Source organism: Symphalangus syndactylus, chromosome X (assembly GCF_028878055.3).
Source record: "Symphalangus syndactylus isolate Jambi chromosome X, NHGRI_mSymSyn1-v2.1_pri, whole genome shotgun sequence".
Lineage (NCBI taxonomy): Eukaryota > Metazoa > Chordata > Mammalia > Primates > Hylobatidae > Symphalangus > Symphalangus syndactylus.
In genome coordinates, this window is record NC_072447.2 from 7529539 (window position 1) to 7673717 (window position 144179).

Here is a 144179-nt window from a genome sequence, read left to right on the forward strand (position 1 = left end):
TCCCTAAGCATGCATGGTCATGAAATGCATCTGGCTTCTGTACGTAAAAGTCAGTTATGTTCCCAAATGTGTCTCTGCATTTACACAGACGTTTAGGGGCAGACACCCTACTGTTCCCTCAAAAGGCGGCTCTGCTTAATTATGAAGTTCAAGTTAGACCAGAAGTTGGAAAATACTAAATTCCACATTGCAGACAGAGCCTGAGCAGGTGATGTCACCACTGCATTCTAAGGTGGCAAGTCCTCAGAGAAGTCACTTATCACCTTACCATGGAGAAAAATAACCGTGTCCAGAACACAAGAGGATGCTTTTAGGTAGCGTACAATCAAGTGTGCAAACCTGTGCAATACATACCAGATGAAATCCAGTTCAGAGGCTCAGGAAAACAAACAAATGAGGATATGCTTTAAAAAATAGGACTTAATATAAACAGTCGTGAGAGTAAAACTATTGCTAAGCACATAGGAAACATAAACCAGGCTTTCAGGAAGGAGTTTGGCACATGTGTGCACTGGTAGGAGGTGTAATGTGCAGAAATCCGGCCTTTTGTGGCATAGCAACTAAAGTTCCTTTTCTATTGTCCAGACGACCTTAAATATTCCTTTATGCAGTACTATTTTAAAAAGGCCATCTACTGTGCACAATGTGTTAGCATCAAGGACATGAAATTTATCTGGAATATACCAAAACTTTAATCAATAGACTAGGACCAAAGCTTTTAAAAACAGGTTTTCGTAGATAAATCATTATAAGTTATTATTTCCTCGCCATAGGTAAGGCATGATAGATAACTTTACTTTTTCTCAGTCACTTAGTGTGTAGGTAGAATAATGACCCTTAGCAGGATGACCTTTTGAATGTGTTGTTAGGCAGCATGGAAGCATTATGGTTAGAGGTGGAATTAAGATTGCTAATCACCTCACCTTAAACTGGAGCGATTATCCTGAATTATCTAGGTGGGCCCACTGTAGTCACAAAGAACCTTCAGACAGGAAGGCGGAGAGACCAGAGTGAGCAGAAGAGCTTGGGTAAACTGGAGCCGAGGCTGAAGTGATGTGCTGTGTCCAAGATGTGCAGAGGCCAAGAGCTCAGGGATACATGTGACCCCTCAAACCTGGTGAATTCTCTCCTGGAATCTCTAGACAAAATATACACTTGATGATACCTTGATTTTAGCACACTAAGACCCATTTTGGACTTCTGACCCCCAGAAGTATAAAGAAAAAAAATGTGTTGTTTTAAGCCTCTGAGTTTATGTTAATTTACTGTAACAGCAGTAAGAAACTAACACAGTAAGACGGCTTTTATTTTTATGTGATGTATAGAATTAAATTGGATATGCTAGGAAATATTGGAAATTTATTGATTTATTTTTTTGTCTGAGCTGGAGTCTGGCTCTGTCGCCCAGGCTGGAGTGCAGTGGCGCGATCTCGGCTCACTGCATGCTCTGCCTCCCGGGTTCCCGCCATTCTCCTGCCTCAGCCTCCCGAGTAGCTGGGACTACAGGCGCCGCCACCACGCCGGCTAATTTTCTGTATTTTTAGTAGAGACGGGGTTTCACCGTGGTCTCGATCTCCTGACCTCGTGATCCGCCCGCCTCGGCCTCCCAAAGTGCTGGGATTACAAGTGTGAGCCACCGCGCCCGGCCAGGAATTTATTTTCTTAATATAGTTCTTCATATTAGAATAATGAGAACCATCGAGTAATGAAGTGTTCTATTTTGTGAAGGATGATTATATAAACAGTACGAAGGTTAAAAACCGGGCGGGACCGGCTGGGCACAATGGCTCGTTCATGTAATCCCAGCACTTTGGGAGGCCGGGGCAGGTGGATCTCTTGAGCCCAGGAGTCTCAGATCAGCCTGGGCAACATGTGAAACCCCATCTCCACAAAAATACAAAAACCAGGCAGACGTGGTGGCGGCGCCTGTGGTCCCAGCCACTCAGGAGGCTGCGGTGGAAGGATCGGAGCCCGGCAGGTGCAGGCTGCGGTGGACCGTGATTATGCCACTGCGCTCCAGTCTGGGTGACAGAGTGAGACCTTGTCTCCATTAAATAAATAGATAAATAAATATATATATAAGTAAAAGAGGAGGGTGTCTTTTGAAGGCTATTAAAGTCGTCTAAGTGTCCTCTGATTATATGAGGCTGGAATGGTGCATGGAATGTTGTGTTGAATAACCTGATACAGTCTCTGAAACTATAGAAGCATGAGTAATTTTAGCCTGAGAGTGCTATAATCTGGGATAATTTGGTCCAATACTTCCAGAGAGGGTTGAAGTTTTGAGATAGCTGGAGTTATTTCAGTTGAAGACCTGAATATGAGGCAACTGGATACTCAATTACAATTCAATTTCTACTCTTTATATAAGGTAGAAATGGGTAACATGTGGGACACTGTGTTAAAAGTAATGCAGCCATAGTGTAGTGGTAGAAGCAGATGAAAAGTACTATCATAGTCGTATAGATGAGGTACTGGAAAGAAGCAGAGTTGAAAAATTGGAGATAAATGTCAGTTTTCCAGAGCCATGGGATGAAAACCAAACAGGATTACAACAGATTCAATTCACTCAAGATGTCTAACTTGGTAATAGGTCAGAAAACTCAATTTGTCGTATTTTCTTAAAAGTACACAAAAATGTTCCTTTTGATAAAACACGTGTAGTGCACCTTCGGATTTGATTTTTCTTTATGTTCTGTAAACTGCTCACAGTAAAACAGAAAAAAAGTCTGACAAATATGATGGTCCTTAAATATTGTAGGAGTATGATGCTTCTCCAAAGAATAGAGGTTTTCCTAGGAAGGCCCTAAGCAAGGAATCAAGTTTCCTTTTGCAAGAAATAAAATTCTCAAAAGTTCCCTGCACCTTGGAAAGGCTCTGGTTGAAATTAATAGCACAACGTTATTTATTTAAATTTTAACTTTTAAGTTCAGGGGTACAAGTGTAGGTTTGTTACAGAGGTAAGCTTATGCCATGGGATTGGTTGTACAGTTTATTTCATCACCCAGATATTAAGCCTAATATCCATTAGTTGTTTTTCCTGATCCTCATAGCAAATATTACCCCCATAAAGTTTTATGGTTACTTTTTTCTTATCTTCTGATTAATGCCATTTGATTCACCAATTGAAATTATTTTTCAGTAGTTTAATTCCCTCTAGAAGGTTTAAAAAATGTTTCCGAATTTCCTAAGTCTTCTTTCTTTGTTAGTCTTCTAAAAAGCTATATTCAATAGAATTCATGTGCTTAGGTACAGTTTCACTAAAAGCGTATCTTCAACATTTGATCTGTTTAAAAGTTCTTAAGGTGTTAAGGAACATTAGGTATCAGAGTTTATGGCATTTGATTAATCTGAATAAATCTTGGCATCAAATTGAATTCAGCAAAAGTAACAGTGATAAATCAGAGAGCAATATTTGAAATGTCTCCAGGAAACATTTTAAAACAATTTTTAAGTTCACTAATTTGAGTCATTACACTTGGCCCTAATATGGTAGATTTTAAGTGAAGCTCAGTCGAACCTGGCAGATATCATATACAAACTTTTAATAGTCCTAACAATTCCTGTACCTCATTTGGATAAAGATTATTTCCAGAGCATCAGTGCTTTGACCAGAAAGGCATTTATTATTCTGTAACACTTTTCTTGAGAAATTAGCATGATTCATCATTTGAGTACGCTCTCTCAGATAAGATTCTAATATTTGGGTGTGAATAAAACTTCAGGGCATTGAAAACAGCTGGAAGATAGACAATAGGGTGATCATCCTCTCTTGTCATTCTCTATCAAGGTCCTCTTTAATTATTGGCCTAAACAGCTATAACTTTATGGTGAAAACAAACCGCTCGGATATAGCGTTAAAGGTTGAAATAATGAATTATACATAAATCGATTTAGTTCAGTTATATTCTGTTGAATTGGGAGAACATCGAATTTTTAAATTTCTCTGCATTTCTTGAAGTTAGGAATAAAAGCTGGGGTGGGGTCTCCTGAAATAATGAGGTCTAGAATAATTTCTGTTAAATTTACTTTTTAGTAGGATAAGTCTACTAAAATCAATATGAATGGAACCTTCAATGTACCACTGAAGATAATTAATCTTTGAGAGGTTAAGTAACCATTACAAGGTAATTTACCTAATTAGCAACTAAACCAACCAAATTTTAGATTTCTTAACTTTAAGACTATTGCTCACATAGTCACGTAAAGTATATCTTCCACATAGTCACAGGCAATCACAAGCTAACACGAGCAGTTAGCACAAAATAGATGTTCCACATAGAATGCAGAACAAAAAAAGACACTTTAAAAATCCTTTTCCCTTTTCCAAATTCATATTTAAAAAGTTTCTTGTGGAATTTCCCAAATGCCAGCATGGCCACATATAATACAGATTGATACTCAGACCTCTAATGAGAAACAGTTAGAATTATGCTAAACAAGGAACATTCTATATTGATTTCACAAATTCTCCTCTTTCCACTTATAGTTTCTCATAAAATGTAACATGTTTGTCTCGTGTGGAGTCTGTATAGAAAAAGTGTGATAACTGAAGATATAGACACACAGGTGTATGTATGTCTGTGTGTTCCTGTGTATTATAGCCTTTCTTTAATGGTTTTCTCTTTATATTTATATATATATATATATATATATATATATATATATATATATATATATATATATACTTTAAGTTCTAGGACACATGTGCACAACGTGCAGGTTTGTTACATATGTATACATGTGCCATGTTGGTGTGCTGCACCCAGTAACTCATCATTTACATTAGGTATATCTCCAAATGCTGTCCCTCCCCCTCACCCCACCCCATGACAGGCCCCGGAGTGTGATGTTCCCCTTCCTGGGTCCATGTGTTCTCATTGTTCAATTCACACCTATGAGTGAGAACATGCAGCGTTTGGTTTTTTTTGTCCTTGTGATAGTTTGCTGAGAATTATGGTTTCCAGCTTCATCCATGTGTCTACAAAGGACATGAACTCATCCTTTTTTATGGCTGCATAGTATTCCATGGTGTATATGTGCCACATTTTCTTTTTTTTTTATTATACTTTAGGTTTTAGGGTACATATGCACAATGTGCAGGTTTGTTACATATGTATCCAGCCACATTTTCTTAATCCAGTCTATCATCGTTGGACGTTTGGGTTGGTTCCAAGTCTTTGCTATTGTGAATAGTGCCACAATAAACATACGTGTGCATGTGTCTTTATAGCAGCATGACTTATAATCCTTTGGGTATATATACATATATATATAAAAAAACTATATATATATATTTTGGGGACGGAGTTTCTCTCTGTCACCCGGCTGGAGTGCAGTGGCGCGATCTCGGCTCACTGCAAGCTCCGCCTCCCGGGTTCACACCATTCTCCTGCCTCAGCCTCCAGAGTAGCTGGGACTACAGGTGCCCGCCACCATGCCCGGCTAATTTTTTGCATTTTTAGTACAGACGGGGTTTCACCGTGTTAGCCAGGATGGTCTCGATCTCCTGACCTCATGATCCACCCTCCTCGGCCTCCCAAAGTGCTGGGATTACAGGCATGAACCACCGCGCCAGGTCTCTATTTAAGTTAGCTCTGTCCAGGGCAAACCAGCATTTCAAAGATACAAACTGTTTTTGCAAAAAACAGGTATACACCTATCCATAGTGCAGACATTATGTCTACTTATTTCTCTCTAAATAGATCTTTCATTTTAACAAGTACTTCACCTTCACAAAATTTAGTTGAGTCAGTGAACTCTTATCCAGATGCTATATCTTGGCCAGATTATCAAGAATTAAGCCTCACAGATAGGCTGTTTCCATTTCCTTTAACAAAGTTTATCAGTCCTGAGTTACTTCTTGATTTCTTGCCAGTGGCATATAATGATGACTCAGCCAAGTCAGTTCCCAGAGTTGGACTCTTTTTTTTCTTATACACAGGAAACTTCTTTTCCAAGAATACTTGTTCCAGTTGCTCACAATCTTCATAGTTGATGATTATAGAATGATCTATGTACTTTCAGTGTACCTTCAAAAATGAGATCTGCAGCTGGATAAGACGTGTGTGTGTGTGTGTGTGTGTCTTAGTAGACTTAAACCGTTCATTGAATAAGAAGCCTAGTTGATAGTGTAAGGTGAGAGTTAGAAGAACAGGGAATTATTTGGTTTAAGGAATTGTGAAGAAATGTGCTATGCCATTAAAATTTTTCTCTACTTTTGTGTTAAATCTTAATTTTGTGCAGAATTTACTAAGCTGCAGGAAACTGTCAAAATTGACTCTTGCTAAGTTCCATATTGGTTTGTAATTATCTTAAAACAAAAGTTGGTTGATACTAAAGTGCAGTTTTTCCTCTAGCTTTCATAAATTGAGACAGGTCTTTTTCTCACCCTCCACATACCTATGGCTGGAAGCCGAGGTGGTTGTTCTTGGTTCCCGTTACAACTTCTAGACTGTTAATTTCTCCGCTCCTTGCAAATTAGACTGTTCCTTTAAAACTCAAACCCCTTGGAAATATCGGCCATGCCCCTTTGGTATTACCATCATCAACAGACCTCCCTCCTGGGCACTCTGGTCTTATTTTTTTTTTTTTTTGAGATGGAGTCTTGCTCTGTCACCCATGCTGGAGTGTAATGGTGTGATCTCGGCTCACTGCAACCTCCTCCTCCCGGTTTCAAGTGATTCTCCTGCCTCAGGTTCCTGAGTAACTGGGATTACAGGTGCATACCACCACACCCAGCTAATTTTTGTATTTTTGGTAGAGACGGGGTTTCGCCATGTTGGCCAGGCTGGTCTCGAACTCCTGACCTCAGGTGATATGCCTGCCTCAGCCCCCCAAAGTTCTGGGATTACAGGCATGATCCACTGCACCTGGCCTCTTGCCATTTATTTAAGGCTGTAGATCTTTTGCTCAATATCATCTTCAGGCAAGTTCAGCCATCATTTTAGTGGCTCAGCTTTCACGTGAAAGGACCAGTACAAACCTCGGTTCCCCGTTTTTTGACATCTTTATTTCCATTACTTTTTTTCTTTCCTCCACTTTATTGTCATCAAATCTGAAACATTTTCTATAAGGGTATATACCACCAGGATCTAGATGCAAATATTCTGCCTCCTGGACATCACTCCTTGCCAGCTCGTTGGCCCAGATGTCCTCATTCCTACAACCCTTCATTTTCACTGAGACTCTTCTTAGGACACAGCTGCTGCTGCTCCCTCACGATCCATCCGTACTCTCTTGCTTTCAGTTTCCACGTTTTCCTCCTCAAATGCCATAGTTCATTTTTAGCATTCCCTTGCAACTACCCTGAGCTTCATTTTCCCACAATTTATTTGTTTCTGTTTCTCTTCCCAAATTTTAAATATTGATGTTTCTAAGGGTTCTGTCCTAATTGCTCTTCTTTTCTCTCCACACACATACTCTCTCTAAGCTCTAAACACTACTAAACAGCTCATAATTTCCAGTCTTAGAGTTTGGCCCAGACCTTTATTCTGGGAGTTGATGATTTACATGACAATAGCACTCGAATAATTCAGAGGTAACATGTCCTGGTTTCCCACATGTCAGTAAGTGGCACTGCCAGCCATGCTAGACGCTTATAAGTCATTTTTGGCCCTTCCTCAATATTCTGACAATATCCAATTCAACATTCATTTAAAAAATATTTTGGTTCCAAATACATCTGTAATTTCCTCCACCTCTTTTGATTTCCAATGTCCCCAGCCTAGCCAGAGCCACATATTTTCTTACCTATGCTTATTTTCTTAGGTCATCCTTAGTCAACCTACTTTAATTCTTAATCTCCTACACCCTGTTAGCTACAGAGAAACCAAAGTGATCTCTTAACATGTCTTTCAGTTTCCAACTCTCCCACTTTTCTGGTGTACTTGGACTAACATTTATGTTCCTCATCATTACTAATGAAGACCTGTACTGTTTCACATATCCTTCTCTTTCAGCCACGTCTCACATTAGTCTTTCTCCCTTCTGTACTTCATCCAGATTCCTACTTTTCAGTTTTTCATTTCATTCAATTCACAGGTTTCTTCTACATGCCAAGATCTTGCTCATATATTAGGGTCCATGAACACTGGGGGTTTTTCCTAAAAGACGAATCTTTCTGTAGTGTATGAAAAGCTAACTCTTTTTATTCTCAGGTCTTACCTTAAATATTCTCACTTGAAAGAAGTGGTTAGAATCTGTATAATCCAAATTAATATTTCTTTTTTTCTTTTTCTTTTGAGACAGGGTCTTGCTGTGTCACCCAGGCTGGAGTGCAGTGGCACAATCTTGGCTCACTGAAACCTCTGCCTCCTGGGTTCAAGCAGTTTTCCTTTCTCAGCCTCCTGAGTAGCTGGGACTACAAGCGCACACCACTACACCCGGCTAACTTTTTTATTTTTAGTAGAGATGGGGTTTTGCCATGTTGATCAGACTGGTCTGAAACTCCTGGACTGAAGTGATCCATCCGCCTTGGCCTCCCAAAATGCTGGGATTACAGGCATAAGCCACCACGCCCGGCCCAAATTAATATATCTATATATAAAAATTATATGTATGAATCTTATATAATCTGAATTAAGATTGTATCTAATGTTCGCCCCAAAACCCTTGTTGTATATTCAGTCCCTTGCTTCACTTTGCATGTGAACACATTTTGTAATAATCTCTTCTCTTTGCTCAGTTGGGTTTCTGTGCCTGTCTTCGTCTTCAGAATTGAAACCCTGGGAGTACAGGACTGTGGCTTTCTTATTCACCACTGCAGCTCCGTAACTAAGAGAGCATCTGATACATATGTGTGAAGGGAATTGGTTAAATATAGACCACTATGTCCAGTGGAGTCCACAGCCTATTCACTTCATGTAGTTTCCAAGAAACAAAGGCTTCTCAACATATATTAATGAATGAGATATGGGCCAGGATATCTGGTCTGGCTGGAGATGGCTTAACTTTGAGTTCACTTGAGAGGGTATCAGTGTGAGCAGGGATGCTTTCACTCACTTCAAGAATTGCATGGTGTTTAGGGGGAAGAATCACCCTGCTTCTCTGGAGAGACATGAGGGCTCTGTGGCTCCTGTGGGCTCTCAAACTGTTGGAAGATGACTGCTAAACCTGAGTTTTCAGGTCTCCTAGTTATATTCATTTAAACTTATAGATGATTTGTCACTATTTTAAGTTGTTTTTCACTGAAAATTCAGTCTGAATATAGAGCCTTATTTCATTCAGAACAGAAAGAATGGGTTACGGTGAAATCTGTTTATCTATAATTTTTAAGTAAGTACAATTTTATAAACCAGTTATTCCTAACTTGAGAGGCCTGGAGGATTTATTACAATGTGTATTTCAGGGCCACATCTGCAGAAGTTTTGATACAACATTTCCTTACTAATCCCCCTGACAGCACATTTTAGCAGGCATCCTGTGTTATTGAGAAGCAGAACGTTTATGCACCACACTTTGGGAGAGAGAAGTGCATGTTATGTTACCATTTAAAGATGCCTGGTTCTTGTGGGGCAAATTGGCAAATGATTTATCTGAACTAATGGCAGAGTGGAATTTTAATATTTTAGGGTTTTCAGGAATCTTAGAGCTGTTTTCATTTGTCTCATACATAGAGCCTGAACCTTGAAGACATTAATGAATTTGTCACAGAAATTAAATTGGGCCAAAATTTACATTTCCAACCCATGTCTGTGCTCTTCATTCTAAAGCACAATGGCCTAGAGTCATATTTTAACCTCTAACTTTTATCTTATTAAAAAATAAAATAAAATAAATAATTGTAAATACATGCATGTATTATACCTATATATACAATTTATATACATTACAATATTAATTTGAACTACACATGACATCACTAGTAAAGGCCAGTTACAGTTTAGACTGAGATAAGCCCTGTGAGAATTTACTAAGATCAAAAAGACTCCTTTTAATAGTGACTCAGTGGCACCTACTCTAAGGACAAAGGCTCCAGTATGTATCCTAATCTAAGTTATTACTGAATGTGAGTCCTGTGATAGCTTCTAATGAAAATTTCCCATTGGAAAAAATCAATGTTAATAACTGGAACTCGAGAGCTGTAATGGGTTCTGCTGTGTTTTTCGGGCTTAGACTGTGTGCTATAATATGCTAAGAAGAGGAGTTGATGACCTGTGAGCTCTGGTCACTTCCTGATCTCATTTGATTCTTTGGTCTTTAGTTTTAAAAGGGTGATCAGAGAGGTTGCTTTATAATGGAGAAGTTGAACAAAAGGACCATCAACCTGCAGGCTCACTGGCACAGCGCAAGTTTCACCGGATAAGCATTTCAGTAAAGAGGACTATTGCCAACAGCAATACTTGCAAGGAAGCTTTGTTCCAGAGAGGATTTTTGTTTTTAAAGAAGCTGCTAGAAAAACTGACACTAGAAGCTAACTAGAGTCACTCTTTCTAGATATCAATGAAATTGTAAGTCTGAAGACATTACTTACCTAGATACAGAAATGGACTTTATTTAAGAACCAACTTTATACATATCTAATATACCTAGGCTTGTTGATCAAGTTGGCTGGCTGGGGAAGAATAAGACCATCTAGAAGATCCACATGATGAGAGAAAGCATTCGGGGAGGGCAGACAGATACTTGATGCTGGCCACAGATAGAACCCAGAGACGCTCTGTGATTGAAGTGGTTCTAATACCTAGAAGCTTCGATTTGCTCTTATAACGTGTTCTAAAGCCATTTAATTCAAGACTACCCTTCCTGGTTGGTACCTGTAGATGTAATGCATCTCCTAAGGTATTACTCTAGGCTCCATCGGACAGAACAACTACATGGAGGTAGGTGGTGGAGCCTCCGGACTCCACGACACATTTCACAGTGCTGTTTACTCCAAAACACTGGCCTAATTGAACTAATGTAGCTATTGGGTAAGACGAGAAGTAATACACGAACATTCTTAAAGTCTGTTCTCTTTTGCCTTGTGACCTTAAACATTTGAAAGACCAAGATGAACACTATTGAATAGAATTGTGTTTCCATCGTCATAACTAACCTGAAAGCCTAAGTTTTACCTCTTTCACTGCACATCCGATCTATTTTATGGGCAGAAGAGCACAATGGGCTCAGCTATCCAGGCTTTAGGAGTTATTTTAATCTTTAAAGAACAATAGACACAAGTAAAAGTACATACATAAAGTAGGTATTTTATATTTAATTTTTATTTTCATATGCATGAAAAGGGTGTTCCAAAAAAAGATTAGAGAAGTCCATGGCATGTCTTTCTGGTTAATGTTACTTTATTTTTTGGTTCATCTACCATACTACTTACAAGTTACTTGATTTTGTTCATGGAAAATTATTTTAAATGAATTGATTTTACTTTTCATCAGCACAGTTGTTGACTAATACCAAAGTTAGTTAGAAGGTTATGATTTTTGTATTTATAGAATGGCAGGGGCAGCATTTAGATAATACATCATAGTAACTTGGCATTTATGAAATATTAGTTTTCCATAAACATGAACTCAGAGAGGAAGGTTACATTTTTTTAAATTATAATAACATTTTGAAAAGCATCTGTCCTTTAAAATGTTACTGAAATATATATTGGAACTGGTGTTTTAGATGCCAGTCCTTCCTGAAGAGTGTTTTGAGATTTTTTTCAAATACTGCCTCAGTTCTATATAAAATAGAAAAAATTCTGCCTTGTAAAATGACTACTGGATGTAGGTAAGAAGAAGTTAAGGAAATATTACATAAAAATAGATTTGCAAAGGTAATTTGCTGGAGGATTATTTACACTTTGATGAGTGGATCTGGATATTTTGATACTAAGTGAAAGTGGTTCCACTGGAATTAGAAGGGAACAGAGATCTGCAAGCAGGAGTGAAAAGAATGTGTGTAAGCCGGGCACGGTGGCTCATGCCTGACCTCAGGTGAGCCGCCCACTTCAGCCTCCCAAAGTGCTGGGATGACACGCTTGTTAAGTGGTACTCTAATTAATCAGTAACTTAAACCTCAAAAGAGATTCATTATGTACACAAAATTAATCTTGTGTAATCAAGTGTATAAGTAAAATTAATTGAAGAAATCAAAAAACGCACGGTGGCTGACACCTGTAATCTCAGTGCTTTCGGAAGTCCAGGTGGGAGGATCCCTTGACTTAAGGAGGCTGAGACCAGTCAAGCAACACGGTGGGACCCATCTCTGTAAAACAATTAGCCGGGGATGGTGGTGCGTGCCTGTAGTCCGAGCTACTTGAGAGGCCGAGGCAAAAGTATCGCTTGAGCCTAGGACTTGGAGTCTGCAGTGAGCTATGATCACACCACTGACTCCAGCCAGAGCAACAGAGGGAGACAATGAGAACACGTGGACACAGGAAGGGGAACATCACACTCTGGGGACTGTGGTGGGGTGGGGGGAGGGGGCAGGGACAGCATTAGGAGATACACCTAATGCTAAATGACGAGTTAATGGGTGCAGCACATCAACATGGCACATGGATACATATGTAACAAACCTGCACATTGTGCACATGTACCCCAAAACTCAAAGTATAATAATAAATAAATAATAAACCACAAAACACTTGTAATTCCACATCCAGATATATAAACCACAGGAATACTTAGATAAACACACGCTATACACACATATAGTATATATATGATAAAATATATTTGTATGTTCAACTTGGGAAAGGTTGATGATTTTAGAAACAAACTAATAATTCTTTTGCCTTGTGCTCTAATGATTTTCAATATGAAGATGTATTTGGGATCAAATACATGAGGCTCCACATACAAGACATCTTTCTTTCCCCTCTTCTCAGCACCATTTTTTGGCTGATTATTGGACTACAACTGGGAGATCTAGAACTAAATTCCTGCTTAGTGTTTACTTGTTCAGAGCATAGGCTTTGAAATCGTCCTGTTTTGCCTCAGTCTCCACAGTGGTACCTACTAACCTCATGACTAGGGGATCGTGTAGCATTTCTCTAAGCCTTGTTTTCTTAGCTGTGAAGTGGTAAATTTTGGAAGTGCTTTGTTCATAGGATTTCTGTGAAAACTGAATTGGGTAAAGAATGTAAGGCATTTAGCACAGTAAAATAACCTGGATTACAGTAACTTTTCCAGGAGTGTTTATTAGTACTTAAACTGTCATTGTCATCAAAATTCTGTTTTTACATATGAACTTAGAAATGTCATTGTAACCTTCTCAACTCATTTGGTCATTTAAAATGGAGAGGTTGAGTTAGGTGTTTCTTAAATTTCTCTTTAGCTCTGATACTATGAGTCTGACGTTAAGTAATGCAAAGTTGGTAATTAAATCTTCCCCTTTCGTGATGTAGGAGAAAGGCATAAAAAATTTCTGGGTGACTGGATTCCCTTGCAAGTTTATTAGAATTGTAATTACGTAGCATTTTGAATAAAGCATTCATTCTGGAAATCATTAAGTTTATTTTTCTTAACTCCGTTATTTTGTCAACTGTGGAAAAATTGGGATTTAGGAGTAACCTCTGATTTAAAATTCCACCTACTAACCATTTAAATTGTAGTCTTGTAATTTCCTAACTTTAGTCTTGAAGGTGTTTCTCATTCTTATGCGTTATTATACTGTATTATATATTTATGCAACATAAAATTTATAGTTTTAACTATTGCACATGTTTACATATGAAAGGTGTAATTTTGAACTTATCATTATTAAATTTGCTAGTTTTGCTTCACTATTCATTTTGGACACTTATCCATATTAGTACATGCAACTCAAGTTTATTCTTTTGAGCTACTGTATATCATTCAAATGTATGAATAAATAACCTTGCTTTGGTGGACATTTAAGTATTTTCATGTATCAGTATGAAAAGCAGTTTCAAAATGAACATTCAAATATACATTGTCATATATGTGTATAATATTTGTATATATGAAGGTTCCTGTGGGTCATATATCTGAAATCAAAATTACAAGTGTTTTGTACCTTCTATAATTAATTTTACTCTCAATTTTAAGTAAACAAGATTAGTTTTTGCACATGATGCATCTCTTTATTCAGTTAAAATTACTGACATAATTAGAATACCACTTAAAACTTGAGAATATTTTCAAGGGTATTTATGCAAAACTTACATAAATGTGTTGAAAAGTCCTTTTGTATATATGTAGAGATTACATGGTATGTTAAATTCATCAATTTGCCTAAATATCAAGTTATACTTAAGTAGTGTCCATACACCATGCTTTTGCTTGACTGAACTCCAATATGTATATCGGGAGTACTTTTTAACATTCATAGGTTAAGTGGCCTGTTTTGGAAAATGATATTAAAAATGGAATTCAGATGAATGCTTAAAGATTAAAAATGAATGAGCTTTCGTATTAATCATCAATATGACAACCCTAAAGGGAAGCATGATTTTCAAATGTACCTCCTTGTAGGCAGGATAATTCAGAAATGCACAGTGCATATTAGATATGGGATTTGAGTCGTAGTGTATTTCTCTAAGAATGTAATTTATTGTACTTTCACATCCACCCCACTGAATATGCAGAGTTTAAGATGCAATGGCCAGAAGACACGAGCGTGTCACTAGAAGGATGTGGACGTGGGCTCCGGGGCTGTTGATGATGACGGTGGTGTTTTGGGGTCATCTGGGGAATGGACAAGGCCAAGGTAAGTGCAAGGATTTTCTAATTCTTTGCGAGTTGGATGCGAATTTCACTTTGTGATGAAATTATGTTTAGTGTTTGGTTTGATGTTTAAGCAATTTGTTACAATCTTCCGTCAGGTTTTTGTTACAGGGTATTGTAATATCTCTGCAGTTAAATTGAAATAGAATTAAGTGTGAGTAAATGCATCAAAATTGAAGCCATGTTTCTGAAATTGGCTTTTCTCTGTTGTAATTGATGATATGTATATATATGTGAGGTATTATGAGGCCATATATATGCGTGTGTCTCTGTTGCATTTGGTGACATGTATATATATGTGAGGTATTACGAGGCCATATAAATTCGAGTGTGTGGGTTTTGGGTGGGTGGGTGTGCCTGTGAGTTTGTGTATGTGGTATTTTACAGGAACACGTAGCATATAAAGTTGTTGTGATTTTGAAGAAAAGTTTTTGGACGTTTGTCTGTTTAGGGTTTTTATGTTTTTGGATGTTTGTCTCTTTAGGGTTTTTATGTTTAACATTTTAAAATTTCAAGAACCTATTCTTAAAGGATGTGATGTTCTTTAGAAATTAAATGAAAAATGTGACATTTCTCGTTCTTCTGCCAAGGGTATTTAGGGGAAATTAATGAGAGAGTGGAGCTGCAAAGTTGTGGCATCCTGAAATGTCAGTTGGAGAGTAGAAAAGGGCCATAGATTTTGGAATAAGGCTTTCAATACTGATTTCATCAATAGCTGTATGGAGTGGTTTGTGCCAAATCTAGTATCTGTGAATGTATTTTGTGATAAGTATTGTATTATTTTTGGAGGTGTGTTGCCTGCTCATATACAAATTGCAATTCTGTACTTTATGTGATAAAACATCCTGACACCCCTGAAATTTTCTTTTCCTTTCGGGGCAAGTATATTCAGCATTGATTTTCTGCATTTTCAAGGCTTGAAATGAAATCTGTGAGCAGGAAGTTTACAGAGTTATTTCAAGGGATAGATATATTTCTCCAGATAAAATTGAAAGTGTGCAGTGTTATTATATAATTGTGATGAAGTTGAGCTTTGCTAGTTTGGAGTATCTAATAAAGTTTAACACTTTTTAAAAGATCCTTCAAAAAGATCAGTTTTCTTGCCATATGTAATATTGTTCAATGAAGATTTGAAATGAAATAGATATTTTTTCAAAACCACAAATGCATCTGTGCCTTTGTATATGAACAGTTGTATATACATGTAAGCAGATAATACATTTTGTTAATTAAGATCAGCTTTGATTTTAATTTTTCTTTCCTGTCATTCAGAATTTGTATTTGCATCTAATAGAATTCTCATTTTTCTTTTGTGATAAAACTAATGTAAAATATATTCAATACACATAGTAGTTTTTTTCACCAAAGGTCTAAAACAAGAATATGTAGACAGTAGCTACGTTGGATTTCTTTGGCTATAAGAGTTGTCTATTTCTCTGGTGATGTGTAGAATTACTAAAATGCAGCATGACAACTGTTTCTCTGTAATAGTGATCCAACATGACATGTAGTATTACACAGGGTTGCTAATACCTTCCTCTGACCATCATTTCCAGTAATTGTGGCTTGTTTTAGATGAGGAATAGGTTATTAGATATTTAAAATATTTGAGAAAAATAGGTATCTTCTCTCTTATTTACCCAAACCCTTTTATTTACTCAATATTGATGGCTCAAGTATTCTATCTTTCACTAGGGACCATCATTTATTAAAAAATGGCCTGAAATCAATTCCAAGTCTAGCTGTAGTGAAGCTTCTAGTGGGAAATGCAAGTTAAGTAATTAGTTTTCTTTCTAAAAGGATAAATTAAAATAGACAATGATTCAAAGAACAAAACAACTTAATAGAAAACATAATGGAATGCTTTGATACTATGATTCAGGGAATTTTGCTTCCTTAGTGGTAGCTAGATTGAGTGAAGGAGATTGCTTAGGTATAATGAGCAAATCTTATAATTGCAAGTATAACCCAAGCTGCATATCATCATTTAGCTCAATAAGCCTCATTAAATATTAAATATTACCTTTTAACTTTTATGCAATTAAGCAGAATTTAAAACTGTCCACTGGCAGTTTCTACACAAAGAGTGTTTCAGAACTGTTCCTTCAAAAGTAAGGCTAAACTCTGTTAGTTGAATTCAGAGAACAGAAAGAGTTTCAGAGAATGCTTCTGTGTGGTTTTTATTTGGAGATAATCGTTTTTCCTCTATAAAAATCTTAGCGCTCCGAAGGTCCACTTGCATTTTCTACACAAAGAATGTTTCATAACTGCTCAATCAAAAGTATGGTTTAGCTCTGTTAACTGAATGCACATATCAGAAATAAGTTTCACGGAATGCTTCTGTGTAGTTTTTATTTGAAGATATTCTTTTTAACAATGTAGGCCTCTTAGCGCTTAGAAAGTCCAATTGCAGTTTCTACAGAAAGAGTGTTTCAGAACGGCTCAATCAAAAGTAAGATTCAACTCTGTTAGTTGAATGCACAGAACAGAAAGAAGTTTCACAGAATGCTTCTGTGTAGTTTATATTTGAATATATTGCTTTTTCAACTATTACCCTCTTAGCGCTCCGAATGTCCACTTGCATTTTCTACAGAAAGAGGGTTCAGAACGGCTCAATCAAAAGTATGGTTTTACTCTGTTAGTTGAATGCACAGATCCGAAAGAAGTTTCACAGAATGCTTCTGTGTAGTTTTTATTTGTAGATATTCTTTTTCCCAATATAGGCCTTCTAGCGGTTAGAATGTCCAATTGCAATTTCTACAGAAAGAGTGTTTCACAACGGCTCCATCAAAAGTAAGGTTCAACTCAGTTAGTTGAATGCACAGAACAGAAAGAAGTTTCACAGAATGCTTCTGTGTAGTTTATAATTGAATATATTCCTTTTTCCACTATTACCGTATTAGCGCTGCGAATGTCCACTTGCATTTTCTACAGAAAGAGTGTTCAGAACTGCGCAATCAAAAGTATGGTTTAACTCTGTTAGCTGAATGCACAGATCAGAAATAAGTTTCACACAATGCTGCTGTGTAGTTTTTATTTGAAGATATTATTTTTCCCAATATAGGCCTCTTAGATCTCAGAATGTCCAATTGCTGTTTCTACAGAAAGAGTGTTTCAGAACGGCTCAATCAAAAGTAAGCTTCAACTCTGTTAGTTGAATGCACAGAACAGAAAGAAGTTTCATAAAATGCTTCTGTGTAGTTTATATTGAACATATTCCTTTTTCCATTATTACCCACTTAGCGCTCCGAATGTCCAGTTGCATTTTCTACAGACAGAGTGTTTCAAATCTCCTCAATCAAAAGTATGGTTTAACTCTGTTAGCTGAATGCTCAGATCAGAAAGAAGTTTCACAGAATGCTTCTGTGTAGCTTATATTTGAATATATTCCTTTTTCCACTACTACCCTCTTAGCGCTCCAAATGTCCAGTTGCATTTTCTACAGAAAGAGTGTTCAGAACTGCTCTATCAAAAGTATGCTTTAACTCTGTTAGCTGAATGCACATATCAGAAAGAAGTTTCACAGAATGATTCTGTGTAGTTTATATTTGAAGATAATCCTTTTTCCACTATTACCCTCTTAGCGCTCCGAATCTCCACTTTCATTTTCTACAGAAAGAGTGTTTCAGAACAGCTCAATCAAAACTAAGTTTCAACTCTTTTAGTTGAATGCACAGAACAGAAAGTAGTTTCACAGAATGCTTCTGTGAAGTATTTAGTTGAAGATATTCCTTTTTCGACTATTACCGTATTAGCGTTCCGAATGTCCACTGGCAGTTCCTACGCAAAGAGTGTTTCAGAACTGCTCCTTCAAAACTGAGACTCAGCTCTGTTAGTTGAATGCAGAGAACAGAAAGGAGTTTCAGAGAATGCTTCTGTGTAGTTTTTATTTGGAGATATTCCTTTTTCCACTATTACAATCTTAGCGCTCCGAATGTCCCCTTGCATTTTCTACAGAAAGAGTGTTCAGAACGGCTCAATCAAAAGTATGGTTTTACTCTATTAGTTGAATGCCCATATCAGAAAGAAGTTTCACAGAATGCTTCTGTGTAGTTTTTATTTGAAGATATTCTTTTTCCCAATATAGGCCTCTTAGCGCTCAGAATATCCAATTGCAGTTTCTACAGAAAGAGTGTTTCAGAATGGCTCCATCAAAAGTAAGGTTCAACTCAGTTATTTGAATGCACAGAACAGAAAGAAGTTTCAAAGAATGCTTCTGTGTAGTTTATATTTGAACATATTCCTTTTTCCACTATTACCCACTTAGCGCTCCAAATGTCCAGTAGCATTTTCTACAGAAAGAGTGTTTCAGAACTGCTCAATCAAAAGTATGGTTTAACTCTGTTAGCTGAATGCACAGATCAGAAAGAAGTTTAACAGAATGCTTCTGTGTAGTGTTTATATGAAAATATTCTTTTTACCAATATATGCCTCTTAGCGCTCAGAATGTCCAATTGCAGTTTCTATAGAAAGAGTGTTTCAGAACGGCTCAATGAATATTAAGGTTCACTTCTTTTAGTTGAATGCACAGAACAGAAAGAAGTTTCACAGAATGCTTCTGTGTAGTATTTAGTTGAAGATATTCCTTTATTGACTATTACCCACTTAGCGCTCCGAATGTCCACTGGCAGTTTCTACACAAAGAGTGTTTCAGAACTGTTCGTTCAAAAGTAAGGCTAAACTCTGTTAGTTGAATTCAGAGAACAGAAAGGAGTTTCTGAGAATGCTTCTGTGTAGTTTTTATTTGGAGATATTCCTTTTTCCTCTATTACAATCTTAGCGCTCCGAAGGTCCCCTTGCATTTTCTACACAAAGAGTGTTTCATAACTGCTCAATCAAAAGTATGGTTTAGATTTGTTAACTGAATGCACAGATCAGAAATAAGTTTCAGAGAATGCTTCTGTGTAGTTTTTATTTGGAGATATTCCTTTTTCCACTAATACAATCTTAGCGCTCCGAATGTCCACTTTCATTTTCTACAGAAAGAGTGTTTCAGAACGGCTCAATCAAAACAAAGGTTCAACAATTTTAGTTGAAAGCACAGAACAGAAAAAGTTTCACAGAAGGCTTCTGTGTAGTTTTTATATGTAGATATTCTTTTTCCCAATATAGGCATCTTAGCGCTCAGAATGTCCAATTGCATTTTCTACAGAAAGAGAGTTTCAGAACGGCTCAATCAAAAGCAAGGTTTAACTCAGTTAGTTGAATGCAGAGATCAGAAAGAAGTTTCACAGAATGCTTCTGTGTAGTTTATATATGAATATATTGCTTTTTCCACTATTACCCTCATAGCGCTCCGAATGTCCACTTGCATTTTCTACAGAAAGAGTGTTCAGAACTGTGCAATCAAATGTATGGTTTAACTCTGTTAGCTGAATGCACATATCACAAATAAGTTTCACACAATGCTTCTGTGTAGTTTTTATTTGAATATATTATTTTTCGCAATATAGGCCTCCTAGCGCTCAGAATGTCCAATTACAGTTTCTACAGAAACAGTGTTTAAGAACGGCTCAATCAAAAGTAAGGTTCAACTCTGTTAGTTGAATGTACAGAACACAAAGTTGTTTCATACAATGCTTCTGTGTAGTTTATATTTGAACATATTCCTTTTTCCACTATTACCCACTTAGCGCTCCGAATGTCCAGTTGCATTTTCTACAGACAGAGTGTTTCAAAACTGCTCAATCAAAAGTATGGTTTAACTCTGTTAGCTGAATGCTCAGATCAGAAAAAGTTTCACAGAATGTTTCTCTGTAGTTTATATTTGAATATATTCTTTTTCAACTACTACCCTCTTAGCGCTCAAAATGTCCAGTTGCATTTTCTACAGAAAGAGTGTTCAGAACTGCGCAATCAAAAGTATGGTTTAACTCTGTTAGCTGAATGCACATATCAGAAATAAGTTTCACACAATGCTGCTGTGTAATTTTTATTTGAAGATATTATTTTTCCCAATATAGGCCTCTTAGCGCTCAGAATGTCCAATTGCAGTTTCTACAGAAAGTGTTTCAGAACGGCTCAATCAAAAGTAAGTTTCAAATCTGTTAGTTGAATGCACAGAACAGAAAGAAGTTTCATACAATGCTTCTGTGTAGTTTATATTTGAACATATTTTTTTTCCACTATTACCCAATTAGCGCTCCGAATGTCCAGTTGCATTTTCTACAGACAGAGTGTTTCAAAACTGCTCAATCAAAAGTATGGTTTAACTCTGTTAGCTGAATGCTCATATCAGAAAGAAGTTTCACAGAATGTTTCTGTGTAGTTTATATTTGAATATATTCTTTTTCCACTACTACCCTCCTAGCGCTTCAAATGGCCAGTTGCATTTTCTACAGAAATAGTGTTCAGAACTGCTCAATCAAAAGTACGGTTTAACTCTGTTAGCTGAATGCACAGATCAGAAAGAAATTTCACAGAATGATTCTGTGTAGTTCATATTTGAAGATATTACTTTTTCCAGTATTACCCTCTTAGCGCTCCGAATGTCCACTTGCATTTTCTACAGAAAGGGTGTTCAGAAAGGCTCAATCAAAAGTATGGTTTTACTCTATTAGATGAATGCCCATATCAGAAATAAGTTTCACAGAATGCTTCTGTGTAGTTTTTATTTGAAGATATTCTTTTTCCGAATATAGGCCTCTTAGCGCTCAGAATGTCCAATTGCAGTTTCTACAGAAAGAGTGTTTCAGAACGGCTCCATCAAAAGTAAGGTTCAACTCAGTTAGTTGAATGCACAGAACAGAAAGTAGTTTCACAGAATGCTTCTGTGTAGTTTATATTTGAATATATTCCTCTTCCAGTATTACCGTCTTAGCGCTCCGAATATCCACTTGCATTTTCTACAGAAAGAGTGTTTCAGAATGGCTCAATCAAAAATAAGGTTCAACTCTGTTAGTTGAATGCACAGAACAGAAAGAAGTTTCATACAATGCTTCTGTGTAGTTTATATTTGAATATATTCCTTTTTCCACTACTACCCTCTTAGCGCTCCATATATCCAGTTGCATTTTCTACAGAAAGAGTGTTCAGAACTGCTCAATCAAAAGTATGGTTTAACTCTGTTAGCTGAATGCACGGATCAGAAATAAGTTTCACAGAATTATTCTGTGTAGTTTATATTTGAAGATATTCCTTTTTCCACTATTACCCACTTAGCACTCCAAATGTCCAGTTGCATTTTCTACAGAAAGAGTGTTTCAGAACTGCTCAATCAAAAGTATGGTTTAACTCTGTTAGCTGAATGCACATATCAGAAAGAAGTTTCACAGAATGCTTCTGTGTAGTTTATATTTGAATATATTCTTTTTCCACTACTACCCTCTTAGCGCTCCAAATGTCCAGTTGCATTTTCCACAGAAAGAGTGTTCAGAACTGCTCAATCAAAAGTATGGTTTAACTCTGTTAGCTGAATGCACAGATCAGAAAGAAGTTTCACAGAATGATTCTGTGTAGTTTATATTTGAAGAAATTTCTTTTTCCAGTATTACCCTCTTAGCGCTCCGAAAGTCCACTTGCATTTTCTACAGAAAGGGTGTTGAGAACGGCTCAATCAAAAGTATGGTTTTACTCTATTTGTTGAATGCCCATATCAGAAATTAGTTTCACAGAATGCTTCTGTGTAATTTTTATTTGAAGATATTCTTTTTCCCAATATAGGCCTCTTAGCGCTCAGAATGTCCAATTGCAGTTTCTACAGAAAGAGTGTTTCAGAACGGCTCCATCAAAAGTAAGGTTCAACTCAGTTAGTTGAATGCACAGAACAGAAAGAAGTTTCACAGAATGCTTCTGTGTAGTTTATAGTTGCATATATTCTTTTTCCAGTATTACCGTCTTAGCACTCCGAATATCCACTTGCATTTTCTGCAGAAAGAGTGTTTCAGAACGGCTCAATCAAAAATAAGGTTCAACTCTGTTAGTTGAATGCACAGAACAGAAAGAAGTTTCATGCAATGCTTCTGTGTAGTTTTTATTTGAATATATTTCTTTTTCCACTACTACCCACTTAGCGCTCCTAATATGCAGTTGCATTTTCTACAGAAAGAGTGTTCAGAACTGCTCAATCAAAATTATGGTTTAATTCTGTTAGCTGAATGCACAGATCAGAAATATGTTTCACAGAATGATTCTATGTAGTTTATATTTGAAGATATTCCATTTTCCACTATTACCCACTTAGCGCTCCAAATGTCCAGTTGCATTTTCTACAGAAAGAGTGTTTCAGAACTGCCAAATCAAAAGTATGGTTTAACTCTCTTAGCTGAATGCACAGATCAGAAAGAAGTTTCACAGAATGCTTCTGTGTAGTGTTTATATGAAGATATTCTTTTAACCAATATAGGCCTCTTAGCGCTCAGAATGTCCAATTGCAGTTTCTATAGAAAGAGTGTTTCAGAACGGCTCAATGAAAAGTAAGGTTCACCTCTTTTAGTTGAATGCACAGAACAGAAAGAAGTTTCACAGAATGCTTCTGTGTAGAATTTAGTTGAAGATATTCCTTTTTTGACTATTACCCACTTAGCACTCCGAATATCCACTTCTAGTTTCTACACAAAGAGTGTTTCAGAACTGCTCCTTCAAAAGTAAGGCTGAACTCTGTTAGTTGAAAGCAGAGAACAAAAAGGGGTTTCAGAGAATGCTTCTGTGTAGTTTTTATTTGGAGATATTCCTTTTTCCTCTATTACAATCTTAGCGATCCGAAGGTCCACTTGCATTTTCTACACAAAGAGTCTTTCATAACTGCTCAATCAAAAGTATGGTTTAACTCTGTTAACTGAATGCACAGATCAGAAATATGTTTCACAGAATGCTTCTGTGTAGTTTTTATTTGAAGATATTCTTTTTCCCAATGTAGGCCTCTTAGCTCTCAGAATGTCCAATTGCAGTTACTACAGAAAGAGTGTTTCAGAACGGCTCAATCAAAAGTAAGGTTCAACTCTGTTAGTTGAATGCACAGAACAGAAAGAATTTTCACAGAATGCTACTGTGTAGTTTATATTTGAATATATTCCTTTTTCCACTATTACCATCTTAGCGCTCCGAATGTCCACTTGCATTTTCTACAGAAAGAGTGTTCAGAACTGCGCAATCAAAAGTATGGTTTAACTCTGTTAGCTGAATGCACATATCAGAAATAAGTTTCACACAATGCTGCTGTGTAATTTTTATTTGAAGATATTATTTTTCCCAATATAGGCCTCTTAGCGCTCAGAATGTCCAATTGCAGTTTCTACAGAAAGTGTTTCAGAACGGCTCAATCAAAAGTAAGTTTCAAATCTGTTAGTTGAATGCACAGAACAGAAAGAAGTTTCATACAATGCTTCTGTGTAGTTTATATTTGAACATATTTTTTTTCCACTATTACCCAATTAGCGCTCCGAATGTCCAGTTGCATTTTCTACAGACAGAGTGTTTCAAAACTGCTCAATCAAAAGTATGGTTTAACTCTGTTAGCTGAATGCTCATATCAGAAAGAAGTTTCACAGAATGTTTCTGTGTAGTTTATATTTGAATATATTCTTTTTCCACTACTACCCTCCTAGCGCTTCAAATGGCCAGTTGCATTTTCTACAGAAATAGTGTTCAGAACTGCTCAATCAAAAGTACGGTTTAACTCTGTTAGCTGAATGCACAGATCAGAAAGAAATTTCACAGAATGATTCTGTGTAGTTCATATTTGAAGATATTACTTTTTCCAGTATTACCCTCTTAGCGCTCCGAATGTCCACTTGCATTTTCTACAGAAAGAGTGTTCAGAAAGGCTCAATCAAAAGTATGGTTTTACTCTATTAGATGAATGCCCATATCAGAAATAAGTTTCACAGAATGCTTCTGTGTAGTTTTTATTTGAAGATATTCTTTTTCCGAATATAGGCCTCTTAGCGCTCAGAATGTCCAATTGCAGTTTCTACAGAAAGAGTGTTTCAGAACGGCTCCATCAAAAGTAAGGTTCAACTCAGTTAGTTGAATGCACAGAACAGAAAGTAGTTTCACAGAATGCTTCTGTGTAGTTTATATTTGAATATATTCCTCTTCCAGTATTACCGTCTTAGCGCTCCGAATATCCACTTGCATTTTCTACAGAAAGAGTGTTTCAGAATGGCTCAATCAAAAATAAGGTTCAACTCTGTTAGTTGAATGCACAGAACAGAAAGAAGTTTCATACAATGCTTCTGTGTAGTTTATATTTGAATATATTCCTTTTTCCACTACTACCCTCTTAGCGCTCCATATATCCAGTTGCATTTTCTACAGAAAGAGTGTTCAGAACTGCTCAATCAAAAGTATGGTTTAACTCTGTTAGCTGAATGCACGGATCAGAAATAAGTTTCACAGAATTATTCTGTGTAGTTTATATTTGAAGATATTCCTTTTTCCACTATTACCCACTTAGCACTCCAAATGTCCAGTTGCATTTTCTACAGAAAGAGTGTTTCAGAACTGCTCAATCAAAAGTATGGTTTAACTCTGTTAGCTGAATGCACATATCAGAAAGAAGTTTCACAGAATGCTTCTGTGTAGTTTATATTTGAATATATTCTTTTTCCACTACTACCCTCTTAGCGCTCCAAATGTCCAGTTGCATTTTCCACAGAAAGAGTGTTCAGAACTGCTCAATCAAAAGTATGGTTTAACTCTGTTAGCTGAATGCACAGATCAGAAAGAAGTTTCACAGAATGATTCTGTGTAGTTTATATTTGAAGAAATTTCTTTTTCCAGTATTACCCTCTTAGCGCTCCGAAAGTCCACTTGCATTTTCTACAGAAAGGGTGTTGAGAACGGCTCAATCAAAAGTATGGTTTTACTCTATTTGTTGAATGCCCATATCAGAAATTAGTTTCACAGAATGCTTCTGTGTAATTTTTATTTGAAGATATTCTTTTTCCCAATATAGGCCTCTTAGCGCTCAGAATGTCCAATTGCAGTTTCTACAGAAAGAGTGTTTCAGAACGGCTCCATCAAAAGTAAGGTTCAACTCAGTTAGTTGAATGCACAGAACAGAAAGAAGTTTCACAGAATGCTTCTGTGTAGTTTATAGTTGCATATATTCTTTTTCCAGTATTACCGTCTTAGCACTCCGAATATCCACTTGCATTTTCTGCAGAAAGAGTGTTTCAGAACGGCTCAATCAAAAATAAGGTTCAACTCTGTTAGTTGAATGCACAGAACAGAAAGAAGTTTCATGCAATGCTTCTGTGTAGTTTTTATTTGAATATATTTCTTTTTCCACTACTACCCACTTAGCGCTCCTAATATGCAGTTGCATTTTCTACAGAAAGAGTGTTCAGAACTGCTCAATCAAAATTATGGTTTAATTCTGTTAGCTGAATGCACAGATCAGAAATATGTTTCACAGAATGATTCTATGTAGTTTATATTTGAAGATATTCCATTTTCCACTATTACCCACTTAGCGCTCCAAATGTCCAGTTGCATTTTCTACAGAAAGAGTGTTTCAGAACTGCCAAATCAAAAGTATGGTTTAACTCTCTTAGCTGAATGCACAGATCAGAAAGAAGTTTCACAGAATGCTTCTGTGTAGTGTTTATATGAAGATATTCTTTTAACCAATATAGGCCTCTTAGCGCTCAGAATGTCCAATTGCAGTTTCTATAGAAAGAGTGTTTCAGAACGGCTCAATGAAAAGTAAGGTTCACCTCTTTTAGTTGAATGCACAGAACAGAAAGAAGTTTCACAGAATGCTTCTGTGTAGAATTTAGTTGAAGATATTCCTTTTTTGACTATTACCCACTTAGCACTCCGAATATCCACTTCTAGTTTCTACACAAAGAGTGTTTCAGAACTGCTCCTTCAAAAGTAAGGCTGAACTCTGTTAGTTGAAAGCAGAGAACAAAAAGGGGTTTCAGAGAATGCTTCTGTGTAGTTTTTATTTGGAGATATTCCTTTTTCCTCTATTACAATCTTAGCGATCCGAAGGTCCACTTGCATTTTCTACACAAAGAGTCTTTCATAACTGCTCAATCAAAAGTATGGTTTAACTCTGTTAACTGAATGCACAGATCAGAAATATGTTTCACAGAATGCTTCTGTGTAGTTTTTATTTGAAGATATTCTTTTTCCCAATGTAGGCCTCTTAGCTCTCAGAATGTCCAATTGCAGTTACTACAGAAAGAGTGTTTCAGAACGGCTCAATCAAAAGTAAGGTTCAACTCTGTTAGTTGAATGCACAGAACAGAAAGAATTTTCACAGAATGCTACTGTGTAGTTTATATTTGAATATATTCCTTTTTCCACTATTACCATCTTAGCGCTCCGAATGTCCACTTGCATTTTCTACAGAAAGAGTGTTCAGAACTGCGCAATCAAAAGTATGGTTTAACTCTGTTAGCTGAATGCACATATCAGAAATAAGTTTCACACAATGCTGCTGTGTAATTTTTATTTGAAGATATTATTTTTCCCAATATAGGCCTCTTAGCGCTCAGAATGTCCAATTGCAGTTTCTACAGAAAGTGTTTCAGAACGGCTCAATCAAAAGTAAGTTTCAAATCTGTTAGTTGAATGCACAGAACAGAAAGAAGTTTCATACAATGCTTCTGTGTAGTTTATATTTGAACATATTTTTTTTCCACTATTACCCAATTAGCGCTCCGAATGTCCAGTTGCATTTTCTACAGACAGAGTGTTTCAAAACTGCTCAATCAAAAGTATGGTTTAACTCTGTTAGCTGAATGCTCATATCAGAAAGAAGTTTCACAGAATGTTTCTGTGTAGTTTATATTTGAATATATTCTTTTTCCACTACTACCCTCCTAGCGCTTCAAATGGCCAGTTGCATTTTCTACAGAAATAGTGTTCAGAACTGCTCAATCAAAAGTACGGTTTAACTCTGTTAGCTGAATGCACAGATCAGAAAGAAATTTCACAGAATGATTTTGTGTAGTTCATATTTGAAGATATTACTTTTTCCAGTATTACCCTCTTAGCGCTCCGAATGTCCACTTGCATTTTCTACAGAAAGAGTGTTCAGAAAGGCTCAATCAAAAGTATGGTTTTACTCTATTAGATGAATGCCCATATCAGAAATAAGTTTCACAGAATGCTTCTGTGTAGTTTTTATTTGAAGATATTCTTTTTCCGAATATAGGCCTCTTAGCGCTCAGAATGTCCAATTGCAGTTTCTACAGAAAGAGTGTTTCAGAACGGCTCCATCAAAAGTAAGGTTCAACTCAGTTAGTTGAATGCACAGAACAGAAAGTAGTTTCACAGAATGCTTCTGTGTAGTTTATATTTGAATATATTCCTCTTCCAGTATTACCGTCTTAGCGCTCCGAATATCCACTTGCATTTTCTACAGAAAGAGTGTTTCAGAATGGCTCAATCAAAAATAAGGTTCAACTCTGTTAGTTGAATGCACAGAACAGAAAGAAGTTTCATACAATGCTTCTGTGTAGTTTATATTTGAATATATTCCTTTTTCCACTACTACCCTCTTAGCGCTCCATATATCCAGTTGCATTTTCTACAGAAAGAGTGTTCAGAACTGCTCAATCAAAAGTATGGTTTAACTCTGTTAGCTGAATGCACGGATCAGAAATAAGTTTCACAGAATTATTCTGTGTAGTTTATATTTGAAGATATTCCTTTTTCCACTATTACCCACTTAGCACTCCAAATGTCCAGTTGCATTTTCTACAGAAAGAGTGTTTCAGAACTGCTCAATCAAAAGTATGGTTTAACTCTGTTAGCTGAATGCACATATCAGAAAGAAGTTTCACAGAATGCTTCTGTGTAGTTTATATTTGAATATATTCTTTTTCCACTACTACCCTCTTAGCGCTCCAAATGTCCAGTTGCATTTTCCACAGAAAGAGTGTTCAGAACTGCTCAATCAAAAGTATGGTTTAACTCTGTTAGCTGAATGCACAGATCAGAAAGAAGTTTCACAGAATGATTCTGTGTAGTTTATATTTGAAGAAATTTCTTTTTCCAGTATTACCCTCTTAGCGCTCCGAAAGTCCACTTGCATTTTCTACAGAAAGGGTGTTGAGAACGGCTCAATCAAAAGTATGGTTTTACTCTATTTGTTGAATGCCCATATCAGAAATTAGTTTCACAGAATGCTTCTGTGTAATTTTTATTTGAAGATATTCTTTTTCCCAATATAGGCCTCTTAGCGCTCAGAATGTCCAATTGCAGTTTCTACAGAAAGAGTGTTTCAGAACGGCTCCATCAAAAGTAAGGTTCAACTCAGTTAGTTGAATGCACAGAACAGAAAGAAGTTTCACAGAATGCTTCTGTGTAGTTTATAGTTGCATATATTCTTTTTCCAGTATTACCGTCTTAGCACTCCGAATATCCACTTGCATTTTCTGCAGAAAGAGTGTTTCAGAACGGCTCAATCAAAAATAAGGTTCAACTCTGTTAGTTGAATGCACAGAACAGAAAGAAGTTTCATGCAATGCTTCTGTGTAGTTTTTATTTGAATATATTTCTTTTTCCACTACTACCCACTTAGCGCTCCTAATATGCAGTTGCATTTTCTACAGAAAGAGTGTTCAGAACTGCTCAATCAAAATTATGGTTTAATTCTGTTAGCTGAATGCACAGATCAGAAATATGTTTCACAGAATGATTCTATGTAGTTTATATTTGAAGATATTCCTTTTTCCACTATTACCCACTTAGCGCTCCAAATGTCCAGTTGCATTTTCTACAGAAAGAGTGTTTCAGAACTGCCAAATCAAAAGTATGGTTTAACTCTCTTAGCTGAATGCACAGATCAGAAAGAAGTTTCACAGAATGCTTCTGTGTAGTGTTTATATGAAGATATTCTTTTAACCAATATAGGCCTCTTAGCGCTCAGAATGTCCAATTGCAGTTTCTATAGAAAGAGTGTTTCAGAACGGCTCAATGAAAAGTAAGGTTCACCTCTTTTAGTTGAATGCACAGAACAGAAAGAAGTTTCACAGAATGCTTCTGTGTAGAATTTAGTTGAAGATATTCCTTTTTTGACTATTACCCACTTAGCACTCCAAATATCCACTTCTAGTTTCTACACAAAGAGTGTTTCAGAACTGCTCCTTCAAAAGTAAGGCTGAACACTGTTAGTTGAAAGCAGAGAACAAAAAGTGGTTTCAGAGAATGCTTCTGTGTAGTTTTTATTTGGAGATATTCCTTTTTCCTCTATTACAATCTTAGCGATCCGAAGGTCCACTTGCATTTTCTACACAAAGAGTCTTTCATAACTGCTCAATCAAAAGTATGGTTTAACTCTGTTAACTGAATGCACAGATCAGAAATATGTTTCACAGAATGCTTCTGTGTAGTTTTTATTTGAAGATATTCTTTTTCCCAATGTAGGCCTCTTAGCTCTCAGAATGTCCAATTGCAGTTACTACAGAAAGAGTGTTTCAGAACGGCTCAATCAAAAGTAAGGTTCAACTCTGTTAGTTGAATGCACAGAACAGAAAGAATTTTCACAGAATGCTACTGTGTAGTTTATATTTGAATATATTCCTTTTTCCACTATTACCATCTTAGCGCTCCGAATGTCCACTTGCATTTTCTACAGAAAGAGTGTTCAGAACTGCGCAATCAAAAGTATGGTTTAACTCTGTTAGCTTAATGAACATATCAGAAATAAGTTTCACACAATGCTTCTGTGTAGTTTTTATTTGAAGATATTATTTTTCCCAATATAGGCCTCTTAGCGCTCAGAATGTCCAATTGCAGTTTCTACAGAGAGAGTGTTTCAGAAAGGCTCAATCAAAAGTAAGGTTCAACTCTGTTAGTTGAATGCAAAGAACAGAAAGAAGTTTCATACAATGCTTCTGTGTAGTTTATATTTGAACATATTCTTTTTTCCACTATTACCCTCTTAGCGCTACGAATGTCCAGTTGCATTTTCTACAGACAGAGTGTTTCAAAACTGCTCAATCAAAAGTATGGTTTAACTCTGTTAGCTGAATGCTCAGATCAGAAAGAAGTTTCACAGAATGCTTCTGTGTATTTTATATCTGAATATATTCCTTTTTCCACTACTACGCTATTAGCGCTCCAAATGTCCAGTTGCATTTTCTACAGAAAGAGTGTTCAGATCTGCTCAATCAAAAGTACGGTTTACCTCTGTTAGCTGAATGCACAGATCAGAAAGAAGTTTAACGGAATGATTCTGTGTAATTTATAATTGGAGACATTCCTTTTTCCACTATTACCCTCTTAGCGCTCTGAATCTCCACTTGCATTTTCTACAGAAAGAGTGTTTCAGAACGGCTCAATCAAAACTAAGGTTCAACTCTTTTAGTTGAACAAACAGAACAGAAAGAAGTTTCACACAATTCTTCTGTGTAGTTTTTATTTGTAGACATTCTTTTTCCCAATATAGGCCTCTTAGCACTCAGAATGTCCAATTGCAGTTTCTACAGAAAGAGTGTTTCAGAACGGCTCAATCAAAAGTAAGGTTCAACTCTGTTAGTTGAATGCACAGAACAGAAAGAAGTTTCATACAATGCTTCTGTGTAGTTTATATTTGAACATATTCTTTTTTCCACTATTACCCACTTAGCGCTACGAATGTCCAGTTGCATTTTCTACAGACAGAGTGTTTCAAAACTGCTCAATCAAAAGTATGGTTTAACTCTGTTAGCCGAATGCTCAGATCAGAAAGAAGTTTCACAGAATGCTTCTGTGTAGTTTATATGTGAACATATTCCTTTTTCCACTACTACGCTCTTAGCGCTCCAAATGTCCAGTTGCATTTTCTGCAGAAAGAGTGTTCAGATCTGCTCAATCAAAAGTATGGTTTAACTCTGTTAGCTGAATGCACACATCAGAAAGAAGTTTCACCGAATGATTCTGTGTAGTTTATATTTGAAGACATTAGTTTTTCCACTATTACCCTCTTAGCGCTCCGAATCTACACTTGCATTTTCTACAAAAAGAGTGTTTCATAACTGCTCAATCAAAAATATGTTTTATCTCTGTTAACTGAATTTACAGATCAGAAATAAGTTTCACAGAATGCATCTGTGTAGTTTTTATTTGAAGATATTCTTTTTCCCAATGTAGGCCTCTTAGCGCTTAGCATGTCCAATTGCAGTTTTTACAGAAAGAGTGTTTCAGAACGGCTCAATCAAAAGTAAGGTTCAACTCTGTTAGTTGAATGCACAGAACAGAAAGAATTTTCACAGAATGCTACTGTGTAGTTTATATTTGAATATATTCCTTTTTCCACTATTACCCTCTTAGCGCTCCGAATGTCCACTTGCATTTTCTACAGAAAGAGTGTAAAAACTGCGCAATCAAAAGTATGGTTTAAATCTGTTAGCTTAATGAACATATCAGAAATAAGTTTCACACAATGCTTCTGTGTAGTTTTTATTTGTAGACATTCTTTTTCCCAATATAGGCCTCTTAGCGCTCAGAATGTCCAATTGCAGTTTCTACAGAAAGAGTGTTTCAGAACGGCTCAATCAAAAGTAAGGTTCAACTCTGTTAGTTGAATGCACAGAACAGAAAGAAGTTTCATACAATGCTTCTGTGTAGTTTATATTTGAACATATTCTTTTTTCCACTATTACCCACTTAGCGCTACGAATGTCCAGTTGCATTTTCTTCAGACAGAGTGTTTCAAAACTGCTCAATCAAAAGTATGGTTTAACTCTGTTAGCTGAATGCTCAGATCAGAAATAAGTTTCACAGAATGCTTCTGTGTAGTTTATATTTGAATATATTCCTTGTTCCACTACTACTCTCTTAGCGCTCCAAATGTCCAGTTGCATTTTCTACAGAAAGAGTGTTCAGATCTGCTCAATCAAAAGTATGGTTTAACTCTGTTAGCTGAATGCACAGATCAGAAAGAAGTTTCACAGAATGATTCTGTGTAGTTTATATTTGGAGACATTCCTTTTTCCACTATTACCCCCTTAGCGCTCCGAATCTCCACTTGCATTTTCTACAGAAAGAGTGTTTCCGAACGGCTCAATCAAAACTAAGTTTCAACTCTTTTAGTTGAACAAACAGAACAGAAAGAAGTTTCATACATTGCTTCTGTGTAGTTTATATTTGAACATATTCTTTTTTCCACTATTACCCACTTAGCGCTACGAATGTCCAGTTGCATTTTCTTCAGACAGAGTGTTTCAAAACTGCTCAATCAAAAGTATGGTTTAACTCTGTTTGCTGAATGCTCAGATCAGAAAGATGTTTCACCAAATGATTCTGTGTAGTTTATATTTGAAGACATTCCTTTTTCCACTATTACCCACTTAGCGCCCAGAATCTACACTTGCATTTTCTACAAAAAGAGTGTTTCATAACTGCTCAATCAAAAATATGTTTTATCTCTGTTCACTGAATTTACAGATCAGAAATAAGTTTCACAGAATGCATCTGTGTAGTTTTTATTTGAAGATATTCTTTTTCCCAATGTAGGCCTCTTAGCGCTTAGCATGGCCAATTGCAGTTTCTTCAGAAAGAGTGTTTCAGAACGGCTCAATCAAAAGTAAGGTTCAACTCTGTTAGTTGAATGCACAGAACAGAAAGAATTTTCACAGAATGCTACTGTGTAGTTTATATTTGAATATATTCCTTTTTCCACTATTACCCTCTTAGCGCTCCGAATGTCCACTTGCATTTTCTACAGAAAGAGTGTTCAGAACTGCGCAATCAAAAGTATGGTTTAACTCTGTTAGCTTAAGGAACATATCAGAAATAAGTTTCACACAATGCTTCTGTGTAGTTTTTATTTGAAGATATTATTTTTCCCAATATAGGCCTCTTAGAGCTCAGAATGTCCAATTGCAGTTTCTACAGAAAGAGTGTTTCAGAAAGGCTCAATCAAAAGTAAGGTTCAACTCTGTAAGTTGAATGCACAGAACAGAAAGAAGTTTCATACAATGCATCTGTGTAGTTTATATTTGAACATATTCTTTTTTCCACTATTACCCACTTAGCGCTACGAATGTCCAGTTGCATTTTCTACAGACAGAGTGTTTCAAAACTGCTCAATCAAAAGTATGGTTTAACTCTGTTAGCTGAATGCTCAGATCAGAAAGAAGTTTCACAGAATGCTTCTGTGTAGTTTATATCTGAATATATTCCTTTTTCCACTACTACGCTATTAGCGCTCCAAATGTCCATTTGCATTTTCTACAGAAAAATTGATCAGATCTGCTCAATCAAAAGTATGGTTTAACTCTGATAGCTGAATGCACAGATCAGAAAGAAGTTTCACCGAATGATTCTGTGTAGTTTATATTTGAAGACATTCCTTTTTCCACTATTACCCTCTTAGCGCTCCGAATCTCCACTTGCATTTTCTACAAAAAGAGTGTTTCATAACTGCTCAATCAAAAATATGTTTTATCTCTGTTAACTGAATTTACAGATCAGAAATAAGTTTCACAGAATGCATCTGTGTAGTTTTTATTTGAAGATATTCTTTTTCCCAATGTAGGCCTCTTAGCGCTTAGCATGTCCAATTGCAGTTTCTACAGAAAGAGTGTTTCAGAACGGCTCAATCAAAAGTAAGGTTCAACTCTGTTAGTTGAATGCACAGAACAGAAAGAATTTTCACAGAATGCTACTGTGTAGTTTATATTTGAATATATTCCTTTTTCCACTATTACCCTCTTAGCGCTCCGAATGTCCACTTGTATTTTCTACAGAAAGAGTGTTCAGAACTGCGCAATCAAAAGTATGGTTTAACTCTTTTAGCTTAATGAACATATCAGAAATAAGTTTCACACAATGCTTCTGTGTAGTTTTTATTTGAAGATATTATTTTTCCCAATAGAGGCCTCTTAGCGCTCAGAATGTCCAATTGCAGTTTCTACAGAAAGAGTGTTTCAGAAAGGCTCAATCAAAAGTAAGGTTCAACACTGTTAGTTGAATGCACAGAACAGAAAGAAGTTTCATACAATGCTTCTGTGTAGTTTATATTTGAACATATTCTTTTTTCCACTATTACCCACTTAGCGCTACGAATGTCCAGTTGCATTTTCTACAGACAGAGTGTTTCAAAACTGCTCAATCAAAAGTATGGTTTAACTCTGTTAGCTGAATGCTCAGATCAGAAAGAAGTTTCACAGAATGCTTCTGTGTAGTTTATATTTGAATATATTCCTTTTTCCACTTCTACTCTCTTAGCGCTCCAAATGTCCAGTTGCATTTTCTACAGAAAGAGTGTTCAGATCTGCTCAATCAAAAGTATGGTTTAACTCTGTTAGCTGAATGCACAGATCAGAAAGAAGTTTCACAGAATGATTCTGTGTAGTTTATATTTGGAGACATTCCTTTTTCCACTATTACCCTCTTAGCGCTCCGAATCTCCACTTGCATTTTCTACAGAAAGAATGTTTCACAACGGCTCAATCAAAACTAAGGTTCAAATCTTTTAGTTGAACAAACAGAACAGAAAGAAGTTTCACACAATTCTTCTGTGTAGTTTTTATTTGTAGACATTCTTTTTCCCAAAATAGGCCTCTTAGCGCTCAGAATGTCCAATTGCAGTTTCTACAGAAAGAGTGTTTCAGAACGGCTCAATCAAAAGTAAGGTTCAACTCTGTTAGTTGAATGCACAGAACAGAAAGATGTTTCATACAATGATTCTGTGTAGTTTATATTTGAACATATTCTTTTTTCCACTATTACCCACTTAGCGCTACGAATGTCCAGTTGCATTTTCTACAGACAGAGTGTTTCAAAACTGCTCAATCAAAAGTATGGTTTAAATCTGTTAGCTGAATGCTCAGATCAGAAAGAAGTTTCACAGAATGCTTCCGTGTAGTTTATATTTGAATATATTGCTTTTTCCACTACTACGCTCTTAGCGCTCCAAATGTCCAGTTGCCTTTTCTACAGAAAGAGTGTTCAGATCTGCTCAATCAAAGGTATGGTTTAACTCTGTTAGCTGAATGCACAGATCAGAAAGAAGTTTCACCGAATGATTCTGTGTAGTTTATATTTGAAGACATTCCTTTTTCCACTATTACCCACTTAGCGCTCCGAATCTCCACTTGCATTTTCTACAAAAAGAGTGTTTCATAACTGCTCAATCAAAAATATGTTTTATCTCTGTTAACTGAATTTACAGATCAGAAATAAGTTTCACAGAATGCATCTGTGTAGTTTTTATTTGAAGATAATCTTTTTCCCAATGTAGGCCTCTTAGCGCTTAGCATGTCCAATTGCAGTTTCTACAGAAAGAGTGTTTCAGAACGGCTCAATCAAAAGTAAGGTTCAACTCTGTTAGTTGAATGCACAGAACAGAAAGAATTTTCACAGAATGCTACTGTGTAGTTTATATTTGAATATATTCCTTTTTCCACTATTACCCTCTTAGCGCTCCGAATGTCCACTTGCATTTTCTACAGAAAGAGTGTTCAGAACTGCGCAATCAAAAGTATGGTTTAACTCTGTTAGCTTAAGGAACATATCAGAAATAAGTTTCACACAATGCTTCTGTGTAGTTTTTATTTGAAGATATAATTTTTCCCAATATATTCCTATTAGCGCTCAGAATGTCCAATTGCAGTTTCTACAGAAAGAGTGTTTCAGAAAGGCTCAATCAAAAGTAAGGTTCAACTCTGTTAGTTGAATGCACAGAACAGAAAGAAGTTTCATACAATGCTTCTGTGTAGTTTATATTTGAACATATTCTTTTTTCCACTATTACCCACTTAGCGCTACGTATGTCCAGTTGCATTTTCTACAGGCAGAGTGTTTCAAAACTGCTCAATCAAAAGTATGGTTTAACTCTGTTAGCTGAATGCTCAGATCAGAAAGAAGTTTCACAGAATGCTTCTGTGTAGTTTATATCTGAATATATTCCTTTTTCCACTACTACGCTATTAGCCCTCCAAATATCCAGTTGCATTTTCTACAGAAAGAGTGTTCAGATCTGCTCAATCAAAAGTATGGTTTAACTCTGTGAGCTGAATGCACAGATCAGAAAGAAGTTTCACAGAATGATTCTGTGTAGTTTATATTTGGAGACATTCCTTTTTCCACTATTACCCTCTTAGCGCTCCGAATCTCCACTTGCATTTTCTACAGAAAGAGTGTTTCAGAACGGCTCAATCAAAACTAAGGTTCAACTCTTTTAGTTGAACAAACAGAACAGAAAGAAGTTTCACACAATTCTTCTGTGTAGTTTTTATTTGTAGACATTCTTTTTCCCAATATAGGCCTCTTAGCGCTCAGAATGTCCAATTGCAGTTTCTACAGAAAGAGTGTTTCAGAACGGCTCAATCAAAAGTAAGGTTCAACTCTGTTAGTTGAATGCACAGAACAGAAAGAAGTTTCATACAATGCTTCTGTGTAGTTTATATTTGAACATATTCTTTTTTCCACTATTACCCACTTAGCGCTACGAATGTCCAGTTGCATTTTCTACAGACAGAGTGTTTCAAAACTGCTCAATCAAAAGTATGGTTTAACTCTGTTAGCTGAATGCTCAGATCAGAAAGAAGTTTCACAGAATGCTTCTGTGTAGTTTATATTTGAATATATTCCTTTTTCCACTACTACTCTCTTAGCGCTCCAAATGTCCAGTTGCATTTTCTACAGAAAGAGTGTTCAGATCTGCTCAATCAAAAGTATGGTTTAACTCTGTTAGCTAAATGCACAGATCAGAAAGAAGTTTCACCGAATGATTCTGTATAGTTTATATTTGAAGACATTCCTTTTTCCACTACTACCCACTTAGTGCTCCGAATCTCCACTTGCATTTTCTACAAAAAGAGAGTTTCATAACTGCTCAATCAAAAATATGTTTTATCTCTGTTAACTGAATTTACAGATCAGAAATAAGTTTCACAGAATGCATCTGTGTAGTTTTTATTTGAAGATATAATTTTTCCCAATGTAGGCCTCTTAGAGATTAGCATGTCCAATTGCAGTTCCTACAGAAAGAGTGTTTCAGAACGGCTCAATCAAAAGTAAGGTTCAACTCTGTTAGTTGAATGAACAGATCAGAAAGAATTTTCACAGAATGCTACTGTGTAGTTTATATTTGAATATATTCCTTTTTCCACTATTACACTCTTAGCGCTCCGAATGTCCACTTGCATTTTCTACAGAAAGAGGGTTCAGAACTGCGCAATCAAAAGTATGGTTTAACTCTGTTAGCTTAATGAACATATCAGAAATAAGTTTCACACAATGCTTCTGTGTAGTTTTTATTTGAAGATATTATTTTTCCCAATATAGGCATCTTAGCGCTCAGAATGTCCAATTGCAGTTTCTACAGAAAGAGTGTTTCAGAAAGGCTCAATCAAAAGTAAGGTTCAACTCTGTTAGTTGAATGCACAGAACAGAAAGAAGTTTCATACAATGCTTCTGTGTAGTTTTATTTGAATATATTCCTTTTTCCACTATTACCCTCTTAGAGCTCCGAATGTCCAGTTGCATTTTCTACAGAGTGTTTCAAAACTGCTCAATCAAAAGTATGGTTTAGCTCTGTTAGCTGAATGCTCAGATCAGAAAGAAGTTTCACAGAATGCTTCTGTGTAGTTTATATTTGCATATATTCCTTTTTCCACTACTACTCTCTTAGCGCTCCAAATGTCCAGTTGCATTTTCTACAGAAAGAGTGTTCAGATCTGCTCAATCAAATGTATGGTTTAACACTGTTAGCTGAATGCACAGATCAGAAAGAAGTTTCACAGAATGATTCTGTGTAGTTTATATTTGGAGACATTCCTTTTTCCACTATTTCCCTCTTAGCGCTCCGAATCTCCACTTGCATTTTCTACAGAAAGAGTGTTTCAGAACGGCTCAATCAAAACTAAGTTTCAACTCTTTTAGTTGAACAAACAGAACAGAAAGAAGTTTCACACAATTCTTCTGTGTAGTTTTTATTTGTAGACATTCTTTTTCCCAATATAGGCCTCTTAGCGCTCAGAATGTCCAATTGCAGTTTCTACAGAAAGAGTGTTTCAGAACGGCTCAATCAAAAGTAAGGTTCAACTCTGTTAGTTCAATGCACAGAACAGAAAGAAGTTTCATACAGTGCTTCTGTGTAGTTTATATTTGAACATATTCTTTTTTCCACTATTACCCACTTAGCGCTACGAATGTCCAGTTGCATTTTCTACAGACAGAGTGTTTGAAAACTGCTCAATCAAAAGTATGGTTTAACTCTGTTAGCTGAATGCTCAGATCAGAAAGAAGTTTCACAGAATGCTTCTGTGTAGTTTATATTTGAATATATTCCTTTTTCCTCTACTACGCTCTTAGCGCTCCAAATGTCCAGTTGCATTTTCTACAGAAAGAGTGTTCAGATCTCCTCAATCAAAAGTATGGTTTAACTCTGTTAGCTGAATGCACAGATCAGAAAGAAGTTTCACCGAATGATTCTGTGTAGTTTATATTTGGAGACATTCCTTTTTCCACTATTACCCACTTAGCGCTCCGAATCTCCACTTGCATTTCCTACAGAAAGAGTGTTTCAGAACGGCTCAATCAAAACTAAGGTTCAACTCTTTTAGTTGAACAAACAGAACAGAAAGAAGTTTCACAGAATTCTTCTGTGTAGTTTTTATTTGTAGATATTCTTTTTCCCAATATAGGCCTCTTAGCGCTCAGAATGTCCAATTGCAGTTTCTACAGAAAGAGTGTTTCAGAACGGCTCAATCAAAACTAAGGTTCAACTCTGTTAGTTGAATGCACAGAACAGAAAGAAGTTTCATTCAATGCTTCTGTGTAGTTTATATTTGAATATATTCCTTTTTCCACTATTACCCTCTTAGCGCTCCGAATGTCCACTTGCATTTTCTACAGAAAGAGTGTTCAGAACTGCGCAATCAAAAGTATGGTTTAACTCTGTTAGCTTAATGAACATATCAGAAATACGTTTCACACAATGCTTCCGTGTAGTTTTTATTTGAAGATATTATTTTTCCCAATATAGGCATCTTAGCGCTCAGAATGTCCAATTGCAGTTTCTACAGAAAGAGTGTTTCAGAAAGGCTCAATCAAAAGTAAGGTTCAACTCTGTTAGTTGAATGCACAGAACAGAAAGAAGTTTCATACAATGCTTCTGTGTAGTTTATATTTGAACATATTCTTTTTTCCACTATTACCCACTTAGCGCTACGAATGTCCAGTTGCATTTTCTACAGACAGAGTGTTTCAAAACTGCTCAATCAAAAGTATGGTTTAACTCTGTTAGATGAATGCTCAGATCAGAAAGAAGTTTCACAGAATGCTTCTGTGTAGTTTATATTTGAATATATTCCTTTTTCCACTACTACTCTCTTAGCGCTCCAAATGTCCAGTTGCATTTTCTACAGAAAGAGTGTTCAGATCTGCTCAATCAAATGTATGGTTTAACTCTGTTAGCTGAATGCACAGATCAGAAAGAAGTTTCACAGAATGATTCTGTGTAGTTTATATTTGGAGACATTCCTTTTTCCACTATTTCCCTCTTAGCGCTCCGAATCTCCACTTGCATTTTCTACAGAAAGAGTGTTTCAGAACGGCTCAATCAAAACTAAGGTTCAACTCTTTTAGTTGAACAAACAGAACAGAAAGAAGTTTCACACAATTCTTCTGTGTAGTTTTTATTTGTAGACATTCTTTTTCCCAATATAGGCCTCTTAGCGCTCAGAATGTCCAATTGCAGTTTCTACAGAAAGAGTGTTTCAGAACGGCTCAATCAAAAGTAAGGTTCAACTCTGTTAGTTGAATGCACAGAACAGAAAGAAGTTTCATACAGTGCTTCTGTGTAGTTTATATTTGAACATATTCTTTTTTCCACTATTACCCACTTAGCGCTACGAATGTCCAGTTGCATTTTCTACAGACAGAGTGTTTGAAAACTGCTCAATCAAAAGTATGGTTTAACTCTGTTAGCTGAATGCTCAGATCAGAAAGAAGTTTCACAGAATGCTTCTGTGTAGTTTATATTTGAATATATTCCTTTTTCCTCTACTACGCTCTTAGCGCTCCAAATGTCCAGTTGCATTTTCTACAGAAAGAGTGTTCAGATCTCCTCAATCAAAAGTATGGTTTAACTCTGTTAGCTGAATGCACAGATCAGAAAGAAGTTTCACCGAATGATTCTGTGTAGTTTATATTTGAAGACATTCCTTTTTCCACTATTACCCTCTTAGCGCTCCGAATCTCCACTTGCATTTTCTACAAAAAGAGTGTTTCATAACTGCTCAATCAAAAATATGTTTTATCTCTGTTAACTGAATTTACAGATCAGAAATAAGTTTCACAGGATGTATCTGTGTAGTTTTTATTTGAAGATATTCTTTTTCCCAATGTAGGCCTCTTAGCGCTTAGCATGTCCAATTGCAGTTTCTACAGAAAGTGTGTTTCAGAACGGCTCAATCAAAAGTAAGGTTCAACTCTGTTAGTTGAATGCACAGAACAGAAAGAATTTTCACGGAATGCTACTGTGTAGTTTATATTTGAATATATTCCTTTTTCCACTATTACCCTCTTAGCGCTCCGAATGTCCACTTGCATTTTCTACAGAAAGAGTGTTCAGAACTGCGCAATCAAAAGTATGGTTTAACTCTGTTAGCTTAATGAACATATCAGAAATAAGTTTCACACAATGCTTCTGTGTAGTTTTTATTTGAAGATATTATTTTTCCCAATATAGGCCTCTAAGCGCTCAGAATGTCCAATTGCAGTTTCTACAGAAAGAGTGTTTCAGAAAGGCTCAATCAAAAGTAAGGTTCAACTCTGTTAGTTGAATGCACAGAACAGAAAGAAGTTTCATACAATGCTTCTGTGTAGTTTATATTTGAACATATTCTTTTTTCCACTATTACCCACTTAGCGCTACGAATGTCCAGTTGCATTTTCTACAGACAGAGTGTTTCAAAACTGCTCAAACAACAGTATGGTTTAACTCTCTTAGCTGAATGCTCAGATCAGAAAGAAGTTTCACAGAATGCTTCTGTGTAGTTTATATTTGAATATATTACTTTTTCCACTACTACGCTCTTAGCGCTCCAAATGTCCAGTTGCATTTTCTACAGAAAGAATGTTCAGATCTGCTCAATCAAAAGTATGGTTTAACTCTGTTAGCTGAATGCACAGATCAGAAAGAAGTTTCACCGAATGATTCTGTGTAGTTTATATTTGGAGACATTCCTTTTTCCACTATTACCCACTTAGCGCTCCGAATCTCCACTTGCATTTTCTACAAAAAGAGTGTTTCATAACTGCTCAATCAAAAATATGTTTTATCTCTGTTAACTGAATTTACAGATCAGAAATAAGTTTCACAGAATGCATCTGTGTAGTTTTTATTTGAAGATATTCTTTTTCCAAATGTAGGCCTCTTAGCGCTTAGCATGTCCAATTGCAGTTTCTACAGAAAGAGTGTTTCAGAACGGCTCAATCAAAAGTAGGGTTCAACTCTGTTAGTTGAATGCACAGAACAGAAAGAATTTTCACAGAATTCTACTGTGTAGTTTATATTTGAATATATTCCTTTTTCCACTATTACCCTCTTAGCGCTCCGAATGTCCACTTGCATTTTCTACAGAAAGAGTGTTCAGAACTGCGCAATCAAAAGTATGGTTTAACTCTGTTAGCTTAATGAACATATCAGAAATAAGTTTCACACAATGCTTCTGTGTAGTTTTTATTTGAAGATATTATTTTTCCCAATATAGGCATCTTAGCGCTCAGAATGTCCAATTGCAGTTTCTACAGAAAGAGTGTTTCAGAAAGGCTCAATCAAAAGTAAGGTTCAACTCTGTTAGTTGAATGCACAGAACAGAAAGAAGTTTCATACAATGCTTCTGTGTAGTTTATATTTGAACATATTCTTTTTTCCACTATTACCCACTTAGCGCTACGAATGTCCAGTTGCATTTTCTACAGACAGAGTGTTTCAAAACTGCTCAATCAAAAGTATGGTTTAACTCTGTTAGCTGAATGCTCAGATCAGAAAGAAGTTTCACAGAATGCTTCTGTGTAGTTTATATTTGAATATATTCCTTTTTCCACTACTACTCTCTTAGCGCTCCAAAGGTCCAGTTGCATTTTCTACAGAAAGAGAGTTCAGATCTGCTCAATCAAAAGTATGGTTTAACTCTGTTAGCTGAATGCACAGATCAGAAAGAAGTTTCACAGAATGATTCTGTGTAGTTTATATTTGGAGACATTCCTTTTTCCACTATTTCCCTCTTAGCGCTCCGAATCTCCACTTGCATTTTCTACAGAAAGTGTGTTTCAGAACGGCTCAATCAAAACTAAGGTTCAACTCTTTTAGTTGAACAAACAGAACAGAAAGAAGTTTCACACAATTCTTCTGTGTAGTTTTTATTTGTAGACATTCTTTTTCCCAATATAGGCCTCTTAGCGCTCAGAATGTCCAATTGCAGTTTCTACAGAAAGAGTGTTTCAGAACGGCTCAATCAAAAGTAAGGTTCAACTCTGTTAGTTGAATGCACAGAACAGAAAGAAGTTTCATACAGTGCTTCTGTGTAGTTTATATTTGAACATATTCTTTTTTCCACTATTACCCACTTAGCGCTACGAATGTCCAGTTGCATTTTCTACAGACAGAGTGTTTGAAAACTGCTCAATCAAAAGTATGGTTTAACTCTGTTAGCTGAATGCTCAGATCAGAAAGAAGTTTCACAGAATGCTTCTGTGTAGTTTATATTTGAATATATTCCTTTTTCCTCTACTACGCTCTTAGCGCTCCAAATGTCCAGTTGCATTTTCTACAGAAAGAGTGTTCAGATCTCCTCAATCAAAAGTATGGTTTAACTCTGTTAGCTGAATGCACAGATCAGAAAGAAGTTTCACCGAATGATTCTGTGTAGTTTATATTTGAAGACATTCCTTTTTCCACTATTACCCTCTTAGCGCTCCGAATCTCCACTTGCATTTTCTACAAAAAGAGTGTTTCATAACTGCTCAATCAAAAATATGTTTTATCTCTGTTAACTGAATTTACAGATCAGAAATAAGTTTCACAGAATGTATCTGTGTAGTTTTTATTTGAAGATATACTTTTTCCCAATGTAGGCCTCTTAGCGCTTAGCATGTCCAATTGCAGTTTCTACAGAAAGAGTGTTTCAGAACGGCTCAATCAAAAGTAAGGTTCAACTCTGTTAGTTGAATGCACAGAACAGAAAGAATTTTCACGGAATGCTACTGTGTAGTTTATATTTGAATATATTCCTTTTTCCACTATTACCCTCTTAGCGCTCCGAATGTCCACTTGCATTTTCTACAGAAAGAGTGTTCAGAACTGCGCAACCAAAAGTATGGTTTAACTCTGTTAGCTTAATGAACATATCAGAAATAAGTTTCACACAATGCTTCTGTGTAGTTTTTATTTGAAGATATTATTTTTCCCAATATAGGCCTCTAAGCGCTCAGAATGTCCAATTGCAATTTCTACAGAAAGAGTGTTTCAGAAAGGCTCAATCAAAAGTAAGGTTCAACTCTGTTAGTTGAATGCACAGAACAGAAAGAAGTTTCATACAATGCTTCTGTGTAGTTTATATTTGAACATATTCTTTTTTCCACTATTACCCACTTAGCGCTACGAATGTCCAGCTGCATTTTCTACAGACAGAGTGTTTCAAAACTGCTCAATCAAAAGTATGGTTTAACTCTCTTAGCTGAATGCTCAGATCAGAAAGAAGTTTCACAGAATGCTTCTGTGTAGTTTATATTTGAATATATTCCTTTTTCCACTACTACGCTCTTAGCGCTCCAAATGTCCAGTTGCATTTTCTACAGAAAGAATGTTCAGATCTGCTCAATCAAAAGTATGGTTTAACTCTGTTAGCTGAATGCACAGATCAGAAAGAAGTTTCACCGAATGATTCTGTGTAGTTTATATTTGAAGACATTCCTTTTTCCACTATTACCCACTTAGCGCTCCGAATCTCCACTTGCATTTTCTACAAAAAGAGTGTTTCATAACTGCTCAATCAAAAATATGTTTTATCTCTGTTAACTGAATTTACAGATCAGAAATAAGTTTCACAGAATGCATCTGTGTAGTTTTTATTTGAAGATATTCTTTTTCCAAATGTAGGCCTCTTAGCGCTTAGCATGTCCAATTGCAGTTTCTACAGAAAGAGTGTTTCAGAACGGCTCAATCAAAAGTAAGGTTCAACTCTGTTAGTTGAATGCACAGAACAGAAAGAATTTTCACAGAATTCTACTGTGTAGTTTATATTTGAATATATTCCTTTTTCCACTATTACCCTCTTAGCGATCCGAATGTCCACTTGCATTTTCTACAGAAAGTGTGTTCAGAACTGCGCAATCAAAAGTATGGTTTAACTCTGTTAGCTTAATGAACATATCAGAAATACGTTTCACACAATGCTTCTGTGTAGTTTTTATTTGAAGATATTATCTTTCCCAATATAGGCATCTTAGCGCTCAGAATGTCCAATTGCAGTTTCTACAGAAAGAGTGTTTCAGAAAGGCTCAATCAAAATAAGTTTCAACTCTGTTAGTTGAATGCACAGAACAGAAAGAAGTTTCATACAATGCTTCTGTGTAGTTTATATTTGAACATATTCTTTTTTCCACTATTACCCACTTAGCGCTACGAATGTCCAGTTGCATTTTCTACAGACAGAGTGTTTCAAAACTGCTCAATCAAAAGTATGGTTTAACTCTGTTAGATGAATGCTCAGATCAGAAAGAAGTTTCACAGAATGCTTCTGTGTAGTTTATATTTGAATACATTCCTTTTTTTACTACTACTCTCTTAGCGCTCCAAATGTCCAGTTGCATTTTCTACAGAAAGAGTGTTCAGATCTGCTCAATCAAAAGTATGGTTTAACTCTGTTAGCTGAATGCACAGATCAGAAAGAAGTTTCACAGAATGATTCTGTGTAGTTTATATTTGGAGACATTCCTTTTTCCACTATTTCCCTCTTAGCGCTCCGAATCTCCACTTGCATTTTCTACAGAAAGAGTGTTTCAGAACGGCTCAATCAAAACTAAGGTTCAACTCTTTTAGTTGAACAAACAGAACAGAAAGAAGTTTCACACAATTCTTCTGTGTAGTTTTTATTTGTAGACATTCTTTTTCCCAATATAGGCCTCTTAGCGCTCAGAATGTCCAATTGCAGTTTCTACAGAAAGAGTGTTTCAGAACGGCTCAATCAAAAGTAAGGTTCAACTCTGTTAGTTGAATGCACAGAACAGAAAGAAGTTTCATACAATGCTTCTGTGTAGTTTATATTTGAACATATTCTTTTTTCCACTATTACCCACTTAGCGCTACGAATGTCCAGTTGCATTTTCTACAGACAGAGTGTTTCAAAACTGCTCAATCAAAAGTATGGTTTAACTCTGTTAGCTGAATGCTCAGATCAGAAAGAAGTTTCACAGAATGCTTCTGTGTAGTTTATATTTGAATATATTCCTTTTTCCACTACTACGCTCTTAGCGCTCCAAATGTCCAGTTGCATTTTCTACAGAAAGAGTGTTCAGATCTCCTCAATCAAAAGTATGGTTTAACTCTGTTAGCTGAATGCACAGATCAGAAAGAAGTTTCACCGAATGATTCTGTGTAGTTTATATTTGAAGACATTCCTGTTTCCACTATTACCCTCTTAGCGCTCCGAATCTCCACTTGCATTTTCTACAAAAAGAGTGTTTCATAACTGCTCAATCAAAAATATGTTTTATCTCTGTTAACTGAATTTACAGATAAGAAATAAGTTTCACAGAATGTATCTGTGTAGTTTTTATTTGAAGATATTCTTTTTCCCAATGTAGGCCTCTTAGCGCTTAGCATGTCCAATTGCAGTTTCTACAGAAAGAGTGTTTCAGAACGGCTCAATCAAAAGTAAGGTTCAACTCTGTTAGTTGAATGAACAGAACAGAAAGAATTTTCACGGAATGCTACTGTGTAGTTTATATTTGAATATATTCCTTTTTCCACTATTACCCTCTTAGCGCTCCGAATGTCCACTTGCATTTTCTACAGAAAGAGTGTTCAGAACTGCGCAATCAAAAGTATGGTTTAACTCTGTTAGCTTAATGAACATATCAGAAATAAGTTTCACACAATGCTTCTGTTTAGTTTTTATTTGAAGATATTATTTTTCCCAATATAGGCCTCTAAGCGCTCAGAATGTCCAATTGCAGTTTCTACAGAAAGAGTGTTTCAGAAAGGCTCAATCAAAAGTAAGGTTCAACTCTGTTAGTTGAATGCACAGAACAGAAAGAAGTTTCATACAATGCTTCTGTGTAGTTTATATTTGAACATATTCTTTTTTCCACTATTACCCACTTAGCGCTACGAATGTCCAGTTGCATTTTCTACAGACAGAGTGTTTCAAAACTGCTCAATCAAAAGTATGGTTTAACTCTCTTAGCTGAATGCTCAGATCAGAATGAAGTTTCACTGAATGCTTCTGTGTAGTTTATATTTGAATATATTCCTTTTTCCACTACTACGCTCTTAGCGCTCCAAATGTCCAGTTGCATTTTATACAGAAAGAGTGTTCAGATCTGCTCAATCAAAAGTATGGTTTAACTCTGTTAGCTGAATGCACAGATCAGAAAGAAGTTTCACCGAATGATTCTGTGTAGTTTATATTTGAAGACATTCCTTTTTCCACTATTACCCTCTTAGCGCTCCGAATCTCCACATGCATTTTCTACAAAAAGAGTGTTTCATAACTGCTCAATCAAAAATATGTTTTATCTCTGTTAACTGAATTTACAGATCAGAAATAAGTTTCACAGAATGCATCTGTGTAGTTTTTATTTGAAGATATTCTTTTTCCCAATGTAGGTCTCTTAGCGCTTAGCATGTCCAATTGCAGTTTCTACAGAAAGAGTGTTTCAGAACGGCTCAATCAAAAGTAAGGTGCAACTCTGTTAGTTGAATGCACAGAACAGAAAGAATTTTCACAGAATGCTACTGTGTAGTTTATATTTGAATATATTCCTTTTTCCACTATTACCCTCTTAGCGCTACGAATGTCCACTTGCATTTTCTACAGAAAGAGTGTTCAGAACTGCGCAATCAAAAGTATGGTTTAACTCTGTTAGCTTAATGAACATATCAGTAATAAGTTTCACAAAATGCTTCTGTGTAGTTTTTATTTGAAGATATTATTTTTCCCAATATAGGCCTCTTAGCGCTCAGAATGTCCAATTGCAGTTTCTACAGAAAGAGTGTTTCAGAAAGGCTCAATCAAAAGTAAGGCTCAACTCTGTTAGTTGAATGCACAGAACAGAAAGAAGTTTCATTCAATGCTTCTGTGTAGTTTATATTTGAACATATTCTTTTTTCCACTATTACCCACTTAGCGCTACGAATGTCCAGTTGCATTTTCTACAGACAGAGTGTTTCAAAACTGCTCAATCAAAAGTATGGTTTAACTCTGTTAGCTGAATGCTCAGATCAGAAAGAAGTTTCACAGAATGCTTCTGTGTAGTTTATATTTGAATATATTCCTTTTTCCACTACTACTCTCTTAGCGCTCCAAATGTCCAGTTGCATTTTCTACAGAAAGAGTGTTCAGATCTGCTAAATCAAAAGTATGGTTTAAATCTGTTAGCTGAATGCACAGATCAGAAAGAAGTTTCACAGAATGATTCTGTGTAGTTTATATTTGGGGACATTCCTTTTTCCACTATTACCCTCTTAGCGCTCCGAATCTCCACTTGCATTTTCTACAGAAAGCGTGTTTCAGAACGGCTCAATCAAAACTAAGGTTCAACTCTTTTAGTTGAACAAACAGAACAGAAAGAAGTTTCACACAATTCTTCTGTGTAGTTTTTATTCGTAGACATTCTTTTTCCCAATATAGGCCTCTTAGCGCTCAGATTGTCCTATTGCAGTTTCTACAGAAAGAGTGTTTCAGAATGGCTCAATCAAAAGTAAGGTTCAACACTGTTAGTTGAATGCACAGAACAGAAAGAAGTTTCATACAATGCTTCTGTGTAGTTTATATTTGAACATATTCTTTTTTCCACTATTACCCACTTAGCGCTACGAATGTCCAGTTGCATTTTCTACAGACAGAGTGTTTCAAAACTGCTCTATCAAAAGTATGGTTTTACTCTGTTAGCTGAATGCTCAGATCAGAAAGAAGTTTCACAGAATGCTTCTTTTTAGTTTATATTTGAATATATTCCTTTTTCCACTACTACGCTCTTAGCGCTCCAAATGTCCAGTTGCATTTTCTACAGAAAGAGTGTTCAGATCTGCTCAATCAAAAGTATGGTTTAACTCTGTTAGCTGAATGCACAGATCAGAAAGAAGTTTCACCGAATGATTCTGTGTAGTTTATATTTGAAGACATTCCTTTTTCCACTATTACCCTCTTAGCGCTCCGAATCTCCACTTGCATTTTCTACAAAAAGAGTGTTTCATAACTGCTCAATCAAAAATATGTTTTATCTCTGTTAACTGAATTTACAGATCAGAAATAAGTTTCACAGAATGCATCTGTGTAGTTTTTATTTGAAGATATTCTTTTTCCCAATGTAGGTCTCTTAGCGCTTAGCATGTCCAATTGCAGTTTCTACAGAAAGAGTGTTTCAGAACGGCTCAATCAAAAGTAAGGTGCAACTCTGTTAGTTGAATGCACAGAACAGAAAGAATTTTCACAGAATGATACTGTGTAGTTTATATTTGAATATATTCCTTTTTCCACTATTACCCTCTTAGTGCTACGAATGTCCACTTGCATTTTCTACAGAAAGAGTCTTCAGAACTGCGCAATCAAAAGTATGGTTTAACTCTGTTAGCTTAATGAACATATCAGTAATAAGTTTCACACAATGCTTCTTTGTAGTTTTTATTTGAAGATATTATTTTTCCCAATATAGGCCTCTTAGCGCTCAGAATGTCCAATTGCAGTTTCTACAGAAAGAGTGTTTCAGAAAGGCTCAATCAAAAGTAAGGCTCAACTCTGTTAGTTGAATGCACAGAACAGAAAGAAGATTCATACAATGCTTCTGTGTAGTTTATATATGAACATATTCTTTTTTCCAGTATTACCCACTTAGCGCTACGAATGTCCAGTTGCATTTTCTACAGACAGAGTGTTTCAAAACTGCTCAATCAAAAGTGTGGTTTAACTCTGTTAGCTGAATGCTCAGATCAGAAAGAAGTTTCACAGAATGCTTCTGTGTAGTTTATATTTGAATATATTCCTTTTTCCACTACTACTCTCTTAGCGCTCCAAATGTCCAGTTGCATTTTCTACAGAAAGAGTGTTCAGATCTGCTCAATCAAAAGTATGGTTTAACTCTGTTAGGTGAATGCACAGATCAGAAAGAAGTTTCACAGAATGATTCTGTGTAGTTTATATTTGGAGACATTCCTTTTTCCACTATTACCCTCTTAGCGCTCCGAATCTCCACTTGCATTTTCTACAGAAAGAGTGTTTCAGAACGGCTCAATCAAAACTAAGGTTCAACTCTTTTAGTTGAACAAACAGAACAGAAAGAAGTTTCACAAAATTCTTCTGTGTAGTTTTTATTTGTAGACATTGTTTTTCCCAATATAGGCTTCTTAGCGCTCAGAATGTCCAATTGCAGTTTCTACAGAAAGAGTGTTTCAGAACGGCTCAATCAAAAGTAAGGTTCAACTCTGTTAGTTGAATGCACAGAACAGAAAGAAGTTTCATACAATGCTTCTGTGTAGTTTATATTTGAACATATTCTTTTTTCCACTATTACCCACTTAGCGCTACGAATGTCCAGTTGCATTTTCTACAGACAGAGTGTTTCAAAACTGCTCAATCAAAAGTATGTGTTAACTCTGTTAGCTGAATGCTCAGATCAGAAAGAAGTTTCACAGAATGCTTCTGTGTAGTTTATATTTGAATATATTGCTTTTTCCACTACTACGCTCTTAGCGCTCCAAATGTCCAGTTGCATTTTCTACAGAAAGAGTGTTCATATCTGCTCAATCAAAAGTATGGTTTCACTCTGTTAGCTTAATGAACATATCAGAAATAAGTTTCACACAATGCTTCTGTGTAGTTTTTATTTGAAGATATTATTTTTCCCAATATAGGCCTCTTAGCGCTCAGAATGTCCAATTGCAGTTTCTACAGAAAGAGTGTTTCAGAAAGGCTCAATCAAAAGTAAGGTTCAACTCTGTTAGTTGAATGCACAGAACAGGAAGAACTTTCATACAATGCTTCTGTGTAGTTTATATTTCAACATATTCTTTTTTCCACTATTACCCACTTAGCGCTACGAATGTCCAGTTGCATTTTCTACAGACAGAGAGTTTCAAAACTGCTCAATCAAAAGTATGGTTTAACTCTGTTAGCTGAATGCTCAGATCAGAATGAAGTTTCACAGAATGCTTCTGTGTAGTTTATATTTGAATATATTCCTTTTTCCACTTCTACTCTCTTAGCGCTCCAAATGTCCAGTTGCATTTTCTACAGAAAGAGTGTTCAGATCTGCTCAATCAAAAGTATGGTTTAACACTGTTAGCTGAATGCACAGATCAGAAAGAAGTTTCACCGAATGATTCTGTGTAGTTTATATTTGAAGACATTCCTTTTTCCACTATTACCCTCTTAGCGCTCCGAATCTCCACTTGCATTTTCTACAAAAAGAGTGTTTCATAACTGCTCAATCAAAAATATGTTTTATCTCTGTTAACTGAATTTACAGATCAGAAATAAGTTTCACAGAATGCATCTGTGTAGTTTTTATTTGAAGATATTCTTTTTCCCAATGTAGGCCTCTTAGCGCTTAGCATGTCCAATTGCAGTTTCTACAGAAAGAGTGTTTCAGAACGGCTCAATCAAAAGTAAGGTTCAACTCTGTTAGTTGAATGCACAGAACAGAAAGAATTTTCACAGAATGCTACTGTGTAGTTTATATTTGAATATATTCCTTTTTCCACTATTACCCTCTTAGCGCTCCGAATGTCCACTTGCATTTTCTACAGAAAGAGTGTTCAGAACTGCGCAATCAAAAGTATGGTTTAACTCTGTTAGCTTAATGAACATATCAGAAATAAGTTTCACACAATGCTTCTGTGTAGTTTTTATTTGAAGATATTATTTTTCCCAATATAGGCCTCTTAGCGCTCAGAATGTCCAATTGCAGTTTCTACAGAAAGAGTGTTTCAGAAAGGCTCAATCAGAAGTAAGGTTCAACTCTGTTAGTTGAATGCACAGAACAGAAAGAAGTTTCATACAATGCTTCTGTGTAGTTTATATTTGAACATATTCTTTTTTCCACTATTACCCACTTAGCGCTACGAATGTCCAGTTGCATTTTCTACAGACAGAGTGTTTCGAAACTGCTCAATCAAAAGTATGGTTTAACTCTGTTAGCTGAATGCTCAGATCAGAAAGAAGTTTCACAGAATGCTTCTGTGTAGTTTATATTTGAATATACTCCTTTTTCCACTACTACTCTCTTAGCGCTCCAAATGTCCAGTTGCATTTTCTACAGAAAGAGTGTTCAGATCTGCTAAATCAAAAGTATGGTTTAACTCTGTTAGCTGAATGCACAGAAGAGAAAGAAGTTTCACAGAATGATTCTGTGTAGTTTATATTTGGGGACATTCCTTTTTCCACTATTACCCTCTTAGCGCTCCGAATCTCCACTTGCATTTTCTACAGAAAGCGTGTTTCAGAACGGCTCAATCAAAACTAAGGTTCAACTCTTTTAGTTGAACAAACAGAACAGAAAGAAGTTTCACACAATTCTTCTGTGTAGTTTTTATTCGTAGACATTCTTTTTCCCAATATAGGCCTCTTAGCGCTCAGATTGTCCAATTGCAGTTTCTACAGAAAGAGTGTTTCAGAATGGCTCAATCAAAAGTAAGGTTCAACTCTGTTAGTTGAATGCACAGAACAGAAAGAAGTTTCATACAATGCTTCTGTGTAGTTTATATTTGAACATATTCTTTTTTCCACTATTACCCACTTAGCGCTACGAATGTCCAGTTGCATTTTCTACAGACAGAGTATTTCAAAACTGCTCAATCAATAGTATGGTTTAACTCTGTTAGCTGAATGCTCAGATCAGAAAGAAGTTTCACAGAATGCTTCAGTTTAGTTTATATTTGAATATATTCCTTTTTCCACTACTACGCTCTTAGCGCTCCAAATGTCCAGTTGCATTTTCTACAGAAAGAGTGTTCAGATCTGCTCAATCAAAAGTATGGTTTAACTCTGTTAGCTGAATGCACAGATCAGAAAGAAGTTTCACCGAATGATTCTGTGTAGTTTATATTTGAAGACATTCCTTTTTCCACTATTACCCTCTTAGCGCTCCGAATCTCCACTTGCATTTTCTACAAAAAGAGTGTTTCATAACTGCTCAATCAAAAATATGTTTTATCTCTGTTAACTGAATTTACAGATCAGAAATAAGTTTCACAGAATGCATCTGTGTAGTTTTTATTTGAAGATATTCTTTTTCCCAATGTAGGTCTCTTAGCGCTTAGCATGTCCAATTGCAGTTTCTACAGAAAGAGTGTTTCAGAACGGCTCAATCAAAAGTAAGGTGCAACTCTGTTAGTTGAATGCACAGAACAGAAAGAATTTTCACAGAATGCTACTGTGTAGTTTATAATTGAATATATTCCTTTTTCCACTATTACCCTCTTAGAGCTACGAATGTCCACTTGCATTTTCTACAGAAAGAGTGTTCAGAACTGCGCAATCAAAAGTATGGTTTAACTCTGTTAGCTTAATGAACATATCAGTAATAAGTTTCACACAATGCTTCTGTGTAGTTTTTATTTGAAGATATTATTTTTCCCAATATAGGCCTCTTAGCGCTCAGAATGTCCAATTGCAGTTTCTACAGAAAGAGTGTTTCAGAAAGGCTCAATCAAAAGTAAGGCTCAACTCTGTTAGTTGAATGCACAGAACAGAAAGAAGTTTCATACAATGCTTCTGTGTAGTTTATATTTGAACATATTCTTTTTTACACTATTACCCACTTAGCGCTACGAATGTCCAGTTGCATTTTCTACAGACAGAGTGTTTCAAAACTGCTCAATCAATAGTATGGTTTAACTCTGTTAGCTGAATGCTCAGATCAGAAAGAAGTTTCACAGAATGCTTCTGTGTAGTTTATATTTGAATATATTCCTTTTTCCACTACTACTCTCTTAGCGCTCCAAATGTCCAGTTGCATTTTCTACAGAAAGAGTGTTCAGATCTGCTCAATCAAAAGTATGGTTTAGCTCTGTTAGCTGAATGCACAGATCAGAAAGAAGTTTCACAGAATGATTCTGTGTAGTTTATATTTGGAGACATTCCTTTTTCCACTATTACCCTCTTAGCGCTCCGAATCTCCACTTGCATTTTCTACAGAAAGAGTGTTTCAGAACGGCTCAATCAAAACTAAGGTTCAACTCTTTTAGTTGAACAAACAGAACAGAAAGAAGTTTCACACAATTCTTCTGTGTAGTTTTTATTTGTAGACATTGTTTTTCCCAATATAGGCTTCTTAGCGCTCAGAATGTCCAATTGCAGTTTCTACAGAAAGAGTGTTTCAGAACGGCTCAATCAAAAGTAAGGTTCAACTCTGTTAGTTGAATGCACAGAACAGAAAGAAGTTTCATACAATGCTTCTGTGTAGTTTATATTTGAACATATTCTTTTTTCCACTATTACCCACTTAGCGCTACGAATGTCCAGTTGCATTTTCTACAGACAGAGTGTTTCAAAACTGCTCAATCAAAAGTATGGTTTAACTCTGTTAGCTGAATGCTCAGATCAGAAAGAAGTTACACAGAAGCATTCTGTGTAGTTTATATTTGAATATATTCCTTTTTCCACTACTACGCTCTTAGCGCTCCAAATGTCCAGTTGCATTTTCTACAGAAAGAGTGTTCAGATCTGCTCAATCAAAAGTATGGTTTAACTCTGTTAGCTGAATGCACAGATCAGAAAGAAGTTTCACCGAATGATTCTGTGTAGTTTATATTTGAAGGCATTCCTTTTTCCACTATTACCCTCTTAGCGCTCCGAATCTCCACTTGCATTTTCTACAAAAAGAGTGTTTCATAACTGCTCAATCAAAAATATGTTTTATCTCTGTTAACTGAATTTACAGATGAGAAATAAGTTTCACAGAATGCATCTGTGTAGTTTTTATTTGAAGATATTCTTTTTCCCAATGTAGGCCTCTTAGCGCTTAGCATGTCCAATTGCAGTTTCTACAGAAAGAGTGTTTCAGAACGGCTCAATCAAAAGTAAGGTTCAACTCTGTTAGTTGAATGCACAGAACAGAAAGAATTTTCACAGAATGCTACTGTGTAGTTTATATTTGAATATATTCCTTTTTCCACTATTACCCTCTTAGCGCTCCGAATATCCACTTGCATTTTCTACAGAAAGAGTGTTCAGAACTGCGCAATCAAAAGTATGGTTTAACTCTGTTAGCTTAATGAACATATCAGAAATAAGTTTCACACAATGCTTCTGTGTAGTTTTTATTTGAAGATATTTTTTTTCCCAATATAGGCCTCTTAGCGCTCAGAATGTCCAATTGCAGTTTCTACAGAAAGAGTGTTTCAGAAAGGCTCAATCAGAAGTAAGGTTCAACTCTGTTAGTTGAATGCACAGAACAGAAAGAAGTTTCATACAATGCTTCTGTGTAGTTTATATTTGAACATATTCTTTTTTCCACTATTACCCACTTAGCACTACGAATGTCCAGTTGCATTTCTACAGACAGAGTGTTTCAAAACTGCTCAATCAAAAGTATGGTTTAACTCTGTTAGCTGAATGCTCAGATCAGAAAGAAGTTTCACAGAATGCTTCTGTGTAGTTTATATTTGAATATACTCCTTTTTCCACTACTACTCTCTTAGCGCTCCAAATGTCCAGTTGCATTTTCTACAGAAAGAGTGTTCAGATCTGCTAAATCAAAAGTATGGTTTAACTCTGTTAGCTGAATGCACAGATCAGAAAGAAGTTTCACAGAATGATTCTGTGTAGTTTATATTTGGAGACATTCCTTTTTCCACTATTACCCTCTTAGCGCTCCGAATCTCCACTTGCATTTTCTACAGAAAGAGTGTTTCAGAACGGCTCAATCAAAACTAAGGTTCAACTCATTTAGTTGAACAAACAGAACAGAAAGAAGTTTCACACAATTCTTCTGTGTAGTTTTTATTTGTAGACATTGTTTTTCCCAATATAGGCTTCTTAGCGCTCAGAATGTCCAATTGCAGTTTCTACAGAAAGAGTGTTTCAGAACGGCTCAATCAAAAGTAAGGTTCAACTCTGTTAGTTGAATGCACAGAACAGAAAGAAGTTTCATACAATGCTTCTGTGTAGTTTATATTTGAACATATTCTTTTTTCCACTATTACCCACTTAGCGCTACGAATGTCCAGTTGCATTTTCTACAGACAGAGTGTTTCAAAACTGCTCAATCAAAAGTATTGTTTAACTCTGTTAGCTGAATGCTCAGATCAGAAAGAAGTTACACAGAAGCATTCTGTGTAGTTTATATTTGAATATATTCCTTTTTCCACTACTACGCTCTTAGCGCTCCAAATGTCCAGTTGCATTTTCTACAGAAAGAGTGTTCAGATCTGCTCAATCAAAAGTATGGTTTAACTCTGTTAGCTGAATGCACAGATCAGAAAGAAGTTGCACCGAATGATTCTGTGTAGTTTATATTTGAAGACATTCCTTTTTCCACTCTTACCCTCTTAGCGCTCCGAATCTCCACTTGCATTTTCTACAAAAAGAGTGTTTCATAACTGCTCAATCAAAAATATGTTTTATCTCTGTTAACTGAATTTACAGATCAGAAATAAGTTTCACAGAATGCATCTTTGTAGTTTTTATTTGAATATATTCTTTTTCCCAATGTAGGCCTCTTAGCGCATAGCATGTCCAATTGCAGTTTCTACAGAAAGAGTGTTTCAGAACGGCTCAATCAAAAGTAAGGTTCAACTCTGTTAGCTGAATGCACAGAACAGAAAGAGTTTTCACAGAATGCTACTGTGTAGTTTATATTTGAATATATTCCTTTTTCCACTATTACCCTCTTAGCGCTCCGAATGTCCACTTGCATTTTGTACAGAAAGAGTGTTCAGAACTGCGCAATCAAAAGTATGGTTTAACTCTGTTAGCTTAATGAACATATCAGAAATAAGTTTCACACAATGCTTCTGTGTAGTTTTTATTTGAAGATATTATTTTTCCCAATATAGGCCTCTTAGCGCTCAGAATGTCCAATTGCAGTTTCTACAGAAAGAGTGTTTCAGAAAGGCTCAATCAAAAGTAAGGTTCAACTCTGTTAGTTGAATGCACAGAACAGAAAGAAGTTTCATACAATGCTTCTGTGTAGTTTATATTTGAACATATTCTTTTTTCCACTATTACCCACTTAGCGCTACGAATGTCCAGTTGCATTTTCTACAGACAGAGTGTTTCAAAACTGCTCAATCAAAAGTATGGTTTAACTCTGTTAGCTGAATGCTCAGATCAGAAAGAAGTTTCACAGAATGCTTCTGTGTAGTTTATATTTGAATATATTCCTTTTTCCACTACTACTCTCTTAGCGCTCCAAATGTCCAGTTGCATTTTCTACAGAAAGAGTGTTCAGATCTGCTCAATCAAAAGTATGGTTTAACTCTGTTAGCTGAATGCACAGATCAGAAAGAAGTTTCAGAGAATGATTCTGTGTAGTTTATATTTGGAGACATTCCTTTTTCCACTATTACCCTCTTAGCGCTCCGAATCTCCACTTGCATTTTCTACAGAAAGAGTGTTTCAGAACGGCTCAATCAAAACTAAGGTTCAACTCTTTTAGTTGAACAAACAGAACAGAAAGAAGTTTCACACAATTCTTCTGTGTAGTTTTTATTTGTAGACATTCTTTTTCCCAATATAGGCCTCCTAGCGCTCAGAATGTCCAATTGCAGTTTCTACAGAAAGGGTGTTTCAGAACGGCTCAATCAAAAGTAAGGTTCAACTCTGTTAGTTGAATGCACAGAACAGAAAGAAGTTTCATACAATGCTTCTGTGTAGTTTATATTTGAAAATATTCTTTTTTCCACTATTACCCACTTAGCGCTACGAATGTCCAGTTGCATTTTCTACAGACAGAGTGTTTCAAAACTGCTCAATCAAAAGTATGGTTTAACTCTGTTAGCTGAATGCTCAGATCAGAAAGAAGTTTCACAGAATGCTTCTGTGTAGTTTATATTTGAATATATTCCTTTTTCCACTACTACGCTCTTAGCGCTCCAAATGTCCAGTTGCATTTTCTACAGAAAGAGTGTTCATATCTGCTCAATCAAAAGTATGGTTTAACTCTGTTAGCTGAATGCACAGATCAGAAATATGTTTCACCGAATGATTCTGTGTAGTTTATATTTGAAGACATTCCTTTTTCCACTATTACCCTCTTAGCGCTCCGAATCTCCACTTGCATTTTCTACAAAAAGAGTGTTTCATAACTGCTCAATCAAAAATATGTTTTATCTCTGTTAACTGAATTTACAGATCAGAAATAAGTTTCACAGAATGCATCTGTGTAGTTTTTATTTGAAGATATTCTTTTTCCCAATGTAGGACTCTTAGCGCTTAGCATGTCCAATTGCAGTTTTTACAGAAAGAGTGTTTCAGAACGGCTCAATCAAAAGTAAGGTTCAACTCTGTTAGTTGAATGCACAGAACAGAAAGAAGTTTCATACAATGCTTCTGTGTAGTTTATATTTGAACATATTCTTTTTTCCACCATTACCCACTTAGCGCTACGAATGTCCAGTTGCATTTTCTACAGACAGAGTGTTTCAAAACTGCTCAATCAAATGTATGGTTTAACTCTGTTAGCTGAATGCTCAGATCAGAAAGAAGTTTCACAGAATGCTTCTGTGTAGTTTATATTTGTATATATTCCTTTTTCCACTACTACGCTCTTAGCGCTCCAAATGTCCAGTTGCATTTTCTACAGAAAGAGTGTTCAGATCTGCTCAATCAAAAGTATGGTTTAACTCTGTTAGCTTAATGAACATATCAGAAATAAGTTTCACACAATGCTTCTGTGTAGTTTTTATTTGAAGATATTCTTTTTCCCAATATAGGCCTCTAAGCGCTCAGAATGTCCAATTGCAGTTTCTACAGAAAGAGTGTTTCAGAAAGGCTCAATCAAAAGTAAGGTTCATCTCTGTTAGTTGAATGCACAGAACAGAAAGAAGTTTCATACAATGCTTCTGTGTAGTTTATATTTGAACATATTCTTTTTTCCACTATTACCCACTTAGCGCTACGATTGTCCAGTTGCATTTTCTACAGACAGAGTGTTTCAAAACTGCTCAATCAAAAGTATGGTTTAACTCTGTTAGCTGAATGCTCAGATCAGAAAGTAGTTTCACAGAATGCTTCTGTGTAGTTTATATTTGAATATATTCCTTTTTCCACTACTACGCTCTTAGCGCTCCAAATGACCAGTTGCATTTTCTACAGAAAGAGTGTTCAGATCTGCTCAATCAAAAGTATGGTTTAACTCTGTTAGCTGAATGCACAGATCAGAAAGAAGTTTCACCGAATGATTCTGTGTAGTTTATAATTGAAGACATTCCTTTTTCCACTATTACCCTCTTAGCGCTCCGAATCTCCACTTGCATTTTCTACAAAAAGTGTGTTTCATAACTGCTCAATCAAAAATATGTTTTATCTCTGTTAACTGAATATACAGATCAGAAATAAGTTTCACAGAATGCATCTGTGTAGTTTTAATTTGAAGATATTCTTTTTCCCAATGTAGGACTCTTAGCGCTTAGCATGTCCAATTGCAGTTTTTACAGAAAGAGTGTTTCAGAACGGCTCAATCAAAAGTAAGGTTCAATTCTGTTAGTTGAATGCACAGAACAGAAAGAATTTTCACAGAATGCTACTGTGTAGTTTATATTTGAATATATTCCTTTTTCCACTGTTACCCTCTTAGCGCTCCGAATGTCCACTTGCATTTTCTACAGAAAGAGTGTTCAGAACTGCGCAATCAAAAGTATGGTTTAACTCTGTTAGCTTAATGAACATATCAGAAATAAGTTTCACACAATGCTTCTGTGTAGTTTTTATTTGAAGATATTTTTTTTCCCAATATAGTCCTCTTAGCGCTCAGAATGTCCAATTGCAGTTTCTACAGAAAGAGTGTTTCAGAAAGGCTCAATCAAAAGTAAGGTTCAACTCTGATAGTTGAATGCACAGAACAGAAAGAAGTTTCATACAATGCTTCTGTGTAGTTTATATTTGAACATATTCTTTTTTCCACTATTACCCACTTAGCGCTACGAATGTCCAGTTGCATTTTCTACAGACAGAGTGTTTCAAAACTGCTCAATCAAAAGTATGGTTTAACTCTGTTAGCTGAATGCTCAGATCAGAAAGAAGTTTCACAGAATGCTTCTGTGTAGTTTATATTTGAATATATTCCTTTTTCCACTACTACTCCCTTAGCGCTCCAAATGTCCAGTTGCATTTTCCACAGAAAGAGTGTTCAGATCTGCTCAATCAAAAGTATGGTTTAACTCTGTTAGCTGAATGCACAGATCAGAAAGAAGTTTCACCAAATGATTCTGTGTAGTTTATATTTGGAGACATTCCTTTTTCCAATATTACCCTCTTAGCGCTCCGAATCTCCACTTGCATTTTCTACAGAAAGAGTGTTTCAGAACGGCTCAATCGAAACTAAGGTTCAACTCTTTTAGATGAACAAACAGAACAGAAAGAAGTTTCACACAATTCTTCTGTGTAGTTTTTATTTGTAGACATTCTTTTTCCCAATATAGGCCTCCTAGCGCACAGAATGTCCAATTGAAGTTTCTACAGAAAGAGTGTTTCAGAACGGCTCAATCAAAAGTAAGGTTCAACTCTGTTAGTTGAATGCACAGAACAGAAAGAAGTTTCATACAATGCTTCTGTGTAGTTTATATTTGAACATATTCTTTTTTCCACTATTACCCACTTAGCGCTACGAATGTCCAGTTGCATTTTCTACAGACAGAGTGTTTCAAAACTGCTCAATCAAAAGTATGGTTTAATTCTGTTAGCTGAATGCTCAGATCAGAAAGAAGTTTCACAGAATGCTTCTGTGTAGTTTATATTTGAATATATTCCTTTTTCCACTACTACTCTCTTAGCGCTCCAAATGTCCAGTTGCATTTTCTACAGAAAGAGTGTTCAGATCTGCTCAATCAAAAGTATGGTTTAACTCTGTTAGCTGAATGCACAGATCAGAAAGAAGTTTCACAGAATGATTCTGTGTAGTTTATATTTGGAGACATTCCTTTTTCCACTATTACCCTCTTAGCGCTCCGAATCTCCACTTGCATTTTCTACAGAAAGAGTGTTTCAGAACGGCTCAATCAAAACTAAGGTTCAACTCTTTTAGTTGAACAAACAGAACAGAAAGAAGTTTCACACAATTCTTCTGTGTAGTTTTTATTTGTAGACATTGTTTTTCCCAATATAGGCCTCTTAGCGCTCAGAATGTCCAATTGCAGTTTCTACAGAAAGAGTGTTTCAGAACGGCTCAATCAAAAGTAAGGTTCAACTCTGTTAGTTGAATGCACAGAACAGAAAGTAGTTTCATACAATGCTTCTGTGTAGATTATATTTGAACATATTCTTTTTTCCACTATTACGCACTTAGTGCTACGAATGTCCAGTTGCATTTTCTACAGACAGAGTGTTTCAAAACTGCTCAATCAAAAGTATGGTTTAACTCTGTTAGCTGAATGCTCAGATCAGAAAGAAGTTTCACAGAATGCTTCTGTGTAGTTTATATTTGAATATATTCCTTTTTCCACTACTACGCTCTTAGCGCTCCAAATGTCCAGTTGCATTTTCTACAGAAAGAGTGTTCAGATCTGCTCAATCAAAAGTATGGTTTAACTCTGTTAGCTGAATGCACAGATCAGAAAGAAATTTCACCGAATGATTCTGTGTAGTTTATATTTGAAGACATTCCTTTTTCCACTATTACCCTCTTAGCGCTCCGAATCTCTACTTGCATTTTCTACAAAAAGAGTGTTTCATAACTACTCAATCAAAAATATGTTTTATCTCTGTTAACTGAATTTACAGATCAGAAATAAGTTTCACAGAATGCATCTGTGTAGTTTTTATTTGAAGATATTCTTTTTCCCAATGTAGGACTCTTAGCGCTTAGCATGTCCAATTGCAGTTTTTACAGAAAGAGTGTTTCAGAACGGCTCAATCAAAAGTAAGGTTCAACTCTGTTAGTTGAATGCACAGAACAGAAAGAAGTTTCATACAATGCTTCTGTGTAGTTTATATTTGAACATATTCTTTTTTCCACCATTACCCACTTAGCGCTACGAATGTCCAGTTGCATTTTCTACAGACAGAGTGTTTCAAAACTGCTCAATCAAATGTATGGTTTAACTCTGTTAGCTGAATGCTCAGATCAGAAAGAAGTTTCACAGAATGCTTCTGTGTAGTTTATATTTGTATATATTCCTTTTTCCACTACTACGCTCTTAGCGCTCCAAATGTCCAGTTGCATTTTCTACAGAAAGAGTGTTCAGATCTGCTCAATCAAAAGTATGGTTTAACTCTGTTAGCTTAATGAACATATCAGAAATAAATTTCACACAATGCTTCTGTGTAGTTTTTATTTGAAGATATTCTTTTTCCCAATATAGGCCTCTAAGCGCTCAGAATGTCCAATTGCAGTTTCTACAGACAGAGTGTTTCAGAAAGGCTCAATCAAAAGTAAGGTTCATCTCTGTTAGTTGAATGCACAGAACAGAAAGAAGTTTCATACAATGCTTCTGTGTAGTTTATATTTGAACATATTCTTTTTTCCACTATTACCCACTTAGCGCTACGATTGTCCAGTTGCATTTTCTACAGACAGAGTGTTTCAAAACTGCTCAATCAAAAGTATGGTTTAACTCTGTTAGCTGAATGCTCAGATCAGAAAGTAGTTTCACAGAATGCTTCTGTGTAGTTTATATTTGAATATATTCCTTTTTCCACTACTACGCTCTTAGCGCTCCAAATGTCCAGTTGCATTTTCTACAGAAAGAGTGTTCAGATCTGCTCAATCAAAAGTATTTTTTAACTCTGTTAGCTGAATGCACAGATCAGAAAGAAGTTTCACCGAATGATTCTGTGTAGTTTATAATTGAAGACATTCCTTTTTCCACTATTACCCTCTTAGCGCTCCGAATCTCCACTTGCATTTTCTACAAAAAGAGTGTTTCATAACTGCTCAATCAAAAATATGTTTTATCTCTGTTAACTGAATATACAGATCAGAAATAAGTTTCACAGAATGCATCTGTGTAGTTTTAATTTGAAGATATTCTTTTTCCCAATGTAGGACTCTTAGCGCTTATCATGTCCAATTGCAGTTTTTACAGAAAGAGTGTTTCAGAACGGCTCAATCAAAAGTAAGGTTCAACTCTGTTAGTTGAATGCACAGAACAGAAAGAATTTTCACAGAATGCTACTGTGTAGTTTATATTTGAATATATTCCTTTTTCCACTGTTACCCTCTTAGCGCTCCGAATGTCCACTTGCATTTTCTACAGAAAGAGTGTTCAGAACTGCGCAATCAAAAGTATGGTTTAACTCTGTTAGCTTAATGAACATATCAGAAATAAGTTTCACACAATGCTTCTGTGTAGTTTTTATTTGAAGATATTTTTTTTCCCAATATAGGCCTCTTAGCGCTCAGAATGTCCAATTGCAGTTTCTACAGAAAGAGTGTTTCAGAAAGGCTCAATCAAAAGTAAGGTTCAACTCTGATAGTTGAATGCACAGAACAGAAAGAAGTTTCATACAATGCTTCTGTGTAGTTTATATTTGAACATATTCTTTTTTCCACTATTACCCACTTAGCGCTACGAATGTCCAGTTGCATTTTCTACAGACAGAGTGTTTCAAAACTGCTCAATCAAAAGTATGGTTTAACTCTGTTAGCTGAATGCTCAGATCAGAAAGAAGTTTCACAGAATGCTTCTGTGTAGTTTATATTTGAATATATTCCTTTTTCCACTACTACTCCCTTAGCGCTCCAAATGTCCAGTTGCATTTTCCACAGAAAGAGTGTTCAGATCTGCTCAATCAAAAGTATGGTTTAACTCAGTTAGCTGAATGCACAGATCAGAAAGAAGTTTCACCAAATGATTCTGTGTAGTTTATATTTGGAGACATTCCTTTTTCCAATATTACCCTCTTAGCGCTCCGAATCTCCACTTGCATTTTCTACAGAAAGAGTGTTTCAGAACGGCTCAATCGAAACTAAGGTTCAACTCTTTTAGATGAACAAACAGAACAGAAAGAAGTTTCACACAATTCTTCTGTGTAGTTTTTATTTGTAGACATTCTTTTTCCCAATATAGGCCTCCTAGCGCACAGAATGTCCAATTGAAGTTTCTACAGAAAGAGTGTTTCAGAACGGCTCAATCAAAAGTAAGGTTCAACTCTGTTAGTTGAATGCACAGAACAGAAAGAAGTTTCATACAATGCTTCTGTGTAGTTTATATTTGAACATATTCTTTTTTCCACTATTACCCACTTAGCGCTACGAATGTCCAGTTGCATTTTCTACAGACAGAGTGTTTCAAAACTGCTCAATCAAAAGTATGGTTTAATTCTGTTAGCTGAATGCTCAGATCAGAAAGAAGTTTCACAGAATGCTTCTGTGTAGTTTATATTTGAATATATTCCTTTTTCCACTACTACTCTCTTAGCGCTCCAAATGTCCAGTTGCATTTTCTACAGAAAGAGTGTTCAGATCTGCTCAATCAAAAGTATGGTTTAACTCTGTTAGCTGAATGCACAGATCAGAAAGAAGTTTCACAGAATGATTCTGTGTAGTTTATATTTGGAGACATTCCTTTTTCCACTATTACCCACTTAGCGCTCCGAATCTCCACTTGCATTTTCTACAGAAAGAGTGTTTCAGAACGGCTCAATCAAAACTAAGGTTCAACTCTTTTAGTTGAACAAACAGAACAGAAAGAAGTTTCACACAATTCTTCTGTGTAGTTTTTATTTGTAGACATTGTTTTTCCCAATATAGGCCTCTTAGCGCTCAGAATGTCCAATTGCAGTTTCTACAGAAAGAGTGTTTCAGAACGGCTCAATCAAAAGTAAGGTTCAACTCTGTTAGTTGAATGCACAGAACAGAAAGAAGTTTCATACAATGCTTCTGTGTAGATTATATTTGTACATATTCTTTTTTCCACTATTACGCACTTAGTGCTACGAATGTCCAGTTGCATTTTCTACAGACAGAGTGTTTCAAAACTGCTCAATCAAAAGTATGGTTTAACTCTGTTAGCTGAATGCTCAGATCAGAAAGAAGTTTCACAGAATGCTTCTGTGTAGTTTATATTTGAATATATTCCTTTTTCCACTACTACGCTCTTAGCGCTCCAAATGTCCAGTTGCATTTTCTACAGAAAGAGTGTTCAGATCTGCTCAATCAAAAGTATGGTTTAACTCTGTTAGCTGAATGCACAGATCAGAAAGAAATTTCACCGAATGATTCTGTGTAGTTTATATTTGAAGACATTCCTTTTTCCACTATTACCCTCTTAGCGCTCCGAATCTCTACTTGCATTTTCTACAAAAAGAGTGTTTCATAACTGCTCAATCAAAAATATGTTTTATCTCTGTTAACTGAATTTACAGATCAGAAATAAGTTTCACAGAATACATCTGTGTAGATTTTATTTGAAGATATTCTTTTTCCCAATGTAGGCCTCTTAGCGCTTAGCATGTCCAATTGCAGTTTCTACAGAAAGAGTGTTTCAGAACGGCTCAATCAAAAGTAAGGTTCAACTCTGTTAGTTGAATGCACAGAACAGAAAGAATTTTCACAGAATGCTACTGTGTAGTTTATATTTGAATATATTCCTTTTTCCACTATTACCCTCTTAGGGCTCCGAATGTCCACTTGCATTTTCTACAGAAAGAGTGTTCAGAACTGCGCAATCAAAAGTATGGTTTAACTCTGTTAGCTTAATGAACATACCAGAAATAAGTTTCACACAATGCTTCTGTGTAGTTTTTATTTGAAGATATTATTTTTCCCAATATAGGCCTCTTAGCACTCAGAATGTCCAATTGCAGTTTCTACAGAAAGAGTGTTTCAGAAAGGCTCAATCAGAAGTAAGGTTCAACTCTGTTAGTTGAATGCACAGAACAGAAAGAAGTTTCATACAATGCTTCTGTGTAGTTTATATTCGAACATATTCTTTTTTCCACTATTACCCACTTAGCGCTACGAATGTCCAGTTGCATTTTCTACAGACAGAGTGTATCAAAACTGCTCAATCAAAAGTATGGTTTAACTCTGTTAGCTGAATGCTCAGATCAGAAAGAAGTTTCACAGAATGCTTCTGTGTAGTTTATATTTGAATATATTCCTTTTTCCACTACTACTCTCTTAGTGCTCCAAATGTCCAGTTGCATTTTCTACAGAAAGAGTGTTCAGATCTGCTCAATCAAAAGTATGGTTTAAATCTTTTAGCTGAATGCACAGATCAGAAAGAAGTTTCACAGAATGATTCTGTGTAGTTTATATTTGGAGACATTCCTTTTTCAACTATTACCCTCTTAGCGCTCCGAATCTCCACTTGCATTTTCTACAGAAAGAGTGTTTCAGAACGGCTCAATCAAAACTAAGGTTCAACTCTTTTAGTTGAACAAACAGAACAGAAAGAAGTTTCACACAATTCTTCTGTGTAGTTTTTATTTTTAGACATTCTTTTTCCCAATATAGGCCTCCTAGCGCTCAGAATGTCCAATTGCAATTTCTACAGAAAGGGTGTTTCAGAACGCCTCAATCAAAAGTAAGGTTCAACTCTGTTAGTTGAATGCACAGAACAGAAAGAAGTTTCATACAATGCTTCTGTGTAGTTTATATTTGAACATATTCTTTTTTCACTATTTCCCACTTAGCGCTACGAATGTCCAGTTGCATTTTCTACAGACAGAGTGTTTCAAAACTGCTCAATCAAAAGTATGGTTTAACTCTGTTAGCTGAATGCTCAGATCAGAAAGAAGTTTCACAGAATGCTTCTGTGTAGTTTATATTTGAATATATTCCTTTTTCCACTACTACGCTCTTAGCGCTCCAAATGTCCAGTTGCATTTTCTACAGAAAGAGTGTTCAGATCTGCTGAATAAAAAGTATGGTTTAACTCTGTTAGCTGAATGCACAGATCAGAAAGAAGTTTCACCGAATGATTCTGTGTAGTTTATAATTGAAGACATTCCTTTTTCCACTATTACCCTCTTAGCGCTCCGAATCTCCACTTGCATTTTCTACAAAAAGAGTGTTTCATAACTGCTCAATCAAAAATATGTTTTATCTCTGTTAACTGAATTTACAGATCAGAAATAAGTTTCACAGAATGCATCTGTGTAGTTTTTATTTGAAGATATTCTTTTTCCCAATGTAGGACTCTTAGCGCTTAGCATGTCCTATTGCAGTTTTTACAGAAAGAGTGTTTCAGAACGGCTCAATCAAAAGTAAGGTTCAACTCTGTTAGTTGAATGCACAGAACAGAAAGAATTTTCACAGAATGCTACTGTGTAGTTTATATTTGAATATATTCCTTTTTCCACTGTTACCCTCTTAGCGCTCCGAATGTCCACTTGCATTTTCTACAGAAAGAGTGTTCAGAACTGCGCAATCAAAAGTATGGATTAACTCTGTTAGCTTAATGAACATATCAGAAATAAGTTTCACACAATGCTTCTGTGTAGTTTTTATTTGAAGATATTTTTTTTCCCAATATAGGCCTCTTAGCGCTCAGAATGTCCAATTGCAGTTTCTACAGAAAGAGTGTTTCAGAAAGGCTCAATCAAAAGTAAGGTTCAACTCTGATAGTTGAATGCACAGAACAGAAAGAAGTTTCATACAATGCTTCTGTGTAGTTTATATTTGAACATATTCTTTTTTCCACTATTACCCACTTAGCGCTACGAATGTCCAGTTGCATTTTCTACAGACAGAGTGTTTCAAAACTGCTCAATCAAAAGTATGGTTTAACTCTGTTAGCTGAATGCTCAGATCAGAAAGAAGTTTCACAGAATGCTTCTGTGTAGTTTATATTTGAATATATTCCTTTTTCCACTACTACTCCCTTAGCGCTCCAAATGTCCAGTTGCATTTTCCACAGAAAGAGTGTTCAGATCTGCTCAATCAAAAGTATGGTTTAACTCTGTTAGCTGAATGCACAGATCAGAAAGAAGTTTCACCAAATGATTCTGTGTAGTTTATATTTGGAGACATTCCTTTTTCCAATATAACCCTCTTAGCGCTCCGAATCTCCACTTGCATTTTCTACAGAAAGAGTGTTTCAGAACGGCTCAATCGAAACTAAGGTTCAACTCTTTTAGATGAACAAACAGAACAGAAAGAAGTTTCACACAATTCTTCTGTGTAGTTTTTATTTGTAGACATTCTTTTTCCCAATATAGGCCTCCTAGCGCACAGAATGTCCAATTGCAGTTTCTACAGAAAGAGTGTTTCAGAACGGCTCAATCAAAAGTAAGGTTCAACTCTGTTAGTTGAATGCACAGAACAGAAAGAAGTTTCATACAATGCTTCTGTGTAGTTTATATTTGAACATATTCTTTTTTCCACTATTACCCACTTAGCGCTACGAATGTCCAGTTGCATTTTCTACAGACAGAGTGTTTCAAAACTGCTCAATCAAAAGTATGGTTTAACTCTGTTAGCTGAATGCTCAGATCAGAAAGAAGTTTCACAGAATGCTTCTGTGTAGTTTATATTTGAATATATTCCTTTTTCCACTACTACGCTCTTAGCGCTCCAAATGTCCAGTTGCATTTTCTACAGAAAGAGTGTTCAGATCTGCTCAATCAAAAGTATGGTTTAACTCTGTTAGCTGAATGCACAGATCAGAAAGAAATTTCACCGAATGATTCTGTGTAGTTTATATTTGAAGACATTCCTTTTTCCACTATTACCCTCTTAGCGCTCCGAATCTCTACTTGCATTTTCTACAAAAAGAGTGTTTCATAACTGCTCAATCAAAAATATGTTTTATCTCTGTTAACTGAATTTACAGATCAGAAATAAGTTTCACAGAATACATCTGTGTAGATTTTATTTGAAGATATTCTTTTTCCCAATGTAGGCCTCTTAGCGCTTAGCATGTCCAATTGCAGTTTCTACAGAAAGAGTGTTTCAGAACGGCTCAATCAAAAGTAAGGTTCAACTCTGTTAGTTGAATGCACAGAACAGAAAGAATTTTCACAGAATGCTACTGTGTAGTTTATATTTGAATATATTCCTTTTTCCACTATTACCCTCTTAGGGCTCCGAATGTCCACTTGCATTTTCTACAGAAAGAGTGTTCAGAACTGCGCAATCAAAAGTATGGTTTAACTCTGTTAGCTTAATGAACATACCAGAAATAAGTTTCACACAATGCTTCTGTGTAGTTTTTATTTGAAGATATTATTTTTCCCAATATAGGCCTCTTAGCACTCAGAATGTCCAATTGCAGTTTCTACAGAAAGAGTGTTTCAGAAAGGCTCAATCAGAAGTAAGGTTCAACTCTGTTAGTTGAATGCACAGAACAGAAAGAAGTTTCATACAATGCTTCTGTGTAGTTTATATTCGAACATATTCTTTTTTCCACTATTACCCACTTAGCGCTACGAATGTCCAGTTGCATTTTCTACAGACAGAGTGTATCAAAACTGCTCAATCAAAAGTATGGTTTAACTCTGTTAGCTGAATGCTCAGATCAGAAAGAAGTTTCACAGAATGCTTCTGTGTAGTTTATATTTGAATATATTCCTTTTTCCACTACTACTCTCTTAGTGCTCCAAATGTCCAGTTGCATTTTCTACAGAAAGAGTGTTCAGATCTGCTCAATCAAAAGTATGGTTTAAATCTTTTAGCTGAATGCACAGATCAGAAAGAAGTTTCACAGAATGATTCTGTGTAGTTTATATTTGGAGACATTCCTTTTTCAACTATTACCCTCTTAGCGCTCCGAATCTCCACTTGCATTTTCTACAGAAAGAGTGTTTCAGAACGGCTCAATCAAAACTAAGGTTCAACTCTTTTAGTTGAACAAACAGAACAGAAAGAAGTTTCACACAATTCTTCTGTGTAGTTTTTATTTTTAGACATTCTTTTTCCCAATATAGGCCTCCTAGCGCTCAGAATGTCCAATTGCAATTTCTACAGAAAGGGTGTTTCAGAACGCCTCAATCAAAAGTAAGGTTCAACTCTGTTAGTTGAATGCACAGAACAGAAAGAAGTTTCATACAATGCTTCTGTGTAGTTTATATTTGAACATATTCTTTTTTCACTATTTCCCACTTAGCGCTACAAATGTCCAGTTGCATTTTCTACAGACAGAGTGTTTCAAAACTGCTCAATCAAAAGTATGGTTTAACTCTGTTAGCTGAATGCTCAGATCAGAAAGAAGTTTCACAGAATGCTTCTGTGTAGTTTATATTTGAATATATTCCTTTTTCCACTACTACGCTCTTAGCGCTCCAAATGTCCAGTTGCATTTTCTACAGAAAGAGTGTTCAGATCTGCTGAATAAAAAGTATGGTTTAACTCTGTTAGCTGAATGCACAGATCAGAAATAAGTTTCACCGAATGATTCTGTGTAGTTTATATTTGAAGACATTCCTTTTTCCACTATTACCCTCTTAGCGCTCCGAATCTCCACTTGCATTTTCTACAAAAAGAGTGTTTCATAACTGCTCAATCAAAAATATGTTTTATCTCTGTTAACTGAATTTACAGATCAGAAATAAGTTTCACAGAATGCATCTGTGTAGTTTTTATTTGAAGATATTCTTTTTCCCAATGTAGGACTCTTAGCGCTTAGCATGTCCTATTGCAGTTTTTACAGAAAGAGTGTTTCAGAACGGCTCAATCAAAAGTAAGGTTCAACTCTGTTAGTTGAATGCACAGAACAGAAAGAATTTTCACAGAATGCTACTGTGTAGTTTATATTTGAATATATTCCTTTTTCCACTGTTACCCTCTTAGCGCTCCGAATGTCCACTTGCATTTTCTACAGAAAGAGTGTTCAGAACTGCGCAATCAAAAGTATGGATTAACTCTGTTAGCTTAATGAACATATCAGAAATAAGTTTCACACAATGCTTCTGTGTAGTTTTTATTTGAAGATATTTTTTTTCCCAATATAGGCCTCTTAGCGCTCAGAATGTCCAATTGCAGTTTCTACAGAAAGAGTGTTTCAGAAAGGCTCAATCAAAAGTAAGGTTCAACTCTGATAGTTGAATGCACAGAACAGAAAGAAGTTTCATACAATGCTTCTGTGTAGTTTATATTTGAACATATTCTTTTTTCCACTATTACCCACTTAGCGCTACGAATGTCCAGTTGCATTTTCTACAGACAGAGTGTTTCAAAACTGCTCAATCAAAAGTATGGTTTAACTCTGTTAGCTGAATGCTCAGATCAGAAAGAAGTTTCACAGAATGCTTCTGTGTAGTTTATATTTGAATATATTCCTTTTTCCACTACTACTCCCTTAGCGCTCCAAATGTCCAGTTGCATTTTCCACAGAAAGAGTGTTCAGATCTGCTCAATCAAAAGTATGGTTTAACTCTGTTAGCTGAATGCACAGATCAGAAAGAAGTTTCACCAAATGATTCTGTGTAGTTTATATTTGGAGACATTCCTTTTTCCAATATAACCCTCTTAGCGCTCCGAATCTCCACTTGCATTTTCTACAGAAAGAGTGTTTCAGAACGGCTCAATCGAAACTAAGGTTCAACTCTTTTAGATGAACAAACAGAACAGAAAGAAGTTTCACACAATTCTTCTGTGTAGTTTTTATTTGTAGACATTCATTTTCCCAATATAGGCCTCCTAGCGCACAGAATGTCCAATTGCAGTTTCTACAGAAAGAGTGTTTCAGAACGGCTCAATCAAAAGTAAGGTTCAACTCTGTTAGTTGAATGCACAGAACAGAAAGAAGTTTCATACAATGCTTCTGTGTAGTTTATATTTGAACATATTCTTTTTTCCACTATTACCCACTTAGCACTACGAATGTCCAGTTGCATTTTCTACAGACAGAGTGTTTCAAAACTGCTCAATCAAAAGTATGGTTTAATTCTGTTAGCTGAATGCTCAGATCAGAAAGAAGTTTCACAGAATGCTTCTGTGTAGTTTATATTTGAATATATTCCTTTTTCCACTACTACTCTCTTAGCGCTCCAAATGTCCAGTTGCATTTTCTACAGAAAGAGTGTTCAGATCTGCTCAATCAAAAGTATGGTTTAACTCTGTTAGCTGAATGCACAGATCAGAAAGAAGTTTCACAGAATGATTCTGTGTAGTTTATATTTGGAGACATTCCTTTTTCCACTATTACCCTCTTAGCGCTCCGAATCTCCACTTGCATTTTCTACAGAAAGAGTGTTTCAGAACGGCTCAATCAAAACTAAGGTTCAACTCTTTTAGTTGAACAAACAGAACAGAAAGAAGTTTCACACAATACTTCTGTGTAGTTTTTATTTGTAGACATTGTTTTTCCCAATATAGGCCTCTTAGCGCTCAGAATGTCCAATTGCAGTTTCTACAGAAAGAGTGTTTCAGAACGGCTCAATCAAAAGTAAGGTTCAACTCTGTTAGTTGAATGCACAGAACAGAAAGAAGTTTCATACAATGCTTCTGTGTAGATTATATTTGAACATATTCTTTTTTCCACTATTACCCACTTAGCGCTACGAATGTCCAGTTGCATTTTCTACAGACAGAGTGTTTCAAAACTGCTCAATCAAAAGTATGGTTTAACTCTGTTAGCTGAATGCTCAGATCAGAAAGAAGTTTCACAGAATGCTTCTGTGTAGTTTATATTTGAATATATTCCTTTTTCCACTACTACGCTCTTAGCGCTCCAAATGTCCAGTTGCATTTTCTACAGAAAGAGTGTTCAGATCTGCTCAATCAAAAGTATGGTTTAACTCTGTTAGCTGAATGCACAGATCAGAAAGAAATTTCACCGAATGATTCTGTGTAGTTTATATTTGAAGACATTCCTTTTTCCACTATTACCCTCTTAGCGCTCCGAATCTCTACTTGCATTTTCTACAAAAAGAGTGTTTCATAACTGCTCAATCAAAAATATGTTTTATCTCTGTTAACTGAATTTACAGATCAGAAATAAGTTTCACAGAATACATCTGTGTAGATTTTATTTGAAGATATTCTTTTTCCCAATGTAGGCCTCTTAGCGCTTAGCATGTCCAATTGCAGTTTCTACAGAAAGAGTGTTTCAGAACGGCTCAATCAAAAGTAAGGTTCAACTCTGTTAGTTGAATGCACAGAACAGAAAGAATTTTCACAGAATGCTACTGTGTAGTTTATATTTGAATACATTCCTTTTTCCACTATTACCCTCTTAGGGCTCCGAATGTCCACTTGCATTTTCTACAGAAAGAGTGTTCAGAACTGCGCAATCAAAAGTATGGTTTAACTCTGTTAGCTTAATGAACATACCAGAAATAAGTTTCACACAATGCTTCTGTGTAGTTTTTATTTGAAGATATTATTTTTCCCAATATAGGCCTCTTAGCACTCAGAATGTCCAATTGCAGTTTCTACAGAAAGAGTGTTTCAGAAAGGCTCAATCAGAAGTAAGGTTCAACTCTGTTAGTTGAATGCACAGAACAGAAAGAAGTTTCATACAATGCTTCTGTGTAGTTTATATTCGAACATATTCTTTTTTCCACTATTACCCACTTAGCGCTACGAATGTCCAGTTGCATTTTCTACAGACAGAGTGTATCAAAACTGCTCAATCAAAAATATGGTTTAACTCTGTTAGCTGAATGCTCAGATCAGAAAGAAGTTTCACAGAATGCTTCTGTGTAGTTTATATTTGAATATATTCCTTTTTCCACTACTACTCTCTTAGTGCTCCAAATGTCCAGTTGCATTTTCTACAGAAAGAGTGTTCAGATCTGCTCAATCAAAAGTATGGTTTAAATCTTTTAGCTGAATGCACAGATCAGAAAGAAGTTTCACAGAATGATTCTGTGTAGTTTATATTTGGAGACATTCCTTTTTCAACTATTACCCTCTTAGCGCTCCGAATCTCCACTTGCATTTTCTACAGAAAGAGTGTTTCAGAACGGCTCAATCAAAACTAAGGTTCAACTCTTTTAGTTGAACAAACAGAACAGAAAGAAGTTTCACACAATTCTTCTGTGTAGTTTTTATTTTTAGACATTCTTTTTCCCAATATAGGCCTCCTAGCGCTCAGAATGTCCAATTGCAATTTCTACAGAAAGGGTGTTTCAGAACGCCTCAATCAAAAGTAAGGTTCAACTCTGTTAGTTGAATGCACAGAACAGAAAGAAGTTTCATACAATGCTTCTGTGTAGTTTATATTTGAACATATTCTTTTTTCACTATTTCCCACTTAGCGCTACGAATGTCCAGTTGCATTTTCTACAGACAGAGTGTTTCAAAACTGCTCAATCAAAAGTATGGTTTAACTCTGTTAGCTGAATGCTCAGATCAGAAAGAAGTTTCACAGAATGCTTCTGTGTAGTTTATATTTGAATATATTCCTTTTTCCACTACTACGCTCTTAGCGCTCCAAATGTCCAGTTGCATTTTCTACAGAAAGAGTGTTCAGATCTGCTGAATAAAAAGTATGGTTTAACTCTGTTAGCTGAATGCACAGATCAGAAATAAGTTTCACCGAATGATTCTGTGTAGTTTATATTTGAAGACATTCCTTTTTCCACTATTACCCTCTTAGCGCTCCGAATCTCCACTTGCATTTTCTACAAAAAGAGTGTTTCATAACTGCTCAATCAAAAATATGTTTTATCTCTGTTAACTGAATTTACAGATCAGAAATAAGTTTCACAGAATGCATCTGTGTAGTTTTTATTTGAAGATATTCTTTTTCCAAATGTAGGACTCTTAGCGCTTAGCATGTCCTATTGCAGTTTTTACAGAAAGAGTGTTTCAGAACGGCTCAATCAAAAGTAAGGTTCAACTCTGTTAGTTGAATGCACAGAACAGAAAGAATTTTCACAGAATGCTACTGTGTAGTTTATATTTGAATATATTCCTTTTTCCACTGTTACCCTCTTAGCGCTCCGAATGTCCACTTGCATTTTCTACAGAAAGAGTGTTCAGAACTGCGCAATCAAAAGTATGGATTAACTCTGTTAGCTTAATGAACATATCAGAAATAAGTTTCACACAATGCTTCTGTGTAGTTTTTATTTGAAGATATTTTTTTTCCCAATATAGGCCTCTTAGCGCTCAGAATGTCCAATTGCAGTTTCTACAGAAAGAGTGTTTCAGAAAGGCTCAATCAAAAGTAAGGTTCAACTCTGATAGTTGAATGCACAGAACAGAAAGAAGTTTCATACAATGCTTCTGTGTAGTTTATATTTGAACATATTCTTTTTTCCACTATTACCCACTTAGCGCTACGAATGTCCAGTTGCATTTTCTACAGACAGAGTGTTTCAAAACTGCTCAATCAAAAGTATGGTTTAACTCTGTTAGCTGAATGCTCAGATCAGAAAGAAGTTTCACAGAATGCTTCTGTGTAGTTTATATTTGAATATATTCCTTTTTCCACTACTACTCCCTTAGCGCTCCAAATGTCCAGTTGCATTTTCCACAGAAAGAGTGTTCAGATCTGCTCAATCAAAAGTATGGTTTAACTCTGTTAGCTGAATGCACAGATCAGAAAGAAGTTTCACCAAATGATTCTGTGTAGTTTATATTTGGAGACATTCCTTTTTCCAATATAACCCTCTTAGCGCTCCGAATCTCCACTTGCATTTTCTACAGAAAGAGTGTTTCAGAACGGCTCAATCGAAACTAAGGTTCAACTCTTTTAGATGAACAAACAGAACAGAAAGAAGTTTCACACAATTCTTCTGTGTAGTTTTTATTTGTAGACATTCTTTTTCCCAATATAGGCCTCCTAGCGCACAGAATGTCCAATTGCAGTTTCTACAGAAAGAGTGTTTCAGAACGGCTCAATCAAAAGTAAGGTTCAACTCTGTTAGTTGAATGCACAGAACAGAAAGAAGTTTCATACAATGCTTCTGTGTAGTTTATATTTGAACATATTCTTTTTTCCACTATTACCCACTTAGCGCTACGAATGTCCAGTTGCATTTTCTACAGACAGAGTGTTTCAAAACTGCTCAATCAAAAGTATGGTTTAATTCTGTTAGCTGAATGCTCAGATCAGAAAGAAGTTTCACAGAATGCTTCTGTGTAGTTTATATTTGAATATATTCCTTTTTCCACTACTACTCTCTTAGCGCTCCAAATGTCCAGTTGCATTTTCTACAGAAAGAGTGTTCAGATCTGCTCAATCAAAAGTATGGTTTAACTCTGTTAGCTGAATGCACATATCAGAAAGAAGTTTCACAGAATGATTCTGTGTAGTTTATATTTGGAGACATTCCTTTTTCCACTATTACCCTCTTAGCGCTCCGAATCTCCACTTGCATTTTCTACAGAAAGAGTGTTTCAGAACGGCTCAATCAAAACTAAGGTTCAACTCTTTTAGTTGAACAAACAGAACAGAAAGAAGTTTCACACAATACTTCTGTGTAGTTTTTATTTGTAGACATTGTTTTTCCCAATATAGGCCTCTTAGCGCTCAGAATGTCCAATTGCAGTTTCTACAGAAAGAGTGTTTCAGAACAGCTCAATCAAAAGTAAGGTTCAACTCTGTTAGTTGAATGCACAGAACAGAAAGAAGTTTCATACAATGCTTCTGTGTAGATTATATTTGAACATATTCTTTTTTCCACTATTACCCACTTAGCGCTACGAATGTCCAGTTGCATTTTCTACAGACAGAGTGTTTCAAAACTGCTCAATCAAAAGTATGGTTTAACTCTGTTAGCTGAATGCTCAGATCAGAAAGAAGTTTCACAGAATGCTTCTGTGTAGTTTATATTTGAATATATTCCTTTTTCCACTACTACGCTCTTAGCGCTCCAAATGTCCAGTTGCATTTTCTACAGAAAGAGTGTTCAGATCTGCTCAATCAAAAGTATGGTTTAACTCTGTTAGCTGAATGCACAGATCAGAAAGAAATTTCACCGAATGATTCTGTGTAGTTTATATTTGAAGACATTCCTTTTTCCACTATTACCCTCTTAGCGCTCCGAATCTCTACTTGCATTTTCTACAAAAAGAGTGTTTCATAACTGCTCAATCAAAAATATGTTTTATCTCTGTTAACTGAATTTACAGATCAGAAATAAGTTTCACAGAATACATCTGTGTAGATTTTATTTGAAGATATTCTTTTTCCCAATGTAGGCCTCTTAGCGCTTAGCATGTCCAATTGCAGTTTCTACAGAAAGAGTGTTTCAGAACGGCTCAATCAAAAGTAAGGTTCAACTCTGTTAGTTGAATGCACAGAACAGAAAGAATTTTCACAGAATGCTACTGTGTAGTTTATATTTGAATATATTCCTTTTTCCACTATTACCCTCTTAGGGCTCCGAATGTCCACTTGCATTTTCTACAGAAAGAGTGTTCAGAACTGCGCAATCAAAAGTATGGTTTAACTCTGTTAGCTTAATGAACATACCAGAAATAAGTTTCACACAATGCTTCTGTGTAGTTTTTATTTGAAGATATTATTTTTCCCAATATAGGCCTCTTAGCACTCAGAATGTCCAATTGCAGTTTCTACAGAAAGAGTGTTTCAGAAAGGCTCAATCAGAAGTAAGGTTCAACTCTGTTAGTTGAATGCACAGAACAGAAAGAAGTTTCATACAATGCTTCTGTGTAGTTTATATTCGAACATATTCTTTTTTCCACTATTACCCACTTAGCGCTACGAATGTCCAGTTGCATTTTCTACAGACAGAGTGTATCAAAACTGCTCAATCAAAAGTATGGTTTAACTCTGTTAGCTGAATGCTCAGATCAGAAAGAAGTTTCACAGAATGCTTCTGTGTAGTTTATATTTGAATATATTCCTTTTTCCACTACTACTCTCTTAGTGCTCCAAATGTCCAGTTGCATTTTCTACAGAAAGAGTGTTCAGATCTGCTCAATCAAAAGTATGGTTTAAATCTTTTAGCTGAATGCACAGATCAGAAAGAAGTTTCACAGAATGATTCTGTGTAGTTTATATTTGGAGACATTCCTTTTTCAACTATTACCCTCTTAGCGCTCCGAATCTCCACTTGCATTTTCTACAGAAAGAGTGTTTCAGAACGGCTCAATCAAAACTAAGGTTCAACTCTTTTAGTTGAACAAACAGAACAGAAAGAAGTTTCACACAATTCTTCTGTGTAGTTTTTATTTTTAGACATTCTTTTTCCCAATATAGGCCTCCTAGCGCTCAGAATGTCCAATTGCAATTTCTACAGAAAGGGTGTTTCAGAACGCCTCAATCAAAAGTAAGGTTCAACTCTGTTAGTTGAATGCACAGAACAGAAAGAAGTTTCATACAATGCTTCTGTGTAGTTTATATTTGAACATATTCTTTTTTCACTATTTCCCACTTAGCGCTACGAATGTCCAGTTGCATTTTCTACAGACAGAGTGTTTCAAAACTGCTCAATCAAAAGTATGGTTTAACTCTGTTAGCTGAATGCTCAGATCAGAAAGAAGTTTCACAGAATGCTTCTGTGTAGTTTATATTTGAATATATTCCTTTTTCCACTACTACGCTCTTAGCGCTCCAAATGTCCAGTTGCATTTTCTACAGAAAGAGTGTTCAGATCTGCTGAATAAAAAGTATGGTTTAACTCTGTTAGCTGAATGCACAGATCAGAAATAAGTTTCACCGAATGATTCTGTGTAGTTTATATTTGAAGACATTCCTTTTTCCACTATTACCCTCTTAGCGCTCCGAATCTCCACTTGCATTTTCTACAAAAAGAGTGTTTCATAACTGCTCAATCAAAAATATGTTTTATCTCTGTTAACTGAATTTACAGATCAGAAATAAGTTTCACAGAATGCATCTGTGTAGTTTTTATTTGAAGATATTCTTTTTCCCAATGTAGGACTCTTAGCGCTTAGCATGTCCTATTGCAGTTTTTACAGAAAGAGTGTTTCAGAACGGCTCAATCAAAAGTAAGGTTCAACTCTGTTAGTTGAATGCACAGAACAGAAAGAATTTTCACAGAATGCTACTGTGTAGTTTATATTTGAATATATTCCTTTTTCCACTGTTACCCTCTTAGCGCTCCGAATGTCCACTTGCATTTTCTACAGAAAGAGTGTTCAGAACTGCGCAATCAAAAGTATGGATTAACTCTGTTAGCTTAATGAACATATCAGAAATAAGTTTCACACAATGCTTCTGTGTAGTTTTTATTTGAAGATATTTTTTTTCCCAATATAGGCCTCTTAGCGCTCAGAATGTCCAATTGCAGTTTCTACAGAAAGAGTGTTTCAGAAAGGCTCAATCAAAAGTAAGGTTCAACTCTGATAGTTGAATGCACAGAACAGAAAGAAGTTTCATACAATGCTTCTGTGTAGTTTATATTTGAACATATTCTTTTTTCCACTATTACCCACTTAGCGCTACGAATGTCCAGTTGCATTTTCTACAGACAGAGTGTTTCAAAACTGCTCAATCAAAAGTATGGTTTAACTCTGTTAGCTGAATGCTCAGATCAGAAAGAAGTTTCACAGAATGCTTCTGTGTAGTTTATATTTGAATATATTCCTTTTTCCACTACTACTCCCTTAGCGCTCCAAATGTCCAGTTGCATTTTCCACAGAAAGAGTGTTCAGATCTGCTCAATCAAAAGTATGGTTTAACTCTGTTAGCTGAATGCACAGATCAGAAAGAAGTTTCACCAAATGATTCTGTGTAGTTTATATTTGGAGACATTCCTTTTTCCAATATAACCCTCTTAGCGCTCCGAATCTCCACTTGCATTTTCTACAGAAAGAGTGTTTCAGAACGGCTCAATCGAAACTAAGGTTCAACTCTTTTAGATGAACAAACAGAACAGAAAGAAGTTTCACACAATTCTTCTGTGTAGTTTTTATTTGTAGACATTCTTTTTCCCAATATAGGCCTCCTAGTGCACAGAATGTCCAATTGCAGTTTCTACAGAAAGAGTGTTTCAGAACGGCTCAATCAAAAGTAAGGTTCAACTCTGTTAGTTGAATGCACAGAACAGAAAGAAGTTTCATACAATGCTTCTGTGTAGTTTATATTTGAACATATTCTTTTTTCCACTATTACCCACTTAGCGCTACGAATGTCCAGTTGCATTTTCTACAGACAGAGTGTTTCAAAACTGCTCAATCAAAAGTATGGTTTAATTCTGTTAGCTGAATGCTCAGATCAGAAAGAAGTTTCACAGAATGCTTCTGTGTAGTTTATATTTGAATATATTCCTTTTTCCACTACTACTCTCTTAGCGCTCCAAATGTCCAGTTGCATTTTCTACAGAAAGAGTGTTCAGATCTGCTCAATCAAAAGTATGGTTTAACTCTGTTAGCTGAATGCACAGATCAGAAAGAAGTTTCACAGAATGATTCTGTGTAGTTTATATTTGGAGACATTCCTTTTTCCACTATTACCCTCTTAGCGCTCCGAATCTCCACTTGCATTTTCTACAGAAAGAGTGTTTCAGAACGGCTCAATCAAAACTAAGGTTCAACTCTTTTAGTTGAACAAACAGAACAGAAAGAAGTTTCACACAATACTTCTGTGTAGTTTTTATTTGTAGACATTGTTTTTCCCAATATAGGCCTCTTAGCGCTCAGAATGTCCAATTGCAGTTTCTACAGAAAGAGTGTTTCAGAACGGCTCAATCAAAAGTAAGGTTCAACTCTGTTAGTTGAATGCACAGAACAGAAAGAAGTTTCATACAATGCTTCTGTGTAGATTATATTTGAACATATTCTTTTTTCCACTATTACCCACTTAGTGCTACGAATGTCCAGTTGCATTTTCTACAGACAGAGTGTTTCAAAACTGCTCAATCAAAAGTATGGTTTAACTCTCTTAGCTGAATGCTCAGATCAGAAAGAAGTTTCACAGAATGCTTCTGTGTAGTTTATATTTGAATATATTCCTTTTTCCACTACTACGCTCTTAGCGCTCCAAATGTCCAGTTGCATTTTCTACAGAAAGAGTGTTCAGATCTGCTCAATCAAAAGTATGTTTTAACTCTGTTAGCTGAATGCACAGATCAGAAAGAAATTTCACCGAATGATTCTGTGTAGTTTATATTTGAAGACATTCCTTTTTCCACTATTACCCTCTTAGCGCTCCGAATCTCTACTTGCATTTTCTACAAAAAGAGTGTTTCATAACTGCTCAATCAAAAATATGTTTTATCTCTGTTAACTGAATTTACAGATCAGAAATAAGTTTCACAGAATACATCTGTGTAGATTTTATTTGAAGATATTCTTTTTCCCAATGTAGGCCTCTTAGCGCTTAGCATGTCCAATTGCAGTTTCTACAGAAAGAGTGTTTCAGAACGGCTCAATCAAAAGTAAGGTTCAACTCTGTTAGTTGAATGCACAGAACAGAAAGAATTTTCACAGAATGCTACTGTGTAGTTTATATTTGAATATATTCCTTTTTCCACTATTACCCTCTTAGGGCTCCGAATGTCCACTTGCATTTTCTACAGAAAGAGTGTTCAGAACTGCGCAATCAAAAGTATGGTTTAACTCTGTTAGCTTAATGAACATATCAGAAATAAGTTTCACACAATGCTTCTGTGTAGTTTTTATTTGAAGATATTATTTTTCCCAATATAGGCCTCTTAGCAATCAGAATGTCCAATTGCAGTTTCTACAGAAAGAGTGTTTCAGAAAGGCTCAATCAGAAGTAAGGTTCAACTCTGTTAGTTGAATGCACAGAACAGAAAGAAGTTTCATACAATGCTTCTGTGTAGTTTATATTCGAACATATTCTTTTTTCCACTATTACCCACTTAGCGCTACGAATGTCCAGTTGCATTTTCTACAGACAGAGTGTATCAAAACTGCTCAATCAAAAGTATGGTTTAACTCTGTTAGCTGAATGCTCAGATCAGAAAGAAGTTTCACAGAATGCTTCTGTGTAGTTTATATTTGAATATATTCCTTTTTCCACTACTACTCTCTTAGTGCTCCAAATGTCCAGTTGCATTTTCTACAGAAAGCGTGTTCAGATCTGCTCAATCAAAAGTATGGTTTAACTCTTTTAGCTGAATGCACAGATCAGAAAGAAGTTTCACAGAATGATTCTGTGTAGTTTATATTTGGAGACATTCCTTTTTCAACTATTACCCTCTTAGCGCTCCGAATCTCCACTTGCATTTTCTACAGAAAGAGTGTTTCAGAACGGCTCAATCAAAACTAAGGTTCAACTCTTTTAGTTGAACAAACAGAACAGAAAGAAGTTTCACACAATTCTTCTGTGTAGTTTTTATTTTTAGACATTCTTTTTCCCAATATAGGCCTCCTAGCGCTCAGAATGTCCAATTGCAATTTCTACAGAAAGGGTGTTTCAGAACGCCTCAATCAAAAGTAAGGTTCAACTCTGTTAGTTGAATGCACAGAACAGAAAGAAGTTTCATACAATGCTTCTGTGTAGTTTATATTTGAACATATTCTTTTTTCACTATTTCCCACTTAGCGCTACGAATGTCCAGTTGCATTTCCTACAGACAGAGTGTTTCAAAACTGCTCAATCAAAAGTATGGTTTAACTCTGTTAGCTGAATGCTCAGATCAGAAAGAAGTTTCACAGAATGCTTCTGTGTAGTTTATATTTGAATATATTCCTTTTTCCACTACTACGCTCTTAGCGCTCCAAATGTCCAGTTGCATTTTCTACAGAAAGAGTGTTCAGATCTGCTCAATCAAAAGTATGGTTTAACTCTGTTAGCTGAATGCACAGATCAGAAATAAGTTTCACCGAATGATTCTGTGTAGTTTATATTTGAAGACATTCCTTTTTCCACTATTACCCTCTTAGCGCTCCGAATCTCCACTTGCATTTTCTACAAAAAGAGTGTTTCATAACTGCTCAATCAAAAATATGTTTTATCTCTGTTAACTGAATTTACAGATCAGAAATAAGTTTCACAGAATGCATCTGTGTAGTTTTTATTTGAAGATATTCTTTTTCCCAATGTAGGACTCTTAGCGCTTAGCATGTCCTATTGCAGTTTTTACAGAAAGAGTGTTTCAGAACGGCTCAATCAAAAGTAAGGTTCAACTCTGTTAGTTGAATGCACAGAACAGAAAGAATTTTCACAGAATGCTACTGTGTAGTTTATATTTGAATATATTCCTTTTTCCACTGTTACCCTCTTAGCGCTCCGAATGTCCACTTGCATTTTCTACAGAAAGAGTGTTCAGAACTGCGCAATCAAAAGTATGGATTAACTCTGTTAGCTTAATGAACATATCAGAAATAAGTTTCACACAATGCTTCTGTGTAGTTTTTATTTGAAGATATTTTTTTTCCCAATATAGGCCTCTTAGCGCTCAGAATGTCCAATTGCAGTTTCTACAGAAAGAGTGTTTCAGAAAGGCTCAATCAAATGTAAGGTTCAACTCTGTTAGTTGAATGCACAGAACAGAAAGAAGTTTCATACAATGCTTCTGTGTAGTTTATATTTGAACATATTCTTTTTTCCACTATTACCCACTTAGCGCTACGAATGTCCAGTTGCATTTTCTACAGACAGAATGTTTCAAAACTGCTCAATCAAAAGTATGGTTTAACTCTGTTAGCTGAATGCTCAGATCAGAAAGAAGTTTCACAGAATGCTTCTGTGTAGTTTATATTTGAATATATTCCTTTTTCCACTACTACTCTCTTAGCGCTCCAAATGTCCAGTTGCATTTTCTACAGAAAGAGTGTTCAGATCTGCTCAATCAAAAGTATGGTTTAACTCTGTTAGCTGAATGCACAGATCAGAAAGAAGTTTCACAGAATGATTCTGTGTAGTTTATATTTGGAGACATTCCTTTTTCCACTATTACCCTTTTAGCGCTCCGAATCTCCACTTGCATTTTCTACAGAAAGAGTGTTTCAGAACTGCTCAATCGAAACTAAGTTTCAACTCTTTTAGTTGAACAAACAGAACAGAAAGAAGTTTCACACAATTCTTCTGTGTAGTTTTTATTTGTAGACATTCGTTTTCCCAATATAGGCCTCCTAGCGCTCAGAATGTCCAATTGCAGTTTCTACAGAAAGAGTGTTTCAGAACGGCTCAATCAAAAGTAAGGTTCAACTCTGTTAGTTGAATGCACAGAACAGAAAGAAGTTTCATACAATGCTTCTGTGTAGTTTATATTTGAACATATTCTTTTTTCCACTATTACCCACTTAGCGCTACGAATGTCCAGTTGCATTTTCTACAGACAGAGTGTTTCAAAACTGCTCAATCAAAAGTATGGTTTACCTCTGTTAGCTGAATGCTCAGATCAGAAAGAAGTTTCACAGAATGCTTCTGTGTAGTTTATATTTGAATATATTCCTTTTTCCACTACTACGCTCTTAGCGCTCCAAATGTCCAGTTGCATTTTCTACAGAAAGAGTGTTCAGATCTGCTCAATCAAAAGTATGGTTTAACTCTGTTAGCTGAATGCACAGATCAGAAAGAAGTTTCACCGAATGATTCTGTGTAGTTTATATTTGAAGACATTACTTTTTCCACTATTACCCTCTTAGCGCTCCGAATCTCCACTTGCATTTTCTACAAAAAGAGTGTTTCATAACTGCTCAATCAAAAATATGTTTTATCTCTGTTAACTGAATTTACAGATCAGAAATAAGTTTCACAGAATGCATCTGTGTAGTTTTTATTTGAAGATATTCTTTTTCCCAATGTAGGACTCTTAGCGCTTAGCATGTCCAATTGCTGTTCTAACAGAAAGAGTGTTTCAGAACGGCTCAATCAAAAGTAAGGTTCAACTCTGTTAGTTGAATGCACAGAACAGAAAGAATTTTCACAGAATGCTACTGTGTAGTTTATATTTGAATATATTCCTTTTTCCACTATTACCCTCTTAGCGCTCCGAATGTCCACTTGCATTTTCTACAGAAAGAGTGTACAGAACTGCGCAATCAAAAGTATGGTTTAACTCTGTTAGCTTAACGAACATATCAGAAATAAGTTTCACACAATGCTTCTGTGTAGTTTTTATTTGAAGATATTATTTTTCCCAATATAGGCCTCTTAGCCCTCAGAATGTCCAATTGCAGTTTCTACAGAAAGAGTGTTTCAGAAAGGCTCAATCAAAAGTAAGGTTCAACTCTGTTAGTTGAATGCACAGAACAGAAAGGAGTTTCATACAATGCTTCTGTGTAGTTTATATTTGAACATATACTTTTTTCCACTGTTACCCACTTAGCGCTACGAATGTCCAGTTGCATTTTCTACAGACACAGTGTTTCAAAACTGCTCAATCAAAAGTATGGTTTAACTCTGTTAGCTGAATGCTCAGATCAGAAAGAAGTTTCACAGAATGCTTCTGTGTAGTTTATATTTGAATATATTCCTTTTTCCACTACTACTCTCTTAGCGCTCCAAATGTCCAGTTGCATTTTCTACAGAAAGAGTGTTCAGATCTGCTCAATCAAAAGTATGGTTTAACTCTGTTAGCTGAATGCACAGATCAGAAAGAAGTTTCACAGAATGATTCTGTATAGTTTATATTTGGAGACATTCCTTTTTCCACTATTACCCTCTTAGCGCTCCGAATCTCCACTTGCATTTTCTACAGAAGGAGTGTTTCAGAACGGCTCAATCGAAACTAAGGTTCAACTCTTTTAGTTGAACAAACAGAACAGAAAGAAGTTTCACACAATTCTTCTGTGTAGTTTTTATTTGTAGACATTCTTTTTCCCAATATAGGCCTCCTAGCGCTCAGAATGTCCAATTGCAGTTTCTACAGAAAGAGTGTTTCAGAACGGCTCAATGAAAAGTAAGGTTCAACTCTGTTAGTTGAATGCACAGAACAGAAAGAAGTTTCATACAATGCTTCTGTGTAGTTTATACTTGAACATATTCTTTTTTCCACTATTACCCACTTAGCGCTACGAATGTCCAGTTGCATTTTCTACAGACAGAGTGTTTCAGAACTGCTCAATCAAAAGTATGGTTTAACTCTGTTAGCTGAATGCTCAGATCAGAAAGAAGTTTCACAGAATGCTTCTGTGTAGTTTATATTTGAATATATTCCTTTTTCCACTACTACGCTCTTAGCGCTCCAAATGTCCAGTTGCATTTTCTACAGAAAGAGTGTTCAGATCTGCTCAATCAAAAGTATGGTTTAACTCTGTTAGCTGAATGCACGGATCAGAAAGAAGTTTCACCGAATGATTCTGTGTAGTTTATATTTGAAGACATTCCTTTTTCCACTATTACCCTCTTAGCGCTCCGAATCTCCACTTGCATTTTCTACAAAAAGAGTGTTTCATAACTGCTCAATCAAAAATATGTTTTATCTCTGTTAACTGAATTTACAGATCAGAAATAAGTTTCACAGAATGCATCTGTGTAGTTTTTATTTGAAGATATTCTTTTTCCCAATGTAGGCCTCTTAGCGCATAGCATGTCCAATTGCAGTTTCTACAGAAAGAGTGTTTCAGAACGGCTCAATCAAAAGTAAGGTTCAACTCTGTTAGTTGAATGCACAGAACAGAAAGAATTTTCACAGAATGCTACTGTGTAGTTTATATTTGTATATATTCCTTTTTCCACTATTACCCTCTTAGCGCTCCAAATGTCCACTTGCATTTTCTACAGAAAGAGTGTTCAGAACTGCGCAATCAAAAGTATGGTTTAACTCTGTTAGCTTAATGAACATATCAGAAATAAGTTTCACACAATGCTTCTGTGTAGTTTTTATTTGAAGATATTATTTTTCCCAATATAGGCCTCTTAGCGCTCAGAATGTCCAATTGCAGTTTCTACAGAAAGAGTGTTTCAGAAAGGCTCAATCAAAAGTAAGGTTCAACTCTGTTAGTTGAATGCACAGAACAGAAAGAAGTTTCATACAATGCTTCTGTGTAGTTTATATTTGAACATATTCTTTTTTCCACTATTACCCACTTAGCGCTACGAATGTCCAGTTGCATTTTCTACAGACAGAGTGTTTCAAAACTGCTCAATCAAAAGTATGGTTTAACTCTGTTAGCTGAATGCTCAGATCAGAAAGAAGTTTCACAGAATGCTTCTGTGTAGTTTATATTTGAATATATTCCTTTTTCCACTACTACTCTCTTAGCGCTCCAAATGTCCAGTTGCATTTTCTACAGAAAGAGTGTTCAGATCTGCTGAATTAAAAGTATGGTTTAACTCTGTTAGCTGAATGCACAGATCAGAAAGAAGTTTCACCGAATGATTCTGTGTAGTTTATATTTGAAGACATTCCTTTTTCCACTATTACCCTCTTAGCGCTCCGAATCTCCACTTGCATTTTCTATAAAAAGAGTGTTTCATTACTGCTCAATCAAAAATATATTTTATCAATGTTAACTGAATTTACAGATCAGAAATAAGTTTCACAGAATGCATCTGTGTAGTTTTTATTTGAAGATATTATTTTTCCCAATGTAGGCCTCTTAGCGCATAGCATGTCCAATTGCAGTTTCTACAGAAAGAGTGTTTCAGAACGGCTCAATCAAAAGTAAGGTTCAACTCTGTTAGTTGAATGCACAGAACAGAAAGAATTTTCACAGAATGCTACTGTGTAGTTTATATTTGAATATATTCCTTTTTCCACTATTACCCTCTTAGCGCTCCGAATGTCCACTTGCATTTTCTACAGAAAGAGTGTTCAGAACTGCGCAATCAAAAGTATGGTTTAACTCTGTTAGCTTAATGAACATATCAGAAATAAGTTTCACACAATGCTTCTGTGTAGTTTTTATTTGAAGATATTATTTTTCCCAATATAGGCCTCTTAGCGCTCAGAATGTCCAATTGCAGTTTCTACAGAAAGAGTGTTTCAGAAAGGCTCAATCAAAAGTAAGGTTCAACTCTGTTAGTTGAATGCACAGAACAGAAAGAAGTTTCATACAATGCTTCTGTGTAGTTTATATTTGAACATATTATTTTTTCCACTATTACCCACTTAGCGCTACGAATGTCCAGTTGCATTTTCTACAGACAGAGTGTTTCAAAACTGCTCAATCAAAAGTATGGTTTAACTCTGTTAGCTGAATGCTCAGATCAGAAAGAAGTTTCACAGAAAGCTTCTGTGTAGTTTATATTTGAATATATTCCTTTTTCCACTACTACTCTCTTAGCGCTCCAAATGTCCAGTTGCATTTTCTACAGAAAGAGTGTTCAGACCTGCTCAATCAAAAGTATGGTTTAACTCTGTTAGCTGAATGCACAGATCAGAAAGAAGTTTCACAGAATGATTCTGTGTAGTTTATATTTGGAGACATTCCTTTTTCCACTATTACCCTCTTAGCGCACCCAATCTCCACTTGCATTTTCTACAGAAAGAGTGTTTCAGAACGGCTCAATCAAAACTAAGGTTCAACTCTTTTAGTTGAACAAACAGAACAGAAAGAAGTTTCACACAATTCTTCTGTGTAGTTTTTATTTGTAGACATTGTTTTTCCCAATATAGGCCTCTTAGCGCTCAGAATGTCCAATTGCAGTTTCTACAGAAAGAGTGTTTCAGAACGGCTCAATCAAAAGTAAGGTTCAACTCTGTTAGTTGAATGCACAGAACAGAAAGAAGTTTCATACAATGCTTCTGTGTAGATTATATTTGAACATATTCTTTTTTCCACTATTACCCACTTAGTGCTACGAATGTCCAGTTGCATTTTCTACAGACAGAGTGTTTCAAAACTGCTCAATCAAAAGTATGGTTTAACTCTGTTAGCTGAATGCTCAGATCAGAAAGAAGTTTCACAGAATGCTTCTGTGTAGTTTATATTTGAATATATTTCTTTTTCCACTACTACGCTCTTAGCGCTCCAAATGTCCAGTTGCATTTTCTACAGAAAGAGTGTTCAGATCTGCTCAATCAAAAGTATGGTTTAACTCTGTTAGCTGAATGCACAGATCAGAAAGAAATTTCACCGAATGATTCTGTGTAGTTTATATTTGAAGACATTCCTTTTTCCACTATTACCCTCTTAGCGCTCCGAATCTCTACTTGCATTTTCTACAAAAAGAGTGTTTCATAACTGCTCAATCAAAAATATGTTTTATCTCTGTTAACTGAATTTACAGATCAGAAATAAGTTTCACAGAATACATCTGTGTAGATTTTATTTGAAGATATTCTTTTTCCCAATGTAGGCCTCTTAGCGCTTAGCATGTCCAATTGCAGTTTCTACAGAAAGAGTGTTTCAGAACGGCTCAATCAAAAGTAAGGTTCAACTCTGTTAGTTGAATGCACAGAACAGAAAGAATTTTCACAGAATGCTACTGTGTAGTTTATATTTGAATATATTCCTTTTTCCACTATTACCCTCTTAGGGCTCCGAATGTCCACTTGCATTTTCTACAGAAAGAGTGTTCAGAACTGCGCAATCAAAAGTATGGTTTAACTCTGTTAGCTTAATGAACATATCAGAAATAAGTTTCACACAATGCTTCTGTGTAGTTTTTATTTGAAGATATTATTTTTCCCAATATAGGCCTCTTAGCACTCAGAATGTCCAATTGCAGTTTCTACAGAAAGAGTGTTTCAGAAAGGCTCAATCAGAAGTAAGGTTCAACTCTGTTAGTTGAATGCACAGAACAGAAAGAAGTTTCATACAATGCTTCTGTGTAGTTTATATTCGAACATATTCTTTTTTCCACTATTACCCACTTAGCGCTACGAATGTCCAGTTGCATTTTCTACAGACAGAGTGTATCAAAACTGCTCAATCAAAAGTATGGTTTAACTCTGTTAGCTGAATGCTCAGATCAGAAAGAAGTTTCACAGAATGCTTCTGTGTAGTTTATATTTGAATATATTCCTTTTTCCACTACTACTCTCTTAATGCTCCAAATGTCCAGTTGCATTTTCTACAGAAAGCGTGTTCAGATCTGCTCAATCAAAAGTATGGTTTAACTCTTTTAGCTGAATGCACAGATCAGAAAGAAGTTTCACAGAATGATTCTGTGTAGTTTATATTTGGAGACATTCCTTTTTCAACTATTACCCTCTTAGCGCTCCGAATCTCCACTTGCATTTTCTACAGAAAGAGTGTTTCAGAACGGCTCAATCAAAACTAAGGTTCAACTCTTTTAGTTGAACAAACAGAACAGAAAGAAGTTTCACACAATTCTTCTGTGTAGTTTTTATTTGTAGACATCGTTTTTCCCAATATAGGCCTCTTAGCGCTCAGAATGTCCAATTGCAGTTTCTACAGAAAGAGTGTTTCAGAACGGCTCAATCAAAAGTAAGGTTCAACTCTGTTAGTTGAATGCACAGAACAGAAAGAAGTTTCATACAATGCTTCTGTGTAGATTATATTTGAACATATTCTTTTTTCCACTATTACCCACTTAGTGCTACGAATGTCCAGTTGCATTTTCTACAGACAGAGTGTTTCAAAACTGCTCAATCAAAAGTATGGTTTAACTCTGTTAGCTGAATGCTCAGATCAGAAAGAAGTTTCACAGAATGCTTCTGTGTAGTTTATATTTGAATATATTCCTTTTTCGACTACTACGCTCTTAGCGCTCCAAATGTCCAGTTGCATTTTCTACAGAAAGAGTGTTCAGATCTGCTCAATCAAAAGTATGGTTTAACTCTGTTAGCTGAATGCACAGATCAGAAAGAAATTTCACCGAATGATTCTGTGTAGTTTATATTTGAAGACATTCCTTTTTCCACTATTACCCTCTTAGCGCTCCGAATCTCTACTTGCATTTTCTACAAAAAGAGTGTTTCATAACTGCTCAATCAAAAATATGTTTTATCTCTGTTAACTGAATTTACAGATCAGAAATAAGTTTCACAGAATACATCTGTGTAGATTTTATTTGAAGATATTCTTTTTCCCAATGTAGGCCTCTTAGCGCTTAGCATGTCCAATTGCAGTTTCTACAGAAAGAGTGTTTCAGAACGGCTCAATCAAAAGTAAGGTTCATCTCTGTTAGTTGAATGCACAGAACAGAAAGAATTTTCACAGAATGCTACTGTGTAGTTTATATTTGAATATATTCCTTTTTCCACTATTACCCTCTTAGGGCTCCGAATGTCCACTTGCATTTTCTACAGAAAGAGTGTTCAGAACTGCGCAATCAAAAGTATGGTTTAACTCTGTTAGCTTAATGAACATATCAGAAATAAGTTTCACACAATGCTTCTGTGTAGTTTTTATTTGAAGATATTATTTTTCCCAATATAGGCCTCTTAGCACTCAGAATGTCCAATTGCAGTTTCTACAGAAAGAGTGTTTCAGAAAGGCTCAATCAGAAGTAAGGTTCAACTCTGTTAGTTGAATGCACAGAACAGAAAGAAGTTTCATACAATGCTTCTGTGTAGTTTATATTCGAACATATTCTTTTTTCCACTATTACCCACTTAGCGCTACGAATGTCCAGTTGCATTTTCTACAGACAGAGTGTATCAAAACTGCTCAATCAAAAGTATGGTTTAACTCTGTTAGCTGAATGCTCAGATCAGAAAGATGTTTCACAGAATGCTTCTGTGTAGTTTATATTTGAATATATTCCTTTTTCCACTACTACTCTCTTAGTGCTCCAAATGTCCAGTTGCATTTTCTACAGAAAGCGTGTTCAGATCTGCTCAATCAAAAGTATGGTTTAACTCTTTTAGCTGAATGCACAGATCAGAAAGAAGTTTCACAGAATGATTCTGTGTAGTTTATATTTGGAGACATTCCTTTTTCAACTATTACCCTCTTAGCGCTCCGAATCTCCACTTGCATTTTCTACAGAAAGAGTGTTTCAGAACGGCTCAATCAAAACTAAGGTTCAACTCTTTTAGTTGAACAAACAGAACAGAAAGAAGTTTCACACAATTCTTCTGTGTAGTTTTTATTTTTAGACATTCTTTTTCCCAATATAGGCCTCCTAGCGCTCAGAATGTCCAATTGCAATTTCTACAGAAAGGGTGTTTCAGAACGCCTCAATCAAAAGTAAGGTTCAACTCTGTTAGTTGAATGCACAGAACAGAAAGAAGTTTCATACAATGCTTCTGTGTAGTTTATATTTGAACATATTCTTTTTTCACTATTTCCCACTTAGCGCTACGAATGTCCAGTTGCATTTTCTACAGACAGAGTGTTTCAAAACTGCTCAATCAAAAGTATGGTTTAACTCTGTTAGCTGAATGCTCAGATCAGAAAGAAGTTTCACAGAATGCTTCTGTGTAGTTTATATTTGAATATATTCCTTTTTCCACTACTACGCTCTTAGCGCTCCAAATGTCCAGTTGCATTTTCTACAGAAAGAGTGTTCAGATCTGCTCAATCAAAAGTATGGTTTAACTCTGTTAGCTGAATGCACAGATCAGAAATAAGTTTCACCGAATGATTCTGTGTAGTTTATATTTGAAGACATTCCTTTTTCCACTATTACCCTCTTAGCGCTCCGAATCTCCACTTGCATTTTCTACAAAAAGAGTGTTTCATAACTGCTCAATCAAAAATATGTTTTATCTCTGTTAACTGAATTTACAGATCAGAAATAAGTTTCACAGAATGCATCTGTGTAGTTTTTATTTGAAGATATTCTTTTTCCCAATGTAGGACTCTTAGCGCTTAGCATGTCCTATTGCAGTTTTTACAGAAAGAGTGTTTCAGAACGGCTCAATCAAAAGTAAGGTTCAACTCTGTTAGTTGAATGCACAGAACAGAAAGAATTTTCACAGAATGCTACTGTGTAGTTTATATTTGAATATATTCCTTTTTCCACTGTTACCCTCTTAGCGCTCCGAATGTCCACTTGCATTTTCTACAGAAAGAGTGTTCAGAACTGCGCAATCAAAAGTATGGATTAACTCTGTTAGCTTAATGAACATATCAGAAATAAGTTTCACACAATGCTTCTGTGTAGTTTTTATTTGAAGATATTTTTTTTCCCAATATAGGCCTCTTAGCGCTCAGAATGTCCAATTGCAGTTTCTACAGAAAGAGTGTTTCAGAAAGGCTCAATCAAATGTAAGGTTCAACTCTGTTAGTTGAATGCACAGAACAGAAAGAAGTTTCATACAATGCTTCTGTGTAGTTTATATTTGAACATATTCTTTTTTCCACTATTACCCACTTAGCGCTACGAATGTCCAGTTGCATTTTCTACAGACAGAGTGTTTCAAAACTGCTCAATCAAAAGTATGGTTTAACTCTGTTAGCTGAATGCTCAGATCAGAAAGAAGTTTCACAGAATGCTTCTGTGTAGTTTATATTTGAATATATTCCTTTTTCCACTACTACTCTCTTAGCGCTCCAAATGTCCAGTTGCATTTTCTACAGAAAGAGTGTTCAGATCTGCTCAATCAAAAGTATGGTTTAACTCTGTTAGCTGAATGCACAGATCAGAAAGAAGTTTCACAGAATGATTCTGTGTAGTTTATATTTGGAGACATTCCTTTTTCCACTATTACCCTTTTAGCGCTCCGAATCTCCACTTGCATTTTCTACAGAAAGAGTGTTTCAGAACGGCTCAATCGAAACTAAGTTTCAACTCTTTTAGTTGAACAAACAGAACAGAAAGAAGTTTCACACAATTCTTCTGTGTAGTTTTTATTTGTAGACATTCGTTTTCCCAATATAGGCCTCCTAGCGCTCAGAATGTCCAATTGCAGTTTCTACAGAAAGAGTGTTTCAGAACGGCTCAATCAAAAGTAAGGTTCAACTCTGTTAGTTGAATGCACAGAACAGAAAGAAGTTTCATACAATGCTTCTGTGTAGTTTATATTTGAACATATTCTTTTTTCCACTATTACCCACTTAGCGCTACGAATGTCCAGTTGCATTTTCTACAGACAGAGTGTTTCAAAACTGCTCAATCAAAAGTATGGTTTAACTCTGTTAGCTGAATGCTCAGATCAGAAAGAAGTTTCACAGAATGCTTCTGTGTAGTTTATATTTGAATATATTCCTTTTTCCACTACTACGCTCTTAGCGCTCCAAATGTCCAGTTGCATTTTCTACAGAAAGAGTGTTCAGATCTGCTCAATCAAAAGTATGGTTTAACTCTGTTAGCTGAATGCACAGATCAGAAAGAAGTTTCACCGAATGATTCTGTGTAGTTTATATTTGAAGACATTCCTTTTTCCACTATTACCTTCTTAGCGCTCCGAATCTCCACTTGCATTTTCTACAAAAAGAGTGTTTCATAACTGCTCAATCAAAAATATGTTTTATCTCTGTTAACTGAATTTACAGATCAGAAATAAGTTTCACAGAATGCATCTGTGTAGTTTTTATTTGAAGATATTCTTTTTCCCAATGTAGGACTCTTAGCGCTTAGCATGTCCAATTGCAGTTTTTACAGAAAGAGTGTTTCAGAACGGCTCAATCAAAAGTAAGGTTCAACTCTGTTAGTTGAATGCACAGAACAGAAAGAATTTTCACAGAATGCTACTGTGTAGTTTATATTTGAATATATTCCTTTTTCCACTATTACCCTCTTAGCGCTCCGAATGTCCACTTGCATTTTCTACAGAAAGAGTGTTCAGAACTGCGCAATCAAAAGTATGGTTTAACTCTGTTAGCTTAACGAACATATCAGAAATAAGTTTCACACAATGCTTCTGTGTAGTTTTTATTTGAAGATAATATTTTTCCCAATATAGGCCTCTTAGCCCTCAGAATGTCCAATTGCAGTTTCTACAGAAAGAGTGTTTCAGAAAGGCTCAATCAAAAGTAAGGTTCAACTCTGTTAGTTGAATGCACAGAACAGAAAGGAGTTTCATACAATGTTTCTGTGTAGTTTATATTTGAACATATTCTTTTTTCCACTGTTACCCACTTAGCGCTACGAATGTCCAGTTGCATTTTCTACAGACACAGTGTTTCAAAACTGCTCAATCAAAAGTATGGTTTAACTCTGTTAGCTGAATGCTCAGATCAGAAAGAAGTTTCACAGAATGCTTCTGTGTAGTTTATATTTGAATATATTCCTTTTTCCACTACTACTCTCTTAGCGCTCCAAATGTCCAGTTGCATTTTCTACAGAAAGAGTGTTCAGATCTGCTCAATCAAAAGTATGGTTTAACTCTGTTAGCTGAATGCACAGATCAGAAAGAAGTTTCACAGAATGATTCTGTGTAGTTTATATTTGGAGACATTCCTTTTTCCACTATTACCCTCTTAGCGCTCCGAATCTCCACTTGCATTTTCTACAGAAAGAGTGTTTCAGAACGGCTCAATCGAAACTAAGGTTCAACTCTTTTAGTTGAACAAACAGAACAGAAAGAAGTTTCACACAATTCTTCTGTGTAGTTTTTATTTGTAGACATTCTTTTTCCCAATATAGGCCTCCTAGCGCTCAGAATGTCCAATTGCAGTTTCTACAGAAAGAGTGTTTCAGAACGGCTCAATGAAAAGTAAGGTTCAACTCTGTTAGTTGAATGCACAGAACAGAAAGAAGTTTCATACAATGCTTCTGTGTAGTTTATACTTGAACATATTCTTTTTTCCACTATTACCCACTTAGCGCTACGAATGTCCAGTTGCATTTTCTACAGACAGAGTGTTTCAAAACTGCTCAATCAAAAGTATGGTTTAACTCTGTTAGCTGAATGCTCAGATCAGAAAGAAGTTTCACAGAATGCTTCTGTGTAGTTTATATTTGAATATATTCCTTTTTCCACTACTACGCTCTTAGCGCTCCAAATGTCCAGTTGCATTTTCTACAGAAAGAGTGTTCAGATCTGCTCAATCAAAAGTATGGTTTAACTCTGTTAGCTGAATGCACGGATCAGAAAGAAGTTTCACCGAATGATTCTGTGTAGTTTATATTTGAAGACATTCCTTTTTCCACTATTACCCTCTTAGCGCTCCGAATCTCCACTTGCATTTTCTACAAAAAGAGTGTTTCATAACTGCTCAATCAAAAATATGTTTTATCTCTGTTAACTGAATTTACAGATCAGAAATAAGTTTCACAGAATGCATCTGTGTAGTTTTTATTTGAAGATATTCTTTTTCCCAATGTAGGCCTCTTAGCGCATAGCATGTCCAATTGCAGTTTCTACAGAAAGAGTGTTTCAGAACGGCTCAATCAAAAGTAAGGTTCAACTCTGTTAGTTGAATGCACAGAACAGAAAGAATTTTCACAGAATGCTACTGTGTAGTTTATATTTGTATATATTCCTTTTTCCACTATTACCCTCTTAGCGCTCCAAATGTCCACTTGCATTTTCTACAGAAAGAGTGTTCAGAACTGCGCAATCAAAAGTATGGTTTAACTCTGTTAGCTTAATGAACATATCAGAAATAAGTTTCACACAATGCTTCTGTGTAGTTTTTATTTGAAGATATTATTTTTCCCAATATAGGCCTCTTAGCGCTCAGAATGTCCAATTGCAGTTTCTACAGAAAGAGTGTTTCAGAAAGGCTCAATCAAAAGTAAGGTTCAACTCTGTTAGTTGAATGCACAGAACAGAAAGAAGTTTCATACAATGCTTCTGTGTAGTTTATATTTGAACATATTCTTTTTTCCACTATTACCCACTTAGCGCTACGAATGTACAGTTGCATTTTCTACAGACAGAGTGTTTCAAAACTGCTCAATCAAAAGTATGGTTTAACTCTGTTAGCTGAATGCTCAGATCAGAAAGAAGTTTCACAGAATGCTTCTGTGTAGTTTATATTTGAATATATTTCTTTTTCCACTACTACTCTCTTAGCGCTCCAAATGTCCAGTTGCATTTTCTACAGAAAGAGTGTTCAGATCTGCTGAATCAAAAGTATGGTTTAACTCTGTTAGCTGAATGCACAGATCAGAAAGAAGTTTCACCGAATGATTCTGTGTAGTTTATATTTGAAGACATTCCTTTTTCCACTATTACCCTCTTAGCGCTCCGAATCTCCACTTGCATTTTCTACAAAAAGAGTGTTTCATTACTGCTCAATCAAAAATATGTTTTATCTCTGTTAACTGAATTTACAGATCAGAAATAAGTTTCACAGAATGCATCTGTGTAGTTTTTATTTGAAGATATTATTTTTCCCAATGTAGGCCTCTTAGCCCATAGCATGTCCAATTGCAGTTTCTACAGAAAGAGTGTTTCAGAACGGCTCAATCAAAAGTAAGGTTCAACTCTGTTAGTTGAATGCACAGAACAGAAAGAATTTTCACAGAATGCTACTGTGTAGTTTATATTTGAATATATTCCTTTTTCCACTATTACCCTCTTAGCGCTCCGAATGTCCACTTGCATTTTCTACAGAAAGAGTGTTCAGAACTGCGCAATCAAAAGTATGGTTTAACTCTGTTAGCTTAATGAACATATCAGAAATAAGTTTCACACAATGCTTCTGTGTAGTTTTTATTTGAAGATATTATTTTTCCCAATATAGGCCTCTTAGCGCTCAGAATGTCCAATTGCAGTTTCTACAGAAAGAGTGTTTCAGAAAGGCTCAATCAAAAGTAAGGTTCAACTCTGTTATTTGAATGCACAGAACAGAAAGAAGTTTCATACAATGCTTCTGTGTAGTTTATATTTGAACATATTATTTTTTCCACTATTACCCACTTAGCGCTACGAATGTCCAGTTGCATTTTCTACAGACAGAGTGTTTCAAAACTGCTCAATCAAAAGTATGGTTTAACTCTGTTAGCTGAATGCTCAGATCAGAAAGAAGTTTCACAGAATGCTTCTGTGTAGTTTATATTTGAATATATTCCTTTTTCCACTACTACTCTCTTAGCGCTCCAAATGTCCAGTTGCATTTTCTACAGAAAGAGTGTTCAGACCTGCTCAATCAAAAGTATGGTTTAACTCTGTTAGCTGAATGCACAGATCAGAAAGAAGTTTCACAGAATGATTCTGTGTAGTTTATATTTGGAGACATTTCTTTTTCCACTACTACCCTCTTAGCGCTCCGAATCTCCACTTGCATTTTCTACAGAAAGAGTGTTTCAGAACGGCTCAATCGAAACTAAGGTTCAACTCTTTTAGTTGAGCAAACAGAACAGAAAGAAGTTTCACACAATTCTTCTGTGTAGTTTTTATTTGTAGACATTGATTTTCCCAATATAGGCCTCTTAGAGCTCCGAATGTCCAATTGCAGTTTCTACAGAAAGAGTGTTTCAGAACGGCTCAATCAAAAGTCAGGTTCAACTCTGTTAGTTGAATGCACAGAACAGAAAGAAGTTTCATACAATGCTTCTGTGTAGTTTGTATTTGAACATATTCTTTTTTCCACTATTACCCACTTAGCGCTACGAATGTCCAGTTGCATTTTCTACAGACAGAGTGTTTCAAAACTGCTCAATCAAAAGTATGGTTTAACTCTGTTAGCTGAATGCTCAGATCAGAAAGAAGTTTCACAGAATGCTTCTGTGTAGTTTATATTTGAATATATTCCTTTTTCCACTACTACGCTCTTAGCGCTCCAAATGTCCAGTTGCATTTTCTACAGAAAGAGTGTTCAGATCTGCTCAATCAAAAGTATGGTTTAACTCTGTTAGCTGAATGCACAGATCAGAAAGAAGTTTCACAGAATGATTCTGTGTAGTTTATATTTGGAGACATTCCTTTTTCCACTATTACCCTCTTAGCGCTCCGAATCTCCACTTGCATTTTCTACAGAAAGAGTGTTTCAGAACGGCTCAATCGAAACTAAGGTTCAACTCTTTTAGTTGAACAAACAGAACAGAAAGAAGTTTCACACAATTCTTCTGTGTAGTTTTTATTTGTAGACATTCTTTTTCCCAATATAGGCCTCTTAGCGCTCCGAATGTCCAATTGCAGTTTCTACAGAAAGAGTGTTTCAGAACGGCTCAATCAAAAGTCAGGTTCAACTCTTTTATTTGAATGCACAGAACAGAAAGAAGTTTCATACAATGCTTCTGTGTAGTTTATATTTGAACATATTCTTTTTTCCACTATTACCCACTTAGCGCTACGAATGTCCAGTTGCATTTTCTACAGACAGAGTGTTTCAAAACTGCTCAATCAAAAGTATGGTTTAACTCTGTTAGCTGAATGCTCAGATCAGAAAAAGTTTCACAGAATGCTTCTGTGTAGTTTATATTTGAATATATTCCTTTTTCCACTACTACGCTCTTAGCGCTCCAAATGTCCAGTTGCATTTTCTACAGAAAGAGTGTTCAGATCTGTTCAATCAAAAGTATGGTTTAACTCTGTTAGCTGAATGCACAGATCAGAAAGAAGTTTCACCGAATGATTCTGTGTAGTTTATATTTGAAGACATTCCTTTTTCCACTATTACCCTCTTAGCGCTCCGAATCTCCACTTGCATTTTCTACAAAAAGAGTGTTTCATAACTGCTCAATCAAAAATATGTTTTATCTCTGTTAACTGAATTTACAGATCAGAAATAAGTTTCACAGAATGCATCTGTGTAGTTTTTATTTGAAGATATTCTTTTTCCCAATGTAGGACTCTTAGCCCTTAGCATGTCCAATTGCAGTTTTTACAGAAAGAGTGTTTCAGAACGGCTCAATCAAAAGTAAGGTTCAACTCTGTTAGTTGAATGCACAGAACAGAAAGAATTTTCACAGAATGCTACTGTGTAGTTTATATTTGAATATATCCCTTTTTCCACTATTACCCTCTTAGCGCTCCGAAAGTCCACTTTCATTTTCTACAGAAAGAGTGTTCAGAACTTCGCAATCAAAAGTATGGTTTAAATCTGTTAGCATAATGAACATATCAGAAATAAGTTTCACACAATGCTTCTGTGTAGTTTTTATTTGAAGATATTATTTTTCCCAATATAGGCCTCTTAGGCCTCAGAATGTACAATTGCAGTTTCTACAGAAAGAGTGTTTCAGAAAGGCTCAATCAAAAGTAAGCTTCAACTCTGTTAGTTGAATGCACAGAACAGAAAGGGGTTTCATACAATGCTTCTGTGTAGTTTATATTTGAACATATTCTTTTTTCCACTATTACCCACTTAGCGCTACGAATGTCCAGTTGCATTTTCTACAGACACAGTGTTTCAAAACTGCTCAATCAAAAGTATGGTTTAACTCTGTTAGCTGAATGCTCAGATCAGAAAGAAGTTTCACAGAATGCTTCTGTGTAGTTTATATTTGAATATATTCCTTTTTCCACTACTACTCTCTTAGCGCTCCAAATGTCCAGTTGCATTTTCTACAGAAAGAGTGTTCAGATCTGCTCAATCAAAAGTATGGTTTAACTCTGTTAGCTGAATGCACAGATCAGAAAGAAGTTTCACAGAATGATTCTGTGTAGTTTATATTTGGAGACATTGCTTTTTCCACTATTACCCTCTTAGCGCTCCGAATCTCCACTTGCATTTTCTACAGAAAGAGTGTTTCAGAACGGCTCAATCGAAACTAAGGTTCAACTCTTTTAGTTGAACAAACAGAACAGAAAGAAGTTTCACACAATTCTTCTGTGTAGTTTTTATTTGTAGACATTCTTTTTCCCAATATAGGCCTCTTAGCGCTCCGAATGTCCAATTGCAGTTTCTACAGAAAGAGTGTTTCAGAACGGCTCAATCAAAAGTCAGGTTCAACTCTTTTATTTGAATGCTCAGAACAGAAAGAAGTTTCATACAATGCTTCTGTGTAGTTTATATTTGAACATATTCTTTTTTCCACTATTACCCACTTAGCGCTACGAATGTCCAGTTGCATTTTCTACAGACAGAGTGTTTCAAAACTGCTCAATCAAAAGTATGGTTTAACTCTGTTAGCTGAATGCTCAGATCAGAAAGAAGTTTCACAGAATGCTTCTGTGTAGTTTATATTTGAATATATTCCTTTTTCCACTACTACTCTCTTAGCGCTCCAAATGTCCAGTTGCATTTTCTACAGAAAGAGTGTTCAGATCTGCTCAATCAAAAGTATGGTTTAACTCTGTTAGCTGAATGCACAGATCAGAAAGAAGTTTCACAGAATGATTCTGTGTAGTTTATATTTGGAGACATTCCTTTTTCCACTATTACCCTCTTAGCGCTCCGAATCTCCACTTGCATTTTCTACAGAAAGAGTGTTTCAGAACGGCTCAATCGAAACTAAGGTTCAACTCTTTTAGTTGAACAAACAGAACAGAAAGAAGTTTCACACAATTCTTCTGTGTAGTTTTTATTTGTAGTCATTCTTTTTCCCAATATAGGCCTCCTAGCGCTCAGAATGTCCAATTGCAGTTTCTACAGAAAGAGTGTTTCAGAACGGCTCAATCAAAAGTAAGGTTCAACTCTGTTAGTTGAATGCACAGAACAGAAAGAAGTTTCATACAATGCTTCTGTGTAGTTTATATTTGAACATATTATTTTTTCCACTATTACCCACTTAGCGCTACGAATGTCCAGTTGCATTTTCTACAGACAGAGTGTTTCAAAACTGCTCAATCAAAAGTATGGTTTAACTCTGTTAGCTGAATGCTCAGATCAGAAAGAAATTTCACAGAATGCTTCTGTGTAGTTTATATTTGAATATATTCCTTTTTCCACTACTACTCTCTTAGCGCTCCAAATGTCCAGTTGCATTTTCTACAGAAAGAGTGTTCAGACCTGCTCAATCAAAAGTATGGTTTAACTCTGTTAGCTGAATGCACAGATCAGAAAGAAGTTTCACAGAATGATTCTGTGTAGTTTATATTTGGAGACATTCCTTTTTCCACTATTACCCTCTTAGCGCTCCGAATCTCCACTTGCATTTTCTACAGAAAGAGTGTTTCAGAACGGCTCAATCGAAACTAAGGTTCAATTCTTTTAGTTGAGCAAACAGAACAGAAAGAAGTTTCACACAATTCTTCTGTGTAGTTTTTATTTGTAGACATTGATTTTCCCAATATAGGCCTCTTAGCGCTCCGAATGTCCAATTGCAGTTTCTACAGAAAGAGTGTTTCAGAACGGCTCAATCAAAAGTCAGGTTCAACTCTGTTAGTTGAATGCACAGAACAGAAAGAAGTTTCATACAATGCTTCTGTGTAGTTTGTATTTGAACATATTCTTTTTTCCACTATTACCCACTTAGCGCTACGAATGTCCAGTTGCATTTTCTACAGACAGAGTGTATCAAAACTGCTCAATCAAAAGTATGGTTTAACTCTGTTAGCTGAATGCTCAGATCAGAAAGAAGTTTCACAGAATGCTTCTGTGTAGTTTATATTTGAATATATTCCTTTTTCCACTACTACTCTCTTAGTGCTCCAAATGTCCAGTTGCATTTTCTACAGAAAGCGTGTTCAGATCTGCTCAATCAAAAGTATGGTTTAACTCTTTTAGCTGAATGCACAGATCAGAAAGGAGTTTCACAGAATGATTCTGTGTAGTTTATATTTGGAGACATTCCTTTTTCAACTATTACCCTCTTAGCGCTCCGAATCTCCACTTGCATTTTCTACAGAAAGAGTGTTTCAGAACGGCTCAATCAAAACTAAGGTTCAACTCTTTTAGTTGAACAAACAGAACAGAAAGAAGTTTCACACAATTCTTCTGTGTAGTTTTTATTTTTAGACATTCTTTTTCCCAATATAGGCCTCCTAGCGCTCAGAATGTCCAATTGCAATTTCTACAGAAAGGGTGTTTCAGAACGCCTCAATCAAAAGTAAGGTTCAACTCTGTTAGTTGAATGCACAGAACAGAAAGAAGTTTCATACAATGCTTCTGTGTAGTTTATATTTGAACATATTCTTTTTTCACTATTTCCCACTTAGCGCTACGAATGTCCAGTTGCATTTTCTACAGACAGAGTGTTTCAAATCTGCTCAATCAAAAGTATGGTTTAACTCTGTTAGCTGAATGCTCAGATCAGAAAGAAGTTTCACAGAATGCTTCTGTGTAGTTTATATTTGAATATATTCCTTTTTCCACTACTACTCTCTTAGTGCTCCAAATGTCCAGTTGCATTTTCTACAGAAAGCGTGTTCAGATCTGCTCAATCAAAAGTATGGTTTAACTCTTTTAGCTGAATGCACAGATCAGAAAGAAGTTTCACAGAATGATTCTGTGTAGTTTATATTTGGAGACATTCCTTTTTCAACTATTACCCTCTTAGCGCTCCGAATCTCCACTTGCATTTTCTACAGAAAGAGTGTTTCAGAACGGCTCAATCAAAACTAAGGTTCAACTCTTTTAGTTGAACAAACAGAACAGAAACAAGTTTCACACAATTCTTCTGTGTAGTTTTTATTTTTAGACATTCTTTTTCCCAATATAGGCCTCCTAGCGCTCAGAATGTCCAATTGCAATTTCTACAGAAAGGGTGTTTCAGAACGCCTCAATCAAAAGTAAGGTTCAACTCTGTTAGTTGAATGCACAGAACAGAAAGAAGTTTCATACAATGCTTCTGTGTAGTTTATATTTGAACATATTCTTTTTTCACTATTACCCACTTAGCGCTACGAATGTCCAGTTGCATTTCCTACAGACAGAGTGTTTCAAAACTGCTCAATCAAAAGTATGGTTTAACTCTGTTAGCTGAATGCTCAGATCAGAAAGAAGTTTCACAGAATGCTTCTGTGTAGTTTATATTTGAATATATTCCTTTTTCCACTGCTACGCTCTTAGCGCTCCAAATGTCCAGTTGCATTTTCTACAGAAAGAGTGTTCAGATCTGCTCAATCAAAAGTATGGTTTAACTCTGTTAGCTGAATGCACAGATCAGAAAGAAGTTTCACCGAATGATTCTGTGTAGTTTATATTTGAAGACATTCCTTTTTCCACTATTACCCTCTTAGCGCTCCGAATCTCCACTTGCATTTTCTACAAAAAGAGTGTTTCATAACTGCTCAATCAAAAATATGTTTTATCTCTGTTAACTGAATTTACAGATCAGAAATAAGTTTCACAGAATGCATCTGTGTAGTTTTTATTTGAAGATATTCTTTTTCCCAATGTAGGACTCTTAGCGCTTAGCATGTCCTATCGCAGTTTTTACAGAAAGAGTGTTTCAGAACGGCTCAATCAAAAGTAAGGTTCAACTCTGTTAGTTGAATGCACAGAACAGAAAGAATTTTCACAGAATGCTACTGTGTAGTTTATATTTGAATATATTCCTTTTTCCACTGTTACCCTCTTAGCGCTCCGAATGTCCACTTGCATTTTCTACAGAAAGAGTGTTCAGAACTGCGCAATCAAAAGTATGGATTAACTCTGTTAGCTTAATGAACATATCAGAAATAAGTTTCACACAATGCTTCTGTGTAGTTTTTATTTGAAGATATTTTTTTTCCCAATATAGGCCTCTTAGCGCTCAGAATGTCCAATTGCAGTTTCTACAGAAAGAGTGTTTCAGAAAGGCTCAATCAAATGTAAGGTTCAACTCTGTTAGTTGAATGCACAGAACAGAAAGAAGTTTCATACAATGCTTCTGTGTAGTTTATATTTGAACATATTCTTTTTTCCACTATTACCCACTTAGCGCTACGAATGTCCAGTTGCATTTTCTACAGACAGAGTGTTTCAAAACTGCTCAATCAAAAGTATGGTTTAACTCTGTTAGCTGAATGCTCAGATCAGAAAGAAGTTTCACAGAATGCTTCTGTGTAGTTTATATTTGAATATATTCCTTTTTCCACTACTACTCTCTTAGCGCTCCAAATGTCCAGTTGCATTTTCTACAGAAAGAGTGTTCAGATCTGCTCAATCAAAAGTATGGTTTAAATCTGTTAGCTGAATGCACAGATCAGAAAGAAATTTCACCGAATGATTCTGTGTAGTTTATATTTGAAGACATTCCTTTTTCCACTATTACCCTCTTAGCGCTCCGAATCTCTACTTGCATTTTCTACAAAAAGAGTGTTTCATAACTGCTCAATCAAAAATATGTTTTATCTCTGTTAACTGAATTTACAGATCAGAAATAAGTTTCACAGAATACATCTGTGTAGATTTTATTTGAAGATATTCTTTTTCCCAATGTAGGCCTCTTAGCCCTTAGCATGTCCAATTGCAGTTTCTACAGAAAGAGTGTTTCAGAACGGCTCAATCAAAAGTAAGGTTCAACTCTGTTAGTTGAATGCACAGAACAGAAAGAATTTTCACAGAATGCTACTGTGTAGTTTATATTTGAATATATTCCTTTTTCCACTATTACCCTCTTAGGGCTCCGAATGTCCACTTGCATTTTCTACAGAAAGAGTGTTCAGAACTGCGCAATCAAAAGTATGGTTTAACTCTGTTAGCTTAATGAACATATCAGAAATAAGTTTCACACAATGCTTCTGTGTAGTTTTTATTTGAAGATATTATTTTTCCCAATATAGGCCTCTTAGCACTCAGAATGTCCAATTGCAGTTTCTACAGAAAGAGTGTTTCAGAAAGGCTCAATCAGAAGTAAGGTTCAACTCTGTTAGTTGAATGCACAGAACAGAAAGAAGTTTCATACAATGCTTCTGTGTAGTTTATATTCGAACATATTCTTTTTTCCACTATTACCCACTTAGCGCTACGAATGTCCAGTTGCATTTTCTACAGACAGAGCGTATCAAAACTGCTCAATCAAAAGTATGGTTTAACTCTGTTAGCTGAATGCTCAGATCAGAAAGAAGTTTCACAGAATGCTTCTGTGTAGTTTATATTTGAATATATTCCTTTTTCCACTACTACTCTCTTAGTGCTCCAAATGTCCAGTTGCATTTTCTACAGAAAGCGTGTTCAGATCTGCTCAATCAAAAGTATGGTTTAACTCTTTTAGCTGAATGCACAGATCAGAAAGAAGTTTCACAGAATGATTCTGTGTAGTTTATATTTGGAGACATTCCTTTTTCAACTATTACCCTCTTAGCGCTCCGAATCTCCACTTGCATTTTCTACAGAAAGAGTGTTTCAGAACGGCTCAATCAAAACTAAGGTTCAACTCTTTTAGTTGAACAAACAGAACAGAAAGAAGTTTCACACAATTCTTCTGTGTAGTTTTTATTTTTAGACATTCTTTTTCCCAATATAGGCCTCCTAGCGCTCAGAATGTCCAATTGCAATTTCTACAGAAAGGGTGTTTCAGAACGCCTCAATCAAAAGTAAGGTTCAACTCTGTTAGTTGAATGCACAGAACAGAAAGAAGTTTCATACAATGCTTCTGTGTAGTTTATATTTGAACATATTCTTTTTTCACTATTTCCCACTTAGCGCTACGAATGTCCAGTTGCATTTTCTACAGACAGAGTGTTTCAAAACTGCTCAATCAAAAGTATGGTTTAACTCTGTTAGCTGAATGCTCAGATCAGAAAGAAGTTTCACAGAATGCTTCTGTGTAGTTTATATTTGAATATATTCCTTTTTCCACTACTACTCTCTTAGTGCTCCAAATGTCCAGTTGCATTTTCTACAGAAAGCGTGTTCAGATCTGCTCAATCAAAAGTATGGTTTAACTCTTTTAGCTGAATGCACAGATCAGAAAGAAGTTTCACAGAATGATTCTGTGTAGTTTATATTTGGAGACATTCCTTTTTCAACTATTACCCTCTTAGCGCTCCGAATCTCCACTTGCATTTTCTACAGAAAGAGTGTTTCAGAACGGCTCAATCAAAACTAAGGTTCAACTCTTTTAGTTGAACAAACAGAACAGAAAGAAGTTTCACACAATTCTTCTGTGTAGTTTTTATTTTTAGACATTCTTTTTCCCAATATAGGCCTCCTAGCGCTCAGAATGTCCAATTGCAATTTCTACAGAAAGGGTGTTTCAGAACGCCTCAATCAAAAGTAAGGTTCAACTCTGTTAGTTGAATGCACAGAACAGAAAGAAGTTTCATACAATGCTTCTGTGTAGTTTATATTTGAACATATTCTTTTTTCACTATTTCCCACTTAGCGCTACGAATGTCCAGTTGCATTTTCTACAGACAGAGTGTATCAAAACTGCTCAATCAAAAGTATGGTTTAACTCTGTTAGCTGAATGCTCAGATCAGAAAGAAGTTTCACAGAATGCTTCTGTGTAGTTTATATTTGAATATATTCCTTTTTCCACTACTACGCTCTTAGCGCTCCAAATGTCCAGTTGCATTTTCTACAGAAACAGTGTTCAGATCTGCTCAATCAAAAGTATGGTTTAACTCTGTTAGCTGAATGCACAGATCAGAAATAAGTTTCACCGAATGATTCTGTGTAGTTTATATTTGAAGACATTCCTTTTTCCACTATTACCCTCTTAGCGCTCCGAATCTCCACTTGCATTTTCTACAAAAAGAGTGTTTCATAACTGCTCAATCAAAAATATGTTTTATCTCTGTTAACTGAATTTACAGATCAGAAATAAGTTTCACAGAATGCATCTGTGTAGTTTCTATTTGAAGATATTCTTTTTCCCAATGTAGGACTCTTAGCGCTTAGCATGTCCTATTGCAGTTTTTACAGAAAGAGTGTTTCAGAGCGGCTCAATCAAAAGTAAGGTTCAACTCTGTTAGTTGAATGCACAGAACAGAAAGAATTTTCACAGAATGCTACTGTGTAGTTTATATTTGAATATATTCCTTTTTCCACTGTTACCCTCTTAGCGCTCCGAATGTCCACTTGCATTTTCTACAGAAAGAGTGTTCAGAACTGCGCAATCAAAAGTATGGATTAACTCTGTTAGCTTAATGAACATATCAGAAATAAGTTTCACACAATGCTTCTGTGTAGTTTTTATTTGAAGATATTTTTTTTCCCAATATAGGCCTCTTAGCGCTCAGAATGTCCAATTGCAGTTTCTACAGAAAGAGTGTTTCAGAAAGGCTCAATCAAATGTAAGGTTCAACTCTGTTAGTTGAATGCACAGAACAGAAAGAAGTTTCATACAATGCTTCTGTGTAGTTTATATTTGAACATATCCTTTTTTCCACTATTACCCACTTAGCGCTACGAATGTCCAGTTGCATTTTCTACAGACAGAGTGTTTCAAAACTGCTCAATCAAAAGTATGGTTTAACTCTGTTAGCTGAATGCTCAGATCAGAAAGAAGTTTCACAGAATGCTTCTGTGTAGTTTATATTTGAATATATTCCTTTTTCCACTACTACTCTCTTAGCGCTCCAAATGTCCAGTTGCATTTTCTACAGAAAGAGTGTTCAGATCTGCTCAATCAAAATTATGGTTTAACTCTGTTAGCTGAATGCACAGATCAGAAAGATGTTTCACAGAATGATTCTGTGTAGTTTATATTTGGAGACATTTCTTTTTCCACTATTACCCTTTTAGCGCTCCGAATCTCCACTTGCATTTTCTACAGAAAGAGTGTTTCAGAACGGCTCAATCGAAACTAAGTTTCAACTCTTTTAGTTGAACAAACAGAACAGAAAGAAGTTTCACACAATTCTTCTGTGTAGTTTTTATTTGTAGACATTCTTTTTCCCAATATAGGCCTCCTAGCGCTCAGAATATCCAATTGCAGTTTCTACAGAAAGAGTGTTTCAGAACGGCTCAATCAAAAGTAAGGTTCAACTCTGTTAGTTGAATGCACAGAACAGAAAGAAGTTTCATACAATGCTTCTGTGTAGTTTATATTCGAACATATTCTTTTTTCCACTATTACCCACTTAGCGCTACGAATGTCCAGTTGCATTTTCTACAGACAGAGTGTATCAAAACTGCTCAATCAAAAGTATGGTTTAACTCTGTTAGCTGAATGCTCAGATCAGAAAGAAGTTTCACAGAATGCTTCTGTGTAGTTTATATTTGAATATATTCCTTTTTCCACTACTACTCTCTTAGTGCTCCAAATGTCCAGTTGCATTTTCTACAGAAAGCGTGTTCAGATCTGCTCAATCAAAAGTATGGTTTAACTCTTTTAGCTGAATGCACAGATCAGAAAGGAGTTTCACAGAATGATTCTGTGTAGTTTATATTTGGAGACATTCCTTTTTCAACTATTACCCTCTTAGCGCTCCGAATCTCCACTTGCATTTTCTACAGAAAGAGTGTTTCAGAACGGCTCAATCAAAACTAAGGTTCAACTCTTTTAGTTGAACAAACAGAACAGAAAGAAGTTTCACACAATTCTTCTGTGTAGTTTTTATTTTTAGACATTCTTTTTCCCAATATAGGCCTCCTAGCGCTCAGAATGTCCAATTGCAATTTCTACAGAAAGGGTGTTTCAGAACGCCTCAATCAAAAGTAAGGTTCAACTCTGTTAGTTGAATGCACAGAACAGAAAGAAGTTTCATACAATGCTTCTGTGTAGTTTATATTTGAACATATTCTTTTTTCACTATTTCCCACTTAGCGCTACGAATGTCCAGTTGCATTTTCTACAGACAGAGTGTTTCAAATCTGCTCAATCAAAAGTATGGTTTAACTCTGTTAGCTGAATGCTCAGATCAGAAAGAAGTTTCACAGAATGCTTCTGTGTAGTTTATATTTGAATATATTCCTTTTTCCACTACTACTCTCTTAGTGCTCCAAATGTCCAGTTGCATTTTCTACAGAAAGCGTGTTCAGATCTGCTCAATCAAAAGTATGGTTTAACTCTTTTAGCTGAATGCACAGATCAGAAAGAAGTTTCACAGAATGATTCTGTGTAGTTTATATTTGGAGACATTCCTTTTTCAACTATTACCCTCTTAGCGCTCCGAATCTCCACTTGCATTTTCTACAGAAAGAGTGTTTCAGAACGGCTCAATCAAAACTAAGGTTCAACTCTTTTAGTTGAACAAACAGAACAGAAAGAAGTTTCACACAATTCTTCTGTGTAGTTTTTATTTTTAGACATTCTTTTTCCCAATATAGGCCTCCTAGCGCTCAGAATGTCCAATTGCAATTTCTACAGAAAGGGTGTTTCAGAACGCCTCAATCAAAAGTAAGGTTCAACTCTGTTAGTTGAATGCACAGAACAGAAAGAAGTTTCATACAATGCTTCTGTGTAGTTTATATTTGAACATATTCTTTTTTCACTATTTCCCACTTAGCGCTACGAATGTCCAGTTGCATTTTCTACAGACAGAGTGTTTCAAAACTGCTCAATCAAAAGTATGGTTTAACTCTGTTAGCTGAATGCTCAGATCAGAAAGAAGTTTCACAGAATGCTTCTGTGTAGTTTATATTTGAATATATTCCTTTTTCCACTACTACGCTCTTAGCGCTCCAAATGTCCAGTTGCATTTTCTACAGAAACAGTGTTCAGATCTGCTCAATCAAAAGTATGGTTTAACTCTGTTAGCTGAATGCACAGATCAGAAATAAGTTTCACCGAATGATTCTGTGTAGTTTATATTTGAAGACATTCCTTTTTCCACTATTACCTTCTTAGCGCTCCGAATCTCCACTTGCATTTTCTACAAAAAGAGTGTTTCATAACTGCTCAATCAAAAATATGTTTTATCTCTGTTAACTGAATTTACAGATCAGAAATAAGTTTCACAGAATGCATCTGTGTAGTTTTTATTTGAAGATATTCTTTTTCCCAATGTAGGACTCTTAGCGCTTAGCATGTCCTATCGCAGTTTTTACAGAAAGAGTGTTTCAGAACGGCTCAATCAAAAGTAAGGTTCAACTCTGTTAGTTGAATGCACAGAACAGAAAGAATTTTCACAGAATGCTACTGTGTAGTTTATATTTGAATATATTCCTTTTTCCACTGTTACCCTCTTAGCGCTCCGAATGTCCACTTGCATTTTCTACAGAAAGAGTGTTCAGAACTGCGCAATCAAAAGTATGGATTAACTCTGTTAGCTTAATGAACATATCAGAAATAAGTTTCACACAATGCTTCTGTGTAGTTTTTATTTGAAGATATTTTTTTTCCCAATATAGGCCTCTTAGCGCTCAGAATGTCCAATTGCAGTTTCTACAGAAAGAGTGTTTCAGAAAGGCTCAATCAAATGTAAGGTTCAACTCTGTTAGTTGAATGCACAGAACAGAAAGAAGTTTCATACAATGCTTCTGTGTAGTTTATATTTGAACATATTCTTTTTTCCACTATTACCCACTTAGCGCTACGAATGTCCAGTTGCATTTTCTACAGACAGAGTGTTTCAAAACTGCTCAATCAAAAGTATGGTTTAACTCTGTTAGCTGAATGCTCAGATCAGAAAGAAGTTTCACAGAATGCTTCTGTGTAGTTTATATTTGAATATATTCCTTTTTCCACTACTACTCTCTTAGCGCTCCAAATGTCCAGTTGCATTTTCTACAGAAAGAGTGTTCAGATCTGCTCAATCAAAAGTATGGTTTAACTCTGTTAGCTGAATGCACAGATCAGAAAGATGTTTCACAGAATGATTCTGTGTAGTTTATATTTGGAGACATTCCTTTTTCCACTATTACCCTTTTAGCGCTCCGAATCTCCACTTGCATTTTCTACAGAAAGAGTGTTTCAGAACGGCTCAATCGAAACTAAGTTTCAACTCTTTTAGTTGAACAAACAGAACAGAAAGAAGTTTCACACAATTCTTCTGTGTAGTTTTTATTTGTAGACATTCTTTTTCCCAATATAGGCCTCCTAGCGCTCAGAATGTCCAATTGCAGTTTCTACAGAAAGAGTGTTTCAGAACGGCTCAATCAAAAGTAAGGTTCAACTCTGTTAGTTGAATGCACAGAACAGAAAGAATTTTCACAGAATGCTACTGTGTAGTTTATATTTGAATATATTCCTTTTTCCACTATTACCCTCTTAGCGCTCCGAATGTCCACTTGCATTTTCTACAGAAAGAGTGTTCAGAACTGCGCAATCAAAAGTATGGTTTAACTCTGTTAGCTTAACGAACATATCAGAAATAAGTTTCACACAATGCTTCTGTGTAGTTTTTATTTGAAGATATTATTTTTCCCAATATAGGCCTCTTAGCCCTCAGAATGTCCAATTGCAGTTTCTACAGAAAGAGTGTTTCAGAAAGGCTCAATCAAAAGTAAGGTTCAACTCTGTTAGTTGAATGCACAGAACAGAAAGGAGTTTCATACAATGCTTCTGTGTAGTTTATATTTGAACATATTCTTTTTTCCACTGTTACCCACTTAGCGCTACGAATGTCCAGTTGCATTTTCTACAGACACAGTGTTTCAAAACTGCTCAATCAAAAGTATGGTTTAACTCTGTTAGCTGAATGCTCAGATCAGAAAGAAGTTTCACAGAATGCTTCTGTGTAGTTTATATTTGAATATATTCCTTTTTCCACTACTACTCTCTTAGCGCTCCAAATGTCCAGTTGCATTTTCTACAGAAAGAGTGTTCAGATCTGCTCAATCAAAAGTATGGTTTAACTCTGTTAGCTGAATGCACAGATCAGAAAGAAGTTTCACAGAATGATTCTGTGTAGTTTATATTTGGAGATATTCCTTTTTCCACTATTACCCTCTTAGCGCTCCGAATCTCCACTTGCATTTTCTACAAAAAGAGTGTTTCATAACTGCTCAATCAAAAATATGTTTTATCTCTGTTAACTGAATTTACAGATCAGAAATAAGTTTCACAGAATGCATCTGTGTAGTTTTTATTTGAAGATATTCTTTTTCCCAATGTAGGCCTCTTAGCGCATAGCATGTCCAATTGCAGTTTCTACAGAAAGAGTGTTTCAGAACGGCTCAATCAAAAGTAAGGTTCAACTCTGTTAGTTGAATGCACAGAACAGAAAGAATTTTCACAGAATGCTACTGTGTAGTTTATATTTGTATATATTCCTTTTTCCACTATTACCCTCTTAGCGCTCCAAATGTCCACTTGCATTTTCTACAGAAAGAGTGTTCAGAACTGCGCAATCAAAAGTATGGTTTAACTCTGTTAGCTTAATGAACATATCAGAAATAAGTTTCACACAATGCTTCTGTGTAGTTTTTATTTGAAGATATTATTTTTCCCAATATAGGCCTCTTAGCGCTCAGAATGTCCAATTGCAGTTTCTACAGAAAGAGTGTTTCAGAAAGGCTCAATCAAAAGTAAGGTTCAACTCTGTTAGTTGAATGCACAGAACAGAAAGAAGTTTCATACAATGCTTCTGTGTAGTTTATATTTGAACATATTATTTTTTCCACTATTACCCACTTAGCGCTACGAATGTCCAGTTGCATTTTCTACAGACAGAGTGTTTCAAAACTGCTCAATCAAAAGTATGGTTTAACTCTGTTAGCTGAATGCTCAGATCAGAAAGAAGTTTCACAGAATGCTTCTGTGTAGTTTATATTTGAATATATTCCTTTTTCCACTACTACTCTCTTAGCGCTCCAAATGTCCAGTTGCATTTTCTACAGAAAGAGTGTTCAGACCTGCTCAATCAAAAGTATGGTTTAACTCTGTTAGCTGAATGCACAGATCAGAAAGAAGTTTCACAGAATGATTCTGTGTAGTTTATATTTGGAGACATTCCTTTTTCCACTATTACCCTCTTAGCGCTCCGAATCTCCACTTGCATTTTCTACAGAAAGAGTGTTTCAGAACGGCTCAATCGAAACTAAGGTTCAACTCTTTTAGTTGAGCAAACAGAACAGAAAGAAGTTTCACACAATTCTTCTGTGTAGTTTTTATTTGTAGACATTGATTTTCCCAATATAGGCCTCTTAGCACTCCGAATGTCCAATTGCAGTTTCTACAGAAAGAGTGTTTCAGAACGGCTCAATCAAAAGTCAGGTTCAACTCTGTTAGTTGAATGCACAGAACAGAAAGAAGTTTCATACAATGCTTCTGTGTAGTTTGTATTTGAACATATTCTTTTTTCCACTATTACCCACTTAGCGCTACGAATGTCCAGTTGCATTTTCTACAGACAGAGTGTTTCAAAACTGCTCAATCAAAAGTATGGTTTAACTCTGTTAGCTGAATGCTCATATCAGAAAGAAGTTTCACAGAATGCTTCTGTGTAGTTTATATTTGAATATATTCCTTTTTCCACTACTACGCTCTTAGCGCTCCAAATGTCCAGTTGCATTTTCTACAGAAAGAGTGTTCAGATCTGCTCAATCAAAAGTATGGTTTAACTCTGTTAGCTGAATGCACAGATCAGAAAGAAGTTTCACCGAATGATTCTGTGTAGTTTATATTTGAAGACATTCCTTTTTCCACTATTACCCTCTTAGCGCTCCGAATCTCCACTTGCATTTTCTACAAAAAGAGTGTTTCATAACTGCTCAATCAAAAATATGTTTTATCTCTGTTAACTGAATTTACAGATCAGAAATAAGTTTCACAGAATGCATCTGTGTAGTTTTTATTTGAAGATATTCTTTTTCCCAATGTAGGACTCTTAGCCCTTAGCATGTCCAATTGCAGTTTTTACAGAAAGAGTGTTTCAGAACGGCTCAATCAAAAGTAAGGTTCAACTCTGTTAGTTGAATGCACAGAACAGAAAGAATTTTCACAGAATGCTACTGTGTAGTTTATATTTGAATATATCCCTTTTTCCACTATTACCCTCTTAGCGCTCCGAAAGTCCACTTGCATTTTCTACAGAAAGAGTGTTCAGAACTTCGCAATCAAAAGTATGGTTTAAATCTGTTAGCATAATGAACATATCAGAAATAAGTTTCACACAATGCTTCTGTGTAGTTTTTATTTGAAGATATTATTTTTCCCAATATAGGCCTCTTAGCCCTCAGAATGTCCAATTGCAGTTTCTACAGAAAGAGTGTTTCAGAAAGGCTCAATCAAAAGTAAGCTTCAACTCTGTTAGTTGAATGCACAGAACAGAAAGGGGTTTCATACAATGCTTCTGTGTAGTTTATATTTGAACATATTCTTTTTTCCACTATTACCCACTTAGCGCTACGAATGTCCAGTTGCATTTTCTTCAGACACAGTGTTTCAAAACTGCTCAATCAAAAGTATGGTTTAACTCTGTTAGCTGAATGCTCAGATCAGAAAGAAGTTTCACAGAATGCTTCTGTGTAGTTTATATTTGAATATATTCCTTTTTCCACTACTACTCTCTTAGCGCTCCAAATGTCCAGTTGCATTTTCTACAGAAAGAGTGTTCAGATCTGCTCAATCAAAAGTATGGTTTAACTCTGTTAGCTGAATGCACAGATCAGAAAGAAGTTTCACAGAATGATTCTGTGTAGTTTATATTTGGAGACATTCCTTTTTCCACTATTACCCTCTTAGCGCTCCGAATCTCCACTTGCATTTTCTACAGAAAGAGTGTTTCAGAACGGCTCAATCGAAACTAAGGTTCAACTCTTTTAGTTGAACAAACAGAACAGAAAGAAGTTTCACACAATTCTTCTGTGTAGTTTTTATTTGTAGACATTCTTTTTCCCAATATAGGCCTCTTAGCGCTCCGAATGTCCAATTGCAGTTTCTACAGAAAGAGTGTTTCAGAACGGCTCAATCAAAAGTCAGGTTCAACTCTTTTATTTGAATGCACAGAACAGAAAGAAGTTTCATACAATGCTTCTGTGTAGTTTATATTTGAACATATTCTTTTTTCCACTATTACCCACTTAGCGCTACGAATGTCCAGTTGCATTTTCTACAGACAGAGTGTTTCAAAACTGCTCAATCAAAAGTATGGTTTAACTCTGTTAGCTGAATGCTCAGATCAGAAAGAAGTTTCACAGAATGCTTCTGTGTAGTTTATATTTGAATATATTCCTTTTTCCACTACTACTCTCTTAGCGCTCCAAATGTCCAGTTGCATTTTCTACAGAAAGAGTGTTCAGATCTGCTCAATCAAAAGTATGGTTTAACTCTGTTAGCTGAATGCACAGATCAGAAAGAAGTTTCACAGAATGATTCTGTGTAGTTTATATTTGGAGACATTCCTTTTTCCACTATTACCCTCTTAGCGCTCCGAATCTCCACTTGCATTTTCTACAGAAAGAGTGTTTCAGAGCGGCTCAATCGAAACTAAGGTTCAACTCTTTTAGTTGAACAAACAGAACAGAAAGAAGTTTCACACAATTCTTCTGTGTAGTTTTTATTTGTAGACATTCTTTTTCCCAATATAGGCCTCCTAGCGCTCAGAATGTCCAATTGCAGTTTCTACAGAAAGAGTGTTTCAGAACGGCTCAATGAAAAGTAAGGTTCAACTCTGTTAGTTGAATGCACAGAACAGAAAGAAGTTTCATACAATGCTTCTGTGTAGTTTATACTTGAACATATTCTTTTTTCCACTATTACCCACTTAGCGCTACGAATGTCCAGTTGCATTTTCTACAGACAGAGTGTTTCAAAACTGCTCAATCAAAAGTATGGTTTAACTCTGTTAGCTGAATGCTCAGATCAGAAAGAAGTTTCACAGAATGCTTCTGTGTAGTTTATATTTGAATATATTCCTTTTTCCACTACTACGCTCTTAGCGCTCCAAATGTCCAGTTGCATTTTCTACAGAAAGAGTGTTCAGATCTGCTCAATCAAAAGTATGGTTTAACTCTGTTAGCTGAATGCACGGATCAGAAAAAAGTTTCACCGAAGGATTCTGTGTAGTTTATGTTTGAAGACATTCCTTTTTCCACTATTACCCTCTTAGCGCTCCGAATCTCCACTTGCATTTTCTACAAAAAGAGTGTTTCATAACTGCTCAATCAAAAATATGTTTTATCTCTGTTAACTGAATTTACAGATCAGAAATAAGTTTCACAGAATGCATCTGTGTAGTTTTTATTTGAAGATATTCTTTTTCCCAATGTAGGCCTCTTAGCGCATAGCATGTCCAATTGCAGTTTCTACAGAAAGAGTGTTTCAGAACGGCTCAATCAAAAGTAAGGTTCAACTCTGTTAGTTGAATGCACAGAACAGAAAGAATTTTCACAGAATGCTACTGTGTAGTTTATATTTGTATATATTCCTTTTTCCACTATTACCCTCTTAGCGCTCCAAATGTCCACTTGCATTTTCTACAGAAAGAGTGTTCAGAACTGCGCAATCAAAAGTATGGTTTAACTCTGTTAGCTTAATGAACATATCAGAAATAAGTTTCACACAATGCTTCTGTGTAGTTTTTATTTGAAGATATTATTTTTCCCAATATAGGCCTCTTAGCGCTCAGAATGTCCAATTGCAGTTTCTACAGAAAGAGTGTTTCAGAAAGGCTCAATCAAAAGTAAGGTTCAACTCTGTTAGTTGAATGCACAGAACAGAAAGAAGTTTCATACAATGCTTCTGTGTAGTTTATATTTGAACATATTATTTTTTCCACTATTACCCACTTAGCGCTACGAATGTCCAGTTGCATTTTCTACAGACAGAGTGTTTCAAAACTGCTCAATCAAAAGTATGGTTTAACTCTGTTAGCTGAATGCTCAGATCAGAAAGAAGTTTCACAGAATGCTTCTGTGTAGTTTATATTTGAATATATTCCTTTTTCCACTACTACTCTCTTAGCGCTCCAAATGTCCAGTTGCATTTTCTACAGAAAGTGTGTTCAGACCTGCTCAATCAAAAGTATGGTTTAACTCTGTTAGCTGAATGCACAGATCAGAAAGAAGTTTCACAGAATGATTCTGTGTAGTTTATATTTGGAGACATTCCTTTTTCCACTATTACCCTCTTAGCGCTCCGAATCTCCACTTGCATTTTCTACAGAAAGAGTGTTTCAGAACGGCTCAATCGAAACTAAGGTTCAACTCTTTTAGTTGAGCAAACAGAACAGAAAGAAGTTTCACACAATTCTTCTGTGTAGTTTTTATTTGTAGACATTGATTTTCCCAATATAGGCCTCTTAGCGCTCCGAATGTCCAATTGCAGTTTCTACAGAAAGAGTGTTTCAGAACGGCTCAATCAAAAGTCAGGTTCAACTCTGTTAGTTGAATGCACAGAACAGAAAGAAGTTTCATACAATGCTTCTGTGTAGTTTGTATTTGAACATATTCTTTTTTCCACTATTACCCACTTAGCGCTACGAATGTCCAGTTGCATTTTCTACAGACAGAGTGTTTCAAAACTGCTCAATAAAAAGTATGGTTTAACTCTGTTAGCTGAATGCTCAGATCAGAAAAAAGTTTCACAGAATGCTTCTGTGTAGTTTATATTTGAATATATTCCTTTTTCCACTACTACGCTCTTAGCGCTCCAAATGTCCAGTTGCATTTTCTACAGAAAGAGTGTTCAGATCTGCTCAATCAAAAGTATGGTTTAACTCTGTTAGCTGAATGCACAGATCAGAAAGAAGTTTCACCGAATGATTCTGTGTAGTTTATATTTGAAGACATTCCTTTTTCCACTATTACCCTCTTAGCGCTCCGAATCTCCACTTGCATTTTCTACAAAAAGAGTGTTTCATAACTGCTCAATCAAAAATATGTTTTATCTCTGTTAACTGAATTTACAGATCAGAAATAAGTTTCACAGAATGCATCTGTGTAGTTTTTATTTGAAGATATTCTTTTTCCCAATGTAGGACTCTTAGCCCTTAGCATGTCCAATTGCAGTTTTTACAGAAAGAGTGTTTCAGAACGGCTCAATCAAAAGTAAGGTTCAACTCTGTTAGTTGAATGCACAGAACAGAAAGAATTTTCACAGAATGCTACTGTGTAGTTTATGTTTGAATATATCCCTTTTTCCACTATTACCCTCTTAGCGCTCCGAAAGTCCACTTGCATTTTCTACAGAAAGAGTGTTCAGAACTTCGCAATCAAAAGTATGGTTTAAATCTGTTAGCATAATGAACATATCAGAAATAAGTTTCACACAATGCTTCTGTGTAGTTTTTATTTGAAGATATTATTTTTCCCAATATAGGCCTCTTAGCCCTCAGAATGTCCAATTGCAGTTTCTACAGAAAGAGTGTTTCAGAAAGGCTCAATCAAAAGTAAGCTTCAACTCTGTTAGTTGAATGCACAGAACAGAAAGGAGTTTCATACAATGCTTCTGTGTAGTTTATATTTGAATATATTCTTTTTTCCACTATTACCCACTTAGCGCTACGAATGTCCAGTTGCATTTTCTACAGACAGAGTGTTTCAAAACTGCTCAATCAAAAGTATGGTTTAACTCTGTTAGCTGAATGCTCAGATCAGAAAGAAGTTTCACAGAATGCTTCTGTGTAGTTTATATTTGAATATATTCCTTTTTCCACTACTACTCTCTTAGCGCTCCAAATGTCCAGTTGCATTTTCTACAGAAAGAGTGTTCAGATCTGCTCAATCAAAAGTATGGTTTAACTCTGTTAGCTGAATGCACAGATCAGAAAGAAGTTTCACAGAATGATTCTGTGTAGTTTATATTTGGAGACATTCCTTTTTCCACTATTACCCTCTTAGCGCTCCGAATCTCCACTTGCATTTTCTACAGAAAGAGTGTTTCAGAACGGCTCAATCGAAACTAAGGTTCAACTCTTTTAGTTGAACAAACAGAACAGAAAGAAGTTTCACACAATTCTTCTGTGTAGTTTTTATTTGTAGACATTCTTTTTCCCAATATAGGCCTCTTAGCGCTCCGAATGTCCAATTGCAGTTTCTACAGAAAGAGTGTTTCAGAACGGCTCAATCAAAAGTCAGGTTCAACTCTTTTATTTGAATGCACAGAACAGAAAGAAGTTTCATACAATGCTTCTGTGTAGTTTATATTTGAACATATTCTTTTTTCCACTATTACCCACTTAGCGCTACGAATGTCCAGTTGCATTTTCTACAGACAGAGTGTTTCAAAACTGCTCAATCAAAAGTATGGTTTAACTCTGTTAGCTGAATGCTCAGATCAGAAAGAAGTTTCACAGAATGCTTCTGTGTAGTTTATATTTGAATATATTCCTTTTTCCACTACTACTCTCTTAGCGCTCCAAATGTCCAGTTGCATTTTCTACAGAAAGAGTGTTCAGATCTGCTCAATCAAAAGTATGGTTTAACTCTGTTAGCTGAATGCACAGATCAGAAAGAAGTTTCACAGAATGTTTCTGTGTAGTTTATATTTGGAGACATTCCTTTTTCCACTATTACCCTCTTAGCGCTCCGAATCTCCACTTACATTTTCTACAGAAAGAGTGTTTCAGAACGGCTCAATCGAAACTAAGGTTCAACTCTTTTAGTTGAACAAACAGAACAGAAAGAAGTTTCACACAATTCTTCTGTGTAGTTTTTATTTGTAGTCATTCTTTTTCCCAATATAGGCCTCCTAGCGCTCAGAATGTCCAATTGCAGTTTCTACAGAAAGAGTGTTTCAGAACGGCTCAATCAAAAGTAAGGTTCAACTCTGTTAGTTGAATGCACAGAACAGAAAGAAGTTTCATACAATGCTTCTGTGTAGTTTATATTTGAACATATTTTTTTCCACTATTACCCACTTAGCGCTACGAATGTCCAGTTGCATTTTCTACAGACAGAGTGTTTCAAAACTGCTCAATCAAAAGTATGGTTTAACTCTGTTAGCTGAATGCTCAGATCAGAAAGAAGTTTCACAGAATGCTTCTGTGTAGTTTATATTTGAATATATTCCTTTTTCCACTACTACGCTCTTAGCGCTCCAAATGTCCAGTTGCATTTTCTACAGAAAGAGTGTTCAGATCTGCTCAATCAAAAGTATGGTTTAACTCTGTTAGCTGAATGCACAGATCAGAAAGAAGTTTCACCGAATGATTCTGTGTAGTTTATATTTGAAGACATTCCTTTTTCCACTATTACCCTCTTAGCGCTCCGAATCTCCACCTGCATTTTCTACAAAAAGAGTGTTTCATAACTGCTCAATCAAAAATATGTTTTATCTCTGTTAACTGAATTTACCGATCAGAAATAAGTTTCACAGAATGCATCTGTGTAGTTTTTATTTGAAGATATTCTTTTTCCCAATGTAGGCCTCTTAGCGCATAGCATGTCCAATTGCAGTTTCTACAGAAAGAGTGTTTCAGAACGGCTCAATCAAAAGTAAGGTTCAACTCTGTTAGTTGAATGCACAGAACAGAAAGAATTTTCACAGAATGCTACTGTGTAGTTTATATTTGAATATATTCCTTTTTCCACTATTACCCTCTTAGCGCTCCAAATGTCCACTTGCATTTTCTACAGAAAGAGTGTTCAGAACTGCGCAATCAAAAGTATGGTTTAACTCTGTTAGCTTAACGAACATATCAGAAATAAGTTTCACACAATGCTTCTGTGTAGTTTTTATTTGAAGATATTATTTTTCCCAATATAGGACTCTTAGCGCTCAGAATGTCCAATTGCAGTTTCTACAGAAAGAGTGTTTCAGAAAGGCTCAATCAAAAGTAAGGTTCAACTCTGTTAGTTGAATGCACAGAACAGAAAGAAGTTTCATACAATGCTTCTGTGTAGTTTATATTTGAACATATTATTTTTTCCACTATTACCCACTTAGCGCTACGAATGCCCAGTTGCATTATCTACAGACAGAGTGTTTCAAAACTGCTCAATCAAAAGTATGGTTTAACTCTGTTAGCTGAATGCTCAGATCAGAAAGAAGTTTCACAGAATGCTTCTGTGTAGTTTATATTTGAATATATTGCTTTTTCCACTACTACTCTCTTAGCGCTCCAAATGTCCAGTTGCATTTTCTACAGAAAGAGTGTTCAGACCTGCTCAATCAAAAGTATGGTTTAACTCTGTTAGCTGAATGCACAGATCAGAAAGAAGTTTCACAGAATGATTCTGTGTAGTTTATATTTGGAGACATTCCTTTTTCCACTATTACCCTCTTAGCGCTCCGAATCTCCACTTGCATTTTCTACAGAAAGAGTGTTTCAGAACGGCTCAATCGAAACTAAGGTTCAACTCTTTTAGTTGAGCAAACAGAACAGAAAGAAGTTTCACACAATTCTTCTGTGTAGTTTTTATTTGTAGACATTGATTTTCCCAATATAGTCCTCTTAGCGCTCCGAATGTCCAATTGCAGTTTCTACATAAAGAGTGTTTCAGAACGGCTCAATCAAAAGTCAGGTTCAACTCTGTTAGTTGAATGCACAGAACAGAAAGAAGTTTCATACAATGCTTCTGTGTAGTTTATATTTGAACATATTCTTTTTTCCACTATTACCCACTTAGCGCTACGAATGTCCAGTTGCATTTTCTACAGACAGAGTGTTTCAAAACTGCTCAATCAAAAGTATGGTTTAACTCTGTTAGCTGAATGCTCAGATCAGAAAGAAGTTTCACAGAATGCTTCTGTGTAGTTTATATTTGAATATATTCCTTTTTACACTACTACGCTCTTAGCGCTCCAAATGTCCAGTTGCATTTTCTACAGAAAGAGTGTTCAGATCTGCTCAATCAAAAGTATGGTTTAACGCTGTTAGCTGAATGCACAGATCAGAAAGAAGTTTCACAGAATGATTCTGTGTAGTTTATATTTGGAGACATTCCTTTTTCCACTATTACCCTCTTAGCGCTCCGAATCTCCACTTGCATTTTCTACAGAAAGAGTGTTTCAGAACGGCTCAATCGAAACTAAGGTTCAACTCTTTTAGTTGAACAAACAGAACAGAAAAAGTTTCACACAATTCTTCTGTGTAGTTTTTATTTGTAGACATTCTTTTTCCCAATATAGGCCTCCTAGCGCTCAGAATGTCCAATTTTAGTTTCTGCAGAAAGAGTGTTTCAGAACGGCTCAATCAAAAGTAAGGTTCAACTCTGTTAGTTGAATGCACAGAACAGAAAGAAGTTTCATACAATGCTTCTGTGTAGTTTATATTTGAACATATTTTTTTCCACTATTACCCACTTAGCGCTACGAATGTCCAGTTGCATTTTCTACAGACAGAGTGTTTCAAAACTGCTCAATCAAAAGTATGGTTTAACTCTGTTAGCTGAATGCTCAGATCAGAAAGAAGTTTCACAGAATGCTTCTGTGTAGTTTATATTTGAATATATTCCTTTTTCCACTACTACGCTCTTAGCGCTCCAAATGTCCAGTTGCATTTTCTACAGAAAGAGTGTTCAGATCTGCTCAATCAAAAGTATGGTTTAACTCTGTTAGCTGAATGCACAGATCAGAAAGAAGTTTCACCGAATGATTCTGTGTAGTTTATATTTGAAGACATTCCTATTTCCACTATTACCCTCTTAGCGCTCCGAATCTCCACTTGCATTTTCTACAAAAAGAGTGTTTCATAACTGCTCAATCAAAAATATGTTTTATCTCTGTTAACTGAATTTACCGATCAGAAATAAGTTTCACAGAATGCATCTGTGTAGTTTTTATTTGAAGATATTCTTTTTCCCAATGTAGGCCTCTTAGCGCATAGCATGTCCAATTGCAGTTTCTACAGAAAGAGTATTTCAGAACGGCTCAATCAAAAGTAAGGTTCAACTCTGTTAGTTGAATGCACAGAACAGAAAGAATTTTCACAGAATGCTACTGTGTAGTTTATATTTGAATATATTCCTTTTTCCACTATTACCCTCTTAGCGCTCCAAATGTCCACTTGCATTTTCTACAGAAAGAGTGTTCAGAACTGCGCAATCAAAAGTATGGTTTAACTCTGTTAGCTTAACGAACATATCAGAAATAAGTTTCACACAATGCTTCTGTGTAGTTTTTATTTGAAGATATTATTTTTCCCAATATAGGACTCTTAGCGCTCAGAATGTCCAATTGCAGTTTCTACAGAAAGAGTGTTTCAGAAAGGCTCAATCAAAAGTAAGGTTCAACTCTGTTAGTTGAATGCACAGAACAGAAAGAAGTTTCATACAATGCTTCTGTGTAGTTTATATTTGAACATATTATTTTTTCCACTATTACCCACTTAGCGCTACGAATGCCCAGTTGCATTTTCTACAGACAGAGTGTTTCAAAACTGCTCAATCAAAAGTATGGTTTAACTCTGTTAGCTGAATGCTCAGATCAGAAAGAAGTTTCACAGAATGCTTCTGTGTAGTTTATATTTGAATATATTGCTTTTTCCACTACTACTCTCTTAGCGCTCCAAATGTCCAGTTGCATTTTCTACAGAAAGAGTGTTCAGACCTGCTCAATCAAAAGTATGGTTTAACTCTGTTAGCTGAATGCACAGATCAGAAAGAAGTTTCACAGAATGATTCTGTGTAGTTTATATTTGGAGACATTCCTTTTTCCACTATTACCCTCTTAGCGCTCCGAATCTCCACTTGCATTTTCTACAGAAAGAGTGTTTCAGAACGGCTCAATCGAAACTAAGGTTCAACTCTTTTAGTTGAGCAAACAGAACAGAAAGAAGTTTCACACAATTCTTCTGTGTAGTTTTTATTTGTAGACATTGATTTTCCCAATATAGTCCTCTTAGCGCTCCGAATGTCCAATTGCAGTTTCTACATAAAGAGTGTTTCAGAACGGCTCAATCAAAAGTCAGGTTCAACTCTGTTAGTTGAATGCACAGAACAGAAAGAAGTTTCATACAATGCTTCTGTGTAGTTTATATTTGAACATATTCTTTTTTCCACTATTACCCACTTAGCGCTACGAATGTCCAGTTGCATTTTCTACAGACAGAGTGTTTCAAAACTGCTCAATCAAAAGTATGGTTTAACTCTGTTAGCTGAATGCTCAGATCAGAAAGAAGTTTCACAGAATGCTTCTGTGTAGTTTATATTTGAATATATTCCTTTTTACACTACTACGCTCTTAGCGCTCCAAATGTCCAGTTGCATTTTCTACAGAAAGAGTGTTCAGATCTGCTCAATCAAAAGTATGGTTTAACGCTGTTAGCTGAATGCACAGATGAGAAAGAAGTTTCACAGAATGATTCTGTGTAGTTTATATTTGGAGACATTCCTTTTTCCACTATTACCCTCTTAGCGCTCCGAATCTCCACTTGCATTTTCTACAGAAAGAGTGTTTCAGAACGGCTCAATCGAAACTAAGGTTCAACTCTTTTAGTTGAACAAACAGAACAGAAAAAGTTTCACACAATTCTTCTGTGTAGTTTTTATTTGTAGACATTCTTTTTCCCAATATAGGCCTCCTAGCGCTCAGAATGTCCAATTTTAGTTTCTGCAGAAAGAGTGTTTCAGAACGGCTCAATCAAAAGTAAGGTTCAACTCTGTTAGTTGAATGCACAGAACAGAAAGAAGTTTCATACAATGCTTCTGTGTAGTTTATATTTGAACATATTCTTTGTTCCACTATTACCCACTTAGCGCTACGAATGTCCAGTTGCATTTTCTACAGACAGAGTGTTTCAAAACTGCTCAATCAAAAGTATGGTTTAAATCTGTTAGCTGAATGCTCAGATCAGAAAGAAGTTTCACAGAATGCTTCTGTGTAGTTTATATTTGAATATATTCCTTTTTCCACTACTACGCTCTTAGCGCTCCAAATGTCCAGTTGCATTTTCTACAGAAAGAGTGTTCAGATCTGCTCAATCAAAAGTATGGTTTAACTCTGTTAGCTGAATGCACAGATCAGAAAGAAGTTTCACCGAATGATTCTGTGTAGTTTATATTTGAAGACATTCCTTTTTCCACTATTACCCACTTAGCGCTCCGAATCTCCACTTGCATTTTCTACAAAAAGAGTGTTTCATAACTGCTCAATCAAAAATATGTTTTATCTCTGTTAACTGAATTTACAGATCAGAAATAAGTTTCACAGAATGCATCTGTGTAGTTTTTATTTGAAGATATTCTTTTTCCCAATGTAGGCCTCTTAGCGCATAGCATGTCCAATTGCAGTTTCTACAGAAAGAGTGTTTCAGTACGGCTCAATCAAAAGTAAGGTTCAATTCTGTTAGTTGAATGCACAGAACAGAAAGAATTTTCACAGAATGCTACTGTGTAGTTTATATTTGAATATATTCCTTTTTCCACTATTACCCTCTTAGCGCTCCGAATGTCCACTTGCATTTTCTACAGAAAGAGTGTTCAGAACTGCGCAATCAAAAGTATGGTTTAACTCTGTTAGCTTAATGAACATATCAGAAATAAGTTTCACACAATGCTTCTGTGTAGTTTTTATTTGAAGATATTATTTTTCCCAATATAGGCCTCTTAGCGCTCAGAATGTCCAATTGCAGTTTCTACAGAAAGAGTGTTTCAGAAAGGCTCAATCAAAAGTAAGGTTCAACTCTGTTAGTTGAATGCACAGAACAGAAAGAAGTTTCATACAATGCTTCTGTGTAGTTTATATTTGAACATATTCTTTTTTCCACTATTACCCACTTAGCGCTACGAATGTCCAGTTGCATTTTCTACAGACAGAATGTTTCAAAACTGCTCAATCAAAAGTATGGTTTAACTCTGTTAGCTGAATGCTCAGATCAGAAAGAAGTTTCACAGAATGCTTCTGTGTAGTTTATATTTGAATATATTCCTTTTTCCACTACTACTCTCTTAGGGCTCCAAATGTCCAGTTGCATTTTCTACAGAAAGAGTGTTCAGATCTGCTCAATCAAAAGTATGGTTTAACTCTGTTAGCTGAATGCACAGATCAGAAAGAAGTTTCACAGAATGATTCTGTGTAGTTTATATTTGGAGGCATTCCTTTTTCCACTATTACCCTCTTAGTGCTCCGAATCTCCACTTGCATTTTCTACAGAAAGAGTGTTTCAGAACGGCTCAATCGAAACTAAGGTTCAACTCTTTTAGTTGAGCAAACAGAACAGAAAGAAGTTTCACACAATTCTTCTGTGTAGTTTTTATTTGTAGACATTCTTTTTCCCAATATAGGCCTCTTAGCGCTGAGAATGTCCAATTGCAGTTTCTACAGAAAGAGAGTTTCAGAACGGCTCAATCAAAAGTAAGGTTCAACTCTGTTAGTTGAATGCACAGAACAGAAAGAAGCTTCATACAATGCTTCTGTGTAGTTTATATTTGAACATATTCTTTTTTCCACTATTACCCACTTAGCGCTACGAATGTCCAGTTGCATTTTCTACAGACAGAGTGTTTCAAAACTGCTCAATCAAAAGTATGGTTTAACTCTGTTAGCTGAATGCTCAGATCAGAATGAAGTTTCACAGAATGCTTCTGTGTAGTTTATATTTGAATATATTCCTTTTTCCACTACTACTCTCTTAGCGCTCCAAATGTCCAGTTGCATTTTCTACAGAAAGAGTGTTCAGATCTGCTCAATCAAAAGTATGGTTTAACTCTGTTAGCTGAATGCACAGATCAGAAAGAAGTTTCACAGAATGATTCTGTGTAGTTTATATTTGGAGACATTCCTTTTTCCACTATTACCCTCTTAGCGCTCCGAATCTCCACTTGCATTTTCTACAGAAAGAGTGTTTCAGAACGGCTCAATCGAAACTAAGGTTCAACTCTTTTACTTGAACAAACAGAACAGAAAGAAGTTTCACACAATTCTTCTGTGTAGTTTTTATTTGTAGACATTCTTTTTCCCAATATAGGCCTCCTAGCACTCAGAATGTCCAATTGCAGTTTCTACAGAAAGAGTGTTTCAGAACGGCTCAATCAAAAGTAAGGTTCAACTCTGTTAGTTGAATGCACAGAACAGAAAGAAGTTTCATACTATGCTTCTGTGTAGTTTATATTTGAACATATTATTTTTTCCACTATTACCCACTTAGCGCTACGAATGTCCAGTTGCATTTTCTACAGACAGAGTGTTTCAAAACTGCTCAATCAAAAGTATGGTTTAACTCTGTTAGCTGAATGCTCAGATCAGAAAGAAGTTTCACAGAATGCTTCTGTGTAGTTTATATTTGAATATATTCCTTTTTCCACTACTACGCTCTTAGCGCTCCAAATGTCCAGTTGCATTTTCTACAGAAAGAGTGTTCAGATCTGCTCAATCAAAACCATGGTTTAACTCTGTTAGCTGAATGCACAGATCAGAAAGAAGTTTCACCGAATGATTCTGTGTAGTTTATATTTGAAGACATTCCTTTTTCAACTATTACCCTCTTAGCGCTCCGAATCTCCACTTGCATTTTCTACAAAAAGAGTGTTTCATAACTACTCAATCAAAAATATGTTTTATCTCTGTTAACTGAATTTACAGATCCGAAATAAGTTTCACAGAATGCATCTGTGTAGTTTTTATTTGAAGATATTCTTTTTCCCAATGTAGGCCTCTTAGCGCTTAGCATGTCCAATTGCAGTTTCTACAGAAAGAGTGTTTCAGAACGGCTCAATAAAAAGTAAGGTTCAACTCTGTTAGTTGAATGCACAAAACAGAAAGAATTTTCACAGAATGCTACTGTGTAGTTTATATTTGAATATATTCCTTTTTCCACTATTACCCTCTTAGCGCTCCGAATGTCCACTTGCATTTTCTACAGAAAGAGTGTTCAGAACTGCGCAATGAAAAGTATGGTTTAACTCTGTTAGCTTAATGAACATATCAGAAATAAGTTTCACACAATGCTTCTGTGTTGTTTTTATTTGAAGATATTATATTTCCCAATAGAGGCCTCTTAGCGCTCAGAATGTCCAATTGCAGTTTCTACAGAAAGAGTGTTTCAGAAAGGCTCAATCAAAAGTAAAGTTCAACTCTGTTAGTTGAATGCACAGAACAGAAAGAAGTTTCATACAATGCTTCTGTGTAGTTTATATTTGAACATATTCTTTTTTCCACTATTACCCACTTAGCGCTACGAATGTCCAGTTGCATTTTCTACAGACAGAGTGTTTCAAAACTGCTCAATCAAAAGTATGGTTTAACTCTGTTAGCTGAATGCTCAGATCAGAAAGAAGTTTCACAGAATGCTTCTGTGTAGTTTATATTTGAATATATTCCATTTTCCACTACTAATTTCTTAGCGCTCCAAATGTCCAGTTGCATTTTCTACAGAAAGAGTGTTCAGATCTGCTCAATCAAAAGTATGGTTTAACTCTGTTAGCTGAATGCACAGATCAGAAAGAAGTTTCACAGAATGATTCTGTGTAGTTTACATTTGGAGACATTCCTTTTTCCACTATTACCCTCTTAGCGCTCCGAATCTCCACTTGCATTTTCTACAGAAAGAGTGTTTCAGAACGGCTCAATCAAAACTAAGGTTCAACTCATTTAGTTGAACAAACAGAACAGAAATAAGTTTCACACAATTCTTCTGTGTAGTTTTTAGTTGTAGACATTCTTTTTCCCAATATAGGCCTCCTAGCGCTCAGAATGTCCAATTGCAGTTTCTACAGAAAGAGTGTTTCAGAACGGCTCAATCAAAAGTAAGGTTCAACTCTGTTAGTTGAATGCACAGAACAGAAAGAAGTTTCATACAATGCTTCTGTGTAGTTTATATTTGAACATATTCTTTTTTCCAGTATTACCCACTTAGCGCTACGAACGTCCAGTTGCATTTTCTACAGACAGAGTGTTACAAAACTGCTCAATCAATAGTATGGTTTAACTCTGTTAACTGAATGCTCAGATCAGAAAAAAGTTTCACAGAATGCTTCTGTGTAGTTTATATTTGAATATATTCCTTTTTCCACTACTACGCTCTTAGCGCTCCAAATGTCCAGTTGCATTTTCTACAGAAAGAGTGTTCAGATCTGCTCAATCAAAAGTATGGTTTAACTCTGTTAGCTGAATGCACAGATCAGAAAGAAGTTTCACCGAATGATTCTGTGTAGTTTATATTTGAAGACATTCCTTTTTCCACTATTACCCTCTTAGCGCTCCGAATCTCCACTTGCATTTTCTACAAAAAGAGTGTTTCATAACTGCTCAATCAAAAATATGTTTTATCTCTGTTAACTGAATTTACAGATCAGAAATAAGTTTCACAGAATGCATCTGTGTAGTTTTTATTTGAAGATATTCTTTTTCCCAATGTAGGCCTCTTAGCGCTTAGCATGTCCAATTGCAGTTTCTACAGAAAGAGTGTTTCAGAACGGCTCAATCAAAAGTAAGGTTCAACTCTGTTAGTTGAATGCACAGAACAGAAAGAATTTTCACAGAATGCTACTGTGTAGTTTATATTTGAATATATTCCTTTTTCCACTATTACCCTCTTAGCGCTCCGAATGTCCACTTGCATTTTCTACAGAAAGAGTGTTCAGAACTGCGCAATCCAAAGTATGGTTTAACTCTGTTAGCTTAATGAACATATCAGAAATAAGTTTCACACAATGCTTCTGTGTAGTTTTTATTTGAAGATATTATTTTTCCCAATAGAGGCCTCTTAGCGCTCAGAATGTCCAATTGCAGTTTCTACAGAAAGAGTGTTTCAGAAAGGCTCAATCAAAAGTCAGGTTCAACTCTGTTAGTTGAATGCACAGAACAGAAAGAAGTTTCATACAATGCTTCTGTGTAGTTTATATTTGAACATATTCTTTTTTCCACTATTACCCACTTAGCGCTACGAATGTCCAGTTGCATTTTCTACAGACAGAGTGTTTCAAAACTGCTCAATCAAAAGTATGGTTTAACTCTGTTAGCTTAATGCTCAGATCAGAAAGACGTTTCACAGAATGCTTCTGTGTAGTTTATATTTGAATATATTCCTTTTTCCACTACTACTCTCTTAGCGCTCCAAATGTCCAGTTGCATTTTCTACAGAAAGAGTGTTCAGATCTGCTCAATCAAAAGTATGGTTTAACTCTGTTAGCTGAATGCACAGATCAGAAAGAAGTTTCACAGAATGATTCTGTGTAGTTTATATTTGAAGACATTCCTTTTTCCACTATTACCCTCTTAGCGCTCCGAATCTCCACTTGCATTTTCTACAGAAAGAGTGTTTCAGAACGGCCCTATCAAAACTGAGGTTCAACTCTTTTAGTGGAACAAACAGAACAGAAAGAAGTTTCACACAATTCTTCTGTGTAGTTTTTATTTGTAGACATTCTTTTTCCCAATATAGGCCTCCTAGCGCTCAGAATGTCCAATTGCAGTTTCTACAGAAAGAGTGTTTCAGAACGGCTCAATCAAAAGTAAGGTTCAACTCTGTTAGTTGAATGCACAGAACAGAAAGAAGTTTCATACAATGCTTCTGTGTAGTTTATATTTGAACATATTCTTTTTTCCACTATTACCCACTTAGCGCTACGAATGTCCAGTTGCATTTTCTACAGACAGAGTGTTTCAAAACTGCTCAATCAATAGTATGGTTTAACTCTGTTAGCTGAATGCTCAGATCAGAAAGAAGTTTCACAGAATGCTTCTGTGTAGTTTATATTTGAATATATTCCTTTTTCCACTACTACGCTCTTAGCGCTCAAAATGTCCAGTTGCATTTTCTACAGAAAGAGTGTTCAGATCTGCTCAATCAAAAGTATGGTTTAACTCTGTTAGCTGAATGCACAGATCAGAAAGAAGTTTCACCGAATGATTCTGTGTAGTTTATATTTGAAGACATTCCTTTTTCCACTATTACCCTCTTAGCGCTCCGAATCTCCACTTGCATTTTCTACAAAAAGAGTGTTTCATAACTGCTCAATCAAAAATATGTTTTATCTCTGTTAACTGAATTTACAGATCAGAAATAAGTTTCACAGAATGCATCTGTGTAGTTTTTATTTGAAGATATTCTTTTTCCCAATGTAGGCCTCTTAGCGCTTAGCATGTCCAATTGCAGTTTCTACAGAAAGAGTGTTTCAGAACGGCTCAATCAAAAGTAAGGTTCAACTCTGTTAGTTGAATGCACAGAACAGAAAGAATTTTCACAGAATGCTACTGTGTAGTTTATATTTGAATATATTCCTTTTTCCACTATTACCCTCTTAGCGCTCCGAATGTCCACTTGCATTTTCTACAGAAAGAGTGTTCAGAACTGCGCAATCCAAAGTATGGTTTAACTCTGTTAGCTTAATGAACATATCAGAAATAAGTTTCACACAATGCTTCTGTGTTGTTTTTATTTGAAGATATTATATTTCCCAATAGAGGCCTCTTAGCGCTCAGAATGTCCAATTGCAGTTTCTACAGAAAGAGTGTTTCAGAACGGCTCAATCAAAAGTAAGGTTCAACTCTGTTAGTTGAATGCACAGAACAGAAAGAAGTTTCATACAATGCTTCTGTGTAGTTTATATTTGAACATATTCTTTTTTCCACTATTACCCACTTAGCGCTACGAATGTCCAGTTGCATTTTCTACAGACAGAGTGTTTCAAAACTGCTCAATCAAAAGTATGGTTTAACTCTGTTAGCTGAATGCTCAGATCAGAAAGAAGTTTCACAGAATGCTTCTGTGTAGTTTATATTTGAATATATTTCTTTTTCCACTACTACGCTCTTAGCGCTCCAAATGTCCAGTTGCATTTTCTACAGAAAGAGTGTTCAGATCTGCTCAATCAAAAGTATGGTTTAACTCTGTTAGCTGAATGCACAGATCAGAAAGAAGTTTCACAGAATGATTCTGTGTAGTTTATATTTGGAGACATTCCTTTTTCCACTATTACCCTCTTAGCGCTCCGAATCTCCACTTGCATTTTCTACAGAAAGAGTGTTTCAGAACGGCTCAATCAAAACTAAGGTTCAACTCTTTTAGTTGAACAAACAGAACAGAAAGAAGTTTCACACAATTCTTCTGTGTAGTTTTTAGTTGTAGACATTCTTTTTCCCAATATAGGCCTCCTAGCGCTCAGAATGTCCAATTGCAGTTTCTACAGAAAGAGTGTTTCAGAACGGCTCAATCAAAAGTAAGGTTCAACTCTGTTAGTTGAATGCACAGAACAGAAAAAGTTTCATACAATGCTTCTGTGTAGTTTATATTTGAACATATTCTTTTTTCCAGTATTACCCACTTAGCGCTACGAACGTCCAGTTGCATTTTCTACAGACAGAGTGTTACAAAACTGCTCAATCAATAGTATGGTTTAACTCTGTTAACTGAATGCTCAGATCAGAAAAAAGTTTCACAGAATGCTTCTGTGTAGTTTATATTTGAATATATTCCTTTTTCCACTACTACGCTCTTAGCGCTCCAAATGTCCAGTTGCATTTTCTACAGAAAGAGTGTTCAGATCTGCTCAATCAAAAGTATGGTTTAACTCTGTTAGCTGAATGCACAGATCAGAAAGAAGTTTCACCGAATGATTCTGTGTAGTTTATATTTGAAGACATTCCTTTTTCCACTATTACCCTCTTAGCGCTCCGAATCTCCACTTGCATTTTCTACAAAAAGAGTGTTTCATAACTGCTCAATCAAAAATATGTTTTATCTCTGTTAACTGAATTTACAGATCAGAAATAAGTTTCACAGAATGCATCTGTGTAGTTTTTATTTGAAGATATTCTTTTTCCCAATGTAGGCCTCTTAGCGCTTAGCATGTCCAATTGCAGTTTCTACAGAAAGAGTGTTTCAGAACGGCTCAATCAAAAGTAAGGTTCAACTCTGTTAGTTGAATGCACAGAACAGAAAGAATTTTCACAGAATGCTACTGTGTAGTTTATATTTGAATATATTCCTTTTTCCACTATTACCCTCTTAGCGCTCCGAATGTCCACTTGCATTTTCTACAGAAAGAGTGTTCAGAACTGCGCAATCCAAAGTATGGTTTAACTCTGTTAGCTTAATGAACATATCAGAAATAAGTTTCACACAATGCTTCTGTGTAGTTTTTATTTGAAGATATTATTTTTCCCAATAGAGGCCTCTTAGCGCTCAGAATGTCCAATTGCAGTTTCTACAGAAAGAGTGTTTCAGAAAGGCTCAATCAAAAGTCAGGTTCAACTCTGTTAGTTGAATGCACAGAACAGAAAGAAGTTTCATACAATGCTTCTGTGTAGTTTATATTTGAACATATTCTTTTTTCCACTATTACCCACTTAGCGCTACGAATGTCCAGTTGCATTTTCTACAGACAGAGTGTTTCAAAACTGCTCAATCAAAAGTATGGTTTAACTCTGTTAGCTTAATGCTCAGATCAGAAAGACGTTTCACAGAATGCTTCTGTGTAGTTTATATTTGAATATATTCCTTTTTCCACTACTACTCTCTTAGCGCTCCAAATGTCCAGTTGCATTTTCTACAGAAAGAGTGTTCAGATCTGCTCAATCAAAAGTATGGTTTAACTCTGTTAGCTGAATGCACAGATCAGAAAGAAGTTTCACAGAATGATTCTGTGTAGTTTATATTTGAAGACATTCCTTTTTCCACTATTACCCTCTTAGCGCTCCGAATTTCCACTTGCATTTTCTACAGAAAGAGTGTTTCAGAACGGCCCTATCAAAACTGAGGTTCAACTCATTTAGTTGAACAAACAGAACAGAAAGAAGTTTCACACAATTCTTCTGTGTAGTTTTTATTTGTAGACATTCTTTTTCCCAATATAGGCCTCCTAGCGCTCAGAATGTCCAATTGCAGTTTCTACAGAAAGAGTGTTTCAGAACGGCTCAATCAAAAGTAAGGTTCAACTCTGTTAGTTGAATGCACAGAACAGAAAGAAGTTTCATACAATGCTTCTGTGTAGTTTATATTTGAACATATTCTTTTTTCCACTATTACCCACTTAGCGCTACGAATGTCCAGTTGCATTTTCTACAGACAGAGTGTTTCAAAACTACTCAATCAATAGTATGGTTTAACTCTGTTAGCTGAATGCTCAGATCAGAAAGAAGTTTCACAGAATGCTTCTGTGTAGTTTATATTTGAATATATTCCTTTTTCCACTACTACGCTCTTAGCGCTCAAAATGTCCAGTTGCATTTTCTACAGAAAGAGTGTTCAGATCTGCTCAATCAAAAGTATGGTTTAACTCTGTTAGCTGAATGCACAGATCAGAAAGAAGTTTCACCGAATGATTCTGTGTAGTTTATATTTGAAGACATTCCTTTTTCCACTATTACCCTCTTAGCGCTCCGAATCTCCACTTGCATTTTCTACAAAAAGAGTGTTTCATAACTGCTCAATCAAAAATATGTTTTATCTCTGTTAACTGAATTTACAGATCAGAAATAAGTTTCACAGAATGCATCTGTGTAGTTTTTATTTGAAGATATTCTTTTTCCCAATGTAGGCCTCTTAGCGCTTAGCATGTCCAATTGCAGTTTCTACAGAAAGAGTGTTTCAGAACGGCTCAATCAAAAGTAAGGTTCAACTCTGTTAGTTGAATGCACAGAACAGAAAGAATTTTCACAGAATGCTACTGTGTAGTTTATATTTGAGTATATTCCTTTTTCCACTATTACCCTCTTAGCGCTCCGAATGTCCACTTGCATTTTCTACAGAAAGAGTGTTCAGAACTGCGCAATCCAAAGTATGGTTTAACTCTGTTAGCTTAATGAACATATCAGAAATAAGTTTCACACAATGCTTCTGTGTTGTTTTTATTTGAAGATATTATATTTCCCAATAGAGGCCTCTTAGCGCTCAGAATGTCCAATTGCAGTTTCTACAGAAAGAGTGTTTCAGAACGGCTCAATCAAAAGTAAGGTTCAACTCTGTTAGTTGAATGCACAGAACAGAAAGAAGTTTCATACAATGCTTCTGTGTAGTTTATATTTGAACATATTCTTTTTTCCACTATTACCCACTTAGCGCTACGAATGTCCAGTTGCATTTTCTACAGACAGAGTGTTTCAAAACTGCTCAATCAAAAGTATGGTTTAACTCTGTTAGCTGAATGCTCAGATCAGAAAGAAGTTTCACAGAATGCTTCTGTGTAGTTTATATTTGAATATATTTCTTTTTCCACTACTACGCTCTTAGCGCTCCAAATGTCCAGTTGCATTTTCTACAGAAAGAGTGTTCAGATCTGCTCAATCAAAAGTATGGTTTAACTCTGTTAGCTGAATGCACAGATCAGAAAGAAGTTTCACAGAATGATTCTGTGTAGTTTATATTTGGAGACATTCCTTTTTCCACTATTACCCTCTTAGCGCTCCGAATCTCCACTTGCATTTTCTACAGAAAGAGTGTTTCAGAACGGCTCAATCAAAACTAAGGTTCAACTCTTTTAGTTGAACAAACAGAACAGAAAGAAGTTTCACACAATTCTTCTGTGTAGTTTTTAGTTGTAGACATTCTTTTTCCCAATATAGGCCTCCTAGCGCTCAGAATGTCCAATTGCAGTTTCTACAGAAAGAGTGTTTCAGAACGGCTCAATCAAAAGTAAGGTTCAACTCTTTTAGTTGAATGCACAGAACAGAAAGAAGTTTCATACAATGCTTCTGTGTAGTTTATATTTGAACATATTCTTTTTTCCAGTATTACCCACTTAGCGCTACGAACGTCCAGTTGCATTTTCTACAGACAGAGTGTTACAAAACTGCTCAATCAATAGTATGGTTTAACTCTGTTAACTGAATGCTCAGATCAGAAAAAAGTTTCACAGAATGCTTCTGTGTAGTTTATATTTGAATATATTCCTTTTTCCACTACTACGCTCTTAGCGCTCCAAATGTCCAGTTGCATTTTCTACAGAAAGAGTGTTCAGATCTGCTCAATCAAAAGTATGGTTTAACTCTGTTAGCTGAATGCACAGATCAGAAAGAAGTTTCACCGAATGATTCTGTGTAGTTTATATTTGAAGCCATTCCTTTTTCCACTATTACCCTCTTAGCGCTCCGAATCTCCACTTGCATTTTCTACAAAAAGAGTGTTTCATAACTACTCAATCAAAAATATGTTTTATCTCTGTTAACTGAATTTACAGATCCGAAATAAGTTTCACAGAATGCATCTGTGTAGTTTTTATTTGAAGATATTCTTTTTCCCAATGTAGGCCTCTTAGCGCTTAGCATGTCCAATTGCAGTTTCTACAGAAAGAGTGTTTCAGAACGGCTCAATCAAAAGTAAGGTTCAACTCTGTTAGTTGAATGCACAAAACAGAAAGAATTTTCACAGAATGCTACTGTGTAGTTTATATTTGAATATATTCCTTTTTCCACTATTACCCTCTTAGCGCTCCGAATGTCCACTTGCATTTTCTACAGAAAGAGTGTTCAGGACTGCGCAATCAAAAGTATGGTTTAACTCTGTTAGCTTAATGAACATATCAGAAATAAGTTTCACACAATGCTTCTGTGTAGTTTTTATTTGAAGATATTATTTTTCCCAATAGAGGCCTCTTAGCGCTCAGAATGTCCAGTTGCAGTTTCTACAGAAAGAGTGTTTCAGAAAGGCTCAATCAAAAGTAAGGTTCAACTCTCTTAGTTGAATGCACAGAACAGAAAGTAGTTTCATACAATGCTTCTGTGTAGTTTATATGTGAACATATTCTTTTTTCCACTATTACCCACTTAGCGCTACAAATGTCCAGTTGCATTTTCTACAGACAGAGTGTTTCAAAACTGCTCAATCAAAAGTATAGTTTAACTCTGTTACCTGAATGCTCAGATCAGAAAGAAGTTTCACAGAATGCTTCTGTGTAGTTTATATTTGAATATATTCCTTTTTCCACTACTACTCTCTTAGCGCTCCAAATGTCCAGTTGCATTTTCTACAGAAAGAGTGTTCAGATCTGCTCAATCAAAAGTATGGTTTAACTCTGTTAGCTGAATGCACAGATCAGAAAGAAGTTTCACAGAATGATTCTGTGTAGTTTATATTTGGAGACATTCCTTTTTCCACTATTACCCTCTTAGCGCTCCGAATCTCCACTTGCATTTTCTACAGAAAGAGTGTTTCAGAACGGCTCAATCAAAAATAAGGTTCAACTCTTTTAGTTGAACAAACAGAACAGAAAGAAGTTTCACACAATTCTTCTGTGTAGTTTTTATTTGTAGAAATTCTTTTTCCCAATATAGGCCTCCTAGCGCTCAGAATGTCCAATTGCAGTTTCTACAGAAAGAGTGTTTCAGAACGGCTCAATCAAAAGTAAGGTTCAACTCTGTTAGTTGAATGCACAGAACAGAAAGAAGTTTCATACAATGCTTCTGTGTAGTTTATATTTGAACATATTCTTTTTTCCACTATTACCCACTTAGCGCTACGAATGTCCAGTTGCATTTTCTACAGACAGAGTGTTTCAAAACCGCTCAATCAATAGTGTGGTTTAACTCTGTTAGCTGAATGCTCAGATCAGAAAGAAGTTTCACACAATGCTTCTGTGTAGTTTATATTTGAATATATTCCTTTTTCCACTACTACGCTCTTAGCGCTCGAAATGTCCAGTTGCATTTTCTACAGAAAGAGTGTTCAGATCTGCTCAATCAAAAGTATGGTTTAACTCTGTTAGCTGAATGCACAGATCAGAAAGAAGTTTCACCGAATGATTCTGTGTAGTTTATATTTGAAGACATTCCTTTTTCCACTATTACCCTCTTAGCGCTCCGAATCTCCACTTGCATTTTCTACAAAAAGAGTGTTTCATAACTGCTCAATCAAAAATATGTTTTATCTCTGTTAACTGAATTTACAGATCAGAAATAAGTTTCACAGAATGCATCTGTGTAGTTTTTATTTGAAGATATTCTTTTTCCCAATGTAGGCCTCTTAGCGCTTAGCATGTCCAATTGCAGTTTCTACAGAAAGAGTGTTTCAGAACGGCTCAATCAAAAGTAAGGTTCAACTCTGTTAGTTGAATGCACAGAACATAAAGAATTTTCACAGAATGCTACTGTGTAGTTTATATTTGAATATATTCCTTTTTCCACTATTACCCTCTTAGCGCTCCGAATGTCCACTTGCATTTTCTACAGAAAGAGTGTTCAGAACTGCGCAATCCAAAGTATGGTTTAACTCTGTTAGCTTAATGAACATATCAGAAATAAGTTTCACACAATGCTTCTGTGTAGTTTTTATTTGAAGATATTATTTTTCCCAATAGAGGCCTCTTAGCGCTCAGAATGTCCAATTGCAGTTTCTACAGAAAGAGTGTTTCAGAAAGGCTCAATCAAAAGTAAGGTTCAACTCTGTTAGTTGAATGCACAAAACAGAAAGAATTTTCACAGAATGCTACTGTGTAGTTTATATTTGAACATATCCTTTTTTCCACTATTACCCACTTAGCGCTACGAATGTCCAGTTGCATTTTCTACAGACAGAGTGTTTCAAAACTGCTCAATCAAAAGTATGGTTTAACTCTGTTAGCTGAATGCTCAGATCAGAAAGAAGTTTCACAGAATGCTTCTGTGTAGTTTATATTTGAATATATTCCTTTTTCCACTACTACTCTCTTAGCGCTCCAAATGTCCAGTTCCATTTTCTACAGAAAGAGTGTTCAGATCTGCTCAATCAAAAGTATGGTTTAACTCTGTTAGCTGAATTCACAGATCAGAAAGAAGTTTCACAGAATGATTCTGTGTAGTTTATATTTGGAGACATTCCTTTTTCCACTATTACCCTCTTAGCGCTCCGAATCTCCACTTGCATTTTCTACAGAAAGAGTGTTTCAGAACGGCTCAATCAAAACTAAGGTTCAACTCTTTTAGTTGAACAAACAGAACAGAAAGAAGTTTCACACAATTCTTCTGTGTAGTTTTTATTTGTAGACATTCTTTTTCCCAATATAGGCCTCTTAGCGCTCAGAATGTCTAATTGCATTTTCTACAGAAAGAGTGTTTCAGAACGGCTCAATCAAAAGTAAGGTTCAACTCTGTTAGTTCAATGCACAGAACAGAAAGAAGTTTCATACAATGCTTCTGTGTAGTTTATATTTGAACATATTCTTTTTTCCACTATTACCCACTTAGCGCTACGAATGTCCAGTTGCATTTTCTACAGACAGAGTGTTTCAAAACTGCTCAATCAATAGTATGGTTTAACTCTGTTAACTGAATGCTCAGATCAGAAAGAAGTTTCACAGAATGCTTCTGTGTAGTTTATATTTGAATATATTCCTTTTTCCACTACTACGCTCTTAGCGCTCCAAATGTCCAGTTGCATTTTCTACAGAAAGAGTGTTCAGATCTGCTCAATCAAAAGTATGGTTTAACTCTGTTAGCTGAATGCACAGATCAGAAAGAAGTTTCACCGAATGATTCTGTGTAGTTTATATTTGAAGACATTCCTTTTTCCACTATTACCCTCTTAGCGCTCCGAATCTCCACTTTCATTTTCTACAAAAAGAGTGTTTCATAACTGCTCAATCAAAAATATGTTTTATCTCTGTTAACTGAATTTACAGATCAGAAATAAGTTTCACAGAATGCATCTGTGTAGTTTTTATTTGAAGATATTCTTTTTCCCAATGTAGGCCTCTTAGCGCTTAGCATGTCCAATTGCAGTTTCTACAGAAAGAGTGTTTCAGAACGGCTCAATCAAAAGTAAGGTTCAACTCTGTTAGTTGAATGCACAGAACAGAAAGAATTTTCACAGAGTGCTACTGTGTAGTTTATATTTGAATATATTCCTTTTTCCACTATTACTGTCTTAGCGCTCCGAATGTCCACTTGCATTTTCTACAGAAAGAGTGTTCAGGACTGCGCAATCAAAAGTATGGTTTAACTCTGTTAGCTTAATGAACATATCAGAAATAAGTTTCACACAATGCTTCTGTGTAGTTTTTATTTGAAGATATTATTTTTCCCAATAGAGGCCTCTTAGCGCTCAGAATGTCCAATTGCAGTTTCTACAGAAAGAGTGTTTCAGAAAGGCTCAATCAAAAGTAAGTTTCAACTCTGTTAGTTGAATGCACAGAACAGAAAGAAGTTTCATACAATGCTTCTGTGTAGTTTATATTTGAACATATTCTTTTTTCCACTATTACCCACTTAGTGCTACGAATGTCCAGTTGCATTTTGTACAGACAGAGTGTTTCAAAACTGCTCAATCAAAAGTACGGTTTAACTCTGTTAGCTGAATGCTCAGATCAGAAAGAAGTTTCACAGAATGCTTCTGTGTAGTTTATATTTGAATATATTCCTTTTTCCACTACTACTCTCTTAGCGCTCCAAATGTCCAGTTGCATTTTCTACAGAAAGAGTGTTCAGATCTGCTCAATCAAAAGTATGGTTTAACTCTGTTAGCTGAATCCAAAGATCAGAAAGAAGTTTCACAGAATGATTCTGTGTAGTTTATATTTGGAGACATTCCTTTTTCCACTATTACCCTCTTAGCGCTCCGAATCTCCACTTGCATTTTCTACAGAAAGAGTGTTTCAGAACGGCTCAATCAAAAATAAGGTTCAACTCTTTTAGTTGAACAAACAGAACAGAAAGAAGTTTCACACAATTCTTCTGTGTAGTTTTTATTTGTAGACATTCTTTTTCCCAATATAGGCCTCCTAGCGCTCAGAATGTCCAATTGCAGTTTCTACAGAAAGAGTGTTTCAGAACGGCTCAATCAAAAGTAAGGTTCAACTCTGTTAGTTGAATGCACAGAACAGAAAGAAGTTTCATACAATGCTTCTGTGTAGTTTATATTTGAACATATTCTTTTTTCCACTATTAACCACTTAGCGGTACGAATGTCCAGTTGCATTTTCTACAGACAGAGTGTTTCAAAACTGCTCAATCAATAGTGTGGTTTAACTCTGTTAGCTGAATGCTCAGATCAGAAAGAAGTTTCACAGAATGCTTCTGTGTAGTTTATATTTGAATATATTCCTTTTTCCACTACTACGCTCTTAGCGCTCGAAATGTCCAGTTGCATTTTCTACAGAAAGAGTGTTCAGATCTGCTCAATCAAAAGTATGGTTTAACTCTGTTAGCTGAATGCACAGATCAGAAAGAAGTTTCACCGAATGATTCTGTGTAGTTTATATTTGAAGACATTCCTTTTTCCACTATTACCCTCTTAGCGCTCCGAATCTCCACTTGCATTTTCTACAAAAAGAGTGTTTCATAACTGCTCAATCAAAAATATGTTTTATCTCTGTTAACTGAATTTACAGATCAGAAATAAGTTTCACAGAATGCATCTGTGTAGTTTTTATTTGAAGATATTCTTTTTCCCAATGTAGGCCTCTTAGCGCTTAGCATGTCCAATTGCAGTTTCTACAGAAAGAGTGTTTCAGAACGGCTCAATCAAAAGTAAGGTTCAACTCTGTTAGTTGAATGCACAGAACAGAAAGAATTTTCACAGAATGCTACTGTGTAGTTTATATTTGAATATATTCCTTTTTCCACTATTACCGTCTTAGCGCTCCGAATGTCCACTTGCATTTTCTACAGAAAGAGTGTTCAGGACTGCGCAATCCAAAGTATGGTTTAACTCTGTTAGCTTAATGAACATATCAGAAATAAGTTTCACACAATGCTTCTGTGTAGTTTTTATTTGAAGATATTATTTTTCCCAATAGAGGCCTCTTAGCGCTCAGAATGTCCAATTGCAGTTTCTACAGAAAGAGTGTTTCAGAAAGGCTCAATCAAAAGTAAGGTTCAACTCTGTTAGTTGAATGCACAGAACAGAAAGAAGTTTCATACAATGCTTCTGTGTAGTTTATATTTGAACATATTCTTTTTTCCACTATTACCCACTTAGTGCTACGAATGTCCAGTTGCATTTTGTACAGACAGAGTGTTTCAAAACTGCTCAATCAAAAGTACGGTTTAACTCTGTTAGCTGAATGCTCAGATCAGAAAGAAGTTTCACAGAATGCTTCTGTGTAGTTTATATTTGAATATATTCCTTTTTCCACTACTACTCTCTTAGCGCTCCAAATGTCCAGTTGCATTTTCTACAGAAAGAGTGTTCAGATCTGCTCAATCAAAAGTATGGTTTAACCCTGTTAGCTGAATCCAAAGATCAGAAAGAAGTTTCACAGAATGATTCTGTGTAGTTTATATTTGGAGACATTCCTTTTTCCACTATTACCCTCTTAGCGCTCCGAATCTCCACTTGCATTTTCTACAGAAAGAGTGTTTCAGAACGGCTCAATCAAAAATAAGGTTCAACTCTTTTAGTTGAACAAACAGAACAGAAAGAAGTTTCACACAATTCTTCTGTGTAGTTTTTATTTGTAGACATTCTTTTTCCCAATATAGGCCTCCTAGCGCTCAGAATGTCCAATTGCAGTTTCTACAGAAAGAGTGTTTCAGAACGGCTCAATCAAAAGTAAGGTTCAACTCTGTTAGTTCAATGCACAGAACAGAAAGAAGTTTCATACAATGCTTCTGTGTAGTTTATATTTGAACATATTCTTTTTTCCACTATTACCCACTTAGCGGTACGAATGTCCAGTTGCATTTTCTACAGACAGAGTGTTTCAAAACTGCTCAATCAATAGTGTGGTTTAACTCTGTTAGCTGAATGCTCAGATCAGAAAGAAGTTTCACAGAATGCTTCTGTGTAGTTTATATTTGAATATATTCCTTTTTCCACTACTACGCTCTTAGCGCTCGAAATGTCCAGTTGCATTTTCTACAGAAAGAGTGTTCAGATCTGCTCAATCAAAAGTATGGTTTAACTCTGTTAGCTGAATGCACAGATCAGAAAGAAGTTTCACCGAATGATTCTGTGTAGTTTATATTTGAAGACATTCCTTTTTCCACTATTACCCTCTTAGCGCTCCGAATCTCCACTTGCATTTTCTACAAAAAGAGTGTTTCATAACTGCTCAATCAAAAATATGTTTTATCTCTGTTAACTGAATTTACAGATCAGAAATAAGTTTCACAGAATGCATCTGTGTAGTTTTTATTTGAAGATATTCTTTTTCCCAATGTAGGCCTCTTAGCGCTTAGCATGTCCAATTGCAGTTTCTACAGAAAGAGTGTTTCAGAACGGCTCAATCAAAAGTAAGGTTCAACTCTGTTAGTTGAATGCACAGAACAGAAAGAATTTTCACAGAATGCTACTGTGTAGTTTATATTTGAATATATTCCTTTTTCCACTATTACCCTCTTAGCGCTCCGAATGTCCACTTGCATTTTCTACAGAAAGAGTGTTCAGAACTGCGCAATCCAAAGTATGGTTTAACTCTGTTAGCTTAATGAACATATCAGAAATAAGTTTCACACAATGCTTCTGTGTAGTTTTTATTTGAAGATATTATTTTTCCCAATAGAGGCCTCTTAGCGCTCAGAATGTCCAATTGCAGTTTCTACAGAAAGAGTGTTTCAGAAAGGCTCAATCAAAAGTCAGGTTCAACTCTGTTAGTTGAATGCACAGAACAGAAAGAAGTTTCATACAATGCTTCTGTGTAGTTTATATTTGAACATATTCTTTTTTCCACTATTACCCACTTAGCGCTACGAATGTCCAGTTGCATTTTCTACAGACAGAGTGTTTCAAAACTGCTCAATCAAAAGTATGGTTTAACTCTGTTAGCTTAATGCTCAGATCAGAAAGACGTTTCACAGAATGCTTCTGTGTAGTTTATATTTGAATATATTCCTTTTTCCACTACTACTCTCTTAGCGCTCCAAATGTCCAGTTGCATTTTCTACAGAAAGAGTGTTCAGATCTGCTCAATCAAAAGTATGGTTTAACTCTGTTAGCTGAATGCACAGATCAGAAAGAAGTTTCACAGAATGATTCTGTGTAGTTTATATTTGAAGACATTCCTTTTTCCACTATTACCCTCTTAGCGCTCCGAATCTCCACTTGCATTTTCTACAGAAAGAGTGTTTCAGAACGGCCCTATCAAAACTGAGGTTCAACTCTTTTAGTTGAACAAACAGAACAGAAAGAAGTTTCACACAATTCTTCTGTGTAGTTTTTATTTGTAGACATTCTTTTTCCCAATATAGGCCTCCTAGCGCTCAGAATGTCCAATTGCAGTTTCTACAGAAAGAGTGTTTCAGAACGGCTCAATCAAAAGTAAGGTTCAACTCTGTTAGTTGAATGCACAGAACAGAAAGAAGTTTCATACAATGCTTCTGTGTAGTTTATATTTGAACATATTCTTTTTTCCACTATTACCCACTTAGCGCTACGAATGTCCAGTTGCATTTTCTACAGACAGAGTGTTTCAAAACTGCTCAATCAATAGTATGGTTTAACTCTGTTAGCTGAATGCTCAGATCAGAAAGAAGTTTCACAGAATGCTTCTGTGTAGTTTATATTTGAATATATTCCTTTTTCCACTACTAC